The sequence below is a fragment of the Cynocephalus volans genome, chromosome 2 (assembly GCF_027409185.1).
Source record: "Cynocephalus volans isolate mCynVol1 chromosome 2, mCynVol1.pri, whole genome shotgun sequence".
Taxonomy (NCBI): domain Eukaryota; kingdom Metazoa; phylum Chordata; class Mammalia; order Dermoptera; family Cynocephalidae; genus Cynocephalus; species Cynocephalus volans.
This window is the reverse complement of record NC_084461.1, coordinates 169,051,194-169,195,372: the sequence shown is the minus strand read 5'-3', so window position 1 is coordinate 169,195,372 and position 144,179 is coordinate 169,051,194. Positions and strand designations below refer to the sequence as shown.

General features: G+C 38.7%; 2 protein-coding genes, 1 long non-coding RNA gene, 1 other non-coding gene and 1 pseudogene across 5 annotated transcripts in view; 3 read left to right on the top strand and 2 right to left on the bottom strand.

Annotated features, from left to right (window-relative positions):
• Positions 1–35,301: 35,301 nt before the first annotated feature.
• LOC134370999 (uncharacterized) lies at positions 35,302–36,312 on the bottom strand. Its single transcript, XR_010022692.1, has 2 exons — positions 36,033–36,312; positions 35,302–35,575 (listed from the first exon to the last, which is right to left on the bottom strand). It is a non-coding gene; the product is annotated as an uncharacterized LOC134370999 (long non-coding RNA).
• Positions 36,313–36,424: 112 nt separating this feature from the next.
• PPP2R2A (protein phosphatase 2 regulatory subunit Balpha) lies at positions 36,425–111,759 on the top strand. Of its 2 annotated transcripts, none has more exons than XM_063086378.1 (10): positions 36,425–36,729; positions 38,564–38,638; positions 78,255–78,349; positions 93,104–93,269; positions 100,623–100,735; positions 101,657–101,834; positions 103,380–103,544; positions 104,440–104,609; positions 107,133–107,224; positions 110,768–111,759. In XM_063086378.1, exons 1-10 carry the CDS (start codon positions 36,723–36,725, stop codon positions 111,045–111,047), a joined length of 1,341 nt encoding a protein of 446 aa, XP_062942448.1. In that variant the 5' UTR covers positions 36,425–36,722; the 3' UTR covers positions 111,048–111,759. The 2 variants fall into 2 exon arrangements, with proteins under 2 accessions (XP_062942448.1, XP_062942447.1); XM_063086377.1 differs by having other exon boundaries at positions 78,252–78,349.
• LOC134369494 (E3 ubiquitin-protein ligase TRIM71-like) lies at positions 96,607–97,883 on the bottom strand (annotated as a pseudogene).
• Positions 101,065–101,242, top strand: LOC134371425 (small nucleolar RNA SNORA81). The gene has a single exon (XR_010022846.1). It is a non-coding gene; the product is annotated as a small nucleolar RNA SNORA81 (small nucleolar RNA).
• Positions 111,760–128,173: 16,414 nt separating the features above from the next.
• Positions 128,174–144,179, top strand: part of BNIP3L (BCL2 interacting protein 3 like) — a 21,080-nt gene continuing 5,074 nt past the window's right edge. The window contains exons 1-3 of the mRNA XM_063086592.1: positions 128,174–128,358; positions 135,209–135,392; positions 139,348–139,420. Of these exons, the coding sequence (XP_062942662.1) occupies positions 128,256–128,358; positions 135,209–135,392; positions 139,348–139,420 (360 nt within the window). The 5' untranslated portion in view covers positions 128,174–128,255. The remainder of the gene's footprint in view (positions 128,359–135,208; positions 135,393–139,347; positions 139,421–144,179) is intronic.

Here is a 144,179-nt window from a genome sequence, read left to right as displayed (position 1 = left end):
GCCTGCTGTCCCTCAGAAGAGGGGTCAAACGGAGTGTATCTCCTATATGCCTCCATCAGGCGTTCCAAGAAAACCGAGGGGGGTTCTACCGGTCCCTGCAAGACCTCTCTTACCTTAGCCAAATTGGTGGGGCGCCGGGCTGCCCCTTTGAGACCTGCCACTAGAGTCCGGCGGTAGACCAGAAGACGCTCCCTACCTTCGGCCGTGTTGTAATCCCATTGAGGTCGATTGAGGGGGAAGGCCTCATTAATGAGGTTCTCGAGTTGTGTAGGGGCCCCGTTGTCCCCGAGAACGTTCTTGCGGGCCTCCAGAAGAATCCTTTCTCGCTCTTCAGTGGTGAAGAGGATCTGGAGTAGCTGTTGGCAATCGTCCCAAGTGGGCTGGTGAGAGAACATAAGGGACTCAAGAAGTCCCGTGAGTCCTGCTGGTTTTTCAGAAAAAGACGGGTGGTTAGACTTCCAATTGTAAAGATCTGCTGAGGAAAAAGGCCAATACTGTAGAGGGACCAAGCCATTAGGCTCAGCTGGGGGCCCTATGGCTCGGAGGGGCAAAGCTACGGTGGAGTCAGGACCGGAGCCGTCTCTCGGACTGCGAGGTTGGCGGCTCCTAGTCCCCGCAGCCGGTCCCTCAGGGCTAGGATCACCGGGCGCTCGGCCTGGTGCCGATCTGTTTCCCTGAGGGGCCAGAGGGGGCAGCGGAGCCGCCGGGTAAGGTGGGGTTTCAGAGAGAGAAAATAGGTCATCTGGTGTCGGGAGGACGGGGGGTTGGGGAGGGGCGGAAGGCTTCCTTGTAGGTGGCCTTTGAGTATTTTCTGATCCCGAAACAACAGCGACTTTGCTGGAGGGTGGCACCCAGGGAGGGGGATTCTGGGCGAGGTCTTGCCATACCACGACACAGGCAACCTGGTCCGGGTGTCCTCCGGTCTCCTGAAAAACAATCTTTTTAACTGCAAAAATGACAGTAAGATCAAAGGTTCCCTCTGGCGGCCAACCTACGCCGAATGTGGGCCACTCAGACGAACAGAAAGTCTGCCATTTTCCTTTTTTGATCTCCATGGACAGATTGTGAGCCCTGGCTTTGACATCTTTCCAATGATCTAGAGTAAGGGAGAGGGGCGTAAGGGCACTTTGCCCCATCTCGAAAATTTCCAATAGGGGAACGACGACGCAAAGACCTATCACAACTAAGACAAAAAGAAACCAGAAACGGCGACGAGACCGAGTGCCGTAGAAATAGAAGAAAGAGTCCGATGGCAGAGCGCGCCTCCCGAGACGCGGTGAGACCAAAACACAATAATCCTCTGCCAAGGGGTCCACCAGGCGTCCCTGGTCCTCCCCTGATCCTGGGACGTCTCCCAGGATTGCCGGGTGGCGAGCCCCCGAACACGTCTGTTCGCTACCCGCACTTCGCTCCCAGAGCGACTAACCCGGAACAAACTGAAACCAAAATGCGCGCGCTCAGAAAAGACAGTCGAAATCACTGAGTCAGACACAGAGACGAGACACAGAAACGAGACACAGAACGACTGCTGGCCAGCTTACCTCCCGTTGGTGGGTCGGTGGTCCCTGGGTGGGGGTCTCCGATCCCGGACGAGCCCCCAAATGAAAGACTCCCGCAGTGGGTAGTCAGTCAGTTCAGGGAGACCCTCCCAAGGAACAGCGAGACCACGGCTTCGGATGCAAAAACAAGAGGTTTATTGAACACACAGGTACCCGGGCGACTCAGTCTTTCGAAAGACTGGCGCGCCGAGTAGAGCTCCTGGGTCCTTTTTATAGCAAAAAGCGCGGGTACAGAAGCGAGAAGCAAGGTAATTGGTTAGTTTAAATCAAGCCAGGGGTGAACTTCGGTCAAGTGGGAGTCCTTGAAACAGCTGAGGGGCACTCTTGAAACTTTAACTGACTTGTCTATTTCTGGGAACTATCCGCCCTTTGCCTCGGGCCGGGGCCCAGGTGCATAACCACAGATATCCTGTTTGACTCTGTTCCCCTTGTTTCTTAACTTGACTTTTTGGCTGTATTTTCCCTATACCCTTGTAAAAAGCACTTCCTTCACTACCATGTGTTAAATATAGTTATTCTCATTTTTCAGATGAGAAATCTGAGAATCAGAGAACTTGCTAAGGGACTGTCTGCCTGTCTGTCTACTTTGAAATGTGCACTTTCAAGAGTGACATATGCAGTGGCCAGAGAGTCTACGTTTTTAAGCTAGTCTTGGATTCAAATATTTCTTTTCTTTGCTCCTTTATTCAACCCTTGATAGAAAATGGGTCCTAATTTAAGCTTTTAAAAAGTAGGGTCCTTGCAGCTCTACAAATATCAATAAGCCAATAGCAGAAACTGACATTGTGCTCCAGAGCCAAGAAACATTGTTACATTTCTCGTCAGGGTTTGATGTAAATGTTTGAGTTCGATGGAAGAGAGCTGAGAGCCAACCCTTACATATATTATATGCTATATTATCTATAGATGTATCCCCTGTCCAGTGGCATCTAGCTACCTCGCCAGGTGGGAAGAGAATAATATGGTGTTTTCTGTAACCACTTCGGGATTCAGCTCTTTCCTCTGGCCTCCAGAATCATATAATCCACACCATCTGGATGACCCACAGGCACCTTCAACTTGTCATGTCCAGAACTGAGCTCAGCATTTCCCCCAAACCAGTTCCTCCTGGTTTCCCATCTGTGTGAATAGCCCTTTTAGCAGTAACTGTGTGAGATCCCTAACTTCCCATCCCCCACATTCAACAATCGCCAAGATGTGTCAATTTTACACCTCATGTCTCTGATGAGTCCACCAATCTCTGTATGTATCACTACAGCCTTAGTTTAGGTGCCATACGTCTTTCCCACTATTGCAACTGGCCCCAACTGACCTTCCTCTTTTCAGCCATGTCCTCTGCAAGCCATGCTCCACATTGATTCCAGAAAAAGTGTTCTAAAGAGCCAATGGAACGGTGTTACTTCTTGCTTAAAATTTAGTGACCTCCCTATTGCCCTCAGAAATATATCTCATTGATAGACAGAGATCATTGAGATATAATTTATATGTCATACAACTTATTCATTTAAAGCATACAGTTTAGCGGTTTTTAGTATATTAACAGAGTTGTACAACCATCACCACAATCAGTTTTAGAACATCTTCATCACCTAAAAGGAAACCCATATCCATTAACAGTCATTCCCTATCCCATTTCTCCCCAACCCCACCTCAGCCCCTGGCAATCAATAACCTACTTTCTGTCTCTACGGATTCCCCTATTCTGGATATTTCATGTAAATGGAATCATACAATATATGACCTAGTGTGACTGCTTTCTTTCACTCAGCACAACGTTTTCAAGGTTCATCCACATGGTAGCATGTGTCGGTGCATCATTCCTTTCATGGCTGAGTAATATTCCATTGGATGGATGGACCACATTTTGTTTATCCACTCATCACTGGTGGACATTTGGGTCTTTCTACTTTTCGACTTTTATGAATAACACTGCTATATGAACATTCACGTGCAAGTCTTCGTATAGATATATGTTTTCATTTCTCTTGGCTACACAGGAGTAGAATTGCCAGGGCATAAGGTAAATTGATGTTTAACTTTTTAAGAAGCTGCTAATTGTTTTCCAAAGAGGGTACACACCTCCAACACCCACCCCCGACACTTTAAGTCCAGGCTGTTTCTCAAGGTTACAAGGCCCTTCCTAACCTGTGTGCAGTTTACCTTACCGCCTTCTTCTCCACCTGTACGCAAACTCAAACTGGATACTTGGATTAGGCCCAATTTAGCACCACTGAAAAAATATACTCTCATTAGGGCTTCTGGATACACTGTTTCCTGTGCTGAACTACCCTTCTCCCCACCCTAATCTCCAGGCCTACTGGTCCTCAGGCTTGGTTTCCCTGCCATGTCTTCCTAGGGCCCCCAACAAGACTGGTGTTGCTCCCATGCTCCCTCGTGTGTCTCCCGAATTTTCTGCTCAGATATCTCTTGTCATACTACATTATCATTGTCTGTTTGCTGGTCTTTATTCTTCACTAAATTGTAAGCTCCCTGAGAGTAAGGATTATGGCTTTTTCCTCGGCCTAGGACAGCTTCTGGTGTCTTGGAGGTTCTCAATTAATATTTGACAAATAGATAAAGCCCCTAGCCTATAGGAGGCTGTCTTCCCTGCTAGATTAACGCTGTGTTGCAATAGTCCGAAACACTGCTCTCCCCAAAGAAAATCGCTCCTAAGCCATCTTGGAAGTGCACAATCTGATTTTAAAAATAAAACATTTGTAGTTCCTTCCTAATTCTGTTTTGCACAGGCTAATAATAAAATGAGTTGGCATTCCTTGGGTATATATCAACTGACAGCAGAGGGGGCCAAGCCAAGAATGTGTTAGATGCTGGGTAGGAATCTGCATGCAATTAAAAATAGGCCATGCGTAATCATGAAGAATTGAAAATTACTCAAATGGCCAACAACTGGGAAACAGTTAAATATATTCTAGTATTAGACAGATAGATAGATAGATTAGATTGCCATTAAAATTGTAAATATGGAAGGTTCTTTTCAAAATAATCTGAAAAATAAAACCAGAACACAAACTGGAATATACTCGTTGATTACAAGTATGCAACACTGTGTATGTATAATAAAAATGACCTGGAAAGGTCATGTCATAAAATCATATTAATAGCAGGTATTTTATAGTAAAACTAAAATTTTTTTCCAATTTTTTTAGCTTTTGTTGTAAAAATCTATCAAAAATAATTGCCATGTATTGTTTCCAAAGTGTGTATCATAAATTGAACATACTGAGCTTTTTTATCTAAGGTTCCTGAAGGTATTGTGTATGATTTCTTGGAAGTATATGATACTTTGCATCCCTTAATTTAAAAATATATATGTAGGGGCTGGCCCATGGCTCACTTGGGAGAGTGTGGTGCTGACAACACCAAGTCAAGGGTTAAGATCCCCTTACTGGTCATCTTAAAAAATAATAATAATTAAATAAATAAATAATAAATAATAAAAATATATATGTATATACATACGTACATGTGTGTGTGAGTGTGTGTTTCATAGTGCTCTTAGAGAAGGCCCGTGATTTCACTGTGGTGGTGCACCTTGCCTCCAGCACTTCTGGGAGTCAGACAGAAAGGAACTATGGTTTTATCCCCTTCATCAATTTGACTACACACAAGCTGAAACTGACTTGCTCAAAGCTACATAGTTAGCAAGGGTCAGAACCAAGACCAGAGGTGTCTAGGTGTCTCGATAGTAACATGACCTTTCTAACTCTGCCCAGAAATCTGAGCAGGAAGGACTCAACCTAGGATCTGCCAAGTACTTTGCTGAAGCAGCTTGCACAGCATCCTGCACCAAGAGATGGTCAGGTAGCATTTACTCCAAGGATCGATGGATCAATAGGTCAATGGATCCATCAATGGACGGGAATTTAACAGGTCACTACTGATCAGCAAAAAAAATTTGTTACACTCTGGTGTCAGTCTTCCCCAGACTCTCATTGCTACTTTACATTTTCCTCTACAAATATTCCAGCCATTCATTTGTTTATTCCACAATCAAATATTGGGCAACTACTAAGTGTGAGAAGTTGTGTTTAGCTTAAGGAGTTATACAAGCAAGATACTATTCTTGCCTTCAGTATACTTACAATCCACTAGGAGAGTAAGATTTGTATCAAATAAACACTCTAATACCTGACAGAATATGAGATGAAGAGAAATACAAAGAAAGTGTTCAGAGGAGAGAGAAACAGTGTTTAGTTGAAAGAATAGAGGCAAATTTCATAGAAATGTGGCATTTCAGCAGTGCCTCAAGTGATAGGTTCAATTTTACAAGAAGCAATGGGCGAGGACATTTCAGGGAGAAGCAAAACATTTCAGCCAAGGCACAAGATAAAAAACTTTGAAAAAGTGAGGAGTTAAGATACACTTAGTTTCCTTAGAGAAACACATTTCAGCTAAAATGTGTTGTCTTTTCTTCACCATTGCTCGTTCCAGTCTCTGTCTAACCTGAGGAAGACGGGGCTTCGGTCATGTCATCTGACTTAGCAGGTGCCAGAACTTGGGTCACAGGAATGTAGGGATATGCTATAAGGATCTCTCTGTTAATTTCATCCATTTGCTGAACAAGGAAAAAAGTATTATTAGCCCTGTTGTACGGTGGAGTGTGAAACAAAGGTGCAGAGAGACAGGGAACTTTCTCAAGGTCATAGGATGAGCCAGCTGGAAAGAAACCCTAGAACCATGCTGTGCTTCTCCAAAGGAGGCCGAGCAGGCATATCTGCGTGAGAGGACAGTGCGTTCCCACCCAGTGCGTTCCCACCCAGTGCCCTCTGTATCTGCATGGCGCCTTTTGCCTGGGAGCGCAGCATGCTCTGCAGATGTCATTTAATGAGTCTCAGCCCCACTGTGGTTGCAATAGGGCAAAGACCTGTTTTATTCTTTGCTCAGCTAGACAAACTAAAGTCCCCAGGGTATTCTAAGCAGTTTCTGACAGCAGGTAATAATTGACCCCAAAAGCAATGTTCTGTTTGGCACTTGTGTTGGTGCTGATGGCAAGCGAGAGGGCTTGAAACTTGGGCTGGGCATGTTTAGACCTGAGTTCTGATCCCAGCTCTACCATTCATCTGCTGTTTGAGTTTGTACACTAGAGCAACCTCTCAGAACCTCAGTTTCCACATCTCTAAAATGGATACAGCTCTGTATCTGTACTACTCTTATCTTTAAATGCTAAGAAAGAGATCTGGGAGAATACCCACAAAACCACTAAAAGTGGTTAGTTGTGGGGAGGAGAGTGAAACTGTTTGGCTTCTATTTGTGCTGGATGTACTCCTTTTCCATTTGGAATTACTTAACAATGACCTGGGCAAGCAAATAGAGGATAATAATAGCAGCAATCTCATAAATTGCCATATAAGCAGTACCTACACAGTGTTGGTTGAATAACACCTTCTCAATAAAAGTAAAATTTGTACTTAAAAATTAATCACTACGTACTATGGCAAAAAAACAGTAGGACGGCAGGCAGGAAATCAAGGGACTATAGTAGAATAATTAAGTTTCTAATCAAGAGCTAACTTCCTTGGGGGGTCATGGATGGAGTAGAAAGGGTATCCACAGACCTTGTTTTGAATCCTATCGCTGCCACACACCTGCTCTGTGACATTGGAGAAGACATATAGCCCCTCTGGGCCTCAGTTTCCTTATCTGTAAATTGAGATAAAAAAATTCTCACCTCATAGATTTGCCATGAGCATTAAATGAGACAAACATGTAAGGTGCCATAGTAGGCACTGAATATTACATATAGTGTGGGCCATAGAAATAAAAACAGACAATGTGTATACCTATGAAGCTCCTATTTTACCTGCTTCCTGCAGGTAGATTGCTCTACAGGTGTGTCTACAAGACCATCTCAGGCAAATCTCCTAAACTGTTTAAGCCATAATGATCCTTTTGAAAATATTTTAAAAGAAAAAAATGAGAGCCAAGAAAGCACACTGGAAATCAGCCAAAGTTGATATACCTTTAGATCTTTCTGAGCAAGACAGGCTTTTCAAGCCCACATACTTGCGGTCAGGTGTTGGCCACGTGCTTTCTCGGAGCTTCCCGGACATGTGTTTACTCTACCACAGCTTTTGGTAGTAGATGTGTTTACACATTTTGTGTGTGTGTGTTTGGTTTGTTTTTTGGTAGCTGGCTAGTACGGGAATCCAAGCCTGGACCTTGGTGTTATCAGCACCATGCTCCAACCAACTGAGCTAACTGGCCAGCCTGCAGATGTGTTTAAAGAGCCATAAACTCAGCAAGGATAGATGGGAACATTCCTGCTGTTCTCCAGCTTTCCTTGTTCTGATTAAAGGAATCTCCGCCTTATAGGATCTGGCCTGCACACTCCGTTTGGTGTGCCTAGCGGGTGGGTACTGATGACCTTAATCCTCTTTGAACAGAGCAATGGGCGATGTCCCCTCCTCCACTGTCAGGGTCTTTCTGAATCTGTTTCTTCCCCTGTGCGGTGAAGCAGCCTCATGGGCATAAACTCGTGACTTGCTGTGAGATTTACACAAGACACAATATGTGGCCAGGATTTGGCACAATGGGGATAGTAAACTTTCTGGAAGAAAATGCACAAGAGGAGCTGAGATCCCAGACGATAGAACTACAGGACCAATTTCTTGCCTAAGTATAGCCTTCCTGAAAATGTTCCTAAAACTTAAAGGAAAGGACATTTTCCTCCAAATCTCCCACTCCTTTTGCCCTGACTCTCAATTATACACTCTCAATTTTGATCCAGCGCTTCAGACTGTGTCTCTGTGTTTTATTCACATCCCACTCTTTCCTCCTCTTCTCTCTCCTGCTGTGTCACCCTGCCATGGACTTTGCAAGCGGCAGGTGGGCACTTTGCTTCTGCTCTGGGAAGTGGGGAGCTGCATTTCTCAGATGGAGCAGAGGGGGAAGAGAGCGGCTGAAATGTCCAGCCTTTCTTGCAAACTCCATCTCTTAATGATTCTGCAAAGGCAGACAAGTTTCTAATAAGTCTTGTCTTCTCTCACTTACTGAGTGCTTCTGGTTGTTCCAGACACTGTGCTTACAATCCTCACGACACTCTATGAGAGAGGGCTTTATCTTACCGATAAGGAAACTAAGAGTCTAAGAGCTTAAGCGACTCATTCAAGGTCAAAAAGCTAATTAATGAGAGCTGGGATTCAGATTCAGGCACCTTCAGCCACTGGAGTACACCACCTGCTATCCTACTAACATTTTATTTGACCTGGAGCCATGTTAACCCCTCTGCCCACCCCACCTTCCTGTAACTTGCAGGGCTGTATTCAGCCTTTCAAACAGGACACTCTTCTCTCTGGAGAAACCCTGGCTGACGCCTGCCTGCCCTTCACAACTTGGTTCAGGAGATATCTCTGCTGAGAGACTCTCACTGACATCTGCAGGCTGATTGCAGACCCCCTCCCTCTAGGTTTCCACAGTCCAAACACACTATATATCTTTTATTTCAGTTGTTGGTTTACTAGTGCATCTTCTTCTCCATGCGATGGGCAACTTGAGGGTCGTGTTCAGAAGTTTTTTCTGTGTTCCCGGTACCTAACCAGTGCCTGGCCCTGGAACACAGTTGGCCTCAGTACTTGTTTGTTGAATGAATAAATCAATTAAGATATAATGAATACATGAACAGCAATTAAAGCTACAACAAATAACAGACCAACCCTGCTGCTCTCTTTTCATACCTTCATTCATACTGATGCAACCAGCCAAGTAGCATCATTATCAATTTAACAAAGATTGAGTGAGTGAGCTGTGGGGTGGACCAATAGAGGGCTGGCATTTTGCATCAGAATATCTTCGAAGCAAGGACCCTGGGCAGACATTTCTTGTCTGTAAAAGGAGTATAATGATCACCCCTCGATAACAGGATTGCTGTGGGGTCAAATGGCAAGGATAGGAAAACACTTTAGAAACTATAAAGTGATATGCAAATGTTGGTGGCTGTTATTTTATTGATATTATTATGTACAAGGCACTATGTCAGGCCCCAAAGGAGGACTTAAAGAGGAGCAATCTGCTGCCCATAAGACACCACAACATAATGAAGCACTCAAAGGACTATGAAATAAGGCAGAAAATAATAAGAGACCTTCAAAGACCAATAGGGACTCAAAGGAGGGAAAAGTCAGGGGTTGGGGTCAGGACAGCCCATTCGTCTAGGGCCTTGTGGGACTGCTGTGGGGGCTTTAATGGCAAGGTCCCCACTCTGAAACAGTATAGTCATGTACAGTGTCGCATGAGACTGAAATATGTGGTATTTGGACATAGAGAGCTTTTCCAGTGTGTGGTCAGTGAAGGCATCGGAAGACCTGGGCTGGATCTCAAAAAGTGGATTGGATTCAGGCTAGGAGAGAGGAGAAAGAACTTTCCTTACAGGAAGGAGGACGTGCACAAAGGCGGGATTGAGCCTGGAGAGTCTGGGATGCTCTCCCAAGGAGAGCAGAGGAGAAGCTCCCTGCAGCTCTGTCTCCATTCCCTGATCCCAGGCAAAGCATCACAATCGCAAGCAGTGCCCTGCTGAGTCAGATCAATAGTCCATTCAGTACTCTATATTTGGACAGTAGCCCCAGGGAATACTTTGGGAGAGCTTCTGGTTATACTGTCTGGATGATGTGTTAGCAATTAGGAAGGTAAATTATATAATAACCCATTATGGAGCAATCATTCATGAATTTTTATTAACCTCTGTCTGCATCTGTAGGCAAAAATCTCAAAAAAGGCCATCTTAACGGAATGTTCTATGATACCACAAAGTTACTTCAATGGGCTCTCAGATGGCTGATAGAAAAAAAAAATTATACAAAAAGCAACCCTAAAAAAAAAACTATAGAGACAATAAGCAGATCCATGGTTGCCTAGAGCTGGGGGTGAGAATGAGAATTGACTGCAGATGGTTAAAAGGAAATATTTTGGGGGATAGAAGTGTTTGAAATCCACCTTACAATGATAAATTTTATGATATGTGAGTTTTATCTCCTAAAGCTATTTTTTTAAAAACCCTATATAAAAGCTTTCTCTAGTCCTTACCCAGAAAACATCATTCTTTATAAAGATATTACAAGGTCAGGGGTCGGAATGGGATGAAACTCAAAATCACGTCACGTGAGAAATGTTTCAAGGATGGGGATATTCAACCTGGGCCAGGGAGCAGGGGAAAAGGGGGCTGGAGATCTGTGGAAGAGGGATTAAAGGTTGCACTAGATGAAATGAACAGAGGCTGTATCTTGCTCCGAGAAGCAGAGAACCACTCAACACTGGAAGTGTTCAGGCTGAGGCCGGATGGACCACTGCTTGGGTTGAATGTCCCCCCAAAACTTAATCCCCACTGTAACTGTTGAGGGTGGGAAATCCTATTATAGTAATTGAAAGGTGGGGCCTTGAAGAGGCGATTAAATTGTTGGACCGTGCAGTAGTGAATGGACTCATAATTGTGGTCAGGGGCATGGTTCTGAGGGCTTTAAAAAGAAGAGCACATGAAAGGTTAGTTTTCTCTCTCTGCTCCACCATTTTCTGCCATGTAAGACCCCCGGGTCACTGTTGCCACTACCAGGGCCTTCACCAAATATGTTCCCTGGACTGCAGACTTCCCAGCCTCTGAAACTGTAAGCAATAGATTTTTTTTTCTTTATAAATTACCCAATTCCAAGTATTTTGTCATAAGCAACAGAAACAGACTAATACACCCACTATTGGGTGTTGCAGAAGGTTTTTAAACATTGGATGAGGGCAAGGAGTATGAGGACATTAAGGTCCCTTCTCTCCCTAAGAGTCTACGATTACATAAACTCATATGAGTTTAATGTTGTTTGCCCCATTCATTGGGAAGACCGAGTAAACATAGACTTTTGCCCCTTTCCTTCTCAAAGAGCCTGTCTTAGTATGGTGAGGCTCCTAGGACAAACTACCATAAAAAGCGTGGCTTACAAATAGCAGAAATTTATTTCTCACAGTTCTGGAGGCTGGGAAGTCCATGATCAAGGCACTGGAGATTCGGTGTCTGGTGAGAGCCTGTTTCCTGGTTCGTAGAAGGTGCTTTCTCACTGTGTCTTCACGTGGCAGGAGGAGTGAATAGGGGCTCCCTTGGGCCTCTTTCATAAGGGCACTCATTGCATTCATGACGGCTCCACCTTCAGATCTAATCACCTCTCAAAGGCCTCCCTCCTCATACTGTCACCTTGGGGGTAAGGATTTCAACATATGAAATTCAGAGGGATACAAATATTCAATCTGTAGGATTAGAGGACAAGAAGGACACAGGAGGGCAGGACAAGGGAGACTCCACCTGCTCCTCTCTCTTTGCTTGCTGTTCCTTCTCAGAGCAGCAGCTGGGTCCAGCTTCTCCTAGTGATTACAGACTCAGCCTCTTCATGGTCCCAGTAGGTATGAAAAGCAGTTCTGTAGGGCCCTTTTTTGAGCTGCTGGGGTCTGGTAACCCTAACCTCTTCCTTTTTTCCCTTTATCTTACAGGTAGTGGCTGTTTCCTGCAGTCAGTTTCTCTCTGGGATACCTCAGTCTCCTCTCTGCATTTTTTCAGCCCTCTAACACCCGTGCAACCAGTTCCCTATATTAAATTCTCTGTTAAGACACCCAGTGTAACCTCCCTCAATTTGTAGCAGAGCCTGACTACAAAATTGCACAGAAAGATCCAGCAGCTGAGAGGGAAACAGATGTCAGCAGCCAATGCTCCTTCCTTCCCCTAGATTTCTGTTTCTTTACAGTACCTGGAGGTTGAGGCTCAGTCCTTTTGTATGTTTGAGTCTTAAAAGCACTGTGTTCAGTCCCTTGGCCTGATGTCGGGGAGCTCTCCGTTCTGAGCTCCCTTCCAGCCTTACTTCAATATTCCCCACTGTTCCAGGCAACACAGAGCCCCAAACACTCTTCATAATTTCCATTCTGCATCCTTCCTCAGATCATTCCTCCTACATGAAATGCCCTCCTCTGATCCCCACGCGTGTCTAACTCCCACACTGTCCACAAGGCCCAGCTCCAGTTGCTTCCTGCCACTGCCCCGCAGGTGAATCGGTCGTGGAGGCATGGCCTAGGAGGGCCTCCATTGGCAGTTGTCCACAGCAAAGTCCCGAGCTGGTTATTGGGAGGCTCAGGCTGCAACAGGCCCATGGGTGGGTGGACACAGAAATGGAGGTCAGGAATCCGAAATAGGTCAGAGTCAAAGGGATGCTTGCCTTTGGCACTGGATTAGTGTTCCAAACAGAACACTGCTCCAGCTGGCCTCTTTTCTTCCAAAGTTTTAATTTATATATGTGTGTGTGTATGTACTCCAATTATTGTGACAGCATTAAAACTTCATTTTAAGGGGTCACAGGTAAGCTGGTTCTATACTGTAGGGATGAGACATGAGTGGGTGCTTTTACGGGCTTCCACAAAGAGACTGAATGCCATAGATGTCATCAGTAGAGAGGCAAAATCTGGTGGGGTCAACATAACTGTACAGGGGGAACTAACAGCTTTTGGATCTTTGGAATGGCTAAGACCCAAGAAATGGCCAAGCACATGCAAAGCAACAAGAAACAAGCTTATGCCTTTGGAGTGCTGAGTCCCGATTTCAGCCTTACTAAAATGCAAGCATCTCCCAATCCCGGCTCCTCGTCCTTAAGCATGGGCCGTGGTTCCACCTTGGCCATCAAAAGGATTTGAGCCCCCATGAGGTCCTTATGCAGAATATATCATAATGTCAGCCCCACCTGGGTTAATCTGCCTGAATTTCAGGAGGGGGTCACATCACTTCATACTTGAAAGCCTTCTGGATGGCATAGTCAACACTCCTCTGCACCATGTCAGGAATGTAATTCTTGATTCTGCAAGTGAACATCAAGTTGTGAGCATCATTGCCAGAACAGAGGCTCCCATGGCCCAGTCACAGTCAGCCTCTAGAGTCGCTGCATTTCCTGGATTTTACCTGCCCTGAGGTCACTACTGACTCTCATTTTGAGCCATTGGAATTCTTTCCTTGGGAGCCCATAAAAAGTTCCCCAGTGCCTTTGTGCAAACACATCGTTTTATTTTATTTTTTTGGTCTTGTACTTCTAGTCACCAGAACTTTCCAGGAGCAGAGGCTTGAAGGACCAAAATTAACAGAAGAAACTTCATCCTGAACTAAACTTCTCTTGAATAGTTTAACCCAATTAACTCTGTTCCTTTTCAATCTCCAGCTGCCTTTTATTCCTGCCTTTATTATATGCATGTATTTCCACCCCCAGCATTTCTGAATGTCTCTGACATCAGATCTCAGGAAGCACTCCCACCTCTAAACTCCTTATTATCTGTACCTCCTATTTGAATGACACCTTATATTATTAGTTAACCTTTCAAAAAAAATAATGTGATTTATCAACTGTATTGTTAGATCCTTCAGGCCACACAAGCCAACTTGAGTTTTCAGATTTATTATTATTGTTGTTGTTTATTTGCTATTTTTTATTTTATAGGCTGACATCTCCCTTCCACCTTTCACTCTCTCCCTTGGCCCTGAAAGTTCAACTCTAGGTCAAAAAAGTTTTCACCTGTGCATTCAGATGAAAACCAGGTGAGGAACATGGAACCATGGCACCCCCAGAAGGGACCAGAAGCCCCAGGGCATGGGACCCATGTCTGCGAATAATCTCATCATAAGTAGCATAGACAAGATCTGATTTTTAAAGTAGATACACTCTGTGTATTTACAAATGCACATCTAGAACTGTTCGGCTTTTCTCAGATGTTGTTGTTAAGACAAATGAGTGTTATTATGATGGTCAGTCTCTAAATATAAATATAAATATAAATATAAATATAAATATAAATATAAATATAAAACAATTTCTCAGAATTAAAGAACTTAATTTAAAACATTTTACTGGCAGTCATTCCGGGCATTTTGAGTCCTAGAGTTATTAGTCTTGCCCACTAAAAACACAGCCGTCAAACTTTTTTCATGCCCCTTTTATTAGCAGGAGGCCCACAGAGTTGTTTATAAATAACCCCAGAACAGTGGAGGTGGTTAGTGCCACCAACACACATCCACCTGCCATAAAAGTGCCAGAGAGGGGAGATTGCTTTATCTTGTATTCAGACTACTCGCTTTTGGTTTAGGCATAGAATTGTATTTGAAAGGGCCCACAGGAGTTAGTTAGCTCAAACTCCCAACAAATCCTGGATTTTGGCGATCACTGTCAGTGTGGGGCAGATCACCAATGAGTGAGGTATCCTGCCCGCTGCTGCAGACATGGTGATCAGAAAGAAAGTTCTCACAGGTGACAGGGATCTTCCTGAAATTTGTCTGAAATGGTCCTCCTTGTCTGCTTCCCTCATCAAGTGTGACGACATCAGTTGGAACTGCCAAGGCCGTTGCAACCCCACAGGTACCCATTTGAATGTTGTAGGAATGAATATCAAATCCCAGTGAAGAGTCATTTGGAATTCAGGGCTGTGTTGAATTTAGAATGCACTGTAGCATATTCTCTTTTTCATTTCTTTCTTGCACTATTTCATATAAATTAAATTCAGAGTTATAGAATTGCTAAATTTATGAGGGACCTCAAAGTTCATCTAGACCAAGAACAGTCTTATTCTTTTTATGTGTAAAGCACAGATGTACCTACAGTATATAAGCAGATATTCAGTATATCTGGAGGTGGTAAAATTGTATGAAGGAGGGCAAATTGTAAAAAAAAAAAAAAAAGTCTAAAAAGGCTCCTTTAGGGAGAAATAATAAATCAAAAGTTGAGAAACACTAATTTAGACCAGTTTCTTCAAACCAGTTAAATCAGAATCTATGAGTGGGGGCCCAAGCAACCCAATTCTTTAAAAACTATTTTTCTGTGCACACAGGATCAGGGATCACTGACCTAGACTAAACCCCTATTATTCCATGAGTCAGTCGAAGACTGAAAAAGAGAAAGAACCTATCAGGACTACAAAACTGACCAGTGGCAGAGTCTCTCCTGCCTCATTCCATTGTCGTTTTCACTGAGCTGTGATGTCTATTTCTCACCTTTTATTCTATACAGTTTTATCATGCTTTATTACATATTAGCCTGTGGATAATTTGGTTCATATTTTTAGACCAAATTTTACCCTGACAGCTAGAGTCATGAATTACAACTTTTTTAAAAAGTTGAACATGTAATGTATGCACATGGTATTTCAAAATTCAGTTACAAAAAGCATATTCTGAAAGCCAGGTCTCCACTTCTCAACCCAGATTCCTGTCTCCCAGCCACCAACACCCTTCCCCAATGCAGGCTCCAATAAAATTCTGTATCCCACTTTATAGCTTTTAAATATCAAAAGTGCTCTATAATGAAGCAGAAAAAGATAATGCTCAAATCAGGGCTCCCAGGTGTCTACATTTACCCCTAACTCCACTGTAACTTTCTTAGGGCTTGGTAAAAGGAAGTACACACCCTTCTCCAGGAGTGAAAAATAACATCGTTTTAAACAACACTATGATTATACTTTCATTTTATACCGAACCTACCTATGTCAGAAATGGCCCAGCTGTAAAAGAGGAGCAGAACAGGCTGTCATTGTTCTGCAAGAAGGAAATCACAGATTTCCTTTTTTCTTTGTTTTATGTTTTTTGTTTTGTTTTGCTTTTTAAGCACAAATTGATCAAAACCCTGCCTCACTGATATATTTAGTACACTGTAAAAGGCATGGAGTTGTTTTAAATGCACATAAGCATATTTTACCCTTGTTGGAAAAAGAAATAATTTGATTACTGATTCCTCTCTTTTGTAAAGAGAGTTTTTTTGATAGCACATTTGCCTGCCCTCCCTACCAAGATATTCCTGATGTCACAGGCGTTCCGTGAAGCCATGACAAGCAGTTGGCTATAGACTCTAATTCCAGGTTGATGACTAATCTCCAAGTTTCTGCTCTGCTTTCCTACCCAACCCGCGGCTTCAAAGTGTTACCCTAAGAAGAAAAGCAAAATTTTATTTCTCTGGAAAGACAAAATTTTAAAGTTCCTCTCTTGGAATTCATCCCAATCCAGAACGTGCTGACGTAGAAGTGATAACAGTTAAATTTGGAAAGTTCTTTCTCAAATCAAAGAATACTCAAGCTGAGAGGAAAAACAACTTATTCTAGCCTGTTACTTCATTTTACAGAGAAGGAAATAGAAGTAAGTCTACGGAGGTCAACTGGTTTGGCCAAGGTCACGTGGGAAAATGTATTCGTCCTTCTTAAACGGTAGATATTGAGTGTCTGCAACGTGTCCAGCACACCCCAAGCACTGGGGTACAGTGGCAAGTGGGTTCCTAGCAGTGAGTGGCAGAGTCAGGGCTGGAACTCAGATTCTGCCCTCTCCCCCCAACCTCCTCCCCAGCCTTCTCTCTGCAGGACCTCCAGCATTGCCTGCTCCAAGGATTAGCATTCAGAGTGATGGAAATAAGTCAGTTTTCTGGAAAGTAGAGACTCATTTGTTCTTGGTTCCTTTTGGCAGGAATTGAAGGGCATTTGGGAAGAAGCCAGGAACATGAATGTGTCCTTATTCACAGAGATGACGCCACTGCCCCAGAGCTCACAGGACATGGGCCTTGGGTGATTTTATAGATAGCTCTCCTGTGATCACTCACCCTCTGTGAATCAAGTGGATGGTGGCGGGCTAGGAATGGACACTGTAGCCACAGAACATACACCGCCAGAGAGCTGCCTGACCCACTCAGGGACTGCGACCAAGACTTTGCCTCCCCGAGACCAGCAATGGAGCCAACAGAGTCACCAACAGAACAGCTCCGGAATGTGATTTGCAACCAGGAACTCACTTGTTTCTGCCATATCTGTATTTCAGCTTCACGATTTAGGAATGGTGTGAGGTAAAACGACATGAGTCACATAAAGCCTTTCATATGGAAAAGAACCAGTCTTGACAAGGAAAAAGCACACACACAGACAGACCCAAGTCATGCACATGCGTGCTTACATGCACACACACGCGCACACGCGCACGCACACGTGCACGCACACACACGATAAAACCCATCCCTACCAAAATCTTCTCAACTCAGATAAAATCTGACAATAGGGAACTTCATGGAATACTGACTCTGGAATATCTCTATGAATGAGTATTCATTTTGTTAGAAAAAATTCAAATAGAAAAAATCTAATAATATAATATGTGAGCTATTGTAATAGGCGTTCTTCCAAATATTAAAAGAGGTGCATTTTGTAATACTTCCCAAAACTTTAATCAATATGTTACCAAATGAACCTCTTCTTTCCCTGCAAGGGGCCTAAATCATATATAAAAATATAAATCTGTGAGAACCTTGCCTGTTTGTTCAATTTTAGCCCACAGGAGGCTGAAGCTAAAAGCCCCAAAGACCTTTTGAAATAAGTTGTTATTGGAGAGGGGCACTGAAGTGAAAAAATTGGGAGCTATATGTTGGTACAAACATGTGATTTTATATCTGGGAGGCACCAGCTGGGTGACACAGAGGATTATATTTTTGCTCTAGATTCTAGAGCCCAGAAGAAATGAAATTATAAGCACATACTCTCCCTTGAGGGTTCTTGTGGGTGCTTATGGGTTCTCAGGACCAGAGGGATGCAGGCCTGAATTGCTTTAAGGGAGACTGTTTGTCTATTATAATTTAAGAGCATTTTTTCAATGTTGCTTTGGTTCTTAGTATTTGATGTGCTTTACTATTTCACTGCAAGTATTTGGAATCAGGCTCATTTCTATAAGTTTTCCAGGCAAAGCTAGAAATCCTCCAAGTGTGGTCCTGGACCTGTACTGTCCACATCAAGTGGAAGCTGGTTAGAAATATACAATCTCAGCCCTACCCCAGCCCTAATGAATCAGAATCTGCATTTCAACAGGATTCCTCAGAAATTCCTCTGCCCCTGGATGGTTGGTTGGAAATGCTTAGTTCTGAACTGACCAATCAGCTTTTTCTTCCCTGTTTCTTCTTTCTTCATCTGTTTTCTGTCTGTACAGCCAATCTCCTGCTCAGCTTACTGGAGCACCATTTCTAAATCTTTATGTGAGATGCTGCCCAATTCATGAATCATTAATAAAAGCCAATTCAATCTTTAAACTAAATTTATTGAAATTTTGTTTAACACCTTATACCCTTTTGCACCACTTGATTTTTTTGTGTGCCCCTATTGATCTTTACTGTGATAAAGCAATCATGAGTATATTAGTCCATTTTCTGTTGCTTATAAAAAATACTTAAAACTGGGTAATATATAAAGAAACTAAATTTATTTCTTACAGTTTTGGAGGCTGAGAAGCCTAAGGTCAAGGGGGTGCATCTGGTGAGGGTCTTCTTGATGGGGACTCTCTGAAGAGTCCCAAGGCAGTGCAGAGCATCACGTGACAAGAGGGCTGAGCAAGAGCGTGTTAATATGCTCACTTGCTCTCCTTACAAAGCCACCAGAGCCCCTCCCATGATAACTCACTCATTCACTAACCTGTTAATCAATTAATCCATGAATGGATTAATTATTATTATTTCTCATGAAGAAATAGCCCTCACAATTTAATCACCTCCCAGAGGCCCCACCCATCCACACTGCCACATTGGGGACTGAGCTTCCATGTGAGCTTTGAAGGGGATGAACATTCAAACTCTATCAAAGAGCCTTTTCTAATGACCACATTTCAATAGGACTTTATAATTTACAAAGTGCTTTGCGGACATGATTTCACAAATACTCTGAACATCCTTGAACCAAAAAGTGATATATTTAGATATCCTTACAATACAGATGAAGATGTTGAAGCACAGAAATAAAGGTCATAAAGAAACACTAAAAATTAGAGCCAGCTGTACTGGCCAGCCAGTACATCAGAGAACACAAGAAAAAAGAAAATTAGAGCCAAAAATAAGATCCAAATTTTAAAAATATTTTGGTTATAAAAAATTTCAAACATTTATAAAGTAAACAGAATATTAAATGGACCTTTATGTACTCATCCCTCCCCATACTCCACTCCATTATTTTCATATATATACACACACATTATATTTTTATATTCTATATATGCACAGACATTTTTAAGATAAAATTAATATACATTACAAATGCACAAACCTTTTCAGAATTTTTTAAAATTCCCATCTTGTTTAGCAAAAGTCTGGCTCTATCGCCTCCCAAAGGTAAATGCTATTGGCAGATTTCCTGCTGTTTCCTATCCTGAGTTGAATCATCCTTCCCTTGATTTAGGTTTAGCGAGGATAGGAGGAGTGCCTTTGTTCTCAGTTGGAAAGCATATGGGATGCCAAATCTGGTTGATCCGCTGTTACCCACCCACAGGTGAAATCTGGACAAACTGTCATCAGGGCCAAGAGTCCAGGGCCTTTCTCCTGAATGGAAGCTCAGAACCCCCGAGCCATGTTCCACCCCCCAGCCAGTCTTGCAGCCTGCACCTGAAGGTTCACTGCTCTGGGTCTGCTGTTTGGGCCATCATAAATACAGTCAAAGCTCATTTATTTAGTCCCACTATGTGCCAGGCAGTTGCCTGTACTTGATCTCATCTCAAAGAGATCTGAACTTACAAGAGTCCCATTTCCCTTTACAAGCTGGAAAAGAAAATATAAACTTGTCTTCCATCTCGTTGCAGGAGATGAGTCAGCAGAACAGGAAATTCTCCTTGCACAAGCCCTTCTGATCCCGTGGGTTGGGTGTGTGTGGTATCGAGCGAGGGCTGGGAAAGGAGCCGGCTCCTCTCCTGGAACCACTCTGCAGGTGAACAATGCAGGTTGGCCGGGGAGTTGAGAATTGTTGATACACACCTTGCCAATTAGAATTGTCCCAACATGTTTTGGGGAAAGCTCAGCTGCTTCTAAAAGAGGAACAGGACAAATAAGGAAACTGGTTGTTTACAATGTCTAGGTGGCTTCAGAATGAGAGAGGTGAGAGGCATCACTGCCAATGAAACTCCAGGTGCCCTTGAGCGGCAAGTCCAGATTTTGGATAGGTTGGAGGAAAGAAGTAACTGAAGTGGGTTTCAAGAAAGGACCTGAAATGTCACACAAGCCTTCATGATACAAGTGAGCGCATGGAGTGAATTTCAGAGGAAAGAGCTGGGGCTGGACATGTCTGCGATGAAGCCACGTCTGGTGCAGTCTCTAACCATCATATAAAGTCCGAGAAGCCCCAAGTTGCAGTCTGAGTGCTTCTCCCAACTAACTGAGACTTGGGATAAGAAACAACTCATCTGTAGGAGTCAAGCTTTGATGTGTGCATGCGTGTGCACGTGTGCGTGTGTGCATGCGTGTGCGTGTGTGCATGCGTGTGCGTGTGCGTGTGTGCATGCGTGTGCGTGTGTGCATGAGTGTGCGTGTGTGTTTGTACTCGTTTCTATTAGGTGGGGCAAGGGAACAGTCTTTGCTGTGCAGAGGAAAAAAGCATTCAGCCAGCTTTGCAGAGAAGTACATGCAGCCAAGAGAGAGGAGCGAGATTTTGCATGTGAGAAGGAGGTGGGGGAGGAGCAAATGAGCTGAGATTCCAGCGCTGAATTAAAAAAAGAATGAGAACACAGTTAGAAGGGTGGGCTGAGAAGGAGCCAAGAAGTAAAAATATGCTGGGACTTTTAAATAGGGTGTAGCCAGAGCTGGGTAAATCCTCCTCTACCACGCTGACTGGCCTTCCCCTCACCCCACCCTGGACCATTCTAAATTCTTTCAAGGTTCTGATCCCTCCCCCTCCGCCCCCGCAGAGAAATTATATAGGAGCTGGGGAGGAAGTGACACATTTTCCTGCTTGAAGGGAGCAGATCCCTGCAGCAGCGACTGGCCTTCGTCAGCAGTCTTATCTCACCCCGGCCATCGCCGGCGCCTGCTCAACAATGCTTTCCTCTGGCTGAACCCTGGTGAGGACTGCAAAGCCTGGGACAGTTCCATGCTACAGATTTGGGTCACCCTTGCATGTTTCAAGTTCCTCTCAAGTGCAACTGCCAGTCAGTCATCAAGCACAGAGGGTAGCAGCTAGAGCTTTGTTAGACCAGCGAACTGTCCTGCACCTGTGCCTGCCCCTGGTGACCTGCTGGATACTTGGGAGGTGGGGGGAGGAGAATCCCAAGGGCAGTAGTCCTTGAGACCCGAATTTCAGTGCCAGCATTCTCACTTTCTAGCTCTGTGACCTTGGGCAAGTTACCCAGCCTCTCTGAGCCTCTGTATCTTCATCTGTGAAAGGCGGGCGGCTGGGGGTGGTAATAAAAATGACCTTGCAGGTTCTAACAAGGATTTAATACAGTGGCAGATGTGAGGTGCATGAAGTATTACAGATATGTAAGGAAGTCCGTTCCCCTTCCCCTGCCTTCTTGGACAGCCCCACTTCCTATTTCAACCCACGCTGTGCTTAATTTAGTTCCCTCAGTGGCACCAAAGACTTAAATCAGCATTGCAGTCTAATGCTCCATTGGTGGCTTTCAAAATGACAAGCTAAGTGCGATACTAACAGAATAATGAAACTACGTAAAAATGGAGAGTGAAGTTAAAAACATCACGGGCAGCAATGGCCTGTAGTCCTCCCCCGTCCCGCTACAGTTTTTGACCTGTCGTGTGTGCACCTATGCTGTGCAGGATTTGTCTCACTATGTTGCAAAGATCTGTTTCCGTGCTGTCTTTCACTGGACTAGAAGCTCCTTGAAGGCAGGGGCAGTGCCTCCTCTATCTTTGTGTCTCCAGAGGTTAGCTTAAGGAAATACCTGGCAGGTATGTAAAAGTTGTTTAATGAATTCCTTTGAACAAACCACCGAACTGGGAGGTATTGATGTGAATACGTCTTCCATTCATTGATGTGGTCCCTGTACATTTCTCCCCTGTGTGAGAACAGCTTACTGGATCGGTGGACTGAATTAGTGCTTCCCATATCCTACTTCTCCAATAGGCCATAGCAGAATTGGGCCAGGATTGAAAAGGTACAGATTCCTGGACTCCATTCCTGAATAATTCAGGAGGTGAGGGGTAGGGCCGATAAATTTGTACTTAAGAAAAAAGAGAAAAGCTTTCTAGATGACTCTGGTACAAGACAAAACTTAAGCTTCAATAACACAGATATTTCTAACAGTTCTCAAGTAGTATAATTCTGTATATCATTTTGACTGTTTTCAAAAGACTCCAGATCATCAGAGTGGTTTACTAGGCTGATATAATGTGAATATAGACAGCATAATTTAAGCAAATAGTGTCCCAGGCAGACTAGTGATCATGAACTCTTTAAATTGATGTATTTTTTTTTTTTTATCATATACTTAGTGGGGTTAGACTAGAACTGATTTTTTTTTAAAGAAATATATATTATATATTCTGTATGTTCAAAATAAGAGATTTATTACATGTATTTTTTTTCTAAATTTCTAAACCAGGCAACTTGTTAGGAGGCAGATAGCATAGTTTCAAATTTACATAGAAATAAGGTGTTCCAGGTAAACAACACTGTATCATCCATTATTCAGGCACCTGTCAGCTGCCTGCCTTCAATGTAGGATCCGAATGAAGTTGTACCGGAATGCACGTGTCTCAAAATGCTAATGGTACCAGGGTGAAGGGTTTTGTTTTTATTCAAAGGCACTCTACTTCAGTGGTAGCAGGGCCAATTTAAATTTCACCAATTAGGAAAGAAAACTGCTTTATTTTATTTATTTATAATGGTGCAGCTGACCAGTATGGGGATCCAAACCCTTGACCTTGGTGTTATAACACCTCTCTATAACCAACTGAGCTAACCGGCCAGACCAAAACCTGCTTTAGCTGGCTGGGATTGTTCAACTTTATTCTAGTGATGGTTTAACACACCTTTTAGATCAGTGTCTCAGGTAGCTGCTGGCCAGCTGGCGCATTAGTCTTCTTCACATTTGAAACAAGCTAATTAGAGGAGAAAAGGTCCCTTCTATGCCCCATAAATACTTTTCCTCTTTCTCCCAGGTCAATGTCTTGGACTTCATCTGTTATATCAGTGTGCACATGGGAGATGAAGTCAGGGGTGGAGGAGAGAAGTATGTCTATTTTGTACTGCATCAAATACCCCTTCCTCCCCCTGATCAGTAATCAGGGCATCTACTAAGAAGTCACGTAATTGAGAGAAGAGTCTAAGGTAGAACTTCTAGAGATTCTGCATCTCTCAGGAGGAGGCCAAGGGAGAGACAGAAATGTTTGCACAAAGAATTGCAAAGCCTGTGAGCAGATACATCAACAAATACGCGATAAGAGCCAAGAAGAACACCAGGATGGGACAAGGAGATTGTTGTGACCATCGGTTGAATCACACTACTGTGTTCGTAACTATTCTTTGTTTTTCTTTTCTATTTTGCCAAAAAATTTTGCAGTTTTTACATTGCCACTGAACAACAACAGACCTGTGATATTTCACAACATGTAGGCAGTTGGGTAAACTTTCGACAGCTCTAGCATGTTTCTGACACTTACAGAAACACATTTAAGTCCTGTGGGACCAAGTGGGGTGTTGTGTGTCTATCTTTCCATTCCCATGCTTTGTTTATGTCACTGTGTGGCTTCTGGTGCCAGCACAGCACAGATCAGTAACAGGCTGCAAGGTCCCCGAGGATGCTCTGCTTGGTGGCAGAGGAGGGCATGTCCTTTCACACTGCTGCCCACAGGGGTACTGGAGAGAGGCCTCGCAGTGATTCAGTGGCAAAGCCAGTGCCTGCCGCTGAGCTGCAGAAGGAAGTTCAGGATTTAACAGTGAACTACATTGCGAAGCTTTGGCAGACCAAAAAATTGAGACATGCATGGATACCATAGTGATCTCCATCCATTTTTAGGAGCTGGAGTGACATGATGGGGGTAAGAGACATTTTGGGTTTGGCCACAGAGTCCTTTTCTCTGGAAGGACCAGAAGTTCACCCTGAAGGACATTGAAGTTCTTCCCTCTCTGAGATCCAAAGCAGCAAAACACATTTCCAAGCACCACCTGAAGGAGGTGACTTGTAGGTAACAAGTAGGACTCATATTTAACGTGGAATCACGTACGCAGTGCCTGTGTATGGGGGTGGCGTACAATGGTACATGTTTCATGATGGCACTTTTAGACTTTCTTCAGAGGGATTCAGTCCAATCGCAAGCAAGTCTAGGGATGGATCTTCCAAGGAAAACCAAAGCAGCCTGCTGGTCATCTTCAACGTTTGGAGTAACAGTATTGCCTTTCCTCAAAAACATGTCACCCATGGGTGCTCAGGAGAGAGTTTATGTCCTCAGCAGCAACTCTTAAGGGACTTGCAACACTTTGTAAATAAACAGAAACAGCACATTTCATTGCATCTCACTCCAGAGCCTTCAACTGTAGCATTGTCATCCTAATACCTCCAATTGTGTCATTGACAGCCTCAATTTCTAGCCCAGTAATAACAATAATAAGGATGGAAAGCAGCCCTTGCTTTGCAGCAGTGAAAGTGTTTCAAAACATTTGCTACACATTGGCCAGCCTGTCATCCCGTTTCTGGGATGTTTAGTTAAGGATGGACCCTGAAGTTGGACTGTCTGAGTTTGAATCTCAACTCTGATACTGATTAGATGCTGTCAAGTTACTTATGCTGTCTGTGCTTGTGTTTTCTTAGCTGTAAAATGAGGGTAATGGTATCTGCCCAGGAGGGTTGTCATGAGGCACAAGCGAGTTAGTACATGCAAAGGGCCTCAATCGGCCTCTGGCACTGTTCGTCAGTGCAAGGGAGGTATTGGTTGCTTCTGACGCCGCCCTTACTCCCTTCCTAAAGCACCCAATTAGAGAGCACCAAGAGCAAAAACTAGATTCTTCACCTGGCACACCTGGGGGACAGGATGGGCAGCATTAACCCTATTTAACCAGGGTATAGGGTCTAATACAAATACAACACTTTACTGCAAGAGGTACTCTTAACCAGGAGGACTGATTCACAGGGACTACGCTTAAAGGGCCAGTATTCTACCAACATAAGGGTATTTGCTATCCCAAATAAATCATCTCATATGATCTTTTTCATTCCAATAAATCAGCAATCCCTAATATTTTGGGTCATGGGCCCTTTAAAAATCTGATGGAAACTATGTACCCTCTGCTTGAACAGTGCATATGTGTTAGTCCATTTCTGTTGCTTATAACAGAAATACCTGAGACTGGGTAATTTGTAAAGAAACAATATTTATTGCTTCCAGTTTCAGAGGCTGGAAAGTCCAAAGCCTAGGAAACATGTCTGGTGAGGGCCGTTTCTTGGTGGTGATCTGGGCATTCCAGCCCCTTCAAATCTCTGTCTTTTCCTTTCTGAATCTTTTCTGTGTGAGGTAAATCCTATTTCTTTTTAAGCTAATAATTGGCTTTCACCTCCTGTTATTATGTCATTAAGAAGTCCATTGTTCAACTAGCACTTAAGAAAGACTTCATTTAACTCAGAGGTTATAATGGGGAGAAAAAGAGACAGAAGGAGGAACAGAAGCTGGTCTGTGTTGTTAAACTTCATCCTGTCTCATGAGTATGCATTACTGAGAGAGCAGAAGACAGAGAGGAGGTGGTGACGAAAAAAGGAAAAAAGCCTGATTTTTAGGAGGTAAGTGACTCAATGAGATCTGCATGAGTGAAGAAATCCAGAGAGATGAGGCAGAAACATCTAAGGAGTGATGTTCCTTACATCGTAGCAGGTGAAGACTGAGCAGGTGGGATTGAATACCCTCCCCCCCAGTTTTTTCTTGTACAGTCACAATTTTAGAGCTAGAAGAAACCACTAAGACACTCTAGTCCAATTTTTTTCATTTATAGATGAGAATCAACCCAGACTAGTGATGTCCCTGCCTGAGGTCTCAGCTGGTAGGGGCAGGGGCAGGTCTAGCCTGGGTATCCATAATGCCAGGCTGCCTGAGGCCTCTATGGCTGAGAAAACATCAGGTGAGTGAAGAAATCTGGTAGAACTTATTAATAAGGTGATCATATACTTTATCATCAAAACCTAGATACTTTGAAGAGTAAAAGGGGATATCTTAGTTCATTCAGGCTGCTATAACAAAATACCGTAAAGTGAGTAGCTTATAAGCAACAGAAATTTGTTTCTTGTGGCCTGGAAGCTGGGAAGTCCAAGGTCAAGACACCAGTAGATTTGGTATCTGATGAGGGCCCTCTTCCTGGTTCACAAATGGCACCTTCTAACTGTGTCCTCACCAAGTGGAAGGGGTGAGATAGGTCTCTGGGGTCTCTTTTAATAGGGCCTCTAATCCCATTCATGAAGACTCCACCCTCATGACCTAATCACTTCCCAAAGGCCCCACCTTCTAATACCATCACCTTGGGGGTTAGGATTTCAATGTATGATTTTTGTGGGGACACAAACGTTCAGACCATAGCAGGGCAAACCCAGACTTACTTTTCTCTAAAACCTATTTGCTATTTTTCTTTTTTTTTTTTTCTTTACATAATCTGTTGCCTTATTGATATTTCTAGCATCAGTAATACTTCTATGTAGAGAGTGGCTCTTAGTAAGTTTTCAATGACCTTTAACTCACCTGCTGGTACTTCCAGTTGAAAACTCCGAGTTGTCAATCAAAAGAAAAGTTTCCTGGTTCTAACTCCTGTTACTTCTCTTTTCCCTTTCTTTCATCTGGATCCTAACATTCTCACAGAGTAATCCCATGGACTCTTGGGAGAAGAGTTTCACAAACACACGTGTGGCGGTAGGGTGGTCTCCGATGTGTCCTCCATCCTACTCTTCACTTCCTTCCTTGTGGAGAGTTTCTGTGTCAGAGAGAACACTCCATAGGGGGCCTCTCTGAGATTATTTCCCTTTTTTCCCAGATAGGAAGATACTGCTTCCCAGGTGAACACAGTATTTCTCCTTCCCTCAATAGCATTCCTCTCCGAGAAAGCAATGCTTTGATTTCTGCGACTTTTTTGCGTGTTAGAAACAGGCCCGCCTGCTTTCCACACTAAGTCTAGCTTAGTTAGAACTGGATCTAAATATCCTCCCAATGTTGGTCATCAATGACAACAGCACCTGTAGTCGGTTTCATGTAGCTGCTGTTCTTATGTTCCTGTGTTAAGCATTTATTCTTCTGGGACCTTCCGAGAACAGAGTGCCATTTCCGTAAGTGAGAGGAAAGCTGTTTCCCATTGGGATGAAAGATGTGAAATTGTGGAGGTGGGTACCTGTGCCTGAGGGAAATCTCACTTTTGGAAAGGACTCTGGCAGGGAACATAGGTGGGACACTCAATAGCATCCTCATGTGACCTTCAAAAGAAATCCCACATTTTTCCTTCTGCAACTTGGTAGCAACTGCGAACTTTGCTGTGGTGGAGGAGGTTAGGTTGTGGGTGTGGGTGCTTCAAATAGCGTTTGCAGAGTGGTGCCTCATCTAATTTCCCTTGCTAAAAGCAACTTGAAGCTTAACTTTTGTTATAGCTTTATCACCTTCCAAATTAAGATGTTATTAAATTTAAATTTGTATTGCAAAGCTACCAACATACCATGTCAGAGAGGTTTTGCAGGTCTATTCAGTGTAAGCCGGATTTGATTCATTAAGCTTTCAATTTTCTCTAAAGCCATGCTCAAGTGTTTGTGGAAGTATTTACAACTTTATTTGGGGGAATGGAGGAGTCTGTTCTAAAGATGAGGTGTACCGTACAATCATACCATGACATACTTGGCGGTTTACATGTTTTGAATCTATATGTTTGACCCCCACAGAATTTTTACTTGGCTAGTTATTGTCTGATTATTTTGAAAATGCATTTGTTTGAGGACATATCTTCTGTAAGTGCTTTGGATCAGAGTACAATACAAAGATAAACAGTATAGAAATAAGCTTGGTAGGGTAATGGAAGGACTATAAGACTGATTGGATGGAGAGCCAAAGACTGGTTCCTACCGCCCAGCTTCTCCTTTATCCAGCTGCATGACCACAAGCAAGCTACGAGCATTTAATAACAAATGCCTTAATCTCTTAGAACCTCAGTTTCCTCATTTACCTTACAGAGATCTTTGAGTTAATATACATGACAAACAAAGCTAATGTACTGTCAAAGTGAAGAATATTATTGTTGATTTTGTTGTCATGGATAATAATATATCTGAACCCTGAATTATGGTAAAAACTGATATAAGCAGGATTTGGCTCACTCAAAAATGTGGAAGGTGAGCAGAGGGAGACCTGTATGGGCATCCCTTTCCCCCAACACTTCAGGGACTGCCAGTGTTCAAGGCAGACTAGCATTGGACCGGAAGTGCTGTTGTTAAAATAGGCCTTTGTGAATTGTGTGCCAATATCACAGGCTATTTTCCAGTTGTTTAAGCAGAAATTGAACTGTTTGTTGCTCTGAAGGACCTACAAGCAGCATGGGCTGGACTTGGATATGGAAGAACAGGACCCAGTAATCAATATTGGAGGACTCCTAGGTTCTTGAGTTTGTCAGACCCAATAGCTAGTGCAAACTGGTGAATAGAAGGTCTAGTAGAAGCACATCAAAGCATCTTATATTTAGGATTGAATGTCCCATGGCTAAGAATGTGTATAAATAAGGCATTAAAGAGTCAAAGAAATATTTTAATCAGTGCTGCCAATGAGACAATGGAATAATGAAGGCCAGTGCAGAATCTCCAGCCATAGGGCTTGGGAAGAGATATTAGCACTGGAGAATTTCTCATGACTTGCCACAGCAGGCCCTGAGTTAGATACGAGTGAAGAATGGCAAGATACAAAACCTAGTGTGATGGATGTCCAAAATGAGGTCAAAGCATAGAAACAATAGTCTAAGTCCTAAAGTGCATTGTCAGACATTGGGGCAGAGTTATGGACCAACTTCTGGGGGGAAATTTGGGAGCAAACACTATCTGGCAGTATCATTAGAATGGAACAAGCAAGACCCTCTAGCATGTCCAGATTGATCTTTATTGCACTCAAAAACAATCTTTATTTGTAAGCACAGATTTGTTTTGATGTTGGTTGGTCGGACTTCATTCACGCCTACACATATTCTAACATCACGATTTTGCCATCTCAGTAGGAAAAAAGTTTCACAACCAATGTACAGGCATATTTTAGTGAACATCCTAAACTTGCAATTTTAGATAAAAAGGTCTGACTTATCACAGAGAGGAGGGTCATCATAACTGGGACATGTCAGCAGGAGGAAATGCTTTAGGGTAAAAATGCACTGATTAGGAAGGAAGGTTTAACCATAGGGCAGAAATTTAGTTATGTGGAAGTCAATAAACCCATGGGCAGTGGTGTACTGATAAATGCTTAACAACCAGCTTTCTGTGGGGATAGGAGAGCCCCGATTTCTAGCATTTGCTGGTTTCTGAGGTGTAAATAATTCCACTGTAACCAATTTCCACCATACAGAAGCAATGGATGTGAATAACCCTAAGAGCATACATAATAGTAAAAAGTATTAAAATAATTAGGATGTGATGAGCTTTGAGTATTTATTACTTTTGTTTATAATATAAATAATTTAATTGTAAGTTTATTTAATTTAATTTTTAATCATGTCTGTTTTTATCAACTGGCTCACAAAATTCCTAAAAATTTAATAATCCGTTCTTTTGAGCCAGTACAAGCCAGCTCCAGCACACCATTGCAAAAACAAGTGAAAAAACATCAGGGCATCTTTACAGAAAGATAAAAAGAGAAGGGAATAGCAGTAAAATGTTTCATTATTTATGAATAAAAAATGGAAAAATGTGGGTTTAGGTCATTTTTCATGCAAGTTAATGCATAACTATAGAATGATGATAAATAATGCTGTTGAATGGATCAATGTGTTTTGTCCCACATGTTTGGAAAACACTTCTTGTTAAACTTCATCTGCTGCAAAGTTACAATATACACTTAAAAATTATGTGGTGAAGAGCCTTTTTTAAAAATTGATTGTACATATCCATGGGTCACAGACCTGACCGTCGGCACTGGTGCCCAAGATGTGGTGATCAGATCAATACTATCAGCATGCCCACCACCTCAAATTGCAATTATTCCACATGTCCCTGAAGAACCTTTTTATGCCTAGTGTTTCCCAACTTTTTTGACTGTAGAACATTTTTGGTTTTTTTTCACAGAATACTTAATAATCTAATGGAAAATAGATGAAGAAACGTTTCTTAGTAGGCATGTTGTAAGTATCCTGTCCCTCAACCTTTGTTGTTATTGATATCAGTCAGATACTTTAAGGCATGTTGATCAAATCTGTAGATGCCATGGTAGATTTGCTAAATCTCTCAAATTTGACTGCACATCAGGTTCACCTGGAAGCATCCTAAAAGACCTACTAAACCGGAATCTTCAGGACCCAACAAGCGCTCTCTGTAAAAAATTCTCCCCATCAAACATGTGTGCTATCTGTAACATCTTTGGTGAAACTTTTCCCTATTAATTTGTTGATGTGCTGTGACAGAGTGTAAATTTTGGTGCAAGAGTGTGACTGATAATAAATTGTGAATTCAGTGAACTTTAGACATAAGAACTTATCAATGTTTTAAGATAATACATTTGAAATCCTCTTTAAAAAAACATTTTGCCACCAAATTTTAAGCTGAAGTCATTGGAATAATTCTCTAGAATTACAACTACATGGCTTTTTAGGTATTCTGTACAAGTTGTTTTTAGTTTCTATATACCAATTATCAAATAATAACCGATAAAATTTCAATGATGAAGGAAACAATTAATGGAGAATAAGATTATACCTTGTATTTTTTTATTCAGATATTTATCAAGTTCCTAGTATATTCCAGGGACTATGGGCCAATCCAAAAAATGAGCCATCGGGAAGAAGATTAGGGAGATGTGTATTCATAGCTGTGCATGAAAAAAGACTCAGACCACAATACAAGGAGCTGCAATCTGTGTGACTGTCTAATCCAATGGACTCTTGGCTACATGAAAACAAGTATAATTTGCAGAAGAGAGCAGGTAACAGTTTTGCTCAGGTGTGTAATCATCAGGACTGAATCATTATATTTACTTCTGGGCATAACTACCTGAGGCATTTGGAATAACTAGACTATCTGCAGATGATATGCCCAAGGTAATGCAGAGATTTAGAAATCAACGCTGGGCCAGAAAAGAAGCTTTGAAATTGGGTTGATTATTGTGGAGAAGAGAAAGTTTGGGAGATGTAGTTATGTTTCAATATCTAAATGACCTTTGTGTTCACAATGAAGAGGTCCCAGATGGGAGAGCCAGGGTCTGCAGAATAAAGTTTCAATGAGGTACATTTCTGTACAAAGGGCAGTACAAGGAAGAATTACTTAGTGATTATAGCTGCCTAAAAACAGAATAGATGCTGGTTCTCAGTTACTTGTAAGTTTTTAAACAAAACTTAAATGAGCACCGGAGGGCCTGTTATTATAAGGAATTCAAGTATCCAATGTGAGAATTGGGTAGTTAATACCTAAAGTTCCTCCAGCCCTTAAGCCTATATGTTTCTGTTATATAGGCAGAAAACACATGGCTGCATCATAGCTAAACTCAAATGCCACCTAAAAAACTTGCATCATGGAAGTAGACTCATTCTCCAAACACATAGGTTATTTGGATAATAGTTTACATTACAGGGCATTTATGACCATTCAATAAGTAACACTGAAAACACATTTCAGAGATAATGTTTAATTTCACAAAGTTTGCATTTCATATATAACAAAGATATATTCAGTTTATACACATACAGAATGTACCTCCCATAAAAGATTTTTGGTTGCAGTTTACAAACAGAAGGTAATTGCATGAATTTACCAATCTTTTCTTCATCTTTAAATATGCACGCTGTCAAAAGACAAAAACAAAATGTTTCTCTGCTTTATACTAAAACTGTGGATTATAGCACATTTGTGCATACGGTTATAATGAACTACAGACTTTATTTTGAGGTGGAAAACTTATAACATAGATGTTATCATCATGCTCTAATACCAGCATTGGAATGAGTTTTAAAATTAAGTTTATTCTTTCCCCTTAATATATGTTAATTATAAAATACTTGGAGGAACTCAAAAGTCAAAAGAGAAGAAAATTACCCATTGTGTCCCTGCCCGAAGACATCGCCCTGAACACCTTGGTGCATTTCCTTCCTGTCTTTTTTCAGCACTACATATTTGGTGTAGTTTGTTCCACATATCTGTGATCATATTGTATCTGCATTTTGTATCCTGCTTCTAAAGCACAAGCGATTTCCTCTGTTTGATTTGACTACATAATAACCTACCTGGTAGATTCCCTATCATTTTGTTAAACTCCTTCTAGTAAAGAATATTTTGGTGATATTATAGTGAGTTCTACACTTTGAATACTGTGAATTGTTATAGTCTAGACTCTTCAGAGTTTGGGTAAACTGTCTCCCAGGCCAAGTTTATAGCTATTAAGAAAATACGTAAAAAGCTGACAACTGCTTATAATTTTCACTGTAAGGCCCTTACAACTGCTTCAGATCAGAAAGCATGGCTGAGGAGAGGTTGCCAAAATTCTAAACCATATCAATTTCTAATCAGGGACCTCTCCTCTTACCCTTGAGTCTTTCCTGGATACCCCTGAGTCTAACCGCCTAGAGGAGATAAGCAGCTAAACAGTGCCACTTCCTATTTAGTGTGGAAGAGGGTTTGTGTTCATCTCAACTCCAAACATTCTTCATGTAGGAAAAGAATAACTTTCAAGTGACTCTCCTTGGATTGTGTAACATATTTTAAAAAGCTGTCTTGCAGTAAGCCATGGGTGAGGCCCCTTAGCTCCATTCTGCTGGTGAGATTGAAGGTACTTTTAGTGCCTATCAGCTCGGCTCTCCAAGACCTCATCGGGAAAATCCAGAGGAAGCTCAGTTCTGCAGGAAACTATTACTTTGTGCATCTTACATGTGTCAGGTGTTGAAGATCTGGCTAGCGGCTCATGTAAACAACAACAACAACAACAAACCTTGCATGGTAGCATGTGGATGAGGGAATGGTGTCCTATGGGATACTCTTGGATAATATATATTCAGAAGATGAAGGACCAGTTGGAAGCAGTTGGGATGAAATCTCTCTATATAAGCATTTTATATATTTAACCAACTGTTGCCTAACAAATGTAGAGCAACCAAGATCATTTGTAAAACACCTCTTTCTTCTAGAGTTAAGAAGGGTGAATAAAAACATTTATGTTATGTCAAGCTTTAAGAAACCAACATTTCAGTGGTTTTCTTCCCAAGCCAGAAAAATTTATTCATTCATCCATTAATCCAACAAATTATGTGGCTGGTGATCTGGAGATGAATACATACTTCCATACTCAAAGAACTCATTGTTGTAACAGACAAATATTTATATCATTTTAATGTGGTCTTGAAAGAGAGAAGTGCATTGGATTTTATGAGAATATTTAAGCCGACCCAGCTTAAGGTGGGTAGGGAATGGGGGGAAATGCCAGAGAAACCTTCCTGGAGAAAACTGCATCTGAATCTGTTTTTAAAGACCCAGGTGTTTTACTGGCTGAGGAAGGAAAGAAGGATGGGTGTGTGGGAGTGTTAAGGCAGGGGTGGTGGGGTAAGTGAATGGTGTGTTCCAGAGAAAGGGACAGCACCAGCCATGGTATGGAGAGGGTAAGGGATCAAGACTTGTGTTCTAGCAGTGATATGTTTGAAATGCTTATTGGACATCTATAGAAATGTCATGTAGGCAGGTAGAGGTGTGTGCCTGCAGTTCTAGGATGAAGAAAGAGAAGGGGATTTAAATTTGGCAGTCACATGGTATTACACCGTATTTACATGTGTAAGACTAAATGAGGTTGCCTGGGAGAATTATAGTTAGAGAAGGAACCCTAGGACAGAGCCATGGAGACAGATGGCCCTAATATTTAGAGGGTGGTCGGGGAGGAGGAGTCAGCAAAGAAAACTGAAAGGGTTGCTAGAAATGTTGCGGGATGGGGGGACCAATAAAGTGTCAAAGAAAAAAAGTCTCAAGAAGGAGGGAGTGATCGATGGTTTCCAATATTGTTGGGAAGTACAGGAAGAGAAAAACAGGTAAGAGAGTATTGGATTTGGTGGTACAGAGATCATGAATGGCCTCGACAGAGGCTGTTTCAGTGAAGTGGTAAGGACAGCCAAACTACGGAGGATGGAAGATGGAAGGTAAGATAAGGAAGGGGAGATGGATAACCGCAACCCTTGACGTTGGGTGAGTGGGTGTTCCTGCCCGTTCCTAAGCACCATTCAGAAGAAAGGGAGGCAGCTTGTGGTCCTCTGAAGGGCCTGCTCAGAGCCACAATGTGCTAGGTCACTTATACCAGGGTGCCAGGGTGCACTGATCCTTGATCATTAGACTCATCTCAGGTTATTTATGAGCAGGGAGTGCTCTCCAGGCTCATATAATGTTCTTAGAACAGCACCAAGCACATAGCCAGTGCTATATGAATTTTTGTTATAATTGTCCCAGTTTCTAGGCAAGCTTTACTGGCTTCTAAGAACAAATTATTTATGTAGACAAAATCATTTTCAGGACGTATGAAGATACAAATCTTACACATGGCAAAAACTGAAGCATAAAAAAGAAAAATGATTTGCCTACAGGGGTGTCAGTCCCCTAGTTTAACAGTCTACTCTCTTTCTCTCTGTGAGTTCTGGTTAAGATGGGAAACCTTCAATAGGGAGACTAGATTAAACTACCAAACAAGGGCGGAGCAAGTGAAAAGGAAAACGAATGATAAAGGCACATACAGACAAAAACATTCATGAAACCCATCAAAATAGAAGTAAATACATCACACAGTGCACTTAAGTTTTGTACCTGTTTGCACAGGTAGCTGGAAGAAGAGAGATAGATACATGGTGGACTTTCAGTTTTGGTTTATTCATTGGTAGAGTAAGAAATATTCACGTAGACATGGAGGAATAATGACCAGTGGTGCAGCTGCTCCTCGTGGAGGAATTTCAAAACTTGCCTTATGATCGAACTGTTCTGGAGATCAAGAATAATGTAGAAAGCGCGTGTAAACATCTTAAACTCCCCCTTCTCCGAATGCCTTTATCACTCCATTCAGCCTTAAGGTCAGATTCTGGATGTTTCTGCAGGTGTTTCTCAATGTGGCTGTCTCATAGGAGTGCTGTGGACAGTAAGAGGGATACGTAAAGGGTTCAGTACACAGTAACTGGTCCTCAGTGCATCTCCCAACCAAGTGCACACGCCCTCTGGGCTGACGACCAGCGTTTCCTGTTTATTATTTTCCTTTCTACCTCTTAACTCGATTGAAGATGCTCTCCATACAAATCTAGTAATAACAGCTGCTAACATTTATCGCGTACTCAAATGAAGTCAGTCCATCCTGGAAGGGAGGGTTGTCATCCCATGTCACCGGCCGCGGAGTCAGCATTCGGCATCCCGGTCCCGGAGCCCAGCTCTTACCGGCCGACTCTACCACCGATAGCTTGGCAGACCTGCTGCCATATCCACCCTGCTCACAAGGACAACTCCGCCGCTAGCAGTCGCCAGGAACGATTGTGTCCCCGGTTTCTAGGGCCCATGCAAAGGTCATCTGATTCACCCAGATGCAACTATCTCACCGACGTCCTCCTGAGCTCCGTGAACTTCCACCTTGGCCGAGCACCCGGTCTGCACCACCGTGCCCTCACTTCAGCGGCCTCAAGGCTAACCCCCAGCGTCACTTTCTTAAGTGGCAACACGGGTGCATGTTTTAACACGACACAGGACCTCACACATCCCCGCGGGGGCCAGCACGCTGGCCTATCCCAGAGTGCCGGCCCGGGTAGAGGTGCAGATGGGTTGCGGGAGGAGCGGGCAGAGCGGGCCGAGGGCCGCCGCCAGGGGAGCCGGCGCGGAACAGGCCCAGCGACCGGGACGCAGCGGGCGGGGCGCGAGCGCGCCAGGAAGGGGGCGGGGCCGCTCCACGCCCAGCCCGGAGGCTCCGCCCTGGTGACGTCACTGGCCAGGCCAGCCGGCGCCATTTTGAAAGTGGAGTCGCCTGCTGCTCCGCTGCCGCCCGTCGCTGTCGTAGCCGCCGCCGCCGCCGCCGGAGCAGGAGCACGAGCGGGGAAGCCCCAGAGTGAAATCCACCATCCTGCTGGCCGGCCTGCCCGCCCCTCCTCCCTTCTACCCCGGCCCCCGCCCCCTCCCCCCACAGGTGCCATCCGCCGCCATCCGCCCTCTTTGCCCCCCCATCCCCAGGTGAGGGGGGTGAGTCCGGGGAGCGGAGACCCCGAGGAGCCCAGCAGGGTCACCATTTGCAGCGCAACATGGCAGGTAAAGGAGAAAGCCCCCTCGCCCGCTGACAGGACGCCGCTTCCTTCCTCCTCCCTCCATCACCCCCCCGGCGACCACCGGGGCCTCTGGCGGGGCCTCGGGGCGCCCCTCGCCTTTCGGGGAAAGGGTCGAGTAGGGCGGGGAGGGCTCCGGGGGAGCCGGGGTCACCGCGAGATCGAAATGGCTTTGGAAATGCGGGCTGGAACCTCGGCTTGGGTGGGGGTGGGGAGTGTGCCGGCGAGGCGTGGGTGGGGCGGGGTGGGGGCGAGTGCAGATTTGTTCCTCCGTTCCCACCTCCCTCCACCCCGCCCCCTGGCTTTTTTGCAGACCTTTCGTTTAATTCCTACTTTCCTCTCTGCTGCAAGCCTCTAGGGTGTGTATATACATCCAGGTATTTTGCACTGAGAAGGAAGAGCGCTGCATACAAGTTAAAATACAATGGGGGCATATGTGTACCCCCCCACCCCCCGTGGTCCTTTATATTTTTGAGACTAGAAGGCTGAATTTTTTTGTTTCGAACCATCTCCCTTCTGTCTCTTACGCTTTACGACCAAAGGGTGCAAGGCCTTTAACACCCAGCAAGTTGCATGAAAAACATAATTTAAACTTTGCGTTGTGCATGTTAGCTTTTGTGCAGATGTCTTTTTCTCAAAAGGGTTTCGTGCAGTCGAAGAGTTCGTTGAAAGAGTTGTGGAGTTCAGTGATACAAATAGCCAAGGGAGAGAGATAGAGATTAAAGCTTGGGGCGGGTGGGGGTAGTGGGAAAAGGATGTATGTATCCAGAAAACCAGGTTGGAGATGTTTAGCCAGGAATGGGAGGGGTGTAAGAAGAGAGAGGTAATTGCTTTGAGGAGGATTTTGTATATTTTGGGGTTGCTGAATATCTTCCTTTATCTAGTATATTAATTCCAGGTTTAGATTCCGTTCCTCCGGCGATCCCAAGACGTTTTCACATCCCTTTTCGGTGCTTGGAAGTGGAAATAGGAACATTCCGAGACTAAACTGATTTTCCGAGCTTTTTCAATATTAGATAGATAATTAAACGTTTGAAAAAGTTAACATGTTCGATTGGCTTACGGTTTGTTGGAAGCAAGTTGCTCTTTAGCCTTATTGAATAATGAAATGAGATTAAAATTGTTTTGCCCAAGATGATGGCAAATTAGTAAAATGCATTCTTTGCCAGGCCCTTTGGATTCTGAGGGGTGAGGTGAAGGCAGGCCGCACAGGCTTCCTTTGACAGTCTCCCCAGCAGCTTTCATTTCGGTTTCTTTTCCTCTCTGTCTGGAGCCGGTGATTTGCTGGTCATGAATGCAAAAGAAATTGGTGTTGTGCTTGCCGTGTGCGCGCTTGGGCTATAGGTTCCCATGAATCATTACTCCTCAGGCAGAAATGTTCCCGAAGTTTTCTCTGCGTTCCCTGTTTCATGGTAGTTTAACCTTATTAACTCTTCTGCAGGCTTTTGGTACACTTAAAGGAAAACTCTTACACTTTTGGTATTTACTGTTTTCTTGTAGGTCGTGCTTGAATGTAAGGCTCTCACTGTATTTGAGGGGGAAGGAAAATGGACGGGAAATTCGGAACATAATGCACAGTGATGACCATAGAATGTCTGCATCTAAATATTTCATACCTGGAATCTTTCTTTTCTTTTCTTTTCTTTTTTTTGTAATGCAGTAGCAACTATTGGGGACTAACCTTTTTCCAAATTGGTTCTCTTGGTGGTAGGCATATGTGTGGGTTGTTAGTATCATGCCAACCCTGAATGCAATCTCTGTGTTTACGAGAGTAAACATGGACAGAACTCAGTTTTAACTGGTATGTTTTCTTTTTCCAGGAGCTGGAGGAGGGAATGATATTCAGTGGTGTTTTTCTCAGGTGAAAGGAGCAGTAGATGATGATGTAGCAGAAGGTAAGAAAGCATTTAATAATGTAAAACTTGAATATAGAATCTTTTCAGAATCGCAATTACTGAAGGATTTCCTTGAAGCTGAGTCTATTATAGTTTAAGAACATTTTGTGTTTATTGTCCAAGAAATGGAAGAATAGTTTTTAAAAGTAAGTTTTCTGAAAAATAGTCTTAAATCACTTTTGCTATTTATGTCTAGACTTATTTTTTTTTCCCCCTAATGTATGGGAAAGGAGTAGTAATAACGATACATGTAAAACTATCACAAGAAAGCTCTGAGGTCCAGATGATAATTTCTTTGTTACATAAGTTCCACGTACGAATCAGTTGGTGATGCATTTTCACATTAGTGAATTGTTTTTAGATAATTAAGTTGAAGTAGGTGCCATGAGCGTTCAGCTCAGAAACATTCTTGATGGCGCCTCTTAAATATCTATGGGAAGATTTTTAGCTGCTTTTGAGCTTGCCTACTTTGGGAGTGTGATGTTGATTGGCATATTCTGTGAAGAAATGCTGGCTCAAATTACTCATTTTATTGTCTTGCAGGGATTGATTTAGGTGGATAAGAAAGTAACAGTGCTGTGAATATACAGCTTGTCTTCGGGGAGCTTATTATATTCTTGTGCAGTTAGAAACTGTGTATGTTCAGTTGAAGTGCTTTCATTCCCCTTCCCCTCCCAGATTTGTTAATGTATTCTAAAAGTTTATCTAAAATTTTGGAACAGGTTTTGCATTCATTTGAGATGGTCTTAGGCAGTGGAGGCATTATTTCCTATAAGGTAGTTGCATTATTTGATTGTTCAGAAATATTATGTAAAGTTCAAATTTTAATAGTGTTCTGTGCCTTGAATTGCAGCAGGAATTTTCCAGACAAAATTCAGATAAATTAAAACATGTACTTTTGGTTTTTAAAAATGTGTCTAGTGAAAATTTATAAATCTGTTTTCCTCATATTAAGGTTATATGTCTGGCCTTCCACCTTCAGGGTACTGTTTGTGTTGAGGGTTATTCCAGGTGGTGATAGGATGATGACTTTCTGGTGAGCCAGCTCAATGCTTATGTTTGCTTGTGTCCATGTCATCTTTAACGAAGTGTCTGATCAGAGTGTGGTGAATCATGAATCCTACCAGAAGCCCACTGGCATACATTATCCTCGTCATATTTTACAGAGCTCTTGAGTTTCTTTTATGTTGGCTTCCCATCTTTTTTAGATGAGAAACTAGAAACTTAAAGAAGTTAAGAGGCTCACTGATTGTTACACAGATCCTGTGAGTCTAGGTTTCAGGTGAAACCTGTGGTGTTGGACTTGTTTAGAGAAATAAATCCTAAATTCGAGGGAGGAGTCGTGTATTACTCATTTTGTACCTGTTGAATAGTAGGCACTCGGATACTGGATCATTAGTTCCATGCAGTTGTGTAATACTCACCAAGTTATGAAAGTGCTGTGTACTTGGAAAATATTCCTTGGTTGAGTTCCATTTATTCCCTTTATCAAAGTTCTCTTTAATGCTGAGCACTGAGGGTATGTGGTGTCTGGAACATAATCCCTGCTCTTGAGGAGCTCAAAGTTTGCTTGTTAAACTTTAGGTAGAAAGACCACATGGATTTTATTTAATCAGAAGAAATTCATGTTCCAAATTGAACCTCACTTACCTAACTGAACGAAATGATAGTTTATGATAGTTGTGATGAACCAGTTAGAATTTTCTTCTGCTAATTCTCAGTAGTTGCCTTTTGCTACTGATTCATTAAATCATTTTCTTTTGAGGTTGTTAAATATTATCTTAACATACAGTTCATTCCTAGCATCTTCAAGTGCTGAGACTTGGTATGCATATTTTAGTAAAAAACATAACTTATTCTAGTACCTATATCTACACAGATGTGTTAAATGTAAAAAGCACCCAATTTTTTCAAATTACACTGCTTTAATTTGGGTATTTTTGCATTCTGTAGTTTGCATCTCATGGTCTTATTTTACTAAAGGGAAGCTTTGTTTTCTGAAGTAAAATGAGGTTATAAATACATTTTCCCCCTAGGTTTAGATTATAATTTCTAAACAGGTTGCACGCTCAACCTTTAGGCTTAGCTTGCCTGTTTTCTGTTAATAAGAGCATCTCCATTTCTCTCCCATCAGAGTCTCCAACTTGTCTCCCCCTTATTGCAGTGAGCTACAGGGCTCACCATTTTTACTTCTGTAATGCTTTAATCTTTTTATTCCCACTTTCACCTTTCAGTTTGGCACTCTCTGTCATCAGGATTGCAGTAACTTCCTAAGTGGCTCTCTGCTTCTTTGTCCTATATTTTGCTTCTGACTTAATCTTAAGTGCAGTCCCAGTTTTGTTGTTTTCCTCAGGAATCTTCAGTGGATCACAGTATCCACTGGGTTAGGAATTAGGTTCAGACATTTCAGCCTGGAATGTGTGGCCTTCTCCAGTATGGCCCCTACTTCTGTCAGTGTATTTGCTACTATGGCTAATGGTCCAGCAGTAAGTGGATACTGTTCTTCAAACAAGCCCTATACAGTCTTACTTTTAGGTCTTTGTTTTTGGTGTTTCCACCTTGGAATGCCTGACATTCCTCCCGCAGTTCTTCTCTAATCAGAATCCTGCTCATCCTTCAAGTAATACCTATGTTCCTTTTAGTTAATTACCTCTTTTGGAAATACATATTTTTCAATCTTCCTTTATAGCACTTTGTTACATAAATGTATTTAGTAGCCCAAACCTCTGCTTTTACACTGTAAGCTTAGTGTAGAACTTAACTTATTTTTTGCTCTATGCAGGCCATCCTATCTAAACTGCTGTGCCTGGAGCAGTGCCTGGCACACAGTAGGTGTTGTGTATTTGTTGAGTGAAGGACTATAAATGTTACTGTTATAATTAACGTTTTTTAAACAAAATCAGTTTAACAGTTTTATTTGAGCAAAGAATGATTCATGAATTGGGTAGCACTCACCGGGAGAGGTTCAGAGAGCTCCCTGTTAGGTCTCGAAAGGGAAAGCAAACAGATGAAAGATGGAATGGTAGAGATTTATTTTTTGCAGTCATGGATTTATTAACTTGACAGGCTTTATAACTGAATTGATGGTATATGCATATACAGCTGAATAATACAAGAAGTCAAGAGACGTTGGGTTTTTACCCTAGCCCCAACACAAACTAGTGTATGTCACTTTGGATAAGTACTCCCCTGGGTTCCTGTATGCTTAGCCGTAAAATGACAGGACTGGATTGGGTGATTTCTGCTGTTCTTTATACTCTAATCTTGTTAATTCCCAAAGATATCTTAGAAAGAAACAGCGCAACATTATTATTACTGGCAAGTTAAATTGTTTGGTATGTTGGACTCTCTAGGGACCTTAGTTTAAAAATGAGTCTTTACTGGACTTAGCTGTTCAAGGGTCAGAATTTTTCATTAGGTACATTACAGAGCTAAGGTAGAACTTAAAACATTTAACCATATACTCTCATTGTCTTTTGGCCCATGAAGGCCCTTCCAGAACATTTACAACTTATATTGGGATGCTTGCTCTATTACAGTCTTCTTCAGGCACCCTAAGTAGTTTTTTTTTTACCTTTGGTATAGCTACTTGTCTGGGGGGAGGGTGAGTAAAATCTCTGTCATTCTGATAGTCTTGTGTCAGAAGTTTTTATTTCAGTCTTCGTGGTAGCAATAACAGCATTATATAATTTTTATGCTTTTAATTTTTCTCTTATTGACAACTTTTTGCCAGGAGATGGTAAGAAGTACAGACTCGGGTGCTAGGCTACATGGTTTGAATCCTTCTTGATCACTTATTAGCTGTGTGATCTTGGGCAACTTAATTTATTTTTTGTGTCTGTTTCACCTACTATAAAATGAGGATAACAATAAAACCTGTCATATAGTGTTGTTTTGATGATTTAAATGAGTTTATACACACAGAACAGCACCCAGCACATAAGAGCCTTACAAGCATATAGCTATATTACTTGAATGTTTATAGCAAATAAGGAAGTGTAAGGTAACCAGGGAATTGTCATTAATGACTACCAAACATTTCTTAGCCCAGGTGAAGGAAATGATATGTGTATGTGTTCTATACATATTCTTTGATTCCGCTAATAAGAAAGTTCAAAAAACATTCAAAACTAAGCTATAGGTTTAGAGAGACACACACGAAGCTGGTAAAACTATAAAGAAAAGCTGCACAAAGTAATCACTCTAAAAGCCAGTATAGTGGTTCCCTTTAAGTGGTAGGAGGGAATAGTGATGGAGAAGGGCTGGGGAGGCTCTTGGGGGAGGCTGTCTTGACCTGTATGGTGGTTGTGTAGATGTTTGTAATGGCTGGTTAACCTGGACACTTTTTTTTGTTTTTGATTTTCTCTGTTATGTTTTCACAATAAAAATATTTTTTTAAAAAGTCTACTACTGTACTAAAGGGTTTAGAATGAAAAATGGCAATCCCCTACCTCACCTACTCCCTAATCCCTAGTCCATCTCCTGAAGGCATTTGTTCAACACTTTTTTTCTGTATTCCTTGGTGTTTAATTACTTCTTTTGAGAATAAAATGATGATACTTCTATGTCTTGTCAATTTTGGATATTTCCAGTTTACTTCATTTTCTAGTATATGAAGTCTAGGCTGTTCATGTTATCATCCCCCTTCTTTCCGCATCACGAGCCAGATGTTCTGTCACATGCTGTGGTTAAGTTAGAAGTCTGTGCTTACATTGTTATGACCACGCACATGTTTACTGCCCAACCAGTAGTGGCTACTAATTGCCTGTTTGTTGATTTGCATATACTTCTCTCTGCATCTTTAAAAATCTTCATTATGGAGATTTCAGATATTACAGGAAGTAGATGGAATGGTATGAGGGGGTCTTCAAAAAGGTCATGAAAGATAGAATTGAGAGATAATATGGGTCACTCCATGACCTTTTCGAGGACCCCTCGTGTAATGAACTTCCATTGTCCAACGTCATCAACTTGTGGCTAGTGCTGCCTTGTTTACACTTCTGTCACTCGACCCTTTCCCAGCCCTTTGCTGTTTAGTAATAGAAATATTGATTGTTTCTAAAATCTGAATTCAACAAAATAGAAGACCAAGTTTACTTTAAAGTGAAATAGTAAGGAATTTAAAAAATATTTTTGCAGTAGCAATTCTGATAACCTGTTAATTTGTTTAAATTTTACTTGAGAAAATAGATTGTTAAAAATTTAAATACTTGTGGATAATCTGAAGTGAGCAATATTTGGGCAAAATATGGAACGACTATTAATCATTTAAGATGGTTATTTTAATTATTTTAATGTAAAATTTCATTAATAATTTTTTAAATAGGTAATATTTGATGATATTAAATATTTAACAGTAATTTTCATCATTTTAATATAAGTATAATTTCCTCATCTCTGTATTTGATAATCTTAAACTTTTTTTCATAGGATATTATTTTAGGATATGATTTTATTACATGAAACCTGATTTTATGAAACTTGGTTCCAAATACGTTGTATCTTTTCAAAACTTGTTACTTCCTGTTTATTTTTGGTGGGATTTATACTTATAGACTGGTTCTTGGAAACTGTTTTTTAAGTGGTAGAGTCTAAATACTTGTATGCCCCAAACAATGACATAAGTAAAATTGTGAGAAACAAGTGATCTTTAGGGTATCACACAAAATTTTGTATTTTTTAATCCATTCCATATGTTTAATGCTACAATATAAACAGAATTTAAGCTCATTTCCCTTCTGTGTTTTTAGATTTAGTCACTAAATCTAAGGTAAGTTAGTTTAAAGGTAAGTTAGTTTAAAAAATAGTAAAACCTTGTTGTTTTTCAGATTTCAAAATAGTGGCACATCAGCTTTATTCCAAAACCTAATGACCTATGGCAAAGGTCTTATTTAACATTCTGACCTTGCGTGATGCGAGGCACTGCTCCTTTCTCTTAACACTAGCATCACTATTGGCTGAAGTGTAGTAGACCTCACTCAGTACAGTCACTTAGTGTAAGTTTGAATAGGAATGACAGTATTGATCTAGTATTAGACAGTTTCCTTGTTTTATTTTAAGTTCTTTCTCATTTCTTTATTGCTAAAAAAAATTATGAGATAATGGCTACTGAGAACATATTAGCTGACATTTTGTCTTAAGTTATTAAAATAAGCCAAAAATTAAACTTAGGTATTTCTTAATACTCTCTAATAGGGGACTAAATTTTAAGATCAGTCAAGTCCTTTAAAAATTGTGGAATAAGCAGAATGATGAGAGATATCATTCTGAGAGATTGTTTGAAGCAAAGAATTTATTAAATCAAATCAGTAAAGAGGTTCCCATATAAGGTTACTTCAAAAAGTTCGTGGAAAAATAGAATTAAAAAATAATGTGAATCTTTCTGTGAACTTTTTGAAATACCTTCATTATGGTACATATTTGCACATATGTATTTGCCTCGTTTATCTTAGAAGTTGAATTGCAGGAAGAAAGGTAAACTACATTTTAAATTTCTTATGGTGTTAAATAGGAAGATGGAAGGATTGGAAATAGTTGTTTTAGCTAGTATGCTCAACTATAATCTCTTTTCTCTTTGGTAATAATGGAAGTTATAATTGAGCAATCAAGGGTCCATAAGTTCCTTCCTTAGTAGAAGGAAAGAGAAGTAAAGACCTGGGTACAAATTAGATAAATTGCTTTATAGTTAATATAAGGAAGAGGTGGCATGGCCATCTTAAGTAATCATGGAGGCTAGCCATTTATTGAGAGTATGAGGCACTGTTTTGGGTGCTTTATATGTATTCATTAATCTTCACAAAAATCCTATCAGATATTAGTAAGTAGACACTGTTGGGAAGGTTAATTTATTAACTATGTAACTTGAGCCAGCTGGTGGAGCTAGGATTCTTACCTCAAGTCTTTTAATTTTCCTAATGTAATTTCATTTATTTCGAAATGTAATCTTTTAGTTCAAGTTGAAAGTATTTGAGGTTGTCAGAATGTGACTTGCTTGTAACGGTTTATTTGTAATAGTAAATTATTTTTGTTTTGAAGTAAATTCAATTTGGAAATATACTGAATTTTTTGCTAATGGCTATAGATAGGTTATTAGGACTTTGTGAACTTTTGTGAAGTCGTGTGTAAAACTGGGTTGTGTGTGTTTGTACATATGTACGTTTTTCTAGTCAGAGAGCGTTCATAACCATGGTCAAAACAGCTGTCATTTAGTCTAGTGGTTCTCAAAATGTGGTCTGGCAACCTCTGAAGTTACTCAAAAGGTCTGTGAAGTCAAAACTATTTTCATAACTCATATATTTATTGAAAAAAAATCCGCATGTAAGTGGACCCCGTGCAGTGCAAACCTGTGTTGTCTAAGGACTTGCTGTAATACTAACGTGACATTTGCCTCTTATGCTACTTTGTCATTTGTAGCATTGGAGTGAAAGCCATGTGGGTAAATCTACTGGCATCTTAGCATGAACCAAGGCAGTGGCACCAGAGGGTACCAGTAGTTGTGGTAATTTTCATCGCAGTGTACTGGCAATTAAAAAACTGCCCATTTTACTTAAGAATGACCTTTATGCAGCGGTAAAAGCTATTCGTTTTATCAAATCTTGGCTTGCGTACAGGTCTGCCAAGCATTCTGCTTGACAAAATGGAAAGCGCACCTGAAGTACTTCAGAAGGGAGCACGGTGCGGTGGTTGTTTGCAGCAGCAGCCGTGCGGCAGCTCTTTGAGTTTAGAGCTGAGCCAACTGCTGTTTTCATGGAACATCATTTTGATCGGAAAGAACTGCTGACAAACTGGTTATTCAGATTCAGATATTTGGAGATGTTTTTCCTAGTGAACCTGTTCCCACATTGGACAGCATTTGTTGTCCATGATACAATTTGAGCTTTCAAGCAAAATCAGAATTTTGGAAAACGTGTATCTACCATCATGAGCTTGATAGCTTCATAATATTTAAAGATTTTTTTGGATGAAATCAGTAGCAGTATTAATGAATACAATTTTTAGTATTGTGTAATAAAATGGGTCAACATTTGGGAGATCTGCATAACTTAGTGAATCAGTATTTTACAAGTGACCAGTGCATGTGGTGTTATAAAATCATGCATAAGTGCAGACGAGAGAGAGCATTGGATTTTAAGGTAACAGACCACTGATATGCTTTAAGATTCTATAAACCTTTAAGAAACTACTACTTGTTGAATTTTGGTGTAGTGTCAAAGGGGGATATCCATAACTACTTGGAAAACCCATTAAAATACTTCTCCCTTTCCAGTTACATATCCGAGTGAGACTGGATTTTCTTCATATATTCAACTGACACAACATACTGTAATATGTTGAATGCAAAAGTAGTTAAGAGAATCTTAATTCTGTTAGGCCAGACATTAAGGAGATTTGCAGCAACATTAAAGAGTGACATTCTTTTCACTAATTTTTTATATTGTGTGTAGAATATAGAAATATAGTCATTTTTCATAATATCTGTTAGTGTAGGGCTTACTATTTTACAATGAATTTTAAAATTTAAAATGTCTTTGGTGTCCTCAGAGTTGAAGAGTTTAAGGGAATCCTACTATCCAAAAAATTTGACAACCGATGGTTTAGTCTGTAAATAGATTTCATTTCACTAATAATGCTTTAAGAGTCTTATGAACCACAAGATGAATCATCAAGATAGTGTACTGCTTTTCTGCATGAATGTCTGTAAAGCTTTCCTATAAAAGTGGTTTCTGTGACTTGAGATTTTTTCAAATTAGATCTGCCCTAAACCGTTTCATCTGGTGATCTCAGTGAAGAGACTTTAAAGTATCTTCAGGACTTTAAAGTATCTATTTTTAAGCTTACTTCTCCCTTACAGAGATTAAATACCAGTAACAAACATATTTGCCAGAAATACTTTAGCCCTGAAAGTTTTTTAGGGCTTTTCCCACAGTGTTTCTGCTCAGGTCCAACTATCAGTAATACTTAATGTAGGGTTATTGAACTCTCCTTAGAGCCTAGTATTCTGCCATTTCTGGATTGGCTGCCTGATCATTGGAGCTGAGTTGGTGACCTTGACATTGTGTTTTATTTTGAGCCTAACACATAGCAGTTTGATGTGTTGTCTTTTCTTGGAAGAAAGACATAAACCTGGCGTGGTAACTATTTCTCAACACTTCTAACTACTACTAAAGGGAAGGAAAGAAGGAGGAACCGTGTTTTTCTGTAAATCCTACTAAAGTACTACATAATTCCATTTTTTATTTTTGTTTACAAAAGTACTTCGAGACCTTTTTATTTATCAAAGTAGAAACAAAGAAAACCAAACCTATGCATATTACAATAAAACTGGAAAATGAAGAGAAAAACTTAATTACCAATCAGAAAAAAAGGATACAGTCTCTTGAAAAGGACAACCATAAGATAGTAATGCCTAAACTCTTAAGGATACAGACAGATTGAAAGTAAAAAAATGAAAAAAGATGTGCTATGCAAATACTAACCTAAAGAAAGCTGTTGTCACTGTATCAGTGCTATAGACCTAATAACATAGCTAAAAAATATATAACACAAAAATTGTTAGAATTAGAAGACTAAATATGCAAATTCAAAATCACAGTAGATTATAACATACCTCTCAGTTATTAATCACATAAGTAGACAAAAATTCCATAAGGATAAAGGCAATTTAGACAACGTGATTAATAGAGATGTGGAACATTGTATCTAACTGCAGAACATACATTATCTTTTTTAATTTTATTTTTTAAGCTATTTATTTATTTTTTGGAGGCAGGCAGGTCCAGAATCCAAACCCTTGACCTTGGTGTTATAACACCATGCTCTAACCAACTGAGCTAACTGGCCAGCCTGGAATTTATTTACTTATTTTTTAATTGAAACATATTGATTGTACATATTTATGAGGTACAGCTAATTTAATTTTTTCTTTTATAAATATTATGATGAACATCTTTCTGAGAATCTTATTACTACTTTAGGGTATATTTCTGGAAATGGCATTGCTGGGTCAAAAGGTGTGATCTTTTTTTATGGTTTGTGGTTTGTATTGCCAAATTGCCTTAGAAAGTTGGTGTTGATTTTCACTTCCTCCAGCAGTGAATGGGAGTGTCCATTTCCTGACTTCTTGACAATACCTGGCACAATATTAACCATTCAGAAAAGTCTTTTCCAGTTATTTGAGCGTGCTTAAGTGTAGAATTTGTTTATGTCCTTTGTCTATTTTTCTGTGCTCATGCTTATTTTTCTCTTATTCATTTGTAGTGTCATAGCCTTTCTGCCACCCCGCCCCCTTGAAGCGTATATTCTAGCTGAAGAAGCATACATTCTAGTATGGAAGCTCAAAGAAGAAATAATTTGCTTTTACAGTACATGGGAAAAGCTTTCTAAATGAAGTGATTTGGAGGAGGATGTTGGGGGACAGACAAAGGAGGGTGAAGAGTAAGGAAACAAATACTTGAGAACTGTGTATTAGTTTTCTTATCTGTAAATGGGATGTACTTGCCTTGTTATTCAGAGGATTAAATGTACATAAGTGCTTAGTTTGGGTACACATTAAGCACTCAGAAAATTCAGTTGGTACAGTTATTTTGTTATTTAATGCTTGATTGACAAAGTTAACAGACTGACAATTAACAAGAATAAAAACCTATCATAGTCCACAAATCAAGATCAACTAGTTGTTGTTGACATTTTGGGCACATTATAGGTGCTTTCAATTAACATATGTTGGCAGTAATGAATAGCACTTTAGCTTGGTTGGGTTAGGAGTTTGGGAAAGCCAGGGAGAGGAGATTGGTTTCATCAGAATTGGGGTTGGGCTAGGGTCTAGTGCTTTGACTATTTGACTAATTTAAAATTAATGTGGGGCAACAAAAGTTCATGCTTGTTCCTTTTTCTATTTTTGTCTTGTTTTTCCTTTGTTCTCAAGTTCCTCCAGTGTTTTGTTCATTCCTATGATTGTACACTCTGCATCATCTCTCAAGAGTAATATAATTGGGCAGGGGTGGAGTGCGCATTGCACATGGACTAAGGTCCAAAGCATCCTGCACTTATTAGGGTCAGTTTCTCGTAGCACATAGGGGTGGAGTTTGGGAACATGTGAAGGTGTGGTATCAAGAAAACCTGGTAGAAGTACAGACCAGTAACTGCTGAGACTGTAAAAAGCCCTGGTCTTAACTCCCCTTGCTACCTCGGGCAGCATCGTAAATGGTATAATTTTTTTACATTATAAATATTTTCTCTTTACCCTCTTTCTTCCGTTCAGCTGTTTATATTATGACCTATTCCTTTACCAGAACCTTGAGTAGGCTGATAAACATATTGAGAACCCTTAGAAAATTCTACAGGAGTCTGAAAAGAATAGAAAATTTTATTGTACCAGTGAACACCCTTACTTTTTGCTTATTCAGAAGTGTGTTTTGTTTTGTCAGAATTGTATTATCCTGATACAGCAGTTCTCTAGCTTTACGTGCATATGAATGTCCTGGGAATCTGTTAAATGCAGATTATGAATTTAGGTCTGGAGTGCAGCCTGTGATTTTGCATTTCTCACCAGCTCCAAGTGATGCCAGTGCTGCTGCTGCTTGTGGTCAGTAGGCTGCAACTTTGAGTGCCAAGGCAGCTGAGGGGAAGGGAGACCAGGTAGGGTAGTGTCCTAATTTTTTACTCAGCATTTCTGACAGACTGGAATAGATCTCACATGCTTTTTTCACATCAGTTAACATTTGTTCAATAAATGAATAAAACGCTTCCTTGGGAGCTTTGTACTAGCTGTTTAAAGAGCAGTTTGCATCATACTACTACACATTAGCCATCTCTAGTTAGATTAAATTTGTTTGTACTGTACTTCAAGTTTAGCTCAGGCCATGATCTTGCTATACTTAGTAAAGGTTTACTTTTTTTGTTTGTTTGTTTGTTTGTTTGTTTTTGTCGTTTTTTTGTGACCGGCACTCAGCCAGTGAGTGCACCGGTCAGTCCTATATGGGATCCAAACCCGCGGCGGGAGCGTCGCCGCGCTCCCAGCGCAGCACTCTACCAAGTGCGCCACGGGCTCGGCCCAGTAAAGGTTTACTTTTGCTAATAATATGCCTTTTTAAGTAGATAGTCCTTAGTGTTATGAAAAGGGTGAATTTTAAGAAGTGAAATCTAAACTCTGTAATTGGAGATAACGTTTTAATTTTTTCTTTTTCTTTTTCTTTTTTTTTTTTACATAAGCTTTACTGATTGTAACCTTTTAATTTTTATCTTTGTGATTTTCTGTTTGCTTTATTAGCCTTGAGGAACCTTTTCAGTCTCAGATCAGGATTTCTCTACCTTTCCAGCCATCTAATTTTAGCTTTGTTTTAGATTGATTCTTATTTTATACTTGTAACTCATGCACATTTTATTTTAAAAGTCAGTAGCTTCAAAATGCTCTTAAGGAAAATTGACAGTTTTCTGTCTCTCTTACCTATCTTTACCTTGAATCCATTTCCCCAAACTCTTTTAGCTATTTCTTCTGGTATTTATTTTCATATTTCTAAACTATGTGGTCGTACAGCTGTTTTTTAAAAATCAGTGTTAGATCTCTACAGATGTGAATAGTAGCCAAGAATTGAGTTCTCTTCTGCTCCTCCCCTATTTTCTCAATATTGTTAAACTATCTTTATTGTTTAAACCAATCAATGTTCAGAGTTGTAGTAGGGCAGAATAATGGTCCCCCCAAAAGATATCCACATCCCAATCCCTGTAACCTGTGAATGTTACCTTATGGCAAAAGAACTTGCAGATGTAAGTTAGGGATTTTGAGGTAGAGGGATTATCTGGGTGAGCTCTAAATGTAATCACAAGAGTCCTTATAAGGAGGAGACAAGCAAATCAAAGTAGGAAGTAGGTGTGACACTGGGAGCAAGAGGTTAGAGTGATGCAAGGAGGGATCACAAGCCAAAGAGTACAGGTGGTCCCCAGAAGCGGGAATAGGCAAGAACAGGGACTCTTCCCCTAGAGCTTCCAGGGGAACCAGCCCAGCCGACACCTTGACTTTAACCCAGTGAACCTAATTTTTCACTTCTGGCCTCCAGAACCGTAAGAGAATAACTTGCGTTGTTTTAAGCCCCAAATTTGTGGTAATTTGTTACAGTAGCCATAGGAAACTAATTTGAGTGGATACTGTTATGACTGTATAAATACTGTTCACTGCTGCTGTATAATGAATTCTGATTATTTCTTTTTTGTTAAAACATTGTTTTCTGTGGAGCTATATTGTTTATTCATTTGTGGGTTTTTAAAAAATCTACTGTCACAGTTTTCTTTCTACACTTTTCAGTAGCCTTTCAATGTAATTTTTCTCCATGGTTAAAAGAATCAGTTTGGTTTCTTCTTGGAGTTTCCCATTATGTTGTTTCAGTCTGGAGTGATTTGTTTAATTTTCTGTTAATCTATTGCTAAATCATCATCAAACCTTCTGACATCTCCTCTCGATGTATTGGAGCACACCAGGTGTCCTGTCAGTTTTACTTTTGCCTTGAGCTCCATCCCTCCAGTACTCCTGCTTCAATCTGGAGGGGTTCCTCAGTGGTGCACAGCTGTTGTCCTGGGATTTTCCTTCATTACTGTCATTGTAATCATCACTATTGTGGGCATTCCTTTTGCCTCTCCTGTAACAAATCTTCTGTGTTGGCTGTCTTGGTTCTTGAATCCCATGTCTGTTTCTTTCTTGGTTTACGCCTTCATTTTGGTGTGGTGCACAGCATCCATTAGATCATTGGAAAGATTACATGGGAGGTAAAAATTTTGGGATCTCGCCTGCCTGGAAAAGATGTCTTTATTCTATGTCCACACCTCCAGGTTTGGCTGGTGAATGTTTTTCCTCAGAATTTAGAAGGCTTTTCTTTTGTCTTCTAGTTTCTAGTGCTGTACTTGTGAAGCCTGATGGCATTCTGCTTACTGTTCTTTTTCCCTTTCTAGATGATGTGCTTTGGTGTGGGTCTTTTTCATTAATTGGATCCTTACCTTACATCATATGCAAAAATTAAAACAGATCAAAGGGCTAAACATAAGACCTAAAACTACAAAACTCTTATTTATAAGAAAACACAGGCAAAAAGCTTCATGACGCTGGATTCGGCAATGATATCTTGGATAAGACACCAAAAACACAGGCAGTTGTTATGGCCTGCAACACTTCTACCTGAGCATGCATTACTGAGTCTATAAGCTGACCAAGGAAGAGTGGCAGGCAGCTTCTAAGATTTTCTCCAGTGATCTGCCTTCTGGTATTCATGTGCTTGTGTAATCCACTCCCATTGTGCGTGGTAGGTATCCAGTTTTCCCAACAGCATGTTTTAAAAAGACTACTTTCTCATTCATTGGTCTTGGCAACCTTGTCAAAAATCATTTGACCATATGCTCAAGGGTTTATTTCTGGGCTCTCTATTCTATTCCATTTATAGAATCTATTAGGATGGATTTTTTTATTTCTGCTAATATGCCATTGGGATTTTGATAGGAATTAAATCTTCTAATCCATGAACATGGAATGTCTTTCTATTTATTTGTGTCTTTAATTTCTTTTAATGTCTTTTAGGTTTGTAGTGTTCAGTGTAGGCATCCTCTGCCTTCTTGGATGTTTATTCTTAAGTATTTTATTCATTTTGATGCTATTATAAATGGAGATGTTCTCTTACTTTCTTTTTCGGACTGTTTATTGTTAGTGTATAGAAATACAACTGATTTGGGGGTTGATTTTGTATCCTGCAACTTTGCCAAGATAACAAATATTTTAATTCCTTAAGCGAAGTGCTGAAATATTTGAAAATCACCTTTCTTTGACTAAGCACACATTACTTGGAAATCTGGTGAGATCAGGACTGACCCTTTAGGCACTCTGCCTCCCGTTTGTCTGTATAGTATAGCTGCTTGTGGTGGGTTAGGTCCTGTGCAGCCACGTGTGGTAGCCCTGTGTCTGTTTCATGTATTTGTGTCAGCTCTCTTCTTAATTCTGTTTCCTGAGTATGCCTCAGCAAAGGACAAAGAACCTGAATTCAGATCACCTAGTAGACTATGCACTTTGTACCAGGGTATCACATGGAATACTTGTTACTGTCTGACTCTGTTTTTGTTGATTCCCTGCCTCCCACTTTCTTTATTAGTAGTTTCGGGAGATAGGATGACTGTATTATCTTCAGAGTGTGGGTGGGCTAGAGGAGCCTAGATGGTGTAGGAAAGTTGTTTTTTTTAAATTGTTAAACCACAAGTAGATATTTTGGTTTATGAGTTAGAATGCTGTTGGTATTCTCACCTAAGGTTTGTCTTTGATTGTTATGCATATTCCACAGTTCTAGGTGGCCACTGTGGGCATATATATAGTTTTAGGGGCTTCTTTACAATGGTGTGTGATTAGTTTATCCTGTTGAGCATCTATGTCTCTGGTTCCTCTTAAGATTGTAGATATATTGTTAAACTGTCGCTATACTTACTAAACTTTTGTAGTTAGTCATATTTTAAACTGGACCAAGTTTGGTGACACTGCCTTTTTTTCCCCCCTTTTTTAGAAATCAGCAAGTTACTTAAATTACCATAGTAGAAAATATCCTGGGAATTAATAGTGTAGATTAAAACATCTTTGTTTTATCCAACAATAGCATTGAATTATATAGCTAGGAAAACCTGCAAGCATTTCCTGTCACATTTATCAAAACAGAGTCTTTTAAAGAATGTGAAAAGTGCCTTACTTAAACAAATAGCTGTGTTGGCTTCCAGTGGAGGATGGTGATTTAAGCCCATGTGTTAAAACAAACAGACAAACACACACTGAAATGACCAACAAGCATAACGGGGAGAGTTCAGTATCCTTGGAAACCCTGGAAGGTTGCCATAACTAAACTAAAAAGAATTTTGGCAGGAAACAGTACAAACAAGAAATGTAATGAGGAATGTCCTCACAGACTGCGTTAGTGTTCATTTATGTGGTTGAGAAGTCCTCCTGGAGAGTAAGTAAAGAACCTACTTTGAGAAGGCAGAGTGAGAATTGTAGGGCAATTGGTTGATGTGATGTTTTGTACTTTGAAGCTGGCGTTAAAAACTGAGTGGTTCAGAATGGCTCTTACCAACGGTAATGTAGCCAGCAGAGACGGGCTGGCTACCCATGGTGGCAGGACAGAGACTTAACCGTGATACGCAGAGTCGAAACTGCTGCAAAGCTGCTGCCTTTGGCCTGCAACACTACTACCTGACCATGCATTATGAATCAATAAGCTGACCAAGAAAGAGTGGCAAGCAACCTCTAAGATTGTCTCCAGTGATCTGCCTTCTGGTATTCATGTGCTTGGGTAATCCCCTCCCTTGTGGGTGGCTGGACCTTAGTGACTTGGTTCTACAAGTATGGCAAAAGTGATGGGATGTCACTTCTGACATTATGTTCCAAAAAGGCTTTGGCATCATTGTTGGGCTGCCATATTTCACTTGCTCTAAGGGAAGCTGGCTACCATTTTTGTGAGCTTTCCTGTGGAGTCCATGTCGCAAGGAGCTAATGTCTCTGGCTAACAGTCAATGAAGACCTGATGCCTTCCAACAGCCACGTGTGTGAGCTTGAAAGTGGATCCTTCCAATCAGGTTTTGAGATGACTGCACTCTGGCGACAGACGCTGAGCTTGAGACCCCCAGCTAACTCACACCCAGACTCCAGACCCACAAAAACTGTTGAGAGAATAAATGTGTGTTGTTTTAAGCCACTATGTTTGGGAGTAATTCATTAGGCAGCAATAAAGAACTTATACAGGAAGTAATGATGTAAACATTTTCCCCCCTACATCTGAAAGATTTGAACTTGGTTCTAAACGTTTTCTGATTGACACGTAATTCCCAATAGGGTCATCCCTTTGTATCCTCAGGGGATTGGTTCCAGGATTGATTCCAGGACCCCCACTTCCCTACCCCTGTACCACGAGGATACCAAAATCCCCAAATGCTCACGTCCCTTATTTAAAATGGCATATTATTTGCATATAACCTACACATTTCGCCCATATACAGTTGAACCTTGGACAGCTCAGGAGTTGGGGTGCCGAGCCCCATGCATTCGAAAATCTGAGTATAACTTTAGACTTCTGTGTGTAAGTGCTTAACTACTTCCAGGTGGTAACTTTTTTGTCGTCATCGGCCGGTATAGGGATCAAACCCCAGACCTTGGTGTTATTAACACCATGCTCTAACCAACTGAGCTAACCAGTAAGCTTACTTAACTACTTACAACCTACTTTAGGTAGGTTACTTAACGGTTGGCTAGGTATATTTACTGGAAAAAAAAAATCCTCCTTAAAGTGGACCTGTGCAGTTTAAATCTGAGTTTTAAGGGTCAACTGTACTTTAAATCATGTCTATATTACAATACCTAATACAATGTAAATACTGTGAAAGTAGTTGTTTATTGTTTTTTAATTTGTGTTATTTTTTATTGTATTTTTCCCCCCTGGATATTTTCGATCCACCATTGGTTGACTCCCAGGATGCAGACCCTGCAGATATAGAAGGCCAACTGTATTACACAAGCATAGACCTTTTTCTTTAAAGGTGCAAACTCAAATGATAGTCACAGCAGTATAAAAGGTGACCAGTGTGAACAAGTGATTTCCTGTGAAGTGGACTTAATGCAAGGAACAAGGGAAAATGTTAGCATTTATAGAACGACTAATTAGTGTTCTCCAGGAGACTCATGAGCATTTGAGAGAGTTGGAGAGCAGGAAGGAGTTCTTAAGTGAAATGTGTGCTGCTTAACTGTCATCTCTTTCGAGGCATGTAGCAGCAGGGCTTTAGAGACATTCCCACAATGCAGAGGGAAAAATTAGGTGAAAATTATAACAGAAATACAGGAAATACAGAGAGTGGATCCAGTGTACAATAAAAGTCCAGAGTGTGAGAGGTCAGAGCACACAGATAAAAGATAAAGTTAGAGGAACAATATATTTTCCTAAGAGTGGTTTACAGGGTTCAGGGAATGTAGCTAACAATTTATCAAACACTTATTATGTGCCAAGTATTTGGCATATTAAAACTCATTTCATATTTTCTACAATCCCCATGTGGTAGGTCCTGTTAATATTATTCTCTTACAGATAACTAAAGTGAATACCAAGCAAAACAAATGAGATCTGTATCTAGAAATGACTTAGTGGGTTTTTAAATTTTAGAATATAGAAATAAATAGTACAAGTATCCAGACAAGAAGCAAGTTTCCTGCAAAGGAAGGTACTGTATATCAAGTTGGGATTGTACCTGTCTTCTGTAATTAAATGCTGGAACTGTAACGTCTAGTATGGTTGTCTCTAGGTATGCGTGGCTCTTAAATTTAATTAAAATTAAAGGAAATAAATTAATTTCCTCGATTGTATCCTCCACATTTCAAGCACTTAGTAGCTACATGTGGCTAGTGGCTGCCAAGTTGGGCAGTGCAGAATAGAATGTCTCCATAGTTTTGTTGGACAGTACCGTGCTTAAGGATGGTAGAGTGGCATTCTGAGAACTCTGAGGAGAAAACTGCTATAACCTAAGAATCCTAAATTTGGGGAGCTCCCCTTCACATAGGTAGGGCAGCCAAATGGCATTTTCTAGGCTTGCATTGACTCAAAATATATCACTCAAGTACCTTTCTTGAAAAAAATACTACTCTCAGATCACCTTGCTGATAAGTCAGCAACTCAGAAGCATGATGAGTCGACTTCACAGTTGTTTAACTCTCTCCATTCCATTTCCCAGAATAAGCCAAGACGTATATAAAAGCAGGGGAAAATCTTAGAGGATGCCCTTTATAAGCCAGATTTTACATTGTCAAAGTGGTGATTTCAGCCTAGACTGTGCAACTCCTGAGCTTCCCCTCTCTTTCTGACCACTGTAAAATAAAGCCATGGGAAACAGCAGTTTTTATTTTAAAGACATTAATCTACTGAAACCACTTTTGTTGGCATCACACCCAAAATTTCCATGTCACCAAAACCAAGTTTAATTCTCAGCCCTCACTTGCTCTCTAAGTACTTTTAGATGCATTTCATCGTTGCCTCATTTTAGAAACTCTGTCTTTGCTGGCTCCCAGAAAAACTTCTAACCTCACCTGTAGTTCCTACACAATCTCCTTTCCTACCTGTTCTTCCTCTTCAGCTGCTGAATGTAGAAGAGCCTCAGGCTCAATCCTCAAACCAGACCACTGGTTTTCTTTATCTACACTCACTCACTAGGAAATCATGTTTAACTGTCACATGACTCTGTGTGCCTTCTATGAGCTGATGATACCCTAATTATATCTCATTTTCCCTGAACTTTCATAAATGTATCTAGCAGCCTGTGTGGAAAAAACAAACTCAGTTTCTTCTACTGTACTCTCACAACACTCTTCTGGCACCAGTCGTATGTGGGTTTTTCCCCACACATCAAGCAAGCAAGCAGTTCTGCGGTGCACAGCAGGTGGGTGCCCTTCAATTCAGTTCCAACACTTTCTACCTGGAGATAGCATCAGATCCCACAGGTTGAAGGCTCAGTCCCACAAGACTGCTCCCCACTTTCAGTGCCAGTCACAAGCCCCAGGTTGTTTATCTGTGCTTCTAACCAACCGGCTATAAATTGGGGTTCCCATGACCCCTCCTTGGGTTCTATTAATATGCTAGAACGGCTCACAGAGCTAAGGAAAACACTTACTTACATTTGCCAGTTTATTAAAAAGAATATTTTAAAGGATACACATGAACAGCAAGATGATGCAATACATAGTGCGAGGTGGAATGGTTCCCAGCACAGGAGCTTCTGTCCTGGAGGGGTTGGAATTTGCCACCCTCCAGGCACGCAGATGTGTTCTTGTTAACTTGCCTGCAAGCCCCCTGAACTCAGTCCTTCGGGGATTTTATGGCAGCTTCCTTAGGTAGGTTAAGATTGCTTAAATCCTTGGCCTTTGGTTGAAAGGGGCTTGTTATAAATAACAAAAGATTGTCTTTCACCTTTATTGCTCTGGAGCTGTCTTATGAACCAAGGACAAAAGAGGCCAAATATTTTAACAGAGGATACTCTTACTGCTGTAGTCACTTAGAAAATTAAAAGGGTTATTGGAGCTGTGAACCAGGAACTGAGGACACAAACCAAAATAAATATATCATAATATCATACTGCTTATATGACATTTCAACTTGCGTGTTGGTCGAAATCTACACCAAAGGTGTGAACATGGAGTTTTTGGCTACCTTCTTACCCCACCCCTGCCCTTTCCTAGTGTGTCTCTCTCAGTAAATGACACTGCCTTTCTCCTCATTGGTCTTGGTTCTATCTAAAACCTTGGAATCATGCTTTGACGTCTCTATGCGTCAAGTTCTGGTGGTTCTATCTTCAGACCCTTTTCTGCAGTCATCTGTTTTTCCAAGGCTATCCCCCCAAGTTCTGCCCATCCTCATCTCTTGCTTAGGCTGCCACACTAGCTTATGAACCATTTTTCCTTCTTCCGGTTTTGCACTTAATTCACACAACAGATAATCACTTTAAAACATAATTTACAAACTCCCCGGTGGCTTTTTATCCTACATTCTTTTCCTGTGGCCTGCAAGGCTGTGTGCAGTACAGTGTGGCCTCGGCTAGGTGCTCCAAGCTCTTCTGTCACCATGTCTCCTATTTGTTCTGCATTAGATTGTCTTACAGGCTTTCTTGCTTTTATCAGTTTTGCCAGTCTCATTTCTTCTTGGCCCTCTGCCTGGAATACTTCCCTTTAACAGTAAGTTTGGATGTCTTGGTCCCCCTTTCTTCATTTTGGTTTCTGCCTAAGTCACCTCCCCAGAGGATCTTCCTCTGTCCACCCTACCTGAAATAGTATTCCTCCCCACCCTGTTACTTCTACTCTCTTATTGGTCTTTCTATTTTTAGAGCACTTAGCACTGCCTGATACATTTTATATTCATTATTCATTTATAGTATTTCTTCATCACAAGAATGTAAGATCTGTGAGGGCAGGGATTTTTGTCTGGTGTTTTACTCTAGTATCCCAACACCTAGAAGTAGTGTCTAGCATATAGTACAAGGGTACTTCAGAAAGTTTGTGAAAAAATGGAATTAAAAGATAAAACAAATCTTCCCATGAACTTTTTGAAGACCCCTTGTAGATGCTTAGTAAAATATTTTTTGAAGGAATGACTTTCTAGGAAGGAGCAAAACAATAAAAATTCACGATTTATAAAAAGTAAGTTCAGTTTTGAGAGTTGGAAAAAATCTTTAGTGTTTATCTTTTTTTGGTGAGATTACTGAAAGAGAAATTGCATCTTGGAAAATGGAATCGTGAAGTACTTTCAAATCATTTGAAAAACATGGTCACAGCTGTTTAAAAAGTGTAGTGGAGACAGTGAATTGCAGTTTATATACCAGATCAAGAAATTATCACCTTGAGCTAACCTTCCAGAACTGAGAGGAAAGGATTAAAAAAAGAAAAAATGAGCAAAAAGAATTTTCTGAATTAAATTCCTTTTTCTGTAATAATATAGGACGCATTCCTTTTTGTGAAGAGGTTTGGTGAGATTATTCTTAAAATAAACCTTTGGATTATTTAGCCAATGGATTTTTTTTCTTTAACTTGGAGTTGTACCTGCCACTTAGATGCTATTAAATACTTAATGTAAGGTAAATATCTACCTGTTAATGTTATTAAGTACATCCAGCCAGCATGAGTACCTGGACGTTATTCTTGGCTTTCATCTTTAGCTCTCTGCCCCTTATCAATGATGAAGTCTTGGTTTATATTCTTTGTAAGTGTATTTTAAAATTTGTTCACTTCTGTCTTCTGTGCTTCAGTTTCTTCATCTGTTAAATAGATATATTAATACAGCAACTTTATAGATTTGTTGTGAGGATTAAATGCCCAACATTCTGCAAGTGCATTTTAATGATGCTTCTAATGATAATACTATACTGGCTCAGATCGCTATCATTGCTTACCAGGATTTTCTGGAGTAACTTCAGTTCTAGAAAACTGGAATTTTCCCTCTTGTGTACCTTCCTCCAAATTCCCCAGTCCTCGTCTCTTCAGTTTAATCTGAGGTGCACATGTTATTGGATTATTCTTAGTGAAAACTCCCTCGTGGTTTCCCTTTTGCCGTTGGAGTAAAGTCTGTGAAGTTTTTTGGTAACCTTAAAGACCTCTTTACTCTTTATCCTTTTTCTCTAAATATTTTGCCCCTTTTTGTTCAGTTTGTAGGTGAGCTGGAAGAATCCTATCAGAAATAAATTTGATTTGGGCAAGACTGCCAACATAGTGAAGTGCTCTCTAATTCCTATAGCATGGCCATCATAATCATAGTTTGTAAAGATTTTAGGCAGATGCTAATAACCACATACCCATTCTGGTTATAAAAATTTCTTAATAAGACATACATAGGTGCCAGGAGCATTGTGCTGTACTGCTTGTTTGTGTAATCTCCACAAAAAACTGTTAGCATTGTATTTGAGACAGCTGAATGAGATGATTTGCTTTATGGAATTAATTATGAGCCAGTTAAAAGTTGGTGAAGATCTAATGAGGATTATAACTAACTTAGGCTTAGAATGGTTAATTTATCTTCTTTCTAACGTATATAATAGTTATACATCAAGGCTTGTTGTCTTGTTGTTGTCTTAAAAATCACACCTGTAGACTAAATGTATTAGCAACTGTTTATCTTTCTGTTCTTTGTTGCAGGAGGGTATGGTTCCATTCCATTTTATCCAAACATGATATCACATTATCCAGGAACAAGTTATAAAGAAGGGAGACTGGTTCCAGAACACATCTCTGGACATTACCCTATGGACCCTGATTCTCATGGCAGCATTAAAATGTAGGTTCTGTATGAGCATCAATAGCCAGTGGTCTTCGCTGAGCTTATCACATACGTGTTCCTGTGCGCTGAGTCAGAGTTTGAGGAAAGGTTATTATAAAGGCTATTAGCACTTACTTTAACTCATGAAGATTTCTCCATGATCTAGTTGTTGGACATCCCAGTGAAGTCAAGGTGATATTTTGGCCAAGAGACACAGGAGTCCAGAATCCTGTCCTTGACCAGCCATGTTTCTAAGCATCCATGTGACGAGGCAGCAAAGCAAGGCAGTTTGTGACACTTGCTGCTGGTTTGGGCTTTGGCCGCAGACTCCAGTGAGCTAAGCCGGACCATTTGGAGACCTTCTTTACTTAGGCTAGATGGACTGGAATAGCCTAGAAACAATTAAGGCTTCTTTCTGCTTTCTGTAACGAAGCCCAGCGCCAGCAAACTTAAGCTTATCTGTGTGCTTACCACATATACCTTATATAAGGCTCATTTCTTTGCATTTATTGCTTGTTTAACTCCTAAAGCAACTGCAAGGCAGATATTAAAAATGAGGAAACAGTCTTTAAGAGGCTAAGTTACTTCCTCAAGGTCATACAGACAGTGTAAAGTGGGGATCTGACAGTCTGAATTTAGGCTATTTCTTACAGAGGTGGCCCTGAGAATGTGATGTTACAGGTGTGCTAAGAAAAAGATTTCTCAGCCCTGGGGAGTGGGTGCCCGAGCGGGGTATTAGCTGACTAGAGTTCCTGGGGAGGCACAAGCAGCTTCATCTTCCTTTATGGTGTACCATATGAACTTTGAATTCCGTGTATGCCATGACACGAAGAGGACAGAAACACACTGGTCTGCTGTGCTGAAGGTAACGAGAGCCAGCAAGAGGCAGCCTTTGCCCCCAGTGCGTGCCCCTGAACTCCTTTAGCCTGTCAGGCTATTAGGAGTATGTGGTTGTTAATGCTAAGTGGGATGAGAGTGTTTGGAGAGAGTCACAGGAATCTGTTAAAGGGAGAGGAAGAATGTTTGGGGCCTGCTTCCCAGGAGCAGGGGGTCAGGTCAAGCCTTCATTCGCTCTGAGGAGGAAGAGTTTCCTAAAGGGAGGGCATGAAACTTAACCTGCTCTTCAAGGTAACCGTAATGAAATGTTCTTAGGTCTAGAACGTACCACATTAGTGGGAGGGGTGTCCTGACCTTTGGGAAAAATAGCAAGAACTTTGAGCTCCCTCTAGAGGTCAACAGTGGTAAAAGAGCATCATAGTAGTCTGTACAGAAATAACTATCTAAAGCTAGTTTACCCCTTTATTTATTTTTATTTTTAATTTTTTTTGGCAGCTAGCTGGTATGGGGATCCTGGTCCTTCACCCTGGTAGTATAACACCACTCTATGACCAGCTGAGCTAACTGGCCAGCCCCCTCTAGCCTACCCCTTTAGCAAGAAACTAGCATCTTATAGATGCATTGTCCAGAAAAGTGTTTCCTTAATGTTGAGGAGAAATTATTTAGCCTTTGAGAAGAAATCTGATTGGCTGTGCTCGGCCAGTTGTAAAGTTCAGCATTTTCTATATGGAGTATATATATAGAACAAAGGTGAAATATCATGAACATGGATCATGTGTCCTAACAAAATAGCATACTTCTTAATGGGAACTCTTGAGTCAAAAAAATAGATCAAAATGAGAATTTGATTTCTTTGCTGTTATGTGCTGGAATGTTTTGACAGTGGACCCTTGAATTGAACAGAGAAAAAGGTGACTACATACCTGCTGTGTTCTCATCCCCACTCCCCTGCATCTGAAAAGAACAGAACAGTGAGTACCAGAAGATTAATATTAGGGAATGCAAGATGCAGGCATCCGTTAAACTCCTAAGTAAGCTAACACATGCAGTTTCTTAACTTTTGAACCTTAGCTGACCAAATGAGACATCTGTTCCAGCACAGAAATATTACTCATGGTCAGAAACTTCAAGGGGTTAGTTATGGTTCTGATTTTTACTGTAGTTATTCCTTCTGTTCTCAATATATGTATACTTCTCTTTAGAACTCCTTGAGAAAGTTCAGTTCTTAAAACTTAGTGTGTAACTGTAGAATGAGTTAGAAGTAATGTTAAATTTTGTGGTAATATTAAGAATATATAAAAGTTATGGTGTTTTTTTTTTTTTTTTTTTTTTTAAGTTCGAGAAGTACTCAAAAACAAAAGGGTGGGAGTATGTAAAAGGACCCCGGGAGTCAACCTGAAAAAGCTCTCTCAAATCTGGAACAATTTGGACAACACAGTAAATCATATAGTATTAGGTTATAACCCAAAGTATGAAATAAATATCCATGAGTTCATACTAATAAATATATGATTGAGCGAATAAATAAAATGGAGAAGAGACAAATTTTCAATACAAAAATTCTGAATTCCAAATTTACGTAGATACTCCCCCCTCAGGGAGGTGATGGAGCTTAAAACCCCCGTCCCTTGAATGTGGGCTGCACTTGGTGACTTCCTTTCAGAGAGCATTATGTAAGGGTTGGGGAGTACTTTATGAGGAAGAGACCTGGCAAACAGTGCAGCAGTCCCCTCTCATCCATGGTTTCAGTTACTTGTGGTCAACCTTAGTCTGAAAATAGTACGGTATTTTGAGAAAGCAAGACCACACTCACGTAACTTTTATTTAAGTATATTGTTATAGTTGTTCCATTTTATTAGTAGTTGTTGTTAATCTCTTAACTGTGCCTAATTTATGAGTTAAACTTTATCACAGGTATGTACACTTAGGAAAAAACAGTATATATAGAGTTTGGTACTGTTGGCGATTTCAGGCATTCACTGGGGGTCTTGGAACGTGTTCCCTGCAGATAAGTGGAGACTACTGTACCTTTGCCAGATAATCTATAAATCACATTGACAGGATGTACCCTTGATAATGCTCTGATAAGAATGGCACTTTGCCTCTGTGGTTTTCCTGTCAGTAACCTGTAATTGCAATGTGGATACTGCGGAGTCCCTTCCAGTACTCCTCAAAACTGTCAGTCATCAGAAACAAGAAAGTGTGAGAAACTCTCACAGACCAGAGGAAGCTTAAGGAGACATGGTGGTGACTAAATGTAGTGTGGTACCCTGGATGGAGTCTCTTGTGTCCCTGGGACTGCAAAGGGACACAAGAGAAAAACTGGTGAGATCTGAATGAACTGTAGAGTTTAGTTAATAATAATGTACATGTTAATTCTTTAGTTGTGACAAATGTGCCATAGTAACGCAAGAGGTAAGCCACAGGAGAAAAGAGATGAGGGGCATACAGGAGGAACTCCCTGTATTGTCTTTGCAGCTCTTCTGTAAATATGAAACTATGCTAAAAGAAGTTTATGGAAGAAGATCCAAATCAGTTAACTCTGCTATGTAGCTTCTGATCAGTGATGTTTGAAAAATGGGAAATTTTCTGTTACATGTCTGTATATTACCACTTGCAGGTAAGTAGTTTCTGACTTTTATGTATAAAGTGAGAAAATGCCCTCTCATTAAATTGTGGTGGTGTGACAGACGGTGAGAATCTCCAGCACAGTGGCTCATAGCTGCAGCAGTGCTGCTCATTGGGCAGAGCAAACAGTACTGTGCTTCATCATCTCAGGTCCATGCTGATTCCATCATCAATTGGCTTGTAACTTACTGGAAGCATCTGTCATTAAATCACTATTGTTGATGAATTCTAGCTTCTCTAGTGGAGATCCATGGTCATGGATAGAGTTACACAACTTCTGCACACGTGTTGCCCCTTCAAGTCTTGTTTTCTGTGTTAGAAATTTCCTAATAAAAGCATGTTTTTTCACTCCAGCCATTATTCTCTTTTATTCCTCCCCTAGATGTGTTGGGTTATTTAAGTGTCTGGATAGATGTTGTGTATGCACTGTGAAAGGTGAGTCCTCTGAAGACAGAGACCAACTGTCCATGTTTCTTTGCAAATGAGAAACTTGAAGTTCATAAAGATTGAGTGACTTATAGCAGAGCTGTTTCCACATCACCAGTGCTTAGTCATCCTTGCCTGATGGTTAATGAAGAACCAGGGCTTTAAGGAAGGAGATGAAAACGGAGAGGAGGGTTTCAAGAAAACTCAGAGCAAAATGTGAAAGAAAGGATATTGGCAGAGAAGGAACATTTGATGTTTCTCTTACATTCTCTAACATTTTAGAGAATTTAAAGACATTTGTGAGCATCTTTATGCATTTAAATTTGGGGGGGGGGTATTTCAGTAGGTTCACTTCTTGAACTGACATAAAGTTCCAAGATTATGTATGTATGCTTTGTGACTTTTGATATGTCAAGAGATAGTTTTCTAGAAGGTTGTAATAATACATGCTACTATAATGTAGGCCTATATTACAGGCTTTGAACAGTTTGTATTAATTTTTCCTCTAGTTTGAGAAATAGAAAATGATGTCTTTTAAAAAGTGATACCGGTATTCCTTGTTTGCGAGGAATGTTGTGTGAACTGTTTTTAGAAATAAAAGGTTTTTTTGGTCTACTTGTCTTTTATTTATTGCTTAAAAATCACATTTTTATTAGATCTATAGATACTGTCTTTTTACTGTATTTTTACCTTCCCAAAGGTCTAATATGAATTATTTTTTTTTCCTTCTGGGTCACATACAGAAGGGATAAGGGAAAAGGGAGAGGAAGGGAGATATTGTAGGCAAGGCTGAATGTACACATGAAGGAGGCACGAGAGTGAACGTGAGATGTGGGAGTCTAAAACCTTAGGCTTACTGGAGTTTGGTGAATGCAGTCGCAGCAGAAAGTAAGATGGTACAGTTAAAAAAAGTGTTCGTATTATGGAGAAGATTGAAAGCCTAGCAGTACTTCAGAGCTGTTGTGATAATCCTTAGAGGACCCTTGAAGGTTTTAGATCAGGAAATCCTTGTGTAACATGTAAATAAGACATCAGATTAGGATTTTAGTGTGTCTGGGATAAGATTCCAGTATCTGGATTTTGTTGTTGTTTTCTTATGGTATAATTTACACACATTGAAATTCACCCTTTTTAGTGCACAGCTCTTCAAGCTTGACAGAAATGTGCAGTCATAAGCCACAACCACAATCAAGATACAAAGCAGTTCCATCACCCCAAAATGTTCAGGCCCCTTTGTAGTCATTTACCCTACCCGTGTCCCCTAAAAGCCACTGGTTTATTTTCTGTCCCTCTAGTTATGCCTCTTCCAGAATGTCATATAAATGGAATCATACAGTATGTAGCCTTTTGAATATGGCTTCTTTCGCTTAGCATAATGCATTTTGAGATTTATCCATGTTATTGCTTGTATCAGTAGTTGTTCCTTTCTATTGTTAAGCAGTGATTCATTGTATGGTTTACCACATTGTATTTATTCACTTGCCAGTTGAGGGTTATTTGGGTTGTATTCAGTTTTTGGCGATTACAAATAAAGCTGCTATGAATTTGCATTTCTATTTTTGTGTGAACATAAGTTTTTGTTTTACTTGGGTAAGTATCTATTAATGTGATTGCTGGGTCACATGGTGTTTGTTTTAACTGTAGGAAACTACCGAACTGGTTTTTTTCTTCCAAAGTGGGTGTACCATGTTATATTCCCACCAGCGATATTTGAGAATTCCAGTTGCTCAGTACCAGCACTAGGTGTTGCCCTTTTAAAAAGAAATTTTAGTCATTCAGATGATGTGGAGTGGGTCTTATTACTTTTCTCCACCTTGTAGAGAATCATCTATTATGAATCCATGGTCACTTTTATGTTCATGGCTATCATATATTTATTACTTGGTCTCCCTGTCTAAGCTCTGGTAACTATTCCATAATTTCCTGATTGTTTTATTTATTTATTTTATACAAATAGGAACAAATATGCTCTAACTTTCTTAAAACTCAGTGATATATTGACAACATTCTTTCTCGATACAGATCTGTTTTTTTTGGTACTGAGCATGTGCAAGTACACATGGACAGCCTTTGGAAGGATATACACTAGAATAATAGTGGGATTAAGAATGATAATTATCCTTTTTTTTACAAAATAGTTTGTTTATGAGATTGAAAAAAGAATAAAGCCAGTTTTAATTATGATCATCCCATTGCTGGAAGTGATTTTAGTAGGTAAATGCATCTGATATATAATTTGTAATTTGCATGAATTTGCTAAAAGATTGTTCAACTATTGCCTGGGGTTATGTCTTAATGGTGGGATTTTAGGGTTTTTTACTTTTCTGATTTTTATAAGTTGGTTAGTTTATAGTGATCATTGTATCATTTTATACGAGAACAATGTTATCTTACAAAGATTTAAGTTCCTTTAAATTTTTTTAAGTACTTTTATTGCAATACTGATTTTTATCCTTGCCCTGAGAATTTTGAGGTCACCAAATGGTTGATTATAACCAGTGGTTATTAAACTTTAGCTAATTTTATTGTGGTTAGAGAATGTGGTCTTTAAATTTATGATTGTAATTCTGTAAGAGCTTCTGTAGGGCTCAGTTCAAATTTCTTGTTTGTTTTCAATTGCGTATCTTTTTAGAAGAAATACATATACTTTTCATATTGGTACAAAATTTTTGTGTTTGTCAGTTATATTTTTTAGGTGTCTATGCCCTCTCCCTCCCAAGTCCCACTCCGTTCTCTATCCTTTTTTCTAATCTGTTGGGCATAGAGGAGAGGGGTATGTCAGTCTACTAGATTTTTGTCAGTTTTTCCATTTCTAATAATCCCAAAATTATAAAGTAAAAATCTTCTTTGGGCATAGAGGTTTATGACATATTTTACCATACCTTTTATCAGTATGTACATATTATAAAAACCCTTTGTACTATTGAGTTCTTTTTTTTTTTTTTTTTAAATACTTAATTCTACCTGCCATTTGGGCATTATTGACATTTACTAGGCATGGGTCAAGTGTGCTAGCTATTTGGCAGTTTGCAGTTTTAATAAGAAAAAATTGTTCTATGGTTTCTACCACTTAAAATGGTCTGCCAAATGTTCATAATGCTGAAAAAATTTTTCTATTTTCTGAGCCTAAAAGCCAACTCTATTTTACTTAGCAAGGTTTTTGGTGGGGGGTAGGAGGGCCACAGGTTTAATGTATATACTGAAGTTTACTGTGTAAATCAAGGGAAGACTATACTTTGAAACATTGGAATTTTACAAAGAATTCTTCACAAATTTGCAAAATTATATCACCAGTGAAGGGCTATTAATGGTTTTTGAGTTGCAATTACTCTATACCTGTGTAAGTCTGCATTTATAACTGACCCCTTCCTTTCAGTTACTCTGTATATAGTGTCATTATGTTTGAGTGTTTCTGTGTTGGTCAGCAGTTTTTCAGATAGTCCCCACAGTTTCCACCTGGGACCACACTCATGTTTGTGTTAGGATACTTCTTGATATTGTCCCATAGGTCGGGTCTTTGTTCTTTTCTCCCTCTCTTTGCTTCATTTTGTTTGTATTCTGTCACCAGGTCTCCAAGTTTCTGATCTTTTCTATTACGGTATCTAATCTGTTAGTCCTATCCAGTGTATTTTTCACTTCAGATAGTCTATTTTCATCTTTAGATGTTCCTTTTTGTCTTTTTTCTTCCATATTGATTATGCATATTCATGGGGCAAGAGCTGACTGTCAGCAGCTGTGCCCAAGATGTGGTGAGAGAATCGATGCTATGAGCATGCCCTCCACCTCCAATTGCAGTTTTTCCCTGTGTCCCCCACCTACCCTCTCCCCAGTTACCCCCCACTTCCCTCTTCCAATCCCCTGCCCCAGCAACCCTAGGTCTGCTCTCTCCCTGTGCAAGTTCAACACACCACTGTGGTCTTTCTTTCTTTTTTTCTTTCTCTCTTAGCTCCCACTTATGAGTGAGAACATGCGGTATTTCTCTTTCTGTGTCTGGCTTATTTCACTCAACATAATTTTCTCCAGTCTCATTCATGTTGCCACAAATGGCAGAATTTCATTTTTTTAAAAAAATTTTTTATGACTGAGTAGTATTCCTACAAATAGCTTTTTTAAAGATTCTTGTCTGCAAGTACTTTGATTCCGTTATTTTTGCCAATTCTGGTTCTATGTCTGTTGGTTTATTTTTCTTATGATTATGGGTCATATTTTCCTGCTATTTTACATTCTTGGTAGTTTTAGATTGGATGTCAGACATTGTGAATTCGCGTTGTTGAGTGTTGGATTTTGTTCTAGCATATAGTTAAGTTACTTGGGATCAATTTGATTCTTTCAGTTTGTTTTTGAGCTCAGTTAGGACAAATTCAGTCTTTAGTGATGGTTCAGCCCCATTACTAAGGTGATACCCTTCTGAGAACTCTACCTGATGCTTTAATTATGAGGTTTCTCTGCTCTGGCTGGTAGGAATCCTCACTATTTGGAAAGGCCTTATAAGCTTTCTGGTGGTTCTTTCTTAGGCCTTGCGGAGTGACACTCCACATATTCCCAGATCAGTATTCAGCCAGAGATTCTAAGTGATCCCTCTGTAGGGCCCTCAAGCTTTCTTCTGTACAGCTCCTGCCTTTGGAGTACTTTGCCCGCAGATCCTAGCCACTTCAGCTTTCTCTAACACCCAGTGTCTGTCTCCCCAGTTCAGTGAGATTCTTCCTGACTCTCCGTTCTGTGATTGCACCTCTTCCAGTCGGTAAGCTGGAGCAGATTTGGGGCCCACTTTCTCTCCCTTCTCTGAGGGTTCACAGTCCTGCACACCGTGTTGTCAGTTGTCTGCAAATAGTCGTTTCATGTATTTTGTTTAGTGTTCTAAGACAATAAATCCAGGTTTTCTACTCCCTCATGACCAAAAGCTGGAGACCAATTACGCAATATTTAATTTTGATTTTTCTTTCACTTCAACTCCTTGAAAGAAGTAGTACTACTGAGTCATTGCACATTTTTACTGGGTAGTTTTTCTGTATACCTTGATTTATGTAGTTAATTTTAGTATTCTTTGTTAATCTTTGTCTTTTTACTGAAATATAATAAAAAGTAGAGGAGACCGATTACCAGGTAGACCTTTGTGGGAAATGAAATATTACTTGCAAAAAAATTCAGATCTTTTTACAAATAATATTCAGATTAAAGTTAGTATAGCCAACTTGATGAGTGCATTTTCTTCCAGGTATGAAAGTTTAATTTCATGGTAGAATACCACACTGGCAGCTGCTGATTTTAGCAAGTGTTTATAGGTACTCTCTTTTTTCACCAGTGCATTTCCTTTTATGATCATCAGAATGCAGAACTTTAAGAAATAATGCTTATTCATGGAATTTTTGTGGACCTCATGATTATCTTAAGATTTATTCTGTTCTTTGTTGTGTGAAGTAGATATATCTGAATTTTCATAGGTGTTTAGTTGCTGTAGCTATGTTTACAGTACTTGATGAGTTTTAACCTTTAAAAGGTTTAACCTTTAAAATTTTAAATTTTCTTCTGTTATTTAGCTTTAAAGCCTAATCATATTGGGAAAAATAACAGAATCAGATTTGTCAGCATGCAGTGGATCCTTTGTTAACTGTTTCAAGTGGAGCTTTTGGGAATCTATAATCCAGGTGGTTAAAATACTTAAGCAATTCCTCCCAGTTGATTCTTTCCCCCTTTATTTTTGTTTATAAAAAGAAGGGGACATCTCTACATTTTTGCTTGGTTGTTATGTCTTAGAATTCATTTGGTGGTAGTTTGTTTTGCCTGAGGATACTTCTTCAGTTAAACATTTACTAGTCCTTCATCGGTTAACTGTTCGTCTGTTGTGAATACAGTTCTCTTTCTTATAAGCCTCTTTAGGGGGTAGAATTTAGAATGTGTGTCACCCAGTGCCTTGAATGTAACAAGTGCTGAATAAATATTAAACCTTTATTATATGGAGAAGGCAGTAATTGTAATGTGGTCACTAGTAAGTAGTGTAAAGTTGACATAGTTTGGCTCTAAATATTTTATTGGACATGGGCATTTTGGCAATAAAAAAACAGCAATAAACTGAATACTTACTTTATTCCTTTATTGATCATCCATTGATTTTTAGGATTCTCTGCTGCCACCTTGTCCATACAGTTGTTCACACCTGCTAAATTTGTCCTGGCTCTGACAATTGATAGTTGTGTGATTTTTTTCTCAAGCAGGTGGTTACTTACTCTCTCAGAGATTAACTTTTGCTCTTCTATAAATTGAAAATAATATCCATATTATAGTAGTGTTATAAAGATTTAATGAGAATATACGAGAGTACTTGAAAAAGTTGGTGTAAAGACTTGTATTATCTTTTAATTTTATTTTTCCACAAACTTTTTGTACCCTCCCATATAAGTGCTCACTTAACACGGTGCGTGCCACATTATGGTTGTACATACCTGTGTGTACAATTTATGCTTTGATGTTAGTTTGGTATGTCTTTGTATCCACACAAACCATATTTGTTATTTTAATGTCAGTTTCTAATTATAGCCATAGTTTTTCAACCAGTAAGTAGAGGTGACTTTTACATTTATTAATTATTGGGTTTTTAAAATATGTTTTTAAAAATTATTATATGGGTAATGCAGTTATAACCATGTGTGTACTAATTCTAATTGGCTTTTTTCAAAACGTTTATTTGGGACATAGTCCTTAAGTGGAATTATAAAATTAATGAGTAATTTCATAAAGTGCTTCACAACACAAGAGCTGAATAAGTATTTAGAGAATGTCAAGGATGATAATAATTTGGTCATTTGATGTATAGTAATTGTTGTTAGTTACTGCCATTTATATACACTATCTGAGAATTTTCCCCTTGTCTGATTTTTATCCTGAGAGTGTTACATTTTTAGACCCGTGCCTGTCTTATTGTGTCCTGTTGTGTTTATTACAGCACACAAGAAACAGAGAGGATAGATGACAAAAAGGGAGCAGTGCGTGGGATGGAGTAAAACAGACCAGCAGCGCTGCTGTTGTCACTCCCACCACCACCAACTACCAGTCCATCCCCAAAGGAAAATAGTTACTTCACTTTTTAATAGTGAAACCTGGGCACTGACAGTTTAGAAAGAGCGAGGTGGAAGAAATGAATTTTGTTCTAGATGATACATTATGAATTCCTTGGTTTATATTAACAGTACGTAAATAAAATTTAACAACAGCATTTTATTAAGTTTTCTTATTGTAAATCTGATTATGCCATTTATTTATCTTTTTTTTTTTTTTTTTTTGGCAGCTGGCCAGTACAGGGATCAGAACTCTTGACCTTGGTGTTATTAGCACCATGCTTCCTTATGCCTTTCAAATGCTGCCAATATACTGCACAGTTTGGAAGTCAGTGTGTCTAAAATTGCTGTGTGTTAACTTAATGCACAAGAGGGCAGTCGACTAGTGTTCTGAAAGAGGTCCTCCCTTTTTATTAACTATATTAGAATGTTCTTTTGTAAGGTCAATGCAGGCATTTTTCATTGTAAAACAACATTTTCATTGGTCATAAGAAAAATTCTTACTCTTCCTTTTAAAAGAAGTGTTTTTTCTTTTGGCATTTTGTTCTTGGTTTGTGAGAACATAATTAATGTGCTGTACTAGACCGGGTATCACATTCAGTATTATGGCTCTGACAGTGATGGCATTGTTTTTGCTTTTTTAATACATGGTATAGTTACTTTAATCTCAAGAGTAGAGTATTCACAAGTATTTGTAGCTTTCATTAGTAGTTTGTTTTAAAACTAGTATCCAGGGAATCTACATTTTTATGACTCATTTTATATTTTCAGCCTGCTCCTCTTTGGGGCAACAATCCATGTGTGTGTAAGATAGTTGTTTTCTTTTACCCAGAGTGTATTGTTTAATGGTTCAGAATTCTCTTAGTTTCTGCATTCTTGGGTTTGCAATAAAAGTCAATACCCACTCTGTAATGTTTTAGACCTGTGCTGTCCAGTATGGTGGCCACCAGCTACTACATATGGTGAAAATTAAAAATTCATAGCTGCATGTGGCTAGTGATTACTGTATAGGACAGTGCATATATAGGACACTTCCATAGCAGAAGATTCTGTTACCAACACCGTTGTAGACTTTCTGATCTATAATGTTTTTTTAATGGTATAGGAATCAGAACCATAAGAATATTTTCCAGGAATAGATTTATTGTTACTTTCCAAAAACATAGATACCAGCATTTGTCCAACCTTGTTTCAATGTAGCATGACATAGACCCACTGCTTTCAGAACTGTGCTTCTTCATCTTTTGTAGGCCACAGCATACCTGAAAATCAGTAATGTTTGTATGGCACACTGGGACAAACAGAGGAGGTGGCTCGCAGCTGGAAGTTATAGATTTGGATGCTCTGCAGTAGCCAGACAGAGCCATAAGCCATTCTTGGCACACTAGTATGCAGTGGCACAGCTCAGTGTCACTGGTACAGAATTCCAGCTTCAGTAGCGCAAAGCTCAGTTTCAGAGTGCTATCTCCATAATTCATTCCTGGATATTTTTCTTGGTCTGTAAACAAAATTTGAATTCATTTTCTTTTTTTAGTTCATCAATTTTATATGTCATATTCCCAGTGAGAATTTGTGAGACATTGGCATTTCACAGCTTAAAAAAACTTTGAGTGCATCATCCAGAAACTTTGAGATTTAATAGGTGTTATGTACATATCATCTTTCTTTTCTTTTTCTTAGTGGAAAGGAACACCACGAAATAGTGATATATTTAAATTCCATCACACAAATCAAGAAAATAGTTTTTTTTACCTTAAACATGGCTACATTAAATATTCACAGTATAAAAATCACAGAAAGGAGGCCACAGATTTGCCCATGCACCCCTCCCTCAAATAAGATTCCTGTACACTTCAGCTAACCAGTAGCTTGGTTGGCTATTTCTAAACCTTTCTGTTCATTGGCTTTTAACAAGATAAGTAGCGACAAATACCAATGTCTTAAGAAAATATATAAATTGGTAATTCTTTCACCCAATATTTATTTCCCTCAAGGATTTTAAAGTGAGTTCACGTTTATGCTATAAATCTTTGGTTCTTGTCCTTTCTATAAGTACAGCCTCTCGATATTTGAACCACTTGTTTCTAGGATTCCCCAACCTATCTCAAGGGTGCCTCCTAAAATTTTGTACCTTGCTGCAAAGCTGGTTTACTACTAAACACATATCACATCACTGTACTCTGAAAATCTCATCATAAAATAATGGTTTCTGGCATAAGGAGTGACACATTGTGAGAGCAAATATCTTATTTCTGTTGCATCTTGCAATAATATTTTTTCTTCTCACTTAATTCCCCCCACCACTCCCATATCGTGTATTCAGCAATCACATTATAAGTAGCTGTGTGAGCCTATTTCCATTTGGGGGTATTGTGCCCTGATTCATTTTCTTCTAAGAATAAAATAGATGTGGAATATGAACCCCTACCACCAGGATCCAAATCTCCTCAGTCTTCTTACTGTAAAGATCTTCTCACTGACTTAATCGTGTCTAGATTTTCTTTGTCCAGTTCACCTAACAAAGATCAAGGTTTCCCTTGAGCCCATCCTGCACCGAACCTATCCACCTAACTTTCCATGACTGCTTAACAGGAAAGGGCAGTCAGGCTGGTCACGCCACGGTCATTGACATATCCCTCATTAAGTGTTCACCATAACAGCTCATCTACCTAAAAAGGAGTTGTAATTTCTTTAATTTAGGTGAATGCAGCAACTTGGATCTGAGAAAAAGATGAAGTAATATAAATGACAAGGGAAGCTCCTCCCATTATTTCATGGAGTAAGCAGGAGAATGAATCTGGTGTTGGTGTCAGGTGTGAACATTTCACCAAGTGAGCGTGTGTTCTAGAGTTTGAACATGGGTATTTTTGGTGCAGCATGACTTTATATTCACATTAACTAGTTAATTTGATAGTTAGCCAAAGAGACAGCTGTCGGTGCTGTAGGGAATATTAGTTGACTAACAAGGGAAAAAATTTGTATCTCCAAAGTGATTCCTGTTTGATGGATTTGAATTTAAAGGTAATTTTGACTGCGTATAGTTTTTGCCTTGATTTTACTACTTGATTTTAGAACCTAAACTTCAAATAAGATGTGACTCTGTATGTTCTGTCCGATATTATTTGCTCCTGCTTAATCTTTCCAATTATATTCTAATGTGCTTCAAGTGCAGGGACTTTATATATTTTTAATCCTTCATTATATTCACTGCATAAGTCAGTACAGTGCAGAGCACCCAATCAAATGGCTTGTAAGTACTTACTGATGTTTGGCTTTACAGAGTAGTCCACTATATTCAATTTGACAACTGCATGTAGTGCAGACAGTCAGTCTGTTCCTTCTTCCTCATACTGACTGTGGGGGAATGTCTGAGCCAGGTTTTTTAACCTGGAGGTGGAGTGCAGTCCAAACTTCTGAAATCATATGCAAATTTTTTATGCACTTAATTATGTGCAGTTTCTTGGGAGAGCCTGTGTAACTTTCAGTAGATTCTGAAAGTGTTCAGTAAGGTTAAGCGCCTTGGACCTAGACAATGCAGGAAGCTAAGAAAGCTTTCCAAAGTCAAGCTGGACTTGGAAAAATTACTAAAAAGAAAATTATGAAATGCAGTGCTGGATAGGTTGTTGGTAAAATACATTGGTCAGTAAATTTTAGACTTTATGATACATAGTATTCTTTATTATATAAAGTCCCTTTCTTAAATTCTTAACAATGAGCTACTGTAGACTGGAAGACAACCTTTCTCTTGTAGAAAAAATTACTTATTTTAGTGTGCATATGATGGATCTTTAATTTGGCTTAATGCTTTAGAGCAAAAAACTTGTTAATAACAGTGGTGAATTATAGTTTAATTGCTTTATGTTATGCCCATTTCTGTAAATCAGACTTTTTTTCTTAGGTAAATTGTTCTGGTGTCAAAAACAAGGGGAAAAAAAATTTTTTTTTCACTTGACTGTGAAGTTATTAGCACTGTATGCAACATGACTGATTCTAGAAGCTCTTGCAGTACAGTGTTTGGGAGCCTTGAGTAGAGCTGTGCATACTGAAGGTGCATAGCACAGAGCACTTCTGGTCTAAGTAGGTTATATTTGCAAATGTTTGTTTGAGGCTATAATTTGAATTTACCAATTTATGACTTGGAATTCCACCTGAGGCAGTTTTTACATTTAAAATTTCCCCCTCATTTTAGTCATGAGTGCCTTAATTTTATAGAATTTTTTTTTTTTTTGGTTTATATAAACAAACTTATCAAGAGTATATAAGAAAGAAAATTAGCAAGAGAATTTTTGGGGTTTGTTTCTTGTGGTTTTTTTTGCCAGCTGACCAGTATGGGGATCTGAACTCTTGACTTTGGTGTTACTACACTGCGCAGTAACCAACTGAGCTAACCAACTAGCCAGTTGCTCTTTAGTGGTACTATCATAGAATGATTTCTTGGCATTTATGAATTTAGCAAAATTATATAGTGTTAATAAACCACTAGCTTTTTAAAGTAATAAATTTTATTTTTATAGCAGTTTTAGGTTTGCAGAAAGTGCAGTTTACATTACATCCCCCCAAGGGTTTCTCCCATAGTTAACATCCTTACATTAGTGTGATACATTTGTTAAAGCTATGGCCCAATACTGATATATTATTATTAACTAAATTTTACATTAGAATTTCCTCTTTATGTATACAGTTCTGTGGGTTTTGCTAAATGCATAATGTCATCTATTTACTATTACAGTGTCACATAGAATAGTTTCACTGCCCTAAAAATCCTTAGTGCTCCACCTGTTCCTCCCTCCCCCTGCCCCTAAAACCCTGGCGACCACTGATCTTTTTTTTTTTTAAATAACCTCAAACATTTTTCATTTCTTTGTGTTGGGAATATTCAAAATCCTCTTGTCTAGCTAATTGAAAGTATACAATAAATTGTTAATTATAGTCACCCTACAGTGCTAAGGAACACTCGATCTTACTTCTCCTGTCTGTAATTTTTTATCCATCAGTCAACCTCTCACTATTCCCCTTCCCCCGACCCTTTGCAGCCTTTGATAGGCACAGTTCTACTCTCTTCTTCTATGCCATCAACTCTCTTAGCTTCCACATATGAGTGAGAACATGCAGTATTTCTCTTTCTGTTCCTGGCTTACTTCATTTGACACAAATGTCCTCCAAGCTCATCCATGTTACCTCAAATGACAGGATTTAATTCTATTTTTATGGCCGAATAGTATTCTGTTGTGTATATATGCCACATTTTTTTTATCCATTCATCTATTGATGGACACTTAGACTGTTCTATATCTTGGCTGTTGTGAATAGTGCTGCAATAAACATGGGAGTTAAGATATCTCTTTAATATACCGATTTCCTTTCCTTTGGAGGGTAATACCCAGTAGTAGGATTGCTTGATCGTATGGTAGTTCTATTTTTAGTTTTTTGAGGAACTGCCATACTTTTTTCTATAATGGTTGTACTAATTTACATTCCCACCAACAGTGTGTAAGAGTTACACTTTCTCTGCATCCTTGCTAACATTTATTTTTTTGTCTTTTTGATAATAGCTGTTCTAACTGGAGTGAGATGGTACCTCGTGCTTTTTGATTTGCATTTCCCTGATTAGTGATGTTGAACATTTTTTCATATGCATAAATCTCTACTGTTATTTGTTGTGTTCCTGTTTGTTAAAATAGTTTCATACCGGTTTATTCTGGGGACAGTTTTTTTTTTTTTTGGTGGATCAAAATATTCATGAAAGAACTTTAGATTTACTATTTCTGATGGCAAGTTGATATTATTGACTTGGAATACGTTAAGAAAAACATGCTAAATTCTGAAACTGGTGAGTTGGGAAAGAAAAACTAATGTCTTTTTGTTTTTGTTTCAATTATACAGCAGATATAATTTCTACAGTAGAATTTAATCATTCTGGAGAATTACTAGCAACAGGAGATAAAGGTGGTAGAGTTGTCATCTTTCAACAAGAGCAGGAGGTAAGTGTTTAAAGTTTAATGTTGGAATTTCAGTTTGGTCTTGGGACTAGAGCTTGTGTTGCACTGAGAATCTCATTAGGATGTTGGAATTTTTTAAAAGAAGTGTCTGTTTGTTGAGTAGAATATCCAATATATAGATAGCTCTGATTCTCTTAGCTTTTGTATGTGTGCATGTGTGTACAGGTGGGTGTGTTGTTTTGATTTTAAAACAACTCTTTAGTTGTAAAAAGATTTGATTAGAGAAGGAGGTGGAAAGTGGTGGACTAATGAAAGATTTTAACTGATTTTGAAGCCTTGACCCTTGGTTATAATTTTTCTCTTAAAACTCGTTAAAACAGAGTTGCTTTGACCTCTTAATGCTTAATGTAACTGGGGGTGGAAGGCTAGTTTAAAGAAAAATCAGCTCAATTATTTTGGTGTCAGTTCATACTAATACTGTTAATACAATTTAAATATAAAGGTTTAAATGACAGTTGCATGTATATGCATGTAATGTAATTTATAAGTGCAATGCTAGTTTTTAAAGTGAGTTGTTTGGAAATTGCTTCCTTTCCTCTTTGAAGAAAGGAATTTCTCATTGCAGAGTCTGTGATGAAAGTGGGATTTGGTTTTGTTTTTCTTACAACTTAGGCACATTTCTGAATCTGATTGACAAGACTTCTCACTAAAATTTTATGCTAAACAAAATTTATCACACTGGATTTTCCCTTACTCTCTCCCTCCATTTGTAGATCAAAGTTTAACCTTTAAAGTCATTTATTTTGAAACATCCTGCCCCTGTCTGTCTATAATATATTCAAAAAGAGTTTAATGTGGATAAATTTCAGGGTTTTACAAATAGATTTCTAAATCATAACACAGAGTTAGGTTTTAAAGGATTGTGAAATTCCTGAAATAAGCAAAGAATCTGGTAATAATACTACTACTTTGCACTTCTATAGCGCCTTTGACCTGAGGATCTCAAAGTGCTTTACAAACACTAATGAATTAATCCTCACAACATCCCAGTGAGGTAGGTAATTTAATTTTAAAAGAAATGATTAATAGTGTCTGATTAGAAGATGCACAAACACTAATATGTCTCCTTTTATTTATTTATTTATCTTTTATTAACGTTTTTGGCTGGAAGAAAATATGAAAATAAGTCTCAAGCTTTGCTTGACAAAGAATGGTCTTGTGGAAAGGGGGGCTAGATCAGTTTTCTGTTGCTGTTTTCAAGCAGCTAAAAACTTGACCATAAGACTTTTGAAATATTTAGAGTTGAGATGGAACCTTACAGATCATTACAATTTCTTTGTTTACAAATGAGAAAACCAAGATATAAAAAGATCATTTCATTACTTAGTGGCAGAACTAACAGCCAGACCCCAGAACTTCTGACAGGTCATCTTTTTCAATGTTGTTTGCTGCCTTTCACGTTAGATAATCAGAATGTGAATGTTTATTTACTTAGCGTGTAGAACAGGCCTTCCCATAGGTATTCTCTGCCCTTGAATGTATTTTTTACTGAGTTAATGGCTCTCTGCACTTTGCTTTTGTTTTACAGAAAGGTATTCAGAGAAAAACTTTTAAAAATTAATTTTGCTCATTATGTTTAATCTTGAAGGATAATACACAGGCTTAACATTCTGAGGGTTTCAGAAAGATTCTTCATTTTTAATGGAGTCATTGTATTGTCAGTTAAAAACTAATTTGGAAATATTTCGGTTGAGAATGAAGTCATTTCCACCTTCTGTAGGTTTGTTATTAAAGTTCAAAATCAAATGTGAAAAAATGGCTGGAATTTAAGAAAAATAGAAGTGTTTACTTTAATATGGGTTCAATAGATGTAGTCAAAGTAATGGTTTAGTATTTTCCTAAAGCCTGTCAATAATACATTAATTTGAAATTAAATCCTAACATAGTTACTGAAATTGCTCAAACATTTTACTTGTATTAGAAAATAAGGCCAAAAAACTTATTTAAATACATTGTCTATGATTCCTTCTGAAATTCCACTGAGAATAAGACCCTAAAGTGCTAATGTTTTAAATACATACTCTTGTAAGAAGAAATGAACAGATGACTGACTTTTTGAGAATGGCCACTGGTGGGAGAAATAGGACTTCCTTTCATGTATCTGTCATTCTTCTTACCCATATTTAAGAATCGAAGACAGAAATTTGTTATCTAGAACCTCAGATTACTAGTATGTCTCTGAGAATTACTTATCAATGTAAATATAAGTATATTTTTAGGTGATAGATTAAATAACAACTATGATAGTGATTAGATTGACTTTCCCCTGAAACTTGATCTTGTTAGTATTAATTTGGTGTTTTACCTAATTAATTTTCCACATTTTAAAGCTGTGTTTTATACTAGAGCTTCTAATACAGTATTGTCTTCAGGATCTATGTTAGTGATTATAAATGTGTTTACTTTTAACTTAGAGGCACCTAACATATTTGGGTGAGATGTTATGAATTCACATTTATACATCTGTGAAATAGTGTTGCAGTTTGAAAAGTGGAAGGAAATTTAGAGGTGATCTTTTCCTAATTTTTAGGTAAATTTCAGAAGTAGTTACACGATAAGGTTAAATTGCTTAATTTAGAAACAAAGCTCTTTAGATTAGGATTTGAGTCTCTAATTTTCAGTCCGGCTATTATGCATACATGCCAGTGTACACTGGTACCTATCCAACAAGTATTTCTTAGTCTCTGGTAATGATGTTAGCATTATTTGCAAAACACAGTGGCATTTGATCTATTGTGGCTTTATCCTCTTACCCAGATAATGCATATATAGAAAAGTACACAGAATCATAATTGTATAGTTCCACGATTGTTCACAAAACACCCTTGTGCAACTATCCCAGAAATCAAGAAATAGGATATTTCTGGCATTCCAGAAGCCCTCTTCTGCCCTCTACATCCCCATTTCCTCTCCTCCCAAAGCTGTGAATTTGTTTTGCCTGTTTTGAACTTTCGATGTATATGGTACATTCATAGAATTTAAGAGCTAAAATTTATAGGGTTTTGCAGGGATTCTTTTTTGTCTCATGAATTCCTTTGATAGGCTGGTAAATCTGTGGACTTCTCAGAATGTTTTAATTGCATAAAATAAAACACAAAATTATAAAGGAAGCTTTATTGAGATATATTTACCAAAATATTACAAAATACTATAATTGATTAATATATATTTTAAGTGGGTAAAAGCTGGCCTGTGGATATAAAAATACATCATTTCTCTAGTGACAAAGACACCAGTATTGCTGAATACTGTAGTTTGTTACTTTGTGTTCATAATCAGAAGAAATGCTGAATTTTAGCTAGAGGGTAGTGAAAATAAATATATAAACTTTACTCTCATTCAAAATTACAAAATCCCTGGGTTTTATCTGTGGGCCCTTAGGGGGTTTGGGTGATTTGTGAGCCCCAAATTTATAACGCCTGGTAATGCAGTCTCCTTTTCCCAGTAAAGAAACCAGGAGTCCAGACCCAACAGGTTTACTCATCCAAAGTCATATGGTTAACAAGGAGGGGAGTCCTTGATCTAGAACCCACATGTCCTGATTCCCAGCCCACAGCTTTGCCCACTCTGACCTGAGTATAGCAACAGCAATTCATGTGCCAGACTTTTTGCCGAGGTCCCTAAGTCTTATTTAATCTTCCCAGCAGAATAACAAAGATATATAAGACTGCTACAAAGAGCTTGTGTAAAAATAGAATTGAAAGATAATACAAATCTTTCCATGAACTCTTTGAAGGTACCCTTTTATGTACACTTACTCTTTGTGTCTCGATTTATTACAAATTTATGCATAAATTGAGACCTAAAGATGAGTAATGTTTCCAGTATCATACAGCAAGTCAAGTGGATAAAAAGCTAATTCTTTATAAGTTGAGATAAATATCCACAATTCTGGATGTTGATTTAAAAATGGAAAGAAACCTCACATATAGTAATGAACCTAATTGTTACAAATCACACAGGAAAATCAGTTTTATTACTTTATAGTTATAACTAATGAGAAAAATACTTGATCCTCAGGTTTTTTAATAGTATCTATTAATGAATGATCTCTTCTCCACAGAGGGAAAATGTTGGGAAGAGTTTGGACTCTTTTTGGAAAAAGTGGAAAGACCTCGGTTCTAGTCTTGGTATTCGTTCATGAATTTGTCCAACCATCTCCTCTTGTTCAGTCTTCTCTTGTCCAGATTTCTGTTCAATCTGCTGTCAGACACTTTTCAACTACCTGTTAATCTTTTGAGAGTTCCAGTTCATTAGGGTATTCTGTTTTCCCGAAGTAGAATGTTATATAGATGTAGCTTTGCTGATTGCTGAGCCTGTCAGCATAAATGTCACTAAATAGCTGTTAGACAAGATAGGATTCCTTTAAATGCTTTTTTCTTGTTAAGGCCAGAAATTACATCTTTAAGGGATGTTTTTGACATGTTAAAGAAAAATTTTCTCATTTTACCTGTTAACTATATTTTTTATATTGTTCAGCTCCAAACCTATGAAATTAATAAAGCCTAATAATTTTAGGATCTATTTACTTTTTCTTCTCCCTGCCTTTTTCCCCAACCTCACTTATAAAACATTTCCTCATTGTATCTTATCATCAGTAATTTTTTTCTCTTAATTAAAAACTTGTCATGCTTATTGTAGCCAATTTAGGAAATATGGATAAGGGGCGAAGAAAGCACCTGTAAGCCTACCACGAACAAAATCTTTTGGTGTATATCAAAGGCCTGTTTTTAAAATGAGATAGAGATTTAGGGTTGTGTGTTTTTTTCTTCACATGCTGTATGTGAATACCTTTTCATGTCACTAAAGATTCTTTATAACCATCTTTAATAATTACATGACATTCCATTACAGAAATATAGTGGTTTATTTTAATGTAGTCTCTATTGTTAGATACCTAGATTATTTCTTACTCTCCTTCTTTCCTTTCTTCCTTTTTTTCCTCCACTATGAAGACATTATTGTAGTTGAATCTTTAAAGCATCTATTATTTCCTTAGATTCTTCCTAGAAATACAATAGTTGGGTCAAAGGATACAAACTTTTTTTGGAGGGCTGGCCAGTTCAAGGATCTGAACCCTTGACCTTGGTGTTATCAGCATTCTTAACCAACTGAGCTAACTGGCCAGCCCCAGGATATGAACATTTTTAATTCATATTACCAAATGCTTTCCAGGAAATTTTACCAGTTTATACTTCAACCAAGAATTTTGAGACTGCTTCTTTCCCCTTCAGTTACCAGTGTTTTCCCCCCTTCTAAATATAAAGAAATGAAAGCAACAACTTGGTGGTTAAAAAGATATTATTTTATTGGATTTTAGTTTTACTTTATTAATACTCCCTGTAATTAAAATTTTTTGTTTTATGCTGTTTTTCTAATGGTGTATTTATTGAATTGACTTTTATAGGCCATATAGTGTGAGGGGCATCAGTTCTTTCTCTTGTGAGGCAGTATATTTTTCAGTTCCGCTGATTGGCTGCATTTAAGTTTTGTTTACTTTTTTGTTCATTTTTATTGTTGATTTCCTACGCCCAAATTATTAAACATTCATTTGTTCCCATTTAGATTCTTTTTTTTTTTTTTTTTTGGTGTGTGTGACCGGTAAGGGAATCGCAACCCTTGGCTTGGCGTCATCCGCACCGCGCTCAGCCAGTGAGCGCACCGGCCATCCCTATACAGGATCCGAACCTGCCCGCTGTGCCCCCAGCGCCGCACTCTCCCGAGTGAGCCACGGGGTCGGCCCTAGATTCATTTTTTAATCGGACTTTATTACCCTAAATCATGTGATGAAGTGGTCTTTCCCTCTTCTCTCTTCTGTACCCATTCCTGAATTGCCAGGCAGGTTATTAGAACATTATTTATTGAAAATCTTTTTATGGTGATTTAAAATGGCATCTTTATCAGACAGAGCTGTCATTTATAGAGCTGTATGTAGACTTCACTGTATTTTACTTTTTTAATGTCTTTTTCAGGGATGTTGAACTAGTCCTCTTTCTGTTTTATTTGTTTCATCTTGTGATTGAGTTGTGTAGACAGATTTTGAAATTCATTGAAATTGAGTTCTTAACAGTCTCTATACTCTTTCATAGTAAACACTTGATCAGAACAGAGATTGTTGCAGGTTCTTTAGTTTGAGGTCTCTAGCTGTTAAGGAGGATTTGACTTGTGGGAAATTTTCTAGGGAACCTCACCTGTGGTCAGTTGAGAGAGAGAGAGAGAGAGAGAGAGAGAGAATGTGTGTGTGTGTGTGTGACAGTGTTACCAATGGAAAGGACATTGAAGGCCATGTGGTTCAGTCTTCCTTCTTTGTCACTTTTCCATCTGAGGCACAGAGAAAAGTCTGAAGTCAGGCTCCTAGAAGTCCAGACTGTTGTGTGTTTAGCTGCATCGTGTTGTTTCTCAGTAGCATAGTATGGATTGATTGGGCTTGATACCTATCTGGATAGAAACTGTTTGAACATTACTCGCTTTCTCATTAAATTCTCAAAACTGTTCTACCCCTCCAAAGGAAGAGGATGAATTCTGTTGCAGATGTTAGGAACCAAGGGTCAGAGGATTGTTATTTGTGAACCTCAAAAGTAGCAAAAGTAGTTAAGAGAATCTTTTTTTTTTTAAAATCTATCAGCAAGTAGGATCCTTCTGAATCTCCTGGTATAACTGAAATTCCAATCTGAGAGAAACGAGGTTGGAAAGCCTTGAGATTGGCCTCCGTTTCTTGGTGCTAATATACCTAGAGAATCACTCTGAGAAAGGCAAAGTTTTGAGGTCTGGGAGGTATGCATGTGTGTGTGGGAGGTGTATGTATGGTGGGGTTTTTTAATATTTGGTATTTTGGGTTTGTTTTTTGTTCCTTTGAGCAATGTGCAAAACCTAGGGTAAATAAGCATTTCTCCTATGTAACTTTATCCCTTATTCTGTACCATGGTTTTAGAACTAAGATATTCTGGCTAGTTAATCTGGATAAAAGCACAATAAATCATTATATTAATTATAATGTATATGTTTCTTTTGAATTTTATTTGAGTATTATAGACAAAGAATAATGTTGTTTTATTTGATGTCCTAATTGTTTAAACCAGGTTTTCTTCAACCCTGTATTGTACTTTTGTGGATAGGAAATTGTGACTGATGTTCTTATCAATTGCATATTGCTTATTGTAGTACATAATAGACACTCAGTGAATGAGTGAACATTATTGTCATCAGGTTAGAGAAAGTTTGAGGTATCTTTTTTGTTTTCTGTTTACTTTGTTGAATGGCTTTTATTTTGCTTTATTCTAGAAACTTCCCTTTGCTTTCTGAATTCCTTAATGTTGGTTATTAGATATGGGTTGATTCTGTTTTGTACTATCCTGCCACTGACCCTTAATGGCCATTTCACAAGACTCTAATAAGAGTCTTTAATTACTTCTATATTACTCTGAAATATAAAACAGATGATTGCCTGTAACATATGTAAGATTAAAGGAGCATTAATAAATAGTAAGTCTTAGTAGTGTTCTATTTGGAGGCTTTAAAAATATTCAATCTGTTATGTGAGATGATGAAAGTAAAATACATTTAAATGTTTTCTATATATATATATATATATATATATATATATATATATTTTTTTTTTTTTTTTTTTTTTTTCCCCTTCAAGGAGAAAAGTAAATATTTCCTACATTTTCACCAAGTTTCATTTAAGGAAGAAAGAAACTAGTAAAAAGCAGGATGCAGTTATTTATATTTAGAATTAGCTGTTGCATAATGTCAAGTGAAATTCGTTCAAAAGTTGTCCTTCACTCCTGACTATTCTTAATACATTCATTGTAGAAAATATGATAAATGTGTATCAAGAACAAAATAAAAATTCAAATCACTTCATTACATGAATAAAGACCATTGTGTGAGAGTGAGAGAATGTTTTCTCAAGATTTTTTCTTTTTTCAACAGTTAGAATCAGATTGAAGTACTGCTTCTCGATCAGGGAGGTGAAGAGACTGTTGGAACTGTTGAGTAGAAAAGAGTGCATGTGTAGTTGGGAAGAACATATCCACTCTGTTTTTATAACTTTGGTGATGAGGTTTAATGAACATGCACCTTGTGGGATTGGCAGAAGGGAGCAGGAGGAATCACTGCACGTAGGTTAAAATGTTTGAAAAACATTGATCTGTAGTATGGATTTAGTTGACGGATGGATATTTTTAGGTTTTTTATGTGTTGGGTCGTTTTTGCATCTTTGCACACATTCTTTTTCATTAAGTTATACTTTGAAGTGGAGTTGTTAAGTATCTATTTGAAGGCTTTCAATACGTATTGACAAATTGCCCTCCAGAAAAACTGTATACGTTTGTACTTCTACCAGTATACTGTATATGACTTTGTCCATTTTTCTGTTACCAAAACAGCAGTCATTATGTGTTTTAAAATTTGTCAGTTTAAGGGGAAAAGGCATTATTGCTTATTTTGATAAATAAAGTATGTGTTAATATTTTTTGTAAGGATTTTTAAGGACCTTGTGTACATGAACGATATTAGCCTGTTGCCCTAAAATGCAGTTGTCTCCCCAGTATACTTTGTTTAAATTGACATGTAATTGTACAGATTTATGGGGTACAGAGTGGTGATGTTTTGATACATGTATGCAATGTGTAATGATCAAATTGGGTAAGAACATGCAGTATTTATATTTCTATGCCTGATTTATTTCACTTAACATAATGTCCTCCAGGTTCATCCATGTTGTTGAAAATGACAGGATTTAATTCCTTTTTAAAAGAATGAGTAGTATTTTCTGTTGTTTATATATACCACATTTTCTTTATCCATTCGTCTGTTGATGTACAGCTAAGGTTGATTCCTTATCCTGGCTGTTGTGAATAGTGCTGCAGTAAACGAGAGGACGCAGATATCACACTAGTATAATGATTTCCTTTTTTGGATAAATATCCAGTAGCAAGATTTCTGGATCATATAGTATTTATATTTTTAGTTTTTTGAGGAACCTTTACGCTATTTCCCATAATGGCTGTACTAATTTACATTCCCACCCAACAGTGTATAAGAGTTCTCTGTTCTCTGCAACCTCACCAGCATTTGTTATCTTTTGTCTTTTTGATAATTGCCATCCTGTCTGGGGAGATATGATATCTCATTGTGGTTTTAATTTGCATTTCTTTGGTGATTAGTGATATTGAGCATTTCTTCATACACTTGGTGGTCAGTATACTTTTTTTGACCTTAAAATATTTTACTGCTTATCTAGTCAGATCTATCAATCTTTGTCTGCTCTTTGCTTTCATTTATATACTTAGAAGATCTGTTGTGCCTTCAAAATTACATAAAAATTCACTATTGTACTTTCTTTTGCTGCTTTTATTTATTTTTAAACATTTAATTATTCCCTCTGGAATTTACTTTTATGTAAGAAGTGAAGTTCCAACTCTTCTTTCCAGATGGGGCCATTCTAACACCATTGGATTTGACTGTTTTATATTTTGGTTTGTTTGATTCTTAGGAGCATTCTTGAATTCATGACACGTTACCATTATGGGTCATGGCAATGCCCTCCCTTTAAACAGACACATGCACAGGGGTATGCCGCCGCACACACACTCCCTTCCATTTGCATAACTTAATCTCGTTTACTTCTTTCTACGTAGGTGACCATCAGAACGTGTTCTTGTAATACGAATATTATTATTGTGTGCTGTGTATTATAATAGCCAAAAAACACCTAAATTTCACCCTCCCAACAGTTTCCAAGTATACATTATGTGACTGTCAACCCAGTGCACATTGTTGTACTACAGATCCCCAGGACATCCCCCAGTCTGGCATGACAGCAACTCTATTCTCGCTTGAACAACTCCCCACCTTCCACTTTCCCAGCTCCTGGCACCCCCCATTCTACTTTCTGTTGCTGTGAATTTGTCTACTTGATAGAAGTGGAATCATGCAATATTTGTCTTTTTGTGACTGGCTTATTTCACTCAGCATAATGTCCTCAAGGTTCATCCATGTTGTAGCATGATAGGATTTTCTTCTTAAGGCTGAATAATATTCCATTGTATAGATGATATCCATTTTCTTCATCCATTTTTCCATCGATGAATGCTTGGGTTGCTTCCACCTTTTGGGTATACAGATAACTCTCTGAGGTCCTATTTTCAATTCTTTTGGATAAAATCCACAAGCAAGGTTGCTTTTTAATTTTTTTTTAGGAGCCTTCGTAGTGTTTTCTGTAGTAGCTGCACTATTTGTGTGGTGTATTTTTAAATCTATATTTAATATACACAGAAAAGTGCACAGAACACTAGTGGATTATCACCTAGCAAACTACTAGGTCGAGAAGTAGAACTTGCTACCCTCCCGTGAACCCTCCTCTTTCCATTCCTGCTGTTCTGAGCCTTCTTGCAGTTAGTTTGGCTGGTCGTTTTAGAACTTTTTATAAATGGAATCATACAGTAAGTATTCTTCTGTGTCTGGCTTTTGCTCAGTATGTTTGTGTAGGTATAATTTGCTTATTTTTATTGCTGTATAATGTTGTTATGTATTATTGTACCCCTATTTGTTTATCCATTATGTTGTAGAAGGCAGACATTTCAGTTGTTTCAGATTGTGGCTATTAAGAATAATACTGCTACGAATATTCTTGATCCTGTTTTCAGGTGCACATAGTCATGAGTGAAATTGTGTCATGGGGGAAGCATTCAGTTTTAGTAGACATGACAGTACGGTAAAAAGTGGTTTTGCTAATTTTTACTCTGATGAGCAGTATATGAAATTTTGGCTGTTCTGCATCTTTGCCAATAATAATGCTTTGTATTACCAGTCTTTTTAAACTTCAGACATTCTAGGGGTATGAGTGAATCATATTGCTGTTTTAATTTGTACTTTCTTGATTAACATTGAGGTAAAGCATCTTTTAAATGTATTTATCGGCTATTTGGATATCATCTTTTGTGAAATACCTATTAAAATCCTTTGTAATTTTTCTACTGTGTTGTCTGTTATTTGTTTTAATTGATTTGTAGGCTTTCTTTACACTTTTTGCATATGAGTTTTGTTCAGTTGGAAGTATCTTTCATTCCATGATTTGCCTTTTCATTTTCTGAATGGTGTATTTTTATAGATGAAGGGTATTAATATTAATACAGTACAGTTAGTCAGTATTTTCCCTAAGGTTTCAGCTTTTTCTGTCCTGTATTAGAAATACTTTTTTACCCCAAGGTCGAGGAAGATATTCCCATTATGTTTTAGAACTGCACGGTTTTAGTATGGTAGCCCCCAAATCCATTTAAATGTAAATTAATTAAAAATAAGTAAAATTAAAAATTCACTTCCTTGGTCACAGTAGCCACGTTTTAGGTGCTCAGCCTGTGACCCGTGGCTACCATATTTGACTGCACACATGCAGATTGTTCTCCTCTTTGCAGAAACGTGCCATTGGATGGTGTTGTCCTAGAACTAATTGTGTACATTCACACTTACGTTTCTGATTCACCAGGAATCAATCAATCTATGTGAGTGATTTCAGGTCAAGCTTCATTTTACTTCATATGATTAGCCAGTTGACCTGACACCATTTAGTGAAAAGACCTCCTTTCCTCGTTGCACAGCAAAGGCTGCCTTCGTCATAATCCACGTGTGCCTCTGGGCTGCGTCTGCTCTTCTTCAGTGGTGTGCTTGTCTGACCTTGTGCCAGCACCACGGGGTTCTTTACTTTGCTTTAAAACTTGGTTATGATATATTATCACTTATATATTGTGGATGCTGTTTGCATCTGCATTGAAATGTGTAATTTTGTTTCTGTGTACTGTTTTTAATGTGTGTTAAGTATGTCATCTCATTCTGAGAGATTTGTAGGCTTTTTTTTTAAGTTCACTAAGAACTGTTTTCTAAATCCTTCTGTGTTGCTGTTTTTGTGTCTAACCTATTCCTTCTAATTTCCATGCCATACTGCATTTACCAAGTTAACTTCAACCTCCCTTTTCCATACCAGCACTGCCTTTTATTTATGCCTTTTGCTGTTACTGTTCATTTAGACAGTCTTTATTGAATGCCTGTTGTATGCCAGGCACTACTGTAGGTGCTGTGGATAAAGCACTTCTAAATTTATTGCAGAAAATTTCACACAGATTGTATGGTTACGAAAATAGGTTCTCGTGGTGATCATACTGGCAAACCAAGAAAAAATGAGGGAGGTGGAAAAGCTCTGCAAGAACACCCAAATGCCACGTACTCAAGAATGTGTCACAGTTCTCTATGGCCTTAGTGGGGAGGTTAAAACAAAAGAAAGTCTTCTTTGACTTGGATGCATTCTCCTTTGAGTGGCATAGTATTGAGGATTTGGGATTGTTTCTTTCTCTTCAGATTTGCTTCCTGGACTTGGTTCATGCAAAGAGTGCTGTCGTGGTTGTTATAATCCCCAAGTATTTTTTTTTTTTTTCTATTGGTTTTTTTTTTTTTTTTTTTAATTTTTTTTCATTTTTTTTAACTTTATTTTGTCGATATACATTGTAGCTGATTATTGCTCCCCATCACCAAAACCTCCCTCCCTTCTCCTCCCCCCCCCCCCAACAGTGTCCTTTCTGTTTGCTTGTTGTATCAACTTCAAATAATTGTGGTTGTTATATCTTCTTCCCCCCCCCCCCCCGGTTTGTGTGTGTATGTGTGTGTGTGAATTTATATATTAATTTTTAGCTCCCTCCAATAAGTAAGAACATGTATAATCCCCAAGTATTACGGAAAGTTTCTCTGTGGGCCAAGGCTCAGTTCTGCAGTCTGCTTTGGGTTACCACTCACATGCACCTGTCTCAGCCTTTTCTCTTTCGTTACTGTCATCTCATTGTCTTGAAGATTTGTCTTTAAACATTCTTTTACTATTATTTTAGTGGAATTTCAGGAGAGAGGGCAGGCTAATGCTTGTGCTCAGTCTGGCATCTTTAATTATAGACATAATTTTTTCCTTGTGTGATATAGTTTTTCCTGTTGAAAGAGATAGTCTTTTTTGCAGTCCGTGGAGACTGCCAGACACCTCATGATTTTGGTTTTAGATCATGTCACAGGCCACGCTTAGATTCGTGTTGTCGTTCTTGAGCCTGCAGCTTGGTGCTCTCGTCTGCTTCAGAAGATGTTTTCATAGTCTGTGCTTCCTGCACTCATCATCCAGTGACTAGCATTGTGCATACACAAGTCACTTAAAGGTGGGGACTCTCTGTTATTAAATCTGTCCCTCCAGGACCTAGTATTCATAGTGCTATATGCTGTAGTTTCTTCTTTTAAGTATTAAATGAAAAACCAAAGTTTAAAATGCAGCATTCATATTAAAAATTCAGTTGCTGTTTAGATTATCATAGTTTTCTTGGAGAGTATAATGATTAACTTTGTCAAACTGGGTGAGTGATTTTAGATGGAAGCTTTATAGAATTTCTTCTCAAGTGTTATTCAAATATATGTTTGATGGATTAGGTTATCTAATACGGTGTACGTGTATGAAAATGAGACCAAGGCTCTGAGTTTGGTTTTTACCCCCTGTATATCCCCAGTATGGATTATGGCTGCGGTACACTCTGTATACTTACCATTGGCAAAATCAGTAATAATTGATACTGCTATCAAAGGGTTCAAATATAACTGTATCCATGAGTGAACAGTCCAGATTACCAAGCTACTGGAAAACACAACCCAGAACACATACCTTCAAGATGATTCAGTGACGTTTTCTTTTGATATGGAGAATAATAGGCTGTCCTTTTCACCAGATAATCCCAAATGCTTCACTTGATAACTCACTAAAATAGTTGACTGTCAGTAATATATAATTATATTTTTTATTTAAACCATTTTTCCATAGGATCTTCCTTGAACTAGACTTAAATGTTTTTGATGAAAAGGTGTTTAATCATGTGATGGTAGATCAAAAGTTGAAATTCTGAGCATGATTATAATTCTCACTTTTGGTTAGGTATTAGTATTAACTGAAGAAGTTCACATGTATTATTTTTATTTAATAGCTTAAATTACATTCTTTCAAACTAATATTAAGTGTAATAAATTATCAGTGCGTGCAAGACTCATACGATAAGGTGGCTGATTTAAGGAGGGGGTAAGCATTGTTGGTGGGGGTGCATGGGAACATTGCTGGGTTATGCTGAATGTGGGCTTGATCAGTAATAGAGTTCTCCAGTAACAGTGGTCTTGGGGTGGGAGTAGAGGTCGAATGGGGTCATTGCATTCATGAGAGCTCTTGTCTTAAGAAGAGATTTTCAGCAGTGAAATAACCAAAGGGCAGATCAGAAAGGAAAAGGAGGACAATACATCCTGTAACTTAACAGACCGGGAGTCGACCCTAAGGTGGGCGGAGGAAGAAGGCATGCCCAGCCAGCTGCTTCCGAGTGTGCTTTTCTTTAATCTTTACTTCTTCAGTGAGGTCACTCCTTACGGATGCTCGCTTTTTTTTAATCAGTATGTCTCTGTACTATTTATAATAGTAAATTAGTAATCGAATGGATCCGTATTTTAATATTATTATTGAATTGAACTTATTAGTGAGCTTGATTTAGCTTTTCTTTTTTAAGCTTTCCTATTTATTTCTTGAAGGTCTTTGAATATTAAAAAAACAGTATAATTGTCTGTAAGATATAACTAATTAGTCATCCAGAATTTGCAGGGTCTGTTGGGTTCATGACATGTTTGATTATTCTTAAATATTTCTAAACAGTGCTCCAAATATTTTTGTTTCCATTTTAGAACAAAATCCAGTCTCATAGCAGAGGAGAATATAATGTTTACAGCACCTTCCAGAGCCATGAACCAGAGTTCGACTACTTGAAAAGTTTAGAAATAGAAGAGAAGATCAACAAAATTAGGTGGTTACCCCAGAAAAATGCTGCTCAGTTTTTATTGTCTACCAATGGTAAGTGTACATGTTTTTCTTTTCACATGCCCACTGTGTGCCACTGTGTGCACAAATCCCAGAGGATACTCTCCCCTTTTCAAAGAGGAATCGTCGTTAAGAGACATCTCTGTGGCTGACCCCGTGGCTCACTTGGGAGAGTGCAGCGCTGGGAGCGCCGAGGCCACAGGTTCGGATCCTATATAGGGATGGCCAGTGCGCTCACTGGCTGAGTGTGGTGCAGACAACACCATGCTGAGGGTTGCGATCCCCTTACGGGTAAAAAAAAAAAAAAAAAAAAGACATCTCTGAATAGACATAAGGAAAAATTTTTTCCCTATACAGAATGTAAACTATACTACTTTCCCTTTTTTTATTGTCTACTTGCAGTTTTAGATCCTCTAGAAGATTCTCAGGCACTCATTTTTGTTTAGCACACATCCACTTTGTAGTGAAAAGAGAGGGCTGCTGCACCGTAGGATTTAGGTCAGGTCCCCTCTCTTCCACTTCTCAGCTTAGTGGCCTTGGGCAGGTGCCTAAGGCTGAGATGAATTTTCCTCATCAGCAAGCCAGAGGTAGTGTCTATATCATATATCTATCGTATCATTGTGGGTATTGAGTATGATAGCTCCTCACATGCATAATGGGTGTGAGTGCTCAGTAAATGTCAATCTCCTGTTTTCCTCCTATTAAAGTGTACCCACACTGTACACAGAGTTACTTCTGACTGTGCATACAAGATGCTCTGCCAGGGAATGGTCTCTGTTTGGAGACACTCTCTGGGAGCATTCTTCTTACCTGACCCCATCAGCATATTGCCGTCTGCCCAAAAAGCCATGTGGCTGGAGGAGGACTTTTCTCATATTCTTTTACTTGTCCAGGAGAAAGTTATTAAGTGAGGAGTGTAATTGTGTAATGACTCCACCAGAATTCGAAGTACTTTATAACGAGTTAAGAGTTGGTGATTTCTTTTTGTTCTTCTAATTTTTTTCCCCTATGAGTTATTTTGTGGCTTGGTTTAGCCCTTGTGGGACTAAGGAGAATCATTAGAGTGTTTGAGGAGTTACTTTAGGTTCTAGGTAGCTAATAGTCTATAAAAACGTTAGATTAAAACTTTTTTGAAGCTGACACGTGTTGGGGGAACCTCATATTTTCTCATCCTCTCCCTACTAATAAAATCAAATTCTAGCACCTAGATCTTACCATTCTTTACCATTTGCATAATGTGGACTCAAGTGACTTTATGGGGTGACATGGTGGAAGATCTTAAGCACCCCTTTCATATAATTTATGCCTTATAGCCCACTGTATTATTGAGTTCTGAGAAACAGTCCATAAAACGATGCCGTTGCCTGACACCATAAGTTTGTCTCCTCTTAGGGGCCTGTTTTTCTCATCATCAAAGCTCTTCCCAGCCAGCCCATTGAAATTCGTGCCTCTGCCCCTCTCCTTTCACTTAAACTTCATTCCCCTCCCTTCTCCTTACTAAAAAAAAAAAATAAAAGGAAATAACCCTTGAATCCCTGTAACCCACGGCACATAGATGGAGGAACTGTGTTTACTTCTGTCATACATTGGCTTCTAATCTCTGTTCAGTTTTAATTTGTGTGGGGAACCAGGCTATTTCAAAATAGCACTTCAAAAATGAAAGGAAAAAAATAGCACTTCAGATATTGCTCTTTTCTTTGACATCAAATAATACACAATCATACCATTTATATAATTTCTCCTTTTAGAAGTAAATGTCCCTAGGAGGTGTGGTACACATTTCATGTACTGGAAAATTTATTCCTAGTGATTATGTTCATTTCTTCGAGGCTAAATCGTTTTACATTTTATAGAGGGAAAGTGTTGAAGTATAAGCTGAGGGAGAGAGTAGAGAGAAGATGTAATGAAGCCCAGCATGCCCGTCACAAGTCCCCACAGTTCTCAGTTCACGGCCAGGTGGTTTGTCAGGTACTGCTCCTTCCCTTCCCCCCTAGCATTACTTGGAAGCAAATCCCATTTCAGCTCACGTGTCGATTAAATCTTAACCATCTTTCACTTCTGTAATGTCCCCCTGCTCTTCCATAGAGGCTTCCTCACACTCCTTTGGCAACACCACATCACCAGGTGAGCCTTTCTAGACACTGAACACCACGAAGGCTCTGTGGAGGGAGAGACGCTGGGATCCAGTGATTGGGTCTGGGGTCTGTGAATCTGCAGTTTTTATCTGTAGACAGAATCAACAGTATCACCCAAATACGTTTAGTACATAAATTTGAAAAATCATTTATTAATAATACAAATTATTAAATACATTGTAGATTTTTATCTTTTGTTAATGAATACAAAATAAAATACAACTAATTGGGTGCTACATTTTTGTGTGTGTGCGCTAAAAATAGTGCTTAAAATTAGAGTCCAGTGTGAGGATAAAACAGGTCTGGGAATTTTATAAACTGTTGTGTTCTGGGTATGATGGGATGAGGAAAGGATGGGAGAAGTAGGACTTGAGCTATATCTGAAAAGCTTTACTTCAAAAGAAAGAAAGCAGTTTTAGGAAAATGTTAACATCTCTTAAATCTGAGTAATATCTTTATATTATTTTGTGTAGTTTTCTTCGTGAGATGTAGCATAATCTCCCCCACCCTCACCCCCCAATGTAATGGGTCTCTATACTTATAAAAAGATTAGAAGTTACCACTACGGGAGAATGCTGGAAAATAGTACCACACCTGCAGCTTTGATTAACCACAGTTAATCTTACTTTCATTTTGCATTAGCTTTTCATCATTGCAGTGTTTCCCAGGTCTTTTTTACTTAAATGACTTCATAGTCATTTAACTTTTACTCTCTTTCTCTTTAATCTTCTTTTGCCTTTTTCTGAATTATCCTTAATTCCTCCACATCGCAAAAATATAGCACTTTTGTTGTGTTTCCTTGGCTCAGTCTACAGAATACATCCCACCACACACGTCCAGTGCCCTTCCAGCCATCCAGGTGCTAGGCTTGCGTGTATCCCATTCCACAAAGGGGAAGAGGGCGATGCGAACACCACCTAGGAGCGGCAGAAGGCCTGTTGGAGAAGGAAAAGAAAAATTTATGAGGTAGATAGAAATGGTCACTTCACTCTGCAGGGAAGATAAGTACATTCACCTGTAAAAAAATGAATAAGTAGAGATGAGGTAGGCCTTAAGCAATGTCGCACATTTCTTATTCTCTTTAAGAAAGAAAAACATTTCCTTGCACTGTTTCCTCTTTGAAATTCAAAGAGAGAGAGAGATACACACCCCAAACACCGAAACCTAGAAAATGCAATTAGAACATCCGGATTTGATTGTTGCCAAAGTCCACTTGTGCGCTTTGAGCACCAGACTTACACAGAAGCTGCCATTGGATTCAAATATCTCGACCTGGTGATATCTGGAATCAAGCTAGTGACCACCAAGTGGCCCTCAGGATTGAAGGCCACAGCCTGCCGGGGAGTCAGAGTGCTTCCAGAGGACCCCCTCAAAGCCATACTTATTTAGGAAGAAGCCATGAGGCCCAAACAGCTAGATCCGGTGGTTCTGCTTGTCCAAGACCAGGATCTTGCTCTCAGAATTCACCACCACATCCCAGTGATAGTTGAACTACCCATTCTTGGTTCCTTTCTTACCAAACTTAAAGGGCCACTGGCCCTTGAAGGTGAACATCTGGATGCGGTGATTGTTGCCGTCAGCCACCATGATCCTACCTCCAGGCCACTGGGGCTGGTTGGTTGAACTGTCTGAGACAGGAACCCAGGAGGCTGGATTTGTGGTTCAAGCACAGGGCTTGAACACCTGGATGCAGTTGTTGCTACACTCGGTGACAGCGATGGAGTTCTTCTTGTCAATACTCACACCCCAAGGGTGGCTGAGCTTGCCATGGCTGTCATCTTCACTGTCAAAGCTCAGGCCCAGAAGCCCAGTGCCCACCTTACCCTGGAGGGCCTGTTTGAGCCCATTGCCTGCCTTGGTGAGCAGTGCAGAGGCCCCACTCCTAACAAAGCCTGGGTACAGCACCTGGTCAGGGGTGTGGCCATGATTCAGTCATTACCCTGGTGCTGCAGGAGGCTCCACATCGTCTTCAGCTCCTGCACCTGGACCCGCTGGGTGGCTCTGATACTGCTCTTGAGCTTGCTGAGGTTGTGCTGCAGCTCCTTCCCTGGCAGACACAGACTTTGCTTCCCCCAGTGGGACTCCTCTGCCTTCTGTGGCAGTTGGCACTTGTGCTCCTCCAGGGTCTTCCTGTGCCTTGCGGTCATGACTTTGACTGTGCAACCTTTGTCGCCTTCTCCACGTGTTCTGCCCCTGTCTGGGGACTGCTCCATGCTCAGATAAGATAGTAGACGGTCACTGTGTTCAACTCTTCATCATGGCACACAGCAGTGTCTGCAGGTTACCTGCTCTGGATTGTCTGGTGGCCCTGCTGGGCATTGGCCAGCAGCTGTTGGTGAGCCCTCGAGTCCTGCAGCGCCTCCTGGAGGTAGATGAAACTGTGGCCCCCGGGCTGGCCCATCATGCACTCGTGACAGGTGCAGCACCTCCTCATCATGGTGCTGATGAAGTGGGAGTGCTCAGGAAACATGGATAGGATGGAGAAGGGACAGCTGACTGACCTATTGAACATGGGTCTCCAGTGCAAGTGTTTGAATAACACCGGGTTCACTCATAAATAGGTTACGTTTTAACAGTGTATTGGTGAGAAGTTGGATCTTGTTAAAGCTGCATTCCCACAAAGGAAACTTGGTAGCATCGTGTTTCCTGCAGCAGCCCTCTGCTTTTGTGGCAAGAGGAACACACAGGGGCTTTACGACTTCTAGAACGATTTAGTTATTGGTGTTGGCAATATAGGGAAACACCACAGAGCAGTAGTTTTGGAAGGAACAGATCTTGCTGAGATTCTGATAATCCCCTTCTCTGAAAAGTGTATATATGTACATAATCTTGTGTGCAATTTCATGGAGTTTCTTTATTCTCACATACTTCCTCCTTTCGGCCAAAAACTCCAGGGAAAAAATATCACTACCGTAGAGCATGAGGATTTGATTTTTTTTTAATTTGTTGTACTTATTAAACTTTTAAGTTCTTTCCTAACTGCTTTGTCCCAAAGCACTGCATGGAAATCATGTAATTCTAGTACTTCTGTATTCTGTGTTCATGTTATTGAAAAAATTTTATTCAACCTTTTAAGTCACAGATTTTATCACGTTAATTTTCTTAAGCTTAATATGTTTTTAAAATCTGCTCAATTTTTTTTAGTTAAATTTGTTTTGTTTTTTAGTTTTCTTCCTGTAACACTACTAGGAACCACAAATTGATTTCTTCCTTTCTGAAAGTATGATAAGCATATTGGGGTTTCTTTATCCGGATATGGGGTGTTGTCATCCTCTTCATCTTTAGATGGTGAATTTAGAACAAATATTTACCTCTCTCAAAATATGGAGGCTAGGCTCCTACCTGTCTATCTGTATTGTATGAATACACATGAACTAAATACCACATAGAAAACACATATAACTCAACTGCAAGAGAGTTATAAACAAGATTACAAGGGCCAAGAAGAAATAATAGATTACAACTTACTATAAAGTTCACAGTTTTTCTGTTTACCCTTCAGCTTTGAGAAGGACAGCCCTAGGGGCAGCTGTCATGTTCTTCTGTAACAAGAGAGATGACCAGGCTAGAGGGTCGCTGTTTTCTCTGAGTTGTTTTGAACTCCTTTGTAAAATGGCTTTATACACTATTTTTAAAAATTTCGTCTACACCTATTTGTTTATGAAAGATCACTGGAAATGTGATGCTTTTATATAAGAATGCTATTTTAGTATTATAACACAAAAGTATTAAACTTGTATGAGTCCATAGTGATATAAATTATTGATTGAATAAATAAATGAGAGGAAGGGATGCTTCTAGCCAGAGAATTCTAAATAATATGTAGTACATACTCTTCCCTACAGGAAGTGTAACTGAATTCTCCCTTTAAGTCTGGACTGGATTTAGTGATTCACTTCCAAAGAATAGAATAGAATACAGCAAGGGGGAAATAGTAACTGTACAGTGGAGAAACCTGGTGACACTACCTTAACCAAGTGACCAAAGTCATTTCGATACCCTGGATTCCCTGGTATGATACAGTGAAAAATCACTTCACTTCTGTATTCTTCCTAAAAATCCATGATCCCACTCTGATCATGAGAAGATAGCCAGCAGACCCAGCTGAGGGACATTCTACAAAATACCTGACCACCATCATTCAGAACTGTCCAGTGATGAAAAATAAGGCGAGTCTGAGAATCTGTTAAAGTCAGAGAAACTAGGGAGACTTGATGCAGTGTTGTTTGGATCTTGGAACAGAAAAGGGATGTCAGTGGAGTACCTGGTGAAATCTGAGTAAAGTGTATAGTTTAGTTCATAGTAATGTACAGTGTTAATTTCTTAGTTTTAACAGATGTACCATGGTTGCATAAGATGTCAACTTTAGGGGAAACTGGGTGAAGGGTATATGGGGAACATTGTAGTCTCTTTGTACCTTTTCTGTTTACAGAAACTTAATTCCAAAATTAAAGTTTATTTTTAAAATTTGCTATTTTATATGTCCTTGATACCTGGGAATTTTGTCTTCATGAAGGACTCAGGGATGTATGCTTTTAATAAGTCGATTTTTTTCAGGCCTTGCTTTTTACTTAGGAATCCCTGATGGAAGAGGGGGGAAAAATATATTTAAACAGAGGCATTCGGTCCTGTGAAAGAGTCTGTGAAGTCTTGATAGGATCTGCTAGGAAGTGGGACCAGGGGAGATGTGCTTTATTTACCATTTTGATTCTAAATAACAGGCAATCTTAGCTGACTTCATTGTTTATTCTCTTTAAATTTTTAAAAATTAAATATTGAGCATATATGTATGAGGTTACTTCAGAAAGTTCATGGAGAAATTGAAGCAAAAGATTATACAAATCTTTCCATGAACTCTTTGAAGGTACCCTCCTACGTGTGTGTATGTGTGTATGTATAGACATAAATATGTTTACATACACACATATATGCGTGATTTTTTTCTCTAGCTTTAAATATCTTTAAAGGATAGAGACCTGGCTGTAACTTGACTTGAATTTCGCATGGAATTTTATGTGTGCCATTAATGTATAAGTTTGTGATTTCTATACTGTATTTCTGTGTGTATGTTTTTACTCATCTGATAAGACATTTTTTAATAAGTCAGATAAGGCATTTTTTTCTTAAAACCCTTTTAGGTGAAATATGAAATGACATCTTTAAAATGCCTTAATTTTTTTTTTTTTTTCCCATCTGTATTACCCCCATCCCCCTCCCTTTTTTTTGAGGACTTTCTTCATTCTCTCCCCAGATAAAACAATAAAGTTATGGAAAATCAGTGAAAGGGACAAAAGACCAGAAGGGTATAACTTGAAAGAGGAAGATGGAAGGTATAGAGATCCTACTACAGTAACTACACTGCGAGTAAGTACATAAGACAGAACGATTCTCATTCTGATGAATAGTGTTCTGTATTCATGTCATATAGCCTAGATCCTGAGCAGGACTTGGATAGGAATAATTACAAGCACCCCAAACAATTCTATAACGAGATAGGAGATTGAGTAACTCCCATTTAAACATAGAAACTGACCTACAGATCATTCTCACTAGCCAGGGGCAGAACCAGGACTCAAACACAAGACTGTGTTTTAAACTATACCACGATCTTTTGCTCTCATGGTTGGAATGTCAGCTATTACAAGATTTAGTTTTATGATTAATTTTCTTGGGAGATCAAACAAGTAGAAATGACTTTCTTTTATAAGTTTGGTGCTAAAATTGCGGAAACTAGAACCATATCTTGGTTTTTGTAATAATGCTGGCAGAGTACACACAAGAAGAAAAGGTAAATGCACTAGATTGTAAAGACTGGGGTAGAGTCTTTCTTAATGTTTGGTGTCCTTTGTCTTAAGAGTTGGTGCAGTATGTCTTTAGAAAAGAAGGAAAAAAGTAGAAACAAACCAAATTTTATAGTTGTAGCTAAAAAGTACCAAGAATTAGATGCTATGTGTTAATTTCCTTTTTAGCCTCTTTAATTTGAATCATAAACATTTATTAGCTCTGTATGTTTTTCAACCAGAAGATTAGAACTAAGAACTTCAAGTTCTTGTAGTATTATTACTGGTAAGAAAAGGTAAATTGTCCAGATCATTATTTTTTCTTCTTCCCATTTCTACACATTAAAGGATCAACATCAGTTGCTTTTTAAAACTAAAATCTGTGTAATATTTTACTGTTTTACGTTCCCTCAGAAACTGGAGTAATGAAGTATTCTGAATCTTAACTGCTGTTTGAAACAACAAGCCTTTTGTAATCTCTGTTTCTTGTGTGTCTTATTGACAGGTGCCAGTCTTTAGGCCCATGGATCTAATGGTTGAGGCCAGTCCACGAAGAATATTTGCCAATGCTCATACATATCACATCAACTCAATTTCTATTAATAGTGATTATGAAACATATCTATCTGCGGATGATTTGCGGATTAATCTTTGGCATCTGGAAATTACAGACAGGAGTTTTAGTATCCATTTGGTTTCTTCTTTTGGTGTTTGGGAAAGAAGGCATGCTGTACCCATATGGGATTTATTTTCATCCCTCCTTAATGTATTCAGTTCCTTCTATTTATAGTGTCTTTTAATATAGGTGGTGTCTTATGTTTTTCTTTGTATATGGGTGATTAAACACTGGGGAAAAGTTACTTAATAAAGAATAAAGATAGTGTATTGATTTAAAAATTAGATTCATGGAATGTTAAGGGATTTGTCTAGTATGTCTATGAAAATAGGAATTTTTTTAATAATAATTATGATTCGTAACAATATATATGCTAGTAATATTGATTTGATCAATATATCTCAATGTTGAACCTCTATAATCAATTTTGATTCAATAAATAAATTAAAAAATTTAAAAAGTTTTTTGAATTGCAAAAAAAATAAAAATAATTGAATTTGTGAAACAATTTACTTAAAACTTTTTAGTTATAAAAATATTTTTGTTAAGGTTGGAAAAAAATTCATATAAGTCATGATGATGCGGGATGATATAAAGTCAATAGAAATATTTCTCAAAACCTCATTTTTATTATTTATATTATCCTTCTGAAATTTTTCTGTATGCCTACTTCAAAAAGTTCACAGTAAAATGGAATTTAAAAAATAATATCAATCTTCTCATGGACTTTTTGAAGATTCCTTGAAGAAGTGTATGATATATAAACATAAGAGGGTACTTCAAGAGGTTTGTGGGAAAAATGGACTGAAAAGATAATGCGAGTTTTTCCATGAACTTTGTGATCACCTCTTGTATATACCTGCGCACATGCATGTAATATATACATATAATTATAGAAATGTATATAGATATATTTGTTTTTCAGTATTAGAAATTCTTGATAAATGATAGCAGTTATTACTACTACTGTTAATATACATATTTTACAAATAGATATCATTTGAAAAATTAACAAAGCTTTACCACACTTTATACTCACCAAGAGTGTACATATGAGGGCCTGTGTCCTTACACTTTTATCACTGTAGTGAGTCAAAAAGTCCTCTTTTGTTGTTTTGATTTGCATTTCTTTCTTCATGAGTAGCCTGGAGCATCTTTTCATGTTTATCAACCATTTATATTTCTTTTTGTTTTTTCCCCGATTTTTCCACTGGATTTAAGTGTGTGTGTGTGTATTTTTTTTTTTTTTTAAGCACCTTTTTTTGTGTTAAGTAAATTAGCTGTTTGTGGTGCAAATAATTTCCCTTCTTACCCTCTTGGGGTTTTTGTTTACTTGTTTGTTTTGGAATTCTCTTAATGTTTATGAAGATAAATTGTACTAGTCTTTTCTTTATAGCTTCTCTAAAATGATTTAAAATTCGCCTGTGTTCCGAAATTTGTTTGTTTTTAGTGTTAAAAGTTTTAATTTCTCTGGGATTTATTCTCATGAAAGTAGAATGCAGTTGAAAATGAATACTTGTGCTTAGGTCTATGAATGGATTTTAGGTTTGGGAAATGTAGAGTTATTTGCCCTTTTTTCTAAGTGGAAATTCCTTAATAAAATGCCATTCAGATATCGTGGATATCAAGCCTGCCAATATGGAAGAGCTAACAGAGGTGATTACAGCAGCAGAATTCCATCCAAATAGCTGTAACACATTTGTATACAGCAGCAGTAAAGGAACCATTCGGTTATGTGACATGAGGGCATCTGCTCTTTGTGATAGGCATTCTAAATGTAAGTTTATTGCATCTTTCTTCAAAATGATAATGTATTTTATTTGCCTGACACTAGCTTCAGACATTTACATAAGTTTACAAGTCTTTAAACCTCTTGATACTCTTTGGTACATTAACTCCACCTGAGACATTACAGGTTAATTCCACTGGAAGAACAAAGTAAGGCTCTCTTGGGGGCATGTCTGTTGATTCCCGAGAATGTATGTTTAGTGGGATGCTCTTCTTTGGGAACTTGTGGTTGGGCTCTCTAACCTTGTATTCAAGTAGAATAATGCTTTCCCTCCCTCCCTCCCTCCCTCCTCGTTCTTCTTTGTCTCCCTTTCCCTTTTGAGGTTCCTAGGAAGATTTCTTCTGAGAAGAGTTTCCTTGCCTTAAAAAAAAAAAAGTTTGAAAACCACTGGGTTAAAAAACAAAGCGGTTGCAATATTCATGTTGTTGAATATTTTTAAAACTCATGAAAATTGGTACATGCTTGCCACAAAATAACTTCACCTGGTGACTAGAAAATAAAATCTTAACATGAATTTAGATGGGTGAGGATGGTGTGTTTCTCATGGTGACATTACAGGCAAAGTCAGTGAGGTATATTTGCAGAATGTGCCAACCTGGCATACTGAGGTCAAAAGCCCCAGGTGAGCCTTATTCTCAATGAGCCATCCGACTCTGGACATGTACTTTATACTTCTGCATCTTCAACTTCAGTATTAAGTCACTCTCCTAAGAAACATTTTGGGGGAATTACATTCTTATACCAGAGAGATGTTTTTCAGTTCTTTGTTAGCCTGTCACTTTACCTCATTCTTAGGAAGTTTGTGAATGGTTGCTTTAGGAAATGCTTTGTCCAAGCCGAAATATTGTACACCTTGCCCTTTTTTTTTTATGCTTGTTTTTAGTGTTTGAAGAACCTGAAGATCCCAGTAACAGGTCATTTTTTTCCGAAATCATCTCCTCTATTTCTGATGTAAAATTCAGCCATAGTGGTCGATATATGATGACTAGAGACTATTTGTCAGTCAAAATTTGGGACTTAAATATGGAAAACAGGCCTGTGGAAACATACCAGGTATTTGCAGTTTTTTCTTTTATTGAGCACGTGCCCTGTTTACTTCCAAGTGTTTCTAGAGAAGGATTCTGTGCTAGGTGTTAATCCTTACACAGCATGTGTTCGCCATCAGGCTTTTCCCCTCGGAGATCAATGAGTGTGTTGCTTTTCCTTATGTTAAACGTACGTATGCTTACGTAGGTTGTGTTGTCTATTCAGTTTTGCAGTTAAAGTGTGATTTTGCTACCCATTTGGTTCAGTCTTGACAGCTTTTTCCTGCTGCTATGTACATTTACGGTAAGGAAGAACACTCTCCTTTAAGGCTGGGCAGGAGGAGGACTGGGGAGAATAGTCAGTCCTAGCAGAGGTGCATGTCCTGTGCTTGAAGCATGTACAGTAGTGGTTGAACTGGAGCTTAAATTTGGCATGCCAGGTCAGATGTACTGGTATTTTGCCTTTTGGTTGATAACTGTTGTCTTAAGCTAAAGGAGAAGGGCTTGAAAGCCCAGCAGATGGCTTTAGGAGTTACCTATCTGTTGTAGGAAGTCAGTTCTGGATTACCTTTTTGTCAGCTAGCCATGACCATTGACCCATGTCCACTGCGTCAGAGAGAGAGGAGAGTGAGGAAGTGTGCACCCCAGCACAGGGTGGGGCCGCATGAGCCTGCGCTAGGCCCTGGGCATACCGTGCAGAAGACACTTAGCACTGCCCTAGGAGCACAGGACTTGTAAATGGTACCTTCTTTATGTATTCTCAATACAATTAGAACAGTGTTTCTCAAACTTTTAAATCCCCTTTGACAAACAAAAACCACTCAAAATTCTCCTTAATGGTGTTTGAAATTTCAAAATAAATACTATGTTGAAACAGAAGCAAGGAAATAAAATACTGCTATGTTACCAATGTACATTTGTGTAACTGCCAAGATTGATGTGTCTCCTGGTTATCCTTACCACTACCCCATTCCCATTTGAGAGTATTGATTTGAACCATAGTTTCATACTCTTAAATTGTTGAGAAACCCTGTACTATGTGCACTCTAAAATGTTGCTTCATTATGATGATCTACCTAATTTTACCTGGTGTGCAGTTTTTTTCTCTGCTAAATTGGATCAGTGAGAGTAGAGTCACATCATTTGCAAATGAAGCCTATCTAGAGTCAACTATTTCTGTTGAATTTGTGCATGTGTATTACTGAGTTGTGTGTGACTGAAGGATACTTTTTATCTTATTAACTTTTTATATTACATGCTTACTTTTGATCCTAATCCTACATTAATTTCTTTGTATTAAAATTTGCGCCTAACATCACAGCATGGCCTGTACGGTTCCACTATACTTAAAGTTAAAATGGACATTTAAGATGAGTTTAGGTTGTTTCATAAGGAATATAGAACTCTAAGCTTTTAGAAGATAACCCCTATTTTCTATCATTACTTCTTTTTAAGATTCTCTTTAAGTAAAAAGGAATCATGAGATAGACATTCCTTTTTCCCTCTGATCACAACAAATACTTTGGAACCTTCCTTTGTAATTTAACGATGTTAATGTTGAAATGTATCATGTTTCTCAGAACTACTTTTTGAATGCCAGATTTACTCATTTTCTAGTATCCTGTGAAATATTAGTAAATATGGAATCACAATTCAAAAAACATTTTATTAGCTTTTGTCATTATCAAAATGTCAACTGATGCTGTCAAATTTTAAAACAATGCATACCTGAGATAACTATATAATTTGTCCACCAAACTAGGGCATGATCATGCTATGTATAGTATAGGCATTTAATTAAAAATATAGGCTTTAGTTAAATTTATGCCCAGAAAATGGTATTTGAAAGGAAGTAAGCACAGTATTCAGTGTTTTTATCAGCAATCAATGGACTGAAAGCCGAGTACAGGTTCAGTATCCCTTATTGATAAATGCTTGGGACTAAACGTGTTTAAGATTTTGGATTTTTTTTCTTTTTTCTTCTTTTTTTTTTTTCCAGATTTTAGAATATTTGCGTTATACTTTACTGCTTTAGCATTTCTAATCCGAAAATCCAAAATCCAGTTGACACTCCAGTGAGCGTCATGGTGGTGTTCAAAAGTTTTGGGTTTGGGGAGCATTTTGAGTTTTCAGATGAGGGATACTCAACCTGTAGTGATATTCAAATATTGCTGTAATGTTCTTTTATTAGTCTCTTATCTGTGCCATTTTCAAATGTTTTCTGACCGAAATGTTTTAAGTTTTAGTTGGGCTCCTAAAGGGCACCTGTGCCATATGCCCAGAAGGGAGTTTTTCTTTGTTGTATAATAGGAAAATTTGCCTCCCTGAAAGGAGCCTTGTCTGTGTGTTGAATGATAAAATGCCTTTATTGATACTAAGAGGACTGAGATTTAATAAGATTAAAAACAGGGTGTATGTGTCTATACTTGTATATGCCCTTTTTTTTTTCTTTTTTTGAAGATAGGGACTTGTTAAATCGTTTTCGTAATGTCAGTGGATAGATCTGGAGATAAATTAAGTACGTATGTAATATATTTTTGTTTTCCCCCAGGTGCATGAATACCTCAGAAGTAAACTTTGTTCACTGTATGAAAATGACTGTATATTTGACAAATTTGAATGTTGTTGGAATGGATCTGACAGGTAATCGATTTTAATAGAAACTCTTGTCCAAATATGAATTTTATTAGAGGAAAGAAACTTACTGTTTCATTAATTCTGGTATGGTTGCCACATTCACTAAAAGTATGTCCAGCTTTTTTTAGTTTAACATAAATTACAGGTCCTAACTTCCTTCTCCACCCCTACTCCCCCACCCCACCCCAGGGATTCCTTGAAAGTACTTCAGAAAGTTCATAGAAAATTCATATTATCTTTTAATTCTAATTTTCTACAAACTTTTTGAAGTACCCTTATACTGGCAGCTAAAAATTAAGCATTGTGTTTCACTAGTGTGAAAATACAGAAAAAAATTTAGATATCAAAATAATTATTTAAAGATTTTTAAATTTTTTCTTTTATGAACTAGATGAATCACATTTCTGACAAGCCAACAGTTAAAGTGGTGAAATATTAGTATGGTTGTTATCCTACTATTAAACTGTTTTTAGAAATATTTAGGCAGCAGATATTTTGTTTGGATTGTTATACACCGGTTTTTCCACATACTACATAAACACCTCATAGAAGTAGTAGTTTGTATGTGTTATTTTAACCATCTCATTATGAGTAGTTATGCTCTTTATCATCTCCAATTTTGCCATAGTATGATTCCTTTTTACTGTGTCATCAAAATGCATGCCATTATTTCCAAAGATAGATAAGTCTATTTAAATTTCAGGTTTATTGTTGTTAATATTTATTTACCATTTGCTATGTTCCCGTAGTACAGAAAATAGTAAAAGAAGATGTAATTTTGGAATTATGTAAACTTGGATTTAGAGTAACCAGAGGCACTTTAATAGTAGTTTTATCACCGAAGCTTGAATGATTGAGTTTTCGTGGTGTTATGGGTTGTAGAGTGTAATAAAACTTCAGATGTTTATTATTTGCCTGGATTTGGAAATTATAATTATTATCTGATTTTTAACATGAGGCCCAGTGATAGGCTGGCTGTAGTAAACCTGGAGTCCTGTTGGTAGGGATAAGAAGCATTGCCTTTGAGTCCACTGCTGAGTCTGTGGCATCGAGAAGAAAGAAGGAGAGGGAAGAGAAGAAAGAAATGAATGAGTCTGAGCAGGAGGAGGTATTGATCCAGTAGGCCGTGTGCACTGCTGCAGCTAGTTCTTGCTCATACAGTTGAAGCCTGTTGCTAGCAGTTTCACGTTACTTTCCATTATCGGAAGGGAGTTATTTATTTCCCTTAATATTTAAAAAAAAAATGGGAATAATTTCAGACTTAGAGAAAATTTCATAGAGTAGCACAAGAACTCTTCATTTGGTCCTTAACCAGATCCCCCCATTGCTACTTGCTGTGTCATGGTCTCTGTCTTTGTCTATAGCTATAGCAGTATGAGCACACACACTCACACACTTCTTTGTGCAGCATTTAGAGTAAATTCCAAACGTGATGACTGTTACCCCCAAGTTCTTTAAAGACTGTTTCTTAAAAGACAGGACACTCCTTGCATAACAATGGTGCAAGCATGCAAAACAGAAACACCCGCATGGACTCTTGGGACTGCCGTCTAACCCCCAGATCTCATTGAAATTTCACCAGTTACCTCAATCCTGTCCTTCATGGCAAAGAAAAAAATCTGGCGCAGTATCCAGTCCAAGGTCATATCTGTTAAATTTGTTGTCTTATCTTGTTAGTCTCCTTTATTCTGGAACAATTCTTTATTCTTTCCTTGTCCTTCATGACCTTGGCATTTTTTGAAGAACACAGGTGTTATTTTATAGAATATTTCTTAATTTGTGTGTTGTCTAATGTTTCTCCTGTTTGATTCAGGTGATACATTTTTGGTAGGAATACCACAAAAACATTGGTTTAATACCTTTTAAAAGTTACGAATAGCCATAGTCTAGGTACCCTAATTCATTAAAATCTCACAAAATCAGATAATATGGGGATGCCAGTCTAAATTACATAAATCGTTTTAAAAGAAATGTGGTTTTATTCAGGGACATGTACCAATTTGAGTTTGATTAAAATTGTTGTCAAGTGTCCTTTAGAGGAATTAACATTAGTAGATAAGCTGTATACATAATATTTGTAAGTATTTAGAGTGGTTTCCAAGCATGACTTTGAACAATTACCTAGTATCCTGTAATGTCATTTATAATAAAGATTCAAACCACATAGAAAGGAGTTGGTAAGTAGTGGTAGCACCAGACTCTTTTTAAATTTTATTCAGGGCTTCAGACTTGGGAAGTTTTGCTTACGAGGATGCTTAGTAGTGATGAGCAGTGATGGATGGCAAATAGAACTGAGAAGAAAGTGTCCTGGTTGGCGGCTGGCCACTTAGCTCATTGGTTAGAGCATGGTGCTGATAACAAGGATCTGGGGTTCCATCCCTGTACTGGCCAGCAAAAAAAAAAGTGTCTTGGGCAGGCTAAGAATTTGGCACAGCTTTGAAGTGATAACTTTTTGAAGTATTTGCTTAAAATATATACTACTTTAATATTCTCAGGAGCTCATTTATTATGAACATTCATAAAATGTGATTATCTGAACCAGATGACACCCTGGGAACAAATTAAATAGCTTATAATTTCAATCATAAAGCATTATTTTTTTATGAACAGCTTTTTCATGGTTGTTTTTGTTTGTTTGTTTGTTTAAATTTAAGAAGCTTTATGGGCCGGCCCCGTGGCGCACTCGGGAGAGTGCAGCGCTTCGGAGCGCAGCGGCGCTCCCGCTGCGGGTTCGGATCCTATATAGGGATGGCCTGTGCGCTCACTGGTTGAGCGCAGTGCGGGCGACACCAAGCCAAGGGTTGCGATCCCCTTAACGGTCACAAAAAGGACAAAAAAATAAATAAATAAATTTAAGAAGCTTTTAGTCCCACAGATGGTTGCTACTTTAAGAAGTTGGCTGGTCTGGGTGATCATGTAGCCTGTCGTTGCAAAAATATTCAACAAAGATAACTCAGGACTACCAAGAAGTTTTAACTTGAGAACACCATTAGCTCTGGTGATCAGTTTTGGTAGTCATGAAAATGAGGAATTGGTAGGAAACCAAGTTAACTACAGCCACATATCACTTCACTGTGGGAATACTTTCTGAGAAATGTGTGGGGAGGCAGATTCTTCATGCTAGTGTGAACATCGTAGAGCATACCTCCGCCAACATACTCCGCCCCTAGGTGGGGGTGTAGACTTTATTTATTTATTTATTTTTCCCATTCATTTTTTTTTTAAATTTTATTTTGTCGATATACATTGTAGCTGATTAATGCTCCCCATCACCAAAACCTCCCTCCCTTCTCCCTCCCCCCCCTCCCCGGGGTGTAGACTTTATAATCTCGTGGGACCACTGTTGTGTGTGTGGTGCATGCCTGTAGGAGCGTGTTTCTGGTTTATTCAGTGACTGGGTCTCTGTCAGCAGCCCTGCTGCTTATACTCACATCTGCTTGAGGTCGCTCCTCCTTACAGGGCAGGAGGCGAGGGGCAGTCGCCGGCTCAGTGCCCTGCAGACAGTCTCCCGAGCACTTGTGTGACTGAGTGTTCTCTCCACTTTTACAGTGTCGTCATGACTGGATCTTACAATAATTTCTTCAGAATGTTTGACAGGAACACTAAGCGAGATATAACCCTAGAGGCGTCGCGGGAAAACAACAAGCCTCGCACGGTTCTGAAGCCCCGCAAGGTCTGTGCAAGCGGCAAGCGGAAGAAAGACGAGATAAGTGTGGACAGCCTGGACTTCAACAAGAAAATCCTTCACACGGCTTGGCACCCCAAGGAGAACATCATCGCGGTGGCCACTACAAACAATCTGTATATATTTCAAGACAAAGTGAATTAGGGTTGGCATTCCTAGCAGAGGAGCCCACTTCCTGCTTAGTTGAGATAGTTCAGTCTAGCATTCGTACCTATAAGAGAGAGAGGCCCCTTGTGGCGCCCCTTTCCAGTGTTTGACAGTGTGCCATCTGACAACACATTTTATAGCTACATGGAGAAGGCTCTGTGGATTCGTCACTGTGGTGTTCTCCATGTCTGCTAGCCATTTAGGTGAGGGTAGGGCACTTTTAATTTAAATGACTTCTTGCACCATCTTGCCTAATGGACTAGATCGGACTGTGTCAACATTGATTTACTCCACTTTTTATGCCTTCCATTGTGATGACGTCAAACACAGTGAAAGCCTTCAGTCATGCTATGGGATTTAATTGTGTATCCTCATTACTGTATCATTTGTGGGGTACATCCCTCCCTCCTTTTTTTAAATTAAATACAGCTCATTCTTACTGTGGCTTGTAGCATTCCTCCTGGCCTCCCGGACTCTTCCCTCCATCTCTCTCACCCTTGCCCCCTCCACCTGGTTTTGGTGGTGGTATATTGGGGAAAAAAAAAAGAACGAAAGCACACACAATGAGTCAGTTTGGGGTCAGTGATAAAGGGGATACCTGTTGCGAACAAATGTTTTAATAACAGTTGGCTGTAATCACTCCTTGCCATGTCTGGCGCTGAAAATAAGGAAAAAAAACTACTGAATAAAAGTGACAAAGAATGGTGAATCTGGTTTTCTTTTTCTTTTTAAGCTACCTCTAAGCCAATGTTTGTTTTATGTCATACCCTTGGGCACAGTGAAATGAAATAAGTTTCCTATGTTTTATTGGTATTTTTGTTAATTATTTTTTAACAAGTGTTCTTTTACATGGAGGAGAGGTATTGGTTCTGTATGAACGTTTTGATGAATATATATATTGGTATGATTAAGGATTTCAAAATCTATAAATGCTAGAGGGTTTTTTTGCTATAGTTAGAAGGATTTTGGATACATTGTATCTATATTTAACTCATCTGTTAATCAAATTGTTGTAAATGGGAACCAAATTTATAGAACTTCATTTTTTTAAGGACTTGTTACAGGGCTTAATTTCATTTTTTGCCTTACTAAATAGTAAAAAAAGACTTGAAAAACATTTTTAACAAGTTAAAACTGCTTTTTGGTCATTTATTCGATCATATAATATAGCAGAAAACTAACATCAAGTGATTTACATAGATAAAATTGACACTGCGCTAAATACCGGTTTTTTTTGTATTTTACAGCTATCAGAATAGAATGAAATGTACTTTGCCATAGATATTTTTTTCTATTTTTTGTTTTCCAAAGCTGTATTAAAAACAAACTTTTAAAAGTACAGTGTTCAAGAAGTGCTTAATAGACTCCATCAGCTGCCTCAAATAAAAATTTAGTAATCTCTGTATGACTACATTTTCCCTAAATGGCGATACCTTATCCAAAGATGAAGAGTACCCCTGTTTTTAATAGGTAGAATGTACCTTTGTCAGTCTTGCAGAAGCTTTAATGGAGAAAAAAATGGACTTTATTTTTAAAAGATGAATTGAGCAGGCATTTATATTAGAGAGTGAGTGGAAGTATATTTTGGTTGAGCAGTCATATAACAACCTTGAATTTTAGGGACTCTGAGTGCTTCGTAACGGTTCACTACCTACTGTTCTTACCTTCAGTAATGAAGAATGATTAAACAATTCAAACGTAATCCACACTACACTTATATAAAAGTTGTCTTGTAAGTTAACATTTTTAGCACACAGGAGAAATTTTATGTAATAAAATTACTGTATCTTTTGGACTTAACAAGTTTGTATTTAAACACATTATATGATTATATATGTCTGGTAATTCTTAATGGCACTTTTACTAATTTATTTGGGGATTTCGGGTGCATTCACAATTTGTGTTGATTATCCTTCACCCTTGACTTCAAGTGGGATAATCCCCTCTCGGAAGTATTGAACAGTGATATTCTGTTTTCTGGTTGGGCAACTTTCCGGAAGATGTTTTTGGGAGGTTGTTTCCCTATGGTTTGTTGTTTGTCCTCAGATCACACCACCAAACAGCTCTTGGGAATTCTTTTTTGATTCATTAGTAGCTATGATGATTCTTATCCATGACACTAAGGATTAGTTTTTTATATATTTAAGAGAAACAATTGCTAAAATTAAAATGCCTTTATCGAGGAATGCTATTACAAACTATTGTAACATTATCCTCAAGTATTAATTTTTTAACTCCTTTGGTGTAGCAAATAATAAGCCCAGCCACTCATTTTATATGGTCATGGTTAATCTTTTTATTAATAAAAATTATACTTAGAATAAACTTAGTCTTGTGAAGTTGCTTGTATTTTCTATTCTTTTACCACTAGTAAATGTGTACATATCCTGTTCCTTCTCTGTTAACCTTCTAAAAAAGATTATGGTAGAAAAAAGAACTTTCATTCTATTAATCATCTTTGATCTTAGTGGCTGGGCAACAAGAATAGTTATAAACTTTTATATAAAACATGTTTATGTAACAACTAACTACTGGATATTAAGCTTCTGTGAAGCCCTTAGTCTCTTGAAATAAATAATACACTTTTTTTCTTTCAAAATTGAGAGAATTTTTTAAAAAAACCTTAAATGTGCGAGTTATTCTGATTGGAGATATTTCTAAAGCAAAAAGAAAACTAGAAATATGAAAACAGGTTCTCAGTGTGTAGCAGTATTTTATAAGAGCAATGTGTTTATTCTTAGCTTTCACATACAAAACATTTTCTAAGTAGTACTGATAAAAGCATTTTTAGTGAAATTTAAACTGCTGCTACCTTAGGGATATTACTTCAGCATCTTTTCTCCACCACACATAAATTATGTGCACTTTTGGAAGAACTAAGTCAAGGCCCCCATCCCTCAAAGTAGAAAAGATAGGTATATGATACGTAATCAGGAATTGAGTCAGTTTTCTTTCGTATTTTTGATAGCAACGCTATTTTAGGCATCTTATCTGTCTGTTCAGATGGTAGTTTAAGCTGTGTGTGTATTTTACCACAGTGAAAAAGGATTTCTTAAACACCACTCTTCTGTTCCCCTAATAGCCTTAGACACTGACGCTGCTTGATTTTGTAATTATGCATAGGAGGTGAGATTACAACTCAGTTTTTAGTATTAGTCAAATGCTTAGTGAATCTACAGCCTTGGGGTTTTCTCAAATGATTAAAGATACTTTTGTTATTGAGTTTTGTTTAACATTTTATTGCATAGTGGTATTAGGTTGTGTAATGACTGCCTCCATAAGAATTAAGAAACACCCACTTCACAGGTTTAAAGTTAATAACGTAGGAAAAGTCCCTCCCTAGCACAGTGCCTATCAAACAAGGCACTACAAAGCTTAGTTCCCCACAAAAGGAGGAACTTGGCAAAAATAGATAATTAAACTGGGCTAAGGGATAAAACCAGTATCTATCTTTTTTAGTGTTCTTCTCTTTACTCCTTAGTAATGTCAATGGCAACAAGTTATTTGAGGACTTTCCCAGTAGGGGGCAGTGGTTAAGTCTTAAACAGCGATTAGGAGGTATTTTTGAGAATGTATACACAGGGGAGTTCTGTTTCTGTACTGGAAGTTTCATTATTAAAAACCAAGTCAGGGACCAAATAAAGGGAAAGTCCAAGGTGTGGATATATGACCAAATAAAACCACTGTTCAACACGACCCTGGAGTAAGTGAGGACCAAGTAATGGAGGTAGAGCCCAAATGCCACCAGTGATGTCTGTCATGGTCATACTTTATTGGGGAAGCAGCAAAAAGTAAAATTGGAAGACGGTTCTCAGCTGCCCTTTGCAAAGTCATTATATGTGCCACGTTAGCTTTCTCCCTCCTTTACAAGGAGACCAGGAGTTTCATGTTGTGCATTTTTGCTGATTTAACTCTGGAATGTCTAAATTCCTTTAAAAAAAAAAAAAAAAAGTGTGTTCTGAATACCCGTTCTTTGCGAAGTAAAAAAAGAATACTCCACCAGTAACAATATGCAAAAAAAACTCGCATTCACATTTTTACATACAGTTGCCCCTTGAATACAGGCAGATTTTTTTCAACATAACTGCAGTACTGTACACGTACTTTCTCTTTTTTCCGATTTTCTTAACATTTTATTGTCTAGCTTATTGTAAAAATGCAGTATGTAACGTATACAAAATACGTGTTCATCAACTGTTATTGTTATCAGTAAGGCTCCAGTCAACATCAACAGTAAACTGTTAGTAGTTAAATGACGGGGGAGTCAAAAGTTATGTGCAGATTTTTGACTGCTGGGGATTAGCACCCTTAATCCCTGTGTAGTTCAAGGGTCAATTTATCTTTTATTTTATCTTCTGGACATGTAATTTTTTTGATATAGAAAATGGAATCATTTATACAGGTAAAAGTTCTATTTCTCCACTTAACATATCTTGAGCAGTTTCCTATATCAAATATTCTCTGTCAGCAATATTTTCATGCCTACATAGCCTCACACTTATGCATGTTGCATTATGTTTTAGCTAGTCCCTGTTGTGAAGACCGATTTTTGTTCATTTTTGCTAGTAGGAATATTAGCATAGACATACTTACCAATCTTGGTGTGTAAAATTAGTAGGATATGTTTTTATCGATATAATTGGTGTATTGAAGAATATGGATATATTTAAGATTTGGTACATATTGTCAAATTTCCCTCCTAAATTCCCAAAAAGTTCCATCATATGTATATGGGATAACCTATATTTTCACACCATAACAACAAAAAACCCATGTTTTATCTTTCTCAATTTGAAAAAGTCAAAAGTGGTAACCCATTTTGCATTTCCATATTTCTAGCATGATGTTAATTTCTATAATCTGGATACAAGACTTTTATCAGATATGTGCTTTATAAACATTTCTCCCAACCCTCTTTTCCGTCACTCTTAATTTCTTTTGAAGTTCCTAATTCTCATAAAGTCCACTTTATCAACTTTTTTCTTTTATGGATTATGCTTTATGTGACATATCTAAGAAACCTTTGCCTAATTCAAGATCATAAAGATTTTTTGTTTTTTAGAAGTTTAATAGCTTTTAGTTTTTACATTTAGGTCTATGACCCATTTGAGTTTTTATATATGGTACATATATAAAAGTTATATACATATGTACGACATGTAGATCATAGTTTTTCTTTGCCCTTTTGTCAAAAATCAGTTGACCATATAAGTATGACTTTCTGAATTATTCCATTAATGTATATGTCTGTGCTTTCACCAATACTGCATTGTCTTGATTACTGCAGCTTTCCTTAAGTCTTCAAATCAGGTAATGTGAATAATCCAATTTTGTTCTTTTTCAAAATTGTTTTGCTGATTTAGTTTCTTTGTCTTTACATACACATTTTAGGAGCAGCTTGTTGACTTCAGAAAACAAAACAACAAACAGAAGGCACCTGATGATAATTTCACTGAATCTGTAGACCAGTTCTAGGAGAAGGGACATCTTGATATCTGTCCTTCAGTACACAAATACAGCATATTGCTCCATTCGTGTAGGTCATTGATCTCTGTTATCATTGTTTTTAGTTTTTAGCATACAGATCTTGCACATACATTGCTAGTACTTCATGGAAGTTTTGTGTGTGTTCTTGTAAATAGTACTTTTGAAATTTCTGTATTGAAATACAATCGGTTTTTGTATATTTTTATATCCTGACACCTTGCCAAATTCACTTACATAGATTTTTTAAAGTTTTCTATGTAGACAGTCATGTCTGCAGATTATAATAAATGTTTTATTTCTCTTTTTTTGCCAATCTTCCTTTCCAGTGCCTTTTATGTCTTTTCTTGTCCTGCTGCACTGGATAGACCCTCCAGTGCCTTGTCACCAATATTAGGGGCAAACATTCAGTCTTTTCCATTGATATGTTAGTTCTGGGGTTTTTGTAGATGTCTTTCTAAGCTGAGGAAGTCCTTTTTTATTCCTAGTTTTCTAAGACTTCTTAATCATGAATGGATGCTGGGTTTTGTGAGATGTTTGTCCTTCATCTATTGGAATGATTGTGTAATTTTCTTTATAATGTTGATATGGTGCATTACATTGATTTTCAAATGTTGAACCAGCTTTGCCTTCCTGGAACATTGCTGGATTCTTCCGCTAGTATTTTGTTGAGTATTTTCGCACCAGTGTTCATGAGGGATTTTGATCTGTAGTTTCCTTATCTTTTAATGTCATTAGCTAGTTAGTGTAACGCTGATCTCACAAAACAAATTTCCTGTCTCTTATATTATTGAAGAACGTGGGTCAATTTCTTCCTTAAATGTTTGGTAGAATTCGCTAGTGACAAAATAGTAAATAACTATTCTGTCAAGGGTCACATAGCTATGAGTCACTCTACAAGGAGTACTGTAATATCTGTGCCTTTTGGGAATTGCAATGTATTACTGCCTAATTGCCCAGCAGAGTTAGCAGAATGAAGCACTCTAATTTGAGCCTGCAATATAACTTTTTGCTTTCTTACAGTATCTTTGAAAATGTTAATTTATTACTCAAATCTAGACAAATCTGAACAAACTCTTGTTGTCTAACAGTTTACTTAGTGAGTAATGCCTAAAAAGATTCATTGATCAGGTAATTTTGTTATCTTAAATAGCAATGAACAAGATAGGATGTGCTGTATGCCACACTGGGAACCCTGGGAGTCTAAGAAAATAGAATTACAAAGTTCTCACTCTCCATGCTTGCTCTCCTCCTGCCCCCTTCTTTCCTGTTTTTTCCTCTTCTCTCCACTGGCTGTGAAGTGCTGACCTATCTTGCAGACAAGGTTATTTGATCCTTGGATGAGAATGCCTCTCAGCAGTCACTCTTCAACTAAATCCACGACATGCACTTACTTCCCTTCTCTCTAACAATCTGAGTTTGTACCTGCTCTCCTGCTTTAGAATTACAGACAGAACCAAGCACAATTACTTGCAACTGGGCATGGTATTGTAGAATCAATGCTCAGTACAGTTCATTAATAGTAAAATATTTTGCTGAGCACATCATGGTTTATGTAGCTCTCATAAATATCTCATCTCATCCTCACTACACTTCTGAGATGGCGGAAGAGAATTTCTTTCCTCATTCTACCCATGGAATCAGGCTGAGAGGGGATGTGATTTGTTCAGGACCTCAGCATTGGTAAACTTGAACTTGGACCCAGCTTTTCTTACTACAATTCTGTTTTTGCACTACATTGGGCCATTCTCTCTCTGAGATTTAAGACTTTTAATACATATGTAATTTTCTTTCCAGTTTATAATGGTAATGTTGGTAATAATAATAATAGTTCATATTTATTAAGCATTCACTGTGCCTTAGGCACTTTTCTAAGGACTTTACATAAATTAGCTCATTTTATTTTCTCAAAGTGACTTACCCAGAGCCCCACAACTAGTAAGTGGTAGAGCCAAGGTTTAAAGCCAGTTAGGTCATCTCTGGAGTTCATATCTTAATCATTCCTTGGAGATGCCAGAAAAGAAAAAGTTATCCATATTTGTAGTTCTCAGAGATCATTTCTTTTGTTTTCATATATACAAAAACTAGAGTGCTATTTATACTGTCTTGTAAACTATTTTCACACTGCAACCCTGTAGTGAATTCTTACAATTTTATGCTTCCTTGACATCCATGTTGAATATAAGTAGACTTTCTCATACCACGAGCAGGGCTCAGTCACCCTCCACATTTTCCAGTCCTCTCCTTTCCCCCAGTTCCTCAAGGTGGTTGACGCAGACATCTGCCTTTACAACTGCCTCCTGGTGACCACCTCCCTAGGGACAGCTGGACACAGCCTACTTGACTGGCCCCACTGACCCCACACCCCTCCTGGACTATGCAGATGTGTCACACTGGACCCCTCTCAGTCACAGCATGACCTCCTAGAACTTGTGCCTATTTGTTTTAAACTCACCAGTTAAAACTGTCTGTGGGAGACCTGTTTGAATGACACCCTGGACCCAATAAAGGCGTTGGCCCATGGGTCGCTCTCTCACCGTGAGCTCCCTGACCTTCTTGTGTGTGGCATCCAGGTGTGCCGTGTACCCCCAGGAACTGTAAGTAATAAAAAATATTTTTCCATCTCATGTCTCTCCTAATCACTGGACCATCTTAAAGATCCTAAATTCAAACAGGCCCACATTTTCCCATTGTGACTGATATACATTTTCATTTTTAATGATTGCATTACAAGAAGTGCCACCATGTATTAAATTAATTTCCTGTTGGCCACATCTAGACTAGACTTTTTCTAATTTTTTTTTTTTGTTATTGCAAATAATGCTACAATGACTATCCATGTGTAAACATCACATATTCTGATTATTTTGTTAGAGAAATTTCCTGAGAATGAAAGTTCTAGATCAATAGGCTACACATTTTAAATCTAGATACACAGTGTTAATAACTGTCCACCAGAAAGGATGTTGACAAAGCTTTGTTAGATAATAAAACAAGTTTAAGTTCCTAATTTAAGTTCAATGTTACAGGTGCTAAAAGTGTTCTGAAATTTGGGGATCAAAATGCTCATTTCCTTACTGATTTATATTGTCTGGCCTTTTCCCAAGAGCAAGAAAATTGCTGAGTTCTAAAACTGGATGCAACTTCAGAGATCAAGGTAAACATTTTCCACGTGATGCAATATTGACTCAGAATTATTGCCTTAACTAAACCTGTTTCTCTATACCCAGGAAACCCTACTGTAGTTTACAAAGCCCTGAATAATAGACCCTTGTCTGCTGCTGCTTTTTCATCTTTTACTTCTCTTCCCTGTGCACCATGCTGCTGTTACAGGCCTCCTTTCTGTCCCTTATTCGTGCCACCCTGCTGGTTATCAGAAGCCTGTCTCCTTTACATCTCGGTGGAAATGTCTACTCTTCAGAGCTTCTTCCAAACTACAGCCAGTCCACTACCCTTCAGTTAGCCTCTATCACCACCACCCGCAGCCTTCTGTTTTCTTCATGACACTTGTTACTACCTGAAGTTATGTCAATCACGTGTTTGTTATTTCTCTATCTCACTATTGAGAAGGGAAGCTACAAAAAGAAGAGCCTTTATCTGACTTCTTAACTGCCTGGCATTTAATAAGTGCTCAAAGAATATTTTGTTGAATGACTTAAGTGATTACATCCTGATTGTTTGCTTGGTCCTCTTTAACCTTGCCCATGTTACTCAACATAGCTAAGCTTTAGATTCCTCATTAGTAAAGTGCTGCTAATAATGGTTCCTAATTCATAGGGTTGTAATGAGGATCAATTGAGGTAATACATGCAAAATGCCTAGCAAAATCCCTGGCACTAAACAGTGGCTATTATGCTGGAATTTTTAATAATGATGTAGTTTTTTATAATGTATTTATTGAAGGAAAATCTCATTGGATATAGGTTCTAGGCTTTTTTTTTTTCCCCCGGCTCTTTAAAGATGTCCCATTATTTTCTGCCTTCTATAGTTTCTGATGAGAAGTCTGCTGTAATTCTTATCCTTGCTCCTCTACCAGTTATGTCTTTTTCTTTGCTACTGTTAAGATTTTCTTTTTATTACTGGTTTTCTACCATGTGATTATGATGTGCCTTAGTATCACTTTCTTAATATTTCTCCTGCTTGGGGCTTGTTGAGCATTTTGAAAGCATGAGATAATAGTTTTTATCAACTTGGGAAAATTTTCTTCAAAGATATTATTTCTTTAAAGGTTTTCTCCATCCCACTCTCTGCTCTCCTTCTGGGATTCCCATTAAATATATGTTAGACTTTTTGATAATATCCCACAGGTCACTGAAGGTCTATTCATCTTTTTTCCATCATTTTTCTCTCTGTGCTTTGGTTTAGATAGATTCTATTGCTTTGTCTTCAAATTCATAAATCTTTTTTTCTGCAGTATATAATTGGCTGTTATACTCAACCAGTGAATTTTTCATTTCAGATATTTTATTTTTTTATCTCTATGGGTTCCATTGGATTTTTTCTTTCATTTTACTCATCATAATGTTCATGTTTTCCTTTAAAATTTTTGAGAATATTTACAATATCTACTCTACCATTCTTGTTTAGTAATTCTATCATCACTGTCATTTCTGTGTCTGCCTCTATTTACTGATTTTCCCCTAGTTATACCTCACATGCTTCCTGCTTCTTGGCATATCTAGTAATTTTTTATTGGTTTCTGGACATTGTGAATCATAGTGAATGTTACATTGTTGAACATCTGAATTTTGTTTTCTTCTTTTATAGAGTATTGGGATTTATTCTGGCAGACAATTGAATTATTTTCATTTCAATTTTATCCTTTCAAGACTTGTGTTTAAGCTGCTTGAAGTTGGCCATGGCTTGGCTGGTTAGCTCAGTTGGTTAGAGAGCTGCCTTGTAACATCAAGGTCAAGGGCTTGGATCCCTGTACTGGCCAGCCACACACACACACACACACACAGACACACACACACACACACACACACACACACACACACACACACACGTAGCTATAGCCATGTGTGACTATTGAAGTTTTGACATAAATTATTTAAATGAATTAAAGTTAAGTAAAATTGTAAATTAAGTTCTTCAGTCATACTAGATACATTTCAAGTACTCAACAGCCAGATGGGGCTAATAGCTATGATATTGTAAATCACTGGCCTAGAATATCTTTTACTCTAGAGATGGTTTAGATGTACTCCTAAAGCTTAGCCTTTCTTGGATCTCTACTGAGTGTTCAGTGAGATCTCTCCACTCTGTCTTGTCAGAACTTAAATATATCCCGTGCCTTAGTGAGACCTGGAAATTGTTCAGTTTATAGTTCCCCAAAGCATTCTTTGCTTGTGGAATTTTACTCTATGCTTTTATGGCTTGGTATTAAGCAAAGAATGACAGGGAATATGCACATTTGTTTTTCATGCATTGTTTCCTCTATCCTGAACAATGCCCAATAACTTCCATTCATCTTACTTCCCTGAACTCAGATCTCTGTCTCTTCATCTTGTCAAGTCTGCCATGTTCTCCTTTTGAGTCTCTTTCCTTCTATGATCCTGCCTGCCTCCAAGTAGAAAGCCAAGGTAATCATAGGTCTTGTCTGGCTTATTTCCTTTCTCTCATGTATTAAAGTCCTATTTCCCCTATTGTGCAATGTCTGAAAACTATTGTATATTTAATCTAGTTTGCTAGTTGTATATAGTCAGAAGATAAGACTAGTCACTGTTATTCCATCATAGCTGGGAGTGGAAGTCCCTGTTTCATAAACATTTTAAAAATTTTCTTTCCTGTCCTCATAACTTATCCAAAATATAACTGATTTAATTCATTAATTAATGTTTCTACCACTGATACACATAATGATGAAGTTATACATTATAGAGTAATTTTTATAACTTATTCTACTTAAATAGTCGTATCCATGATCTAACACATTTTGTCTAAAATTTTTTATACCTTTTCAGTGAGTGAAGTGGTCTTTGCTTGCTTCTCCCATATTTATACCATTTTTTACTATATATTTCATTTACATTTAGACACCTAAATATAATGTCTTATTCACAAAAGTATCAAAACTTCAATGGGCTAGAGGAGGACTACATTTTGTGGTAAAAATTCTGAAAAATAGTAATAACATTGGTAATATGTTAATACTTAAATGCAAAGAAAAAATATATATAGTAAGAGGCATTAATTCAAAAATTGCAAATCATTCTTTTTTATTTTAATCAATGTATCACTTTGATCTGTTCATTTAAAAATAAATTTTAGGGCTGGCCCCGTGGCACACTCGGGAGAGTGCGGCGCTGGGAGCGCAGCCACGCTCCCGCCGCGGGTTCGGATCCTATATAGGAATGGCCGGTGCACTCACTTGCTGAGCGTGGTGCGGACGACACCAAGCCAAGGGTTGCCATCCCCTTACCGCTCACAAAAAGACAATAAATAAATAAATAAATAAATAAATAAATTTTATTAAAGCATGATATATAATATATTCATTTTCTATTGCTTCCAAGCAAATCACCACAAACTTAGAGGCTTAAAACAACAGAAATTTATTATCTCACTGTTCTGTAGGTAAGAAATCTAGGTGGACTTGGGTGGTTTCTCTTCTCCAAATATCACAAGGATAAAATTAATATGTTGGCTGGTTGTGCTGGAGTATCCAGTAAAAAAGTTAAACTAAAATAATAAGGAGGGGGAATCAAAGTGGCCTCAGATTTCTCCAAAACAACATTCAGTGCTAGAGGACATTGGAGCAATGCTGATCCTTACGTAAATAAAGTATAACCCAATCACTTTATATCTTTCTGTAACACTTCATGTGCTGTCAGAAAAACAAAATATCATAGATATTTTGAAGAAAGGGAATTTAATATAAGGAATCGATTATACAAAATGAATTATCTAGAGACTAGTAACTAGCCACTACCAGTCCTGAGACTAAAGAAGCATGGGGGAAATGGTATTAACCAGAGCCCACAATATTTCCATGATGCTAAGGCAGCTCTTGGAACTGCCAACATAACCTTATGTCAGAAAGCCAGGAATGCACCCTCCCTTGGAAGCTGCAGAACCCCAAGCCTGTGGCTCCCAGGCTGAGAGCCCACAGACACCAGGCTTCTCAGTACCTGTGGCTGCTACTGCGGAAACCAGGATACCTGAACAGGAAGCCAGTTGTCCAGATTTACCTGACTCTGCTGCTGTCAACACTGCCAGAGACACTGATCAAAAGCACATTAAAGAAATGCGTCTACCTTCCTCCCACTTTTCAGTTTCCTGCCAGACATCCCACCAGCAGGACCTAAGTGGAAAGCAGATCGCAAAGAGGTTCTCAGAAGAAAACATGGAAGACCAAGAATGAAGCAGAGGGGTAAGAGATCAGTAGTTGGCACACTATACGAACTGTATTAAAATCCAAGAGAAAAAGCCATTTGCAGTCAAGATGGGGTAAAAGGAACCAGATTTGCCCTCCTGCATAAAGTTAAACACACATACACACAAAACATAAAACAATGGTTTTGAAGACAAGGGACATTAGGCAACGAAGGGCAATGATCCCCGTGAGACGGATTTCAAACAAGGTGAGTCCCATGATTGCTGCAGCTTACCACCTGTGAGTTTCCAGGGCACAAGGAGAAGGAACTGAAGTGGAGCCTGGAAAACATGCTGAGTTGAAGTGAGAACTTCAACATGCTGAGACCAAGGTAACTAATATTCACAGGACAAGTACCAGAGTGATGACAGCTGCACAGAGAGAAAACCCCAGGGATCTGCAGAAAAATCCTCCTGAGTATTCAGCAGAGTACTAATCAACCCATACATGTAAGAAAATTAACTGAGGCTGGGGAAAGACCTATCTGAAATGATTAGAGGGAAAGGATCACACAGGGCTGGGGAATGTGTCTGTTCCCACCACTAGACTCATAGTTCATGGGGTTTTGAGTAAAGTACTCAGAAAGATCTCACCTCAATCGTAGAGAATACGTAGCGCTAGACAGAGCACTGCTCTGAATCCACTTAAAACCATCATAAAAGGAAGACTGCCCCCCTCCTGGCACAAAATCAAATTATTACCAAGTAACTTAATGGCATGGCAGAACAAAGCTTAAGAAGATTTATAGGAATGCAAAAATAGCAACGAACATGGTAAAATTCACAATGTTTGACATCCAATCAAAGATCATCAGGGATGCAAAGAGACTGTAAAAACACAACCCATAGTGAAGAGAGCAATCAATCAATTAATACCAACCCATAACAGTCAAATAAGATCAAAGACAAAAGCATGAAAACAATTTTTAAGGCTGTATTTTTTATGTTAAAAAAGTTGAGAGATAGAAATTATTAAACAGATGCAAATCATATTCCTAGGGATGCCTATGACAAGATCTAATATGAAAAACACACCAAATGAGATTAATGGCAAATTAAACCTTGCAGAAAAAAAGATTGGTGAACTTGGAGGCATCGCAATAGAAACTATCCTAAATAAACAGAGTGAAAAAAAATTTAATGAAAAGAGCACCATTGAGCTATCAGAGAACAGTAGCAACCTAATATATGGATAACCGGAGTCTCTGGAAAGGAGAAGAGAGAGGAGACTGAAAAAATACTGAAGAAATAATGGCTGATTGTAATAATGAATATGCTAATAATAATTTTTTTTAAAAATTAAAAATTAACAACAACAAAAAAGAAATAATGGCTGAAACATTTCCAGATTTGATAGAACTATAAACTCATACATCCAAGGCTAATGAACTCCAAGCTTGAGAAACAAGAAGAAAACTACTAAACCAAGACACTACACAATTAAATTGCTGAAAAGCAGTAATAAAGAGAAAATCTTAAAAGCAACAACAACAAAAAAGATGTTTTACACAGAGGAAATAGAGGAACAAAGAAAAGGATGAGATAGGTTTCTTGTTGGAAACAACACAAGCAAGGCAGTGGAGCCACGTATTTCTAAGTACTGAAAGAAACAAAGAGTCAACCTAGAATTCTACACCAAGCAAAAATATCTTCCAAAAGCTGAGGCGAGTGACGTCAGCAAAAGAGATGAAGTGGGGAGCTTCGGGGGCTTCATCCCTCAACAGAAACATCAGCAAATCAAGCAAAAACTGTCAGAATCAATTTGTCAGGACTCTGGAAAATAGTAAATAGCATTCAAATAAATACTGAATTAAGGAAAAGGCGACTAAAAATGCTAGGAAAGTTTTGTGGCGTTTTATTTTCTCTAGCCCTGCCTCCTCTGTTCAGAGGTGGTCGTGAGGATGACAGCTTGCATTTCCACCATGGGAGCCTGTCCCTGGTTTCAGAGGGAGAAGAGCAGGACATATTCTCCAGGAACTGTGTTATGCCTATTCTAACCTGTCTGGGGGCTACCTGAAGGTGCCTGTTCTTCTTTCCAAACACTCATGGAACATTCCCCAAAGAAACCATAAATTAGGCTCCAAAGAAAACCTAAGAAAACCCTCCAAGCTAGAAATAGAACGAAAACCTAATCCGACAAGGGAAAAATTATTAAATACCCAAATTAATAAAGAATGAAATAAACATCATAGGTAAAAAGTTAGGAAAAGATAAGAGTGACTGATAATGAGTACAGGGTTTCTTCTTGGGGATGACAAAATTGTCCCCAAATTAGATTGTGGTGACGGTTGCACAACTCTGTGAATATGGTGAAAACATTGAATCATGGACATTAAATGGTATAGTATGCAAATTATATTTCAATAAAGCTGTTAGAAAGAAGTTAGGAATAACACAATTAGGAAGCAGGAGTTAGATTTAATAGTCAATAAAATAGTTAACCATTAGGTAATATCATTGAGAAAAAAACAGAGGGCAAATAACACAAAATAAGAAATAAAGGTAACATCTTATTAAAACAGAGTTTACTGCCCTAAAAGCACCATACCTCAGTGTTTCCATAAGGGATTATACCACATCCTTAAAAAAAAGTAATTTCAATGTCATCTATTTAAGACCAAAGAAAACTTTCTAATTATTCTTTATAAAATGAGCATAAGATTACACCAAAACTCAAAAAAGGTTAAGAAATGTTTAAGACCTTTTTGAAGAAGCACCAAAAGGAAAAACAGAACAAGGAGGGATATCGTAGTCTGGAACAGGAAGACAATTTTGTAAATATGTCAATTATTTCACCAGTTAATCTACTGATTGAATACATTTCTGACCAAAATCTTTAAAAAAAAATTGCAATAAGATTGACAAATCATTTTTTTTTTTAAACTTTTTGGTTTGGAATTTTTCAAATATATTAAGACATTGTAAGAATAGTTTAAAGTATCTTCTGACTTCAATAACTACCAACATGTGGTCAGTCGTGGACAAGTCCATTTTTAAGTTCATCCGAAGAGTAAATTAAATAGTCATGAAATTTCTAAAAGAAAAAATGAAGAGAGACTTTCCCTAGTAGTTATCTATCTAACAGAACTGCTATAGACAGACCTGAAACAGACTCACGTTTTTGTAGGCGTTGAGAATGTGATAAAGGTGCAATTTAAATCAATATAGAAATAACGACTTAAAAATTAACAAATATTGATTTGAGAGTTTTATTAATGTATGCATTTACATTAAATAAATTTCCCTTTTAGCCAAATATATGTATACATATTGTTGGGCCAACTGGCTACAAAATTTGGAAGAACTGAAATTAAATAATTTACAACATATGAAAAATAAATTTCAGACGGATTAAGGGTCTAAAGGTAAAATTAAGCCTAAAAGAGTATTAGAAAAAGTTTATAAGGAAACAGATTCATAATCTTGGTGTGAGGATCTTCCTAAGCCATGTAAGAATGATAGATGTGATTACACGAAAGCCTTAAATTTCTGTAGAATGAAACACAGTGAAAGGACAAATAACAGACTGAGAGAACAACATGCCACACATCAATTAAACCAAGGAAACTGGACGAAGGCATGGAGGCAGGAAGTAGGTGGAGTGTTTAGGAACATAAGGCAGTTTAGTGTCACCCACGTACGTGATACATGGCTTCCCATGTCATATACCAGAAATAGATTAGGTGATGCGATTTGGGTGATTCTTTTCTTCTCTGTTTTCCTGAATTTTCCTATTTTTTTCCCCATGATGCCGTGTTACGTTTGTAATGAAAAATTTAAAATTCTGTAACAAGTAAAAGGTCTGGGCAGCTCAGTATTGTTTCCTGTTTGGATAGCTGACGTTTCAGCAGCCTTCTTTCAAGTTTCCTGCTTCCTAGGTGTCACCAGGGTGCTATCACAGAGGCGAGTCCTTACAGACGGTAGAAACACAGCTGCTCAGGGACCGGACACACAAGGCAGATCCCATAGGTGTGGGAGGAGATCTGGGCGCGGGCATACGGCACCTTGCACCGCCCCATTACGCACGTGTCCGTCCCCTCTGCCCCAGTACCACCTACATCACTCATTCCGCCCGGTCAGCCCAGGTGACACGCCAGCATTCATGCCCGGCGCGCGTCACCGTCGTGACTCCGCGTCCGCACGTCCGTGCCCGCCTGGGAACGCCCCGCTCCGCCCCGCCGCTTGTGTGTTGTCGTCACGTGGCCTGGTCGGGCCTTGACGTCAGAGCCAGGGGCGGGGCCGCGCAGGCGCAGAAAAGGGGGCGGGGGACTCGGCTTGTTGTGTTGCTGCCTGAGACCCGGAGACGGTCCTGCTGCAGCTGCAGCTCTTCCAGCCCTCCCGACGATGTCGTCCCATCTAGTCGAGCCGCCGCCGACTCTGCCTAACAACAACAACAACAACTGCGAGGAAGGGGACCAGGCTTTGCCCCCGCCCGCCGGCCTCAATAGTGAGTGCTGGGCCCCGGGACTCGGGGCTGGGGATGCGGGGAGCTGCTCGGGCCGCCGCCGCCGGCGCCGCGGGGGGGAGGGGCGGGACCAGAACGCAGCCCATTGGCCAAGGCCGAGGATGTTCGGGTGACTGACAGCCGCCGTCACCGTCGGAAGGAGGCGCTCCTGTCTTCCCCGTGGCTTGTCTCGACTCCCTCTCGGGGTTTTGGGTTGGGGGCCGTCTGGGGTCTCTGTCGGGGAAGGTAAGTGGTTGGGGACAGAAGGGGGTCGCGCGCCGAGCGGCCCTGGTGCAAGCAGTTCCCTCCTGTGGGGTGGAGGGGTCGCCGGAAGCGGAGCCAATCAGGGCGGGGCGGGGGAGGGCCCAGGGGCGGGGCGCGGCGGCAGGGGGCGGGGCGGCCGCGGAGGGGACGTGGGCAGGGCTGGGGACGTGCGGCGGGGACGCCGGGGGATGGACGCGCGGGGGGCGGTGGCGGGTCTGGCGGTGGGGGGTGGAGAGGGGACGGGGTCGGAGGGGGAGGGGACGGGGGTCGAGGGGCGGGAGGGTCCCTCCGAGCCAGCCCGCGCGTCCCTTTGTTGCCACAGGCTGGTCAGGAAAATCCATTTAGCAATCAGTGGTTATTGAGTCATGTGGGGGGAGGCTGTGCCCCTTTTATTTTTCTTTTTTGCGATGTTTGAAAGTTACTCAAGTGATTTTTTTTTTTTTTAAGTGGGGTCGTGTGCCCAGTAAACCTAAGAACAGCCTCGTGACCCACTAAGGGTCGTGCGCATCACCGGGGGCGGGCCCTGGATTCTCAGACACGTGATGGACACACTCGTGCGGACGCGGGTGGGGAAAGTCAGGGTCCAGGTGGGGTTAGGACCGACTCCGCATTGCTTTTGCTGACATCCTGGTGCTCAGACCTCTTGTCCTGAAATTGCCCCCGGTTGTCGTGAGAGCTGGGAGCGGCTTGCAGAGGTTCTTGCCTGACCCTTGTGTAATTCCTCTCTTAGGAAAGAGGAGGTGGGGGCAGTCCACACAGGCTAGATGAAGTCGTTTGAAAACGTTTTGGGTGCTTAAAGGTCACGCGGCATCCTTCCTGAGAGGGAGATGCTTCCAACATGGCCTAAGCATTATTTGGGGAAGAGAGTCCTTGTCCTCACAATTTGGATATTTTAAGATGTTTTTATTGCTTATTGCTACTGCTCCATCTTGTGATGAGTTAGTTAATTCCCTGAATATTGACCTTTTCGTTTTAAACCTATTAAGTGCCTGGTGTTCTGGAATGTAAGTTTTTTATACTATTTCCCGCAGTAAATTAGGATTAATGTGTCCTCACATGTCATTTGTATCACATATGCATATGCAGTTTTAAATTACTTACCCATTTTTAGCATACTCTTTTAGAAGCATGAATTTTAGAAAAGGAAAGAGGCTCTAGTGTAACTGTCCCCAGTCATTTACCAGTAAATTATCAGGTCTAGAGTAAAGGTCTTGTTCAAGTTCACAGCTGGTTGGGACGTAGACCCGAGATTCCAACTTTCAGCCAGTCGGTGGTGTCTTCAGAACACTTGTTTCAGTGTCCAGAATCCCCTGATGTGTTTCTTATTCTCGCAGTATGCTGTTCTACCTAAGGTGTAGAGATGGCCCACCTATCCCTTTTTAGTATCTTGTTTCTTAATTGTGCTCAGGGTTTTCTTAGGAGTTAAATATTGGGTTAGTATGTGTACATGATTTCACAGAAAGCAAAGGAAAGGGATTTTATTTTTCCTTTGACTCTTTAACAACAACAAAAAAATGGGGTTGAGGTTTATGCGATTGTTTATCTGACAGACCCATGAGGTGTTTGATCTCTTTGGCCTTATCAGTTACGTTAGCTCTTAGAGGACTGAAGAACTCTCAGCCTGCATGTGATACCAAATGTTGCTTTGAGAAATCTGCTAGATAGAAAATATTTTATTGGGGGTAGGGTGAGCTTTTAAAAGTTACTGAAAAGCTTTTAGATAATGCCATGTTTAATTACTCTCCTCTTGCCTCTTTGTTCGTTTTTTTCTTTAGCTCATTACACAACACGGACTGAACAAAACAAGAAGCCTTGGGTACTGGGCAAAACAACTTATTCAGGCATCTAATACTTAGAAAATGCTGATAAGTCAGAGTACTTTGTTGGGTAAAGTTGCACAAGTATGAAAAACAGGAGATGAAACTCAGGAGATGATCTCTGGTTTGTGATTTTATCTTTAGTTCAGGGGTCAAAGCAGAGTTTTGATAGAAAATTATTGACATATTTGAAATAGTGAAACCTTCCTCTGATTTTCTTTTTCTTTTTTTTTTAAGTTTACCCCTTCAGGGGGACTGTTTACTTTCATTACAAATTAGTGGGCAAATATCCAGACTACTTCCAAGGTTAAAAGGCTGTTTTCCATTTGTTAGTTTTATTCTTAAGAAAACTATGAAGTTCCTTAAGAATGTTTGAATAAGACATTTATGTCATAAGATTCAGTAGGTAGTATAAGGAAAATCAAGGTAGTAGTATAATTCTTGTTTAATGTGAGAAGTACAGCCTTTTTTTTTTTTTTTTTTCCTTTTTAAACATCTTAAATGTACTTGCTTCCCAGTGTGGCAGGAAAGCACTTAAGGCTGTGACACATGAAGTATCACTGCCTTGTAATAATGTTTTGAATACATGAGTAAGTAGTGTGTAAGTAATCACTTGTGTGAAAGACCAACATTATTTTTTAGAATGACAGTGACTCTTGGTGGGTTGGTCTGGATTCCAGCATCACATACTCAAAACAAACCAAAATAAGGCTGTAAGGAAAGAAGATAGATATAATGAAATATGTCATGGCTGGTTAGGGTAAGAGTTACATGGTGGGCCTTGAAAAGTTGGGAGAAAAAATGAGGGGAAATACTTCTCCTTTGTCACTCTCCTGTCTCCCAGCTCCCCTACTCCCCTCTTGCAAGAGAATTGAACTGGTGATTATAAAACTCTGAAGAGTATGTGGCATGCAGTAATGTACGTAATCACGGTAACTGGCTCAGCCTTCACAGTCTGCTGTGTTAGAGAATGTGGAAGCTTGCTTCTCTGAATCTCTTAGCCATTCCCAAAGACTTAAACTAGAATATAGTTCATGTCATTGTATGTATGTACAAATTGACATAAGCCATATGAAGGAAAAGTTGTACAAAGGAAAAGCTTTCAGTCTGTAAAAGTCTTTTATAATAATAGAGAAAGCTTCCAGCTTTTAGTTTTAAAGCTTGATGGAGTGTTAGGAAGAGAGTTCACTCTGAGGTTGTTTTCTACTTTGAATTGCTTGGACAGCACAATCCTCGTGTCTTGCCTGTTCTCTTTCCAAGTAAAACGGGACTTTGTGAGGACTGGTGGAGTTAGAACATTAAGAAATTCTGAGGTCGTAAATCAGGAATGAAGTGATGGGGAAAAAGACACATGTACTTCATCTGTGGAGAAAGACAAATTTACAAAGTTGCCTTTTTGTTTTACTCAAAAGATCAAGCTAATACGTATCTTCTTAATGAATGTCTGTGTACACACCTTCTCTGCAGCCTGGTGTATTTCCGTAGACACTTTTGAAAGAGAGTTATTGACTTAAAGGAACTCTACTTTTTAAAGCTCCTAATACGTATTGCCAGATGACCCTACAGAATGTTCACTGAAGTGATGGTAATAACAAAATATTAGAAACAATCAGGTTAATGGTTAACCATAGCCGTTTGAATAATGGTTAAATATCATATATCTCTATAAATGAGATGCAATACTGTTGTTCAAAAGAATAAATGTCAGTATGTATTGACATTGAAAAACATCTTTAAACGATAGGTGAAAAACTCTTACAGAAGAATAGGTACAGTAAGTACATTTCCATTTGTTTATGAAAACAAAAGCAGAAAATTGTATGTCATTGAAAAAACTGGAAATTTCCGTGTGAAACTGTTAGAAGTGTTTTCCTTTGGGAGTAGGAATGGGAAGTTGGGAAGAGAAGTGTTAAATTTTAATTTTCTGTACTGATGTTTACATTTTCAAGGAACATGTTATTTTTGTCATAAATAATTTTTAAGAGACACAGAATATAATTATTATAGTAGCTAACACCTGCATGGCATTTCCCGTGTACTAGGGACCTTTCTTATTTTTCTATGTGCTTTATTCATTTAATCCTCCTAACAACTTTATGAGGTAGACACAATTATTATCCCTATTTTACCGGTGAGAAAACTGAGACACACAGAAGTTAAGTAACCAGTCGCAGGTGTAACAGCTATAAGTGATAGAGTGGAAGTTTGGCTTCAGCCTGTGCTCTTAACCACTGTACTAATATGTGTCAAATAGAAACTGTCTGCCTTCAGTAGGAATGCCTTCTGTCGTGCCACAGAGTGTTAAGGCCATGACAGAGATCACTTTTACCAAGCTTTTCTAGGTATGTATCTTCAAGTTCCCAAAATATATGCTAGGTAGGGTGAGCTTTTGTATTTGTAGTTCAGAAAACAGAATTCAGATAATGGTTTAGAAGTCCTTCAAAAAAGTAAGGACCAAAAGACCTGGTATTACAGCCTTTTTTCCTCTGATCCGATACTTCAAGTGAACGTTAATTGTGTTCTAGGAAGACTGGCTTCCACACAGACCCATCTGGAACCCCTGGTTCCTCAGTTTTGCTTTTGCCAAAGCAGCTCTGGGTTTTTGTTGTGTTTTGTTTATTTTACATATTGGGCTTCTGTACAAGAAGAATTGGTTTAAAAATAAGTTTGAAAATCCTAGAAACAGTGGGAATAGAAAAAAGTTTGTTTTTCATGTACTGTTTTCTCTCTTCTCTCTCTCTCTAGTTAAAATATTTTTGCAGAGCTCTAAATTTAGGGATGCTTTTTATGTATTTCTTACATACTCCAGAGGCAATCCAAATATTCAATTAAATTATCTTCAATGTTAGATCTGTCTTAGCTTTGCTAGTTGTCTTTGTTAATCCATTTTGAGTTCTCTCTAGTCCATTTTCACATGTATATAGAATGAGGCCGTGGAGATATCGTACAGCCATGTTGATTGGCCTACAGTCAACCTGTGGTGACTATGGGACTGTGACAGCCACTGGGCTGCCTTAGGTGGAAAGGAAAAGTTACTTTATTTAGCAGACACTATTGTAAGTACTTTACAACATAAACTCTTAACTAGTAGGTAGCTGATCATCTCCTCTTTACTAGGCACTTTATGTTACAGTATTTAATCCTCCCAGCAGCCCTAGGAGGTAGGTCCTGTTCTGTGTTACTTCTCTGTGTCACAGATGAGGGAACTGAAGCTCAGGGCATGGAGAAAGCAAGCACTGGAGTCACATTTCCAACCAGGTCTGCCTTTGAGTTTTCCTTCACGTAAGGGTGATGTTGAGTTCACTCTGGATCTGGTAAAGTCATCACTGCAATTAGAGTGCATTTTTAGGGGTTTGATGATTCTGATTTACCGATGGAACAACCCCTTCAGCCCTGGAACTCTCTCTAACGCTTCTGTTGGGAGTTTAGAGGAACGGCCCCACCAACCATTCCTTGGTGGTGGTATTTTCTAAAATTGGTTTGGTTACATTTTCTGAAACAAAAGTTATTGTAAAGAATGGAAATCAAGAAAAATATATACCGTTATTTCTCTTTGTTGTAAAGTTGGTTTATTGGCCACTGTTATCAATTCTTATTAAAATTAAAGCAACTTAATGTGTTCAGCAAACTCACTGGGCCTATAGATGTTTCCAAGATCTGTGCACATCACCAGTGCCACGCCCCCTCATGTGGCCCCGCCCCCTCTGACTGTTCATCTGAGAAAACTTTAGAAATGTGCAGTCCTTTCTTCCCCAGACCAACGGGGCTTAGTGAAAACCCTGGAAAGTAGCAACTCGTGGGAGAGGAGAGAGAAAAGACAAGTTCACAAGGTACGTTTAGTACATAAAAAAGGGAGAAAGAATAGAAAGAGTGAGGCATAGAGAAAAGGAAGAAACTGACCTGTGGATAGAGCTACAGCTCTTTTCTTGGATCCCTCTACCTGCCAGCTGCCAAAAAAAAACCGTAGGAAAAGAGCTAAAACTTTTTTTCTGAGTTTTTATCATTATCTGCTGATTTATGCTGCATTAATTTTATATTCCAGATTTGTACACAAATTGAAATTTTTGCTATTGGATTTAGGTTTTCTCTCTAGGAGATTCTCAGTTGTTTGTGCTAATTAGGATATAGTTATTAACTTATTTAGATGACCTTTATGAAATTTCTAAGTATATGTTTATTATTTCATTTGTGCAGCAGATATCATAGCTCAGGTAGACTATGAAAAAAGTGTGTCTGTGTGTATGTAGGGATGTGTGTGTGTATATGTATACACAAACTATAAGGTAAGCAGCCTGTCTAGCAATGAAGTAGCTATTTACTTTTTGAAAAGCAACCTCTGCATTTTCGGTAAAGTTTTTTATTTTTTATTTTTTTGGCAGCTGGCTGGTGCAGGGATCTGAACCCTCGATCTTGGTGTTACAAGACCTTGTTCTAACCAGCTGAGCTAACTGGTCAGCCCTCAGTAGAGTATTACTTGTAGGTAAACTAAGTTTTAACTGGAGAGAAAATTGGCCAAAAGACACATTTTCTATGATGTCAGTTTTAGAGTTCCCAGCTTCTTCCAAATTGGTCAATTGCGTGAACTACTTCAGGAACAGAACTATATAGATTTTAGACTTTTATTGCTCCATGTTTATTTTCTTTAGAGTTCTTTGCATTTAGTTTGAGGTGAGTCAGAATTCTTATCTGAATTCACCGTGTTCACGTCTGTGTGCACATGGCAGATTGCAGTTCTGCTGTGGTTAACTGAAGTTATCTTACGTGTCTGACAGGTTCCTGGGTGGAGCTACCCATGAACAGCAGCAATGGCAATGATAATGGCAATGGGAAAAATGGGGGGTTGGAGCACGTTCCTTCCTCATCCTCCATCCACAATGGAGACATGGAGAAGATTCTTCTGGATGCACAGCATGAATCAGGACAGAGTAGTTCAAGAGGCAGTTCTCACTGTGACAGGTAAGTGGGATTCATGTTTTGGCAGAATTCAGGAAACAAACAGATGAGTTATGAGCCTCATTCCCATTAGAAAGAATTCATTTGCTTAAATCTCCACCTAACAAAAAATACTACTCCTAATTTATTGCAGTGTATGTATTTAAATCAGACAGCTAATTGGCAGGTATACTGTTTCCCCAGATTAAATCATTTTTCTTACTGTATTATTTTTAGGTGTTCTTCACTTTAAAATTCAGTGGTGTATAAATGTTTGCTGATAGAATTAATCTAACTTTCTTACATTTTCCTTTGTCCTTGTGTGTCTGTTTCACAGGTCACATTCTGCCTTGAATTAGTCACTTCTGTATATTTCTGTCTTCCCTTCTAGATTGTGAGGCTCCCAAAGGCAGGGGTCATATTTCTCCTTCTTTGTGCCCTTCACGGTAATGGTACTGGTGTGTAGTGGACACTCAGTAAATGCTTGAGTCAGAGGAACTACAAGTTGATTCAAGTTACAGTAATATTTGCACAGTGGAAGCACCATTTGGGGCCTGTAAAGACAGTTAATTTTGAAGGCCATTCCAGTTTTCGGAAGTTGTTCTATTTCAGACCTCATTTTTCTGTATTTGACTCAGGGAAACTAATTCCACTGATTAAGGACTGCTTATGGTGAAAGAGTAAGAATATAGAGAGATGTATGAGTAGTCATTAAAGTATTTTTCAGTATAAGCTTTTCTTTTTTCAGAGTGATCAGGTGTTAAATGACATAGTGGTGTATTGAAAAATTCTACTGCAGTGACAGCCACACTGTTAGCATTATGGTGTACTGGATGATTTTCTGGTACATTAAAACATAACTGATATTAACCATTTAGAAAATGCAAATGCATAGGAGAAAGAGAGAAAACATCAAAAAAATGTAAACAGTAATTATGTCTGAGAGGTGGAATTATGGATGATATTTTTCTTCTTCTGAATGTTTTTGTACTTTGTAAAGACTGTATATAGAGTACATATTATTATCAGAAAAAATTAAAAAAGGAGAAACGAGTTAAAATCATGCTGGAAGTTCCTGCATGGGTTACAATCCGCTGATGTTACCAAGGTAGCCAGAGGACTGGTTTGTTGGCTCTGTGGCATACCGCCCACCCCTGCTGCCCCCGTGTCATCTGAGACATGTCCCTGTGCTTCCCTGGGATGGCTGTTGTCATAAGCAGAAACAGAGCAGATGGCTCTTTTCTGAGCAGCTTGCATTGATTCCAGAAGCTACAGCATTAGTCTGTCTTTCAGAATGAAGATTTATATTATATTTATATTATGAAACTCACTGATGGATTTCTGAAGTTTCTGCTTGTTGTGGCCTGCCGATAAGGCTTTTACTATATGTGGCTGTTGGTATTTGGTGCCAGTGTGCCCATTAACTTGCTATTCACATGGTGTTGTCATTGAGCAGAGAAAAAGTCACTTGCTTTCCTGTCTGGCCTTCTTATTTCATTTATGTTTGCAGTTATACATGTGATAGAATATGAATTCACCTTCGCATGATCCTGTTTAAGTTTGGGTTTCTAAACATGAACAGATGTGTGACAAATGCATTTGAACTCTTTTCCTGTCCCTCAGCTTGTGTATCCTCAGGCTCTGGGTTCCTGCTCATCTTTCAGAGGAGGCCTAGAACTCTAGCCCAACAATATACTCTCCTGGGATATCTGACTAACATGCTTTAACACTTAAAAGTATCTTCAAAATTATGTCGTTTGAATTGCCATGCATCTCTATATCTGAAGCTGTTTGTTGAGCAGTGTTTCTTGTAAGCAGAAAAGATTCAGGATTGTTGGATATTCGTCCCAGAGCTGATTCATGTATATGTCGATTTAAAAATAATGCCATAGATATACTTCTGTCACTGCAATGATTGTTAGAAGATAACCCCTATGTGTTTTGCTTTGTGTCCCACCCTGTGGTTGGGGTTTTCAGTCTTGACTGCACACGAGATCTACCCAGGGAGCTTTTAAACACAGATGCGCTAGCCCTTTCCCACAGCTTCTCAGTCAATCGTCAGGGCAGGCGGAGACCTCGGACTATTTTGAAAACTCCACAGCTGACCCTCATGTGAGCCAGGGTTGAAGCCTTGGTGCATTCCGGAGTGTTGGGAGTAATGAACAGGTTACCCATGGAGAGTGGTGTTTTTCTAAGCATGACTGGAGCCAGTGGTAAAGAAGAGTGTGAAAGTGGAGCAATGCTTCTGGAAAGTTCTTAACTGTCACTCTGACTGCCTCGATCTGGCTACAGCTGTGGAAGGCTGGCCCTTAACTCGATGCCTGGCTGTGGACCCACCAGTGTTAGGAGCACAAAGTATAAACTGAGGACAAGTGTGCATGTTCCAGTTGGTTTCTGTGCTGTAGTCTGACATTTCTAGTTCCAGACAAAAATTCTCTAAATACATATGGTATATTTGTTTGCTATTGAACCAGCTTTTCCCTTTTTCTGTCCCCATTTAAGAATCTCCTATGTCAGTTATACTAGTCTAAGACTCCTAGGCCTACGCAGTCAGATGAATTTGTAGTGATCTTAACTTATTTTTGATTCAGTCTCACCAGCATCTGTATACATTAACATTGTACACACGCTCTTGGTACCTTTAATAGTTAATATCTATTCTTTTGAGCAAGTTAATCCCTGTGCATTTTTCACCTCTGTTTTATTTTAGATTTGGGGGCCGTTTGTGTGTATAGTGAAAGATCTAGTGACTTGTGGTCATACAAGGAATCATAGATAAAGCTAAGAAAAGAACTTAGCACAATGTATTCATCTGTTGTATCAAGTACAGTTTGTGATCATGTGCTTTTGCCGAAGAATTTATCTGTAAATTTTTGTAGTTCTGGGAATATGTTTATACTATCATTGAGGTTTTTATATTCATGTGTAATTCATATTTATATTCATATGTATTCATTCACTCTGAAATATCTCACAGCAAATATTTCTGAAGTAAGTGTGGAATAGTGGTTCTCAAATTTTTTTGATCTCCATACCCCTTTATACTCTTATAAATTAGTAGGGACCTTAATGAGCTTTTGTTTGTGGGTTATATATTTTGGTATTATTTTAGAAATTAAGACAGAAAATTTTAAAATATGTATTTATTTATTTTAAAAAAACTCATTACATTTTAACATAAGTAACTTTTTAATGAAAAATAACCATTTCTCACAACCAAAAAAAATTGGTAAGTATAGTGGCATTATTTTACATTTTTGCAGCTCTCTTTAATATCTGGCTTAATAGGAAACAGCTGGCTTCTCATCTGCTTTTGTATTTAGTCTGTTGTGATACCACACATCATGTAGCCTTTGGGGAATTCTGCTATATACTGATGACAGAATGAGAATGAAAAAGGTACCAAACAGCATTACGAAAGCAATTTTAACCTCAAAGACCCTCTAAAAGAGTCTTTGAGAACTGCTGGTGGTGAATTATTTAATAATGAAAGAACTTGGAGAAAAAGAACAGTGAACTAGGTTTCTGAATTTGAAAATCATTTTACTTTTATTGGAAAAAAAGAGTAAATATAAGAAAATGAGACAATCTTGTGTCTTTAGGTAATATTTCCCTTGTGGATTTATTGTTGTGAAGGAATTCATCACCACTGAAAAAGTCCAGAACATTTTGGGAATAAGAATGCTCTATTTCATTTAGGCACTTAAAGTCACATAAAATTTTTTAATCTTTTTTTTTTGGTCAGCTGGCCAGTATGGGGATCTGAACTTAAGACCTTGGTGTTACCAACACCACACTCTCCCAAGTGAACTAACCGGCCAGCCCAATATTTTCTTGTATGGGGTTATGATATACTTTTTGATTTGCTGCTTTTTCAAAGCCATACTGATGTAACTTTTAATTTTATCATTTCTAGTAGAGGGCAATTTGTTCGACAAAATGAGGATTAAAATTAATGGCTAAATTCTGTCTCTCTTAGCCCTTCCCCACAGGAAGATGGGCAGATCATGTTTGATGTGGACATGCACACCAGCAGGGACCACAGCTCTCAGGTGCGTGCACGTCTGTGTGTGTGTGCACGTTTATCATTCCAGTTTACAGTGAGTAATTAGGAGAGATTCAAATTCTCAAAGTAAGCATGTTTTGCTAAAATATATTAAAGAACAAGAAGACTTTTAGAATAATTTGAAGCTGTTTCATAAGTTAACTCAATTTCCAATTTTGGAATTTATTTAGAATCATATAGTTCTTGTTGCAGTCCTTAACAACTAAGAATTTGGGGCCCTGTCACCCTAAAAGAATTGAAAAATTCTTGTCTGTAACGTACCATTTCAATATTCCAGGCTACTTTCTTGAGTTTAAAAATGGAAAAACTGAGGTAGGTGTTTTATTTACAGTCACAAAATAAATGATAATGAAGAGTTGTGTATAACCAGGTGTGAAAACTTTTTCTGTATCTGAAATCAAAGCAATGACTTTTGAGATGAATTTGAACAACCAGAGCTAAAAGTCATCTAAATTATGTGGGGTTCGTTAAGTTAAAGAAGATTAATATAGCTCACTAGGAGTTGCCATTTTTAGGAATATAGATAGATATAGTATTAAAATCTTACAGAGGTTTGTGTTATGAATCTTAAAACATATAGTAAGTTATAATTGTTGCTAATGATTTAGAATAGTCATGGCCAGCCCTTAACTTCATTGATGTGTCAGATCACCTAAAATGTCACTAGAGGACAAATTCTTAGGACCGGAACTATTGTCCATTTGTCCTGTGTTAGGGCACTGGAAAAATAATGAATGTTTAAATGAGTTATAACAAAACCTGTGTTATAGGATTCTCACTGTACAGAGTCCTGGGCCCGTTGGTGCTAGAAATATTTTGCATGTAATCTTGGATTCCTCCAGTATTTTTTTTTTTTAAGAAGGCCACACAATTTCTCCATTCTTTGACTGTTCTCTATTTTTGCTGTTCTCTGAAACCTAGAAAGTCTATGGATTGAATACAAATTTATTTTATGATGAGCTTTATCTTGTAGATAAGCTTATGCTAGCAAGGCTCTCATGTAGTAAGGTGATCTGACCGGAACTGTTGAATTGCTGGCTTGTGTGTGTCAGTCTGGCCACATGCAGTGAGATGTAATAAGGTAGAAGAAAGCATACGAAGTCTCCATGGTGAAAAGTATAATAAGGAATCCAAGAGAGAAATGGAATTAGTTCTGTGCTATAGTCTTTCCCAGGGAGCATGTCTTCAATCAGTATTGCCTTTTGTGCAGACAGGTTGAAAGTCTAGAGTAGCATTTTCCAAAATGTGTTCTGAGGAATGTTTAATGGGAAGCTCCGTAAGACCATTCTGAAGTCAGATAAGTGGAAAATAATGCGACCCCCGGTCTCCCCATCCTTTCACACCAGTAGTAGCTCTGACAATTCCTGCAGTAAAGAAATCGGCTTACTTAAACCAAATGTTTCCCAAGCTTATCTGACCTTGGACCTCCATCCCCCGCTCCACATAAATTTTCCCCCTAATAACTAATAACTCAGTGGGATAAGTATTGTCCTGGCTCATAGTGTAGTGGGCTCACAATTAGATTTTTAACTGATCATTGAATTTTCATGGAATTCTAGAGCTGAATGCATATAGCCTAGAATTGCAAAAGAATTTGCGAAATTCAAGAGGGGGAATATAAGGTTTTTGGCCTGTCAGATTCTGGTAGGGTTGCCAGTGTGATACCTACACAGAAACAAGTACCTAAAGGAACATTGGTTACCGTCAGGCAGGGGCTTAGCTGTTCTGACAGTCTGATCAGTCAATTTAAACAAGGGTAAGTGTTTGTAAAAGCAGTCTAGCTCCTATAAGAAAAGCATTATCTGTTGAGTAAGATTCCTCACAAGGGAGATATCAGTAGGTACAATTTATTTAAACTTTCAAAGAGCCTTTTATATTTTTTTAAATTGAAGAAATAATTTAAAAATTAATTACTTTGGGACTTGGGAAAATGGATTTTTTTCATGAACAAGAAGAAAGTTTAGGGTTAGGAAACAATTGGAGACAATTAAAGGACTGTTACTGTACTTGTGCTTATGGAATGTTTTCATATGTGTCTTCTTGGAACATATGACATTTTTGAGCTTTTTTTATGAGGAGGAAGGAAAGGCACTAACATTTATTAGATATGTTCCAGGTGCTAAGTTTCTGTTTAAAAAAATGAGTCTCACTTTTAATGTTCTCAGTCCAGTGAAAGGAGACAATTATCCCCATGGACAGATGGGAAAACTGAGGCTTTGTGCCTGCTTAAATGACTTGTCTAAGATCACAAAGCAAGTGAGTGTTAGAGCCAGGATGAAGAGCAGGTCTGTTTGAGCTGTGGCCTCTGTTCCTTCTACTAAAATAAGTCAGTGAATGGGATCGATTACAGGAGAGCTCAGATGGTCATGAGGACGAATTAAAAAACGCCTGGTGAGTGATGGTATGGGGAAGCCTAAGGTAGTGCATTTAGGAAAAAGATCATTCAAACTGCTTTTAGAGGGCCGGCCTGTGGCTCACTTGGGAGGGGGTGGTGCTGATGACACCAAGGCCATGGGTTCAGATCCCCATATAGGGATGGCCGATTAGCTCACTTGGGAGAGCGTGGTGTTGACAACACCAAGTTAAGGGTTAAGATCCCCTTACTGGTCATCTTTTAAACAAAACAAAACAAAACAAAAAAACCCCGTGCTTTTAGGAAAAAAGTCCTCAAGAGTCTCAGTTTTGTTGCAGAAAATGGATTGTCTCTTGAAGACATTTTTGCATTGTGTATCTGGGACCAGAGAGGCCAGCAGTGTTGGGTGTCATTGTAAGATGATCCAGACTAAGATGTCCTCCATTTTCCCTCTTGTAAAACTGTGGTTTATCTGTACCTGGATCACAGAATGCTGTTTAATATTAACATTTAGAGAACTTGGGGTGGGCCAGAGAAGGAAAGCTTAGTGATTACAAGATAAGAGACTTCATGCGAGGACAGGCTGAAATGATCAGAATCCTCCCTGAGTAGATTAGGTGTAGAAAGAGGTTCATTTGTTCAAAGCATGAATCTCACATATAATTCAATTAAGTACACTTTTACTGTATTCTTGAATTCCAGGGCTGGCTGGTTAGCTTAGTAGATTAGAGTACAGCCTTGTGACAGACACCAAGGTCAAGGGTTCGGATCCCTGTAATGGCCAGCTGCCAAAAGAAAAAGTACCCTATTATGGAATTCCAAGAATTAGAAGGCAATTTAAAACCTGAAAGTGGCAAATTTAAGATGAATAAAAGGAAACACAGAGTAAATAAGGAGAGTTTATGACCCTTATTCTTAAAGTAAGCATTAGAATAAGCTTAGAAATTTATCCGGAGTTTTGTTTTGTTTTTTAAATACTAATTCAAAGTTAACATTGTTTCACTCAACTGAGAAAATTACATCATCTTCAAAAAAAATTAAGGCATAAAGCCTTACTGCATTTTCATTTTGTCAAATTGTATGAAATATTAACTTGTTCAAAAATTTAAATCTAAATCTTGCAGCAGTTTTAAAGAGAGACATGTGAGGCCAAAGTAGAAAACTGTAAACAGAAATGACCCACAGTGTTGGATATAGTCACATACTGTGTGTACACAAAGTATATCTGTAAGTATATTGTAACAATTTATTGTTTTTGATTTAGGGTGATTTCAGTGTTACTCCAAAGAGCCAACTCATTATTCTGAGTAATCTCAGTACCCAGTGGGAAAAGATTAATCCTGAATGCTACATTGTGTCATTCAGTGGGATTTGCCAAATTCAGCAGAACTGGATAAGGATGGTACTGACAAGAATAGCAAAACGCCCAGGGATTTCACGTTGGGTTTGATAGTAAAAGGGACTGTGTGTAGAGACTGTCTGAAGCTCCCTTCCTGGGGCAGCTATTTCACTGAGGACTAGACCTGTCAAAAAGAATCAAGCAAATATGTCAGGTTGTGCAGTTCTTAACTATCTACTGAAAAAAATGAAAGCTTTGGTCAAAGAGTGAATCCTTTTCAAACAAAAAAGAAATGAAAACACCTCTTAGCTTTGAGACCCTGTAGTTTGAGGTCATAGCATCACATTCCTTAAAACTGAATAAATAATACTATGTCATTTTTTAGGAATTTCTCATTCCTGTGGGTTCTATTAAAAGAGAAGCTTTTGGAAATTTTAATTATTCTTGGCCTAAATCTTGCCTTGAAACTTTACATTATCATTAGCAATAAAAATGATTTATTTTTCATTTATTTGATAAAATAGATGTTAAATTCTAACTCAATTTAAAATAGATTATTCCAAAAAATTTTGGGGTGATGTAGTTTCAAAACCTTAGGAAATGTTTGGATAACTGTTTGAAAAAATAATCTCCTTCCAGAGAGTAAAACCTAGTGCTTGGCTTAAGAATGAGGACCCTAGAGACAATTTGGCTGGGTTTGAATTCTGGCCCTGCTGCTTACTAGTTGGGAAACCTTAGGTAGGTTACTTAATGTGTGTCTCAGTTTCCTCATCTGTAAGATGGAGTTGTAATAGTTCCTATTTTTATAGGGTTGTTGCAAGGTAAAAGTTGATGCATGTAGTTTAGAGTGATGTTTTTCTCTTTAAATGCTCAGTCAATACAACTATTTATTTCCTCATCACATCTCCCACTTATTTTTGTTTTACTGCTCATCACTTTGTTTTTGTTAGCATATCCTTTTGTGTATGTTCCCTTTTATTTGTTTTAATTACGAAAATTTTAAATGCAAACAAAAGTAAAGAGAATAATACAGTGGACCTCCATGTAAGCATC

Bases quoted from the DNA above. Each gene is read 5' to 3' on its own strand.
- PPP2R2A (XM_063086377.1), top strand. The intron at 38,639-78,251 runs GTAAGAAAGCAT...TCAATTATACAG, and splicing joins AGATGATGATGTAGCAGAAG to CAGATATAATTTCTACAGTA. The intron at 100,736-101,656 runs GTAAGTACATAA...TCTTATTGACAG, and splicing joins CTACAGTAACTACACTGCGA to GTGCCAGTCTTTAGGCCCAT.